This window comes from Saccoglossus kowalevskii, chromosome 2, assembly GCF_978046115.1.
Source record: "Saccoglossus kowalevskii chromosome 2, keSacKowa6.1, whole genome shotgun sequence".
NCBI lineage: Eukaryota > Metazoa > Hemichordata > Enteropneusta > Harrimaniidae > Saccoglossus > Saccoglossus kowalevskii.
The window spans coordinates 13,465,404-13,587,299 of record NC_140642.1 but is presented as its reverse complement, the minus strand read 5'-3'; the positions used below and the strand labels follow the sequence as shown (position 1 = coordinate 13,587,299).

Sequence of the window (121,896 nt, the reverse complement as noted above, 5' to 3'; positions counted from 1 at the left end):
GATGAATAAGGTGACCAAGTTTGATAAAGTTTGGAATAGAATTAGTAAAGTTATTATGCACACAATAACAATTATTAACGACGACGACAACAACGACGACAACACAGGACAAAATTTTTCCCTTAATATACCTTTCCCTTCCATCTTTGATGGTACGGGCAAGGTAAAAAGGAGGGATGTGCAGTCAGAATTTGTAACTAATCAGGTTGGCTTGGAGATTATGTTGAAGTTCATAGAAAATAAATTAACAATAGTGTTGACTTTGACAGATCACTCAACATAAATTAACATCATGGACAACAACACTTTTGTTTCTGTATATACATATACGGGGTAATGCACACTCTACATTACCAGGGTACATCTGCTTTTGAATTATTTTACATTGTAAATTGTTTCTAATTAAGTCATGATTAACTTCCATATTTGTTTCTACATTCTAATTAGATGATTACTATCAAACTTATATCTATACCTACCTTCTCACCCTATGCAGTGATCTTCCATACCTTTTGTAGACCATCTTGAAATCTTATCGCCTACCCATAAGCCTTTGCGTTCTTAGCGCATGTTATTATCATCGATTGGGACTCAATTCCTGCACATGCGCAGGTGATGACCCTCAGTGAAATATTATCAGTATCATGATACAATAGGCTGGTGCATTTATGTCCATTCATAAGAGTCCTGTGATGAAGTCATTTTATGAAGATATTTAAGAAGTATAGAAGGTTGGGCTCAGAAGACAATCCTGTTGTTATTACATTATTCAATGCGACCATGAACTATATGATGGAGTAGTATTGGTTTTAGTTCAGTACTTGCATGATATGCCTTTATACCAAAACTGTGACGACTTAAAAAAAGCAATTCAAAATACCTGACAGCACAAGATATGCCTACCCCTATTATCTATATGTATATACTCAGTAGACTCAATAACAGTCTCTGTGGTGACAGGAACACACCCACAAATATCGAGAAAATGTGAATAGTACATCGATATCAATGTATAAAAAGTTTTATTTATACAGCAGTATAATATTCATCAGTGATAATTTAAAAATGTTCACACTGACTCTTGTGTATATGTAATCACAAAGTTGTAATAGTTTTCATAGTATGTTCTTGCACCATAATACTGCACAGCATTCTCTACATAGCTCAAATATATCTAAACAATTTGTAAAAAGACAGGTGGGTGGGCCAATGTATGCTGTAGAATTGGAAATGTTCATGCAGTTATTTTCATGATGGAACCCAAAAGTTACAATTTAGTACATTTTAATTGTCATGGACTTTATTCCATTGCTACTGATAGTTCAATTAGTGCTTGTTGCAGGTAAATATCACTCCAGCAAAAAGCAATGCTATTTAAATGACCTGCCATCTAGCCTCAGCAAAGCCGTAAAAACAAAGGTGAATTGTATGTAAAGATAAAAAAAAAATACATAGTCAGTTAGTGCCTCACTACTTATATAACTCCGGCAACAGTGACCAAAGAAATGATATGTGTTGGATCAGAAGGAGGGGGGCATAGTAAACATACGTTCTTCTTTTTACAGTTTTATATGATTGTGACACAAATCACCAAAATCTTCCAACATAAATTCAGTTCTTTTCATGCGCTACAGTACTGCAAGATTACTGCAAAAAGGTACTGGTGAACAACTGCGTAGTTTGTTAAAATTTTTTTCAAGGGTTGTCATAAAAAAAAATATAATAATATATTGGATAATAACAGATACAAAAAACAAACAGATGAGCAATTATCTATACATTATGGCACCAATCAATATATATATATATATACATAGGTAGGCAAACAATGATTGCACAACCATCTAAAAACTTAAATATGTCATTTGTCTTGGTCACACTGAATCACTGAGCCATGAAAAACAGGCACAGAGTTGAAGAATCTTCTTCATATGTCTGGAAGGCTAGATTCAGTAAAATTGTGTCTTGGTTTGACATAATCAGTTCACACAGTTCAGCTACAATGAATCGACGGAGATGATTCTTCTCACAATCGATAGCGATAACGATCTGTGACAATGTTATTTGGCTCATGTTTTTTTAGGAATTTCATTCAGTGTATAGCGAAAGTATTTGTATAATCACAGACAGGACACAGTATACAAGGACTTGCTGGTCTTCACCACGGATGGATGGCACATGCAGATCCCCAATTTCATCTGTAGAAGTTACCTTGGAACTTGACCTATGTAAATAAAGAATAATTTTACAAAATCAGACTTCGGGGAATGCAATTTCATTCATGTAATGATTTGGGAATTATGACGGGTTATTGAAAACAGATTTTATAGTGTAGCAGTAGTATCGGTAGTAGTTGTTTAGAGGAAATGAAAACACCCCTATTCATGATGTATATTCTGATAGCATATGTTAAAAGCAGTAAAGCAGATTTAATTAATGATATTTAACAAGAGTGGATGGAATCAATCTTCAAAATACTGCTCAGACTTTAGTAGGTGAATTTATTTGACACATCAGTGTTATTGTATCACTGTCTGGATAACTGGAAGGAATGGACGTAGATATTAAATTGAAACACTGTTTTCGCTGACTTGAAAACACAATAGATGGGCACTGACTTGTAAACACAATAGATGACAAAACAGTTTATACTCCAAAATAGAATAAATGACAACATCATGACTTGTTAACACAATAGACATATTTACTTGAAAACGCAATATATCACATCACAATAGATGACATCCTAGCGACTTGAAAACACAATAGATGACATCCTAGCGACTTGAAAACACAATAGATGACATCCTAGCGACTTGAAAACACAATAGATGACATCCTAGCGACTTGAAAACACAATAGATGACATCCTAGCGACTTGAAAACACAATAGATGACATCCTAGCGACTTGAAAACACAATAGATGACATCCTAGCGACTTGAAAACACAATAGATGACATCCTAGCGACTTGAAAACACAATAGATGACATCCTAGCAACTTGAAAACACAATAGATGACATCCTAGCAACTTGAAAACACAATAGATGACATCCTAGCAACTTGAAAACACAATAGATGACATCCTAGCGACTTGAAAACACAATAGATGACATCCTAGCGACTTGAAAACACAATAGATGACATCCTAGCGACTTGAAAACACAATAGATGACATTCTAGCGACTTGAAAACACAATAGATGACATCATTAGTGACTTGAAAACACAATAGATGACATTATTAGTGACTTGAAAACACAATAGATGACATCATTAGTGACTTGAAAACACAATAGATGACATCCTAGCGACTTGAAAACACAATAGATGACATCATTAGTGACTTGAAAACACAAGAGATGACATCCTAGCGACTTGAAAACACAATAGATGACATCATTAGTGACTTGAAAACACAATAGATGACATCATTAGTGACTTGAAAACACAATACTAGTAGATGACATCCTAGCGACTTGAAAACACAATAGATGATATCATTAGTGACTTGAAAACACAATAGATGACATCATTAGTGACTTGAAAACACAAGAGATGACATCCTAGCGACTTGAAAACACAATAGATGACATCATTAGTGACTTGAAAACACAATAGATGACATCATTAGTGACTTGAAAACACAAGAGATGACATCCTAGCGACTTGAAAACACAATAGATGACATCATTAGTGACTTGAAAACACAATAGATGACATTATTAGTGACTTGAAAACACAATAGATGACATCATTAGTGACTTGAAAACTTAATAGATGACATCATTAGTGACTTGAAAACACAATAGATGACATATGTTAATGACCAACCAATGAAGATGTCTTGATCCCATAAGAACACACACACAAGGTGACACAATAAGTAATAGTTACCTCTCTGTTGTAATAAGTTTTGTCTAGCTTGCATAAAAGCTACAATATCAGCATCTGTTTTACTATCTCCAGTTAATGGAATGGACGGACCAAAAGATCTGTAACACAAAATATTTTGATATAATGTGTAATGATAAACTACAGACAAAATGTCATACAATATGACAAGCTGAATTCAATATTCTTGACTATAAAATCAGTTAAACAGTGATTATAATATTGGAATATAAATTGTACTGCTTTACTTAAACAAATACAAACCTTGGTTTTCTTGTACTTTGTGTATTCTGTGTATCCTGACTTGAATAGCCCTCTTGGTGACTCTTTGGATAATGCCCACCCGATGCACTGTGACGTCCGGCTGGTGGCAGTACAGGCTTTCTAATGTCAGCGTCGCCTGCGAACTGCCGCGATTGGGATTCCGGGACCTGTGGCTTTAGAGGTGATACTGGGGGAGTCCTCCATGCACTGGACGGCTCTCTTGGAGGAGGATGTTCTCGCTTCTTATGATGATGTGATTGATGGGCCTGTGTTAATTATATTTAAGTTACTTATGTAAGTAAATATTGATAAACTAAGACAACTTTAAAATAAAAGAACAAGTCATTGTCAATGACACGTCCCCGTTCCGTTCATATTTGAGTGACATATACATTCAAAGCAGATCATGACCGAAATGCACCTGCATATGTACAACACATTGTGCTAAATCTGAACAAAATCCATCCATGCATGACTGAGATCCGGTTCTGGAATTGTGAAAATACGTGATTTTGATGCATTTTCGGCCTTAAAATGGCCATCATTCCACTATTGTTAAGCAGATCATGAAACAAATGCACATCTCTATTTGTGACATGATGTACCATGTGTGTGTGAAGTTTGAACTTGATCAATCGAGACATGTCTTGGATACGGATCCAGAACTGAATTCTTTAACAAAATGGCCGCCAGTCGGCCATTTCGAACTTGATCCGAAAAAAAAAAGACGTGCATCAAGGTCCTATTATGTTTAATGTATGTACCAAATTTGAACAAAATCCATCCATGCATAACTGAGATACGGGTCCGGAATGGTGAAAATGTGCGATTTCAATGCATTTTCGGCCTTAAAGCGGCCCCCATTTGGCTATCGTTAATGAGATCATGAAACAAATGCACATACATATTTGTGACATGATGTACCTTGTGTGCGTGAAGTTTGAACTTCATCAATCCAGACATGTCTCGGATACGGATCCAGAACTGAATTCTTTAAAACAAAATGGCCGCCAGTCGGCCATTTCGAACTTGATCCGAAAAAAAAAATGACGTGCATCAAGGTCCTATTATGTTTAATGTATGTACCAAATTTGAATGAAATCCGTCCATGCATAACTGAGATCCGGGTCCGGAATGGTGAAAATGTGCGATTTCAATACATTTTCGGCCTTAAAGCGGCCGCCATTTGGCTATCGTTAATGAGATCATGAAATAAATGCACATACATATTTGTGACATGATGTACCTTGTGTGTGTGAAGTTTGAACTCGATCAATCCAAGCATGTCTCAGATACGGATCCAGAACTGAATTCTTTAAAACAAAATGGCCGCCAGTTGGCCATTTCGAACCCAATCCAAAAAAAAAAAATGACGTGCATCAAGGTCCTATTATGTTTAACCCTTTGCGCCCCAATGCGGCCATATACGGCCGCTTATTTCTGACCAAAGATAACCCAATCCGGCCGTAAAAGGCCACCCGTTAATGCGCTGTCAAAATCCCAATGCGGCCGTAAACGGCCGGTATTTCATAGATTGAAACAGAAGTTGATTCTGATCTCCCATGATCTTTGCATGAAAAAATAAATTGTTGATGAAAATAATTAGAAATACAGGTACGTTCAGACTGAAAATTATATACGAATTGTCCTCGTACTTTTCTTGTACAACGGGTTTTTCGGACGGTGTCTGTAAAGAGCTGTGACAATTTGCATAAATAAACAAACACAGCGGCATGTTTGGTGAAAGTTCATTTATTCTACCGCAGTTTTTATCCAAAATAAACGCATAATACATATAAAATTTATATTCATCTGAACTGGAAACATTATTTAAATAAATTACCTATATAAAATGTTGTTTTTCCTTGTTGGCGAGTTTTTAATGTCGAAAAATCAGACTGTCATCGCAATCAGTCTTGCGTGCCAGCAGAGGTCAACACGTGAAAATTGCCGTAGTCGCTGGTTCCGTAAAAAAGGCATCCCAGTTTCGTTGCTATTTTTCACTGCAAGTCCTTATTTCCACTGGATGTCCATGTATTTTTTTCATTCACAGTGTTCAAATATCGCTTTAAAATGGGGGTTTTAAACGGGAATATCCAATGACCTCTGTAGGCCAAACGACACTGTCATCAATTACCGTTGGTTTGAATATTTAAACACGATCACTGTGTCGTTGCCCCGGTAATTCCCGCCCTACTGTTCCATATGTATATTCCTAATAAAGAATCCTGCCAAATAAGGAATACTTCTTCCGAATATATGAATAAATTACACACTAATTTGACTGTGGCGGGAATATGCAAGGTTTTTCAGTGGTTGACAGACACGATCATTCAGTTGACCTCCACTGCGTATTTGCATTTGTTTGTAAACACAGCTGACTTGTAATCAAACGAATTAAATTCCTGTCGAGTATTTTTGGATTTTTTATGCAATTATTCACAACTATTTGTGTGATACGTTTAAAGTTTTAACTCAGTGATGAATTTCCAAACTGTGAGCGAACAGCAGACTGCGGGCCCCAGTACCGGGATGCAACAACAACCGGCCGACTCGGAGCTGTCATCGCAAACTGATCGTGACGCAATTCTGAGATTTTTCGATGAGTCTGATTCAGACACTGAGTTTGAAGGCTTTACAGTGGAAGAAATAGACGAAGGGAGATTGAGATGTGAATTGCTATGCCAAAATACCAACTGTGGCAGTGGCAGTGACATTGATCCTAATGAACTGTTAGACTTGCTGAATGCTGATGCCGACAGTGACTCGGACTCTGATGCCGATGACATCGCCAATACACCAAACATCTGGTCAAATGAAAGGACCGACGTGAACATTCCAGTACACGACGACCAGTTTTCAGGACCAAGACATGGTGTTGGTTTCGACGGGGAACCACTGGATTTTTTTAAATTATATTTTACGGACGACTTTTTTGGATTTGTTGGTCGGGGAAACAAATAAATACGCTAGACCATGGTTTATAGTTCCATGGCTAGACATAGACAGAAAGTTACCGGGCGCGTAGACTGGCATTGGTATGAAACGGACAGAGATGAAATGAGTGCCTATTTCGGTGTTATCATATCATTAGAAACCAAGTGAATTGTAAATAAAATGTTTGTTTTTTTTAAAATGAAATGAAACTACAGTGTCCTAGTCTTCTTTTCCCTGTGTACATGTCAACCTACCTGGCTCACACTGAATTGGTAAAAAGTTTTGGGTAATGGGAGTACAAATATGCAAATTAGTAATGGGCCCTGCAACATTGTTGCAACAAAGTATCTATGGTGTGCAAAGAGTTAATGTATGTACCAAATTTGAACAAAATCCGTCCATGCATAACTGAGATCAGGGTCCGGAATGGTGAAAATGTGCGATTTTGATGCATTTTCGGCCTTAAAATGGTCGCTATTCGGCTATCGTTAATAAGATCATGAAAAAAATGCATGTGCATATGTCCCATATAATGTGTGATGTATGAGTGAAGTTTGAACTTAATCGGTCCATGCATGTTCGAGATACAGGTGATCACGGACACACGGACGGACGGACGGACGCACACAGGGCAAAATATAAGTCCCCGTTTTCGGACTGCGTCCGAACGGGGACTAATAAGCCATAGTGTCGTTGGCATATTGAGACAATTATATGACAATAATGAACACTTACCTGCAGTCTGGCTGCTTCTTCTGCCCACCAAATTTCAAAATCTTTTTGTAGTTGAATTCTTGATTTTTCTAGTAAATGTTGTAAATGTTCTATTTCAGTTTTCAACACTCGTAGTCTGTTGAATGTTTCTTTATATCTATAGAGTGAACACAATGATATACATATAGTTTTCAAGATACGAATGCAGTGACAATCTTTGGTGGAAAAATATTCATAGTATGTCATACACAATGAATATGATTGGCCAATATTTGTTAATGATAAGTGTAATCCACCAATGAACAAGTCATTGTCAATGAATTTCCCGTTGGAATTAGAGGAAATGTTATTAATGCAAAAAATAAATTAAATTAAAATCGAAATATATGGTCAGGATATGTTATTCATGCATTTTTTGTATCCAAACCGAATTTCCTTTGTCCAGGCTCATGTACAAAGATATAGTAATATGGACAAAAACTAGGATTGCAGGCAGTCAGCCATCTTGGACTGAATCAGTAAAACACTGCAAATGCATATATCCAAGATAAAGTGCTAGGCGCATGCAAAGAATGTACAGATTTGGTCCATGGAGTTCTGAAATATGACTCAGGACAAATGGAGACCCGAATTATAAGTTTTGAACTTTGTTCGAAGGGGGGAATAATAAAGCTGCACTCGGTCTTGGTAAACTCAATACAAGCAATGCAGAGAAATGTACAATTAAAACACAAGGCATACCTAGCCTTCTCAGTTTCAATTTCAAACCTAAGTCGTTGTTCAACTTCATCAGGTTCATTGCTATCTTCACCATTACTAAGACCTATGTAGTTGGAAAAGACAAATTAGACAAATAAAAGTATTTATCATAGATCAGCTGATCATTTTCGAGGTATAAAAAGAAATGGTGAACGACAAAATTCTAAACAGTTTTGATAGAGATCCTTTTTACGACATCACTTACCTTGCATAGCTCGTTGCATTCTATGGTGTTCTATTTGTGATTTCAACTGATCTGAAATGTACATCGGATATATGTTGAATGTATCTGTACAGTGGGTAGCATGATGTATTTCATTTCGTGGGAGTCATATTTTGACAAATTCGCTGGGGTTCGGTGTCTTTGTGAAATTTTGTCACAATACAAAACCCTGATTGGGAACATTTCTAGAAGCTTAAAATTTACAATGTACACTTCCATTAAAACTACCAGATAGTACCACTAATAATTAAACTAAAGTAATGTTATCTGTCACGTTCAATACAGAAGTGGTTAGAATCCCATGTTCTGCCTACAACATTAATCCCCCAAGCTTCAAACCGTATACTCACTAATTTTTAATCTGGACTCATTGACCTGTTGACCGTATTGTTTCGCCTCACTGTATCTCTGTTTCAAAAGGTGTTTGTTGTCATCTATTGTTACATTGTGCGCATAGTCTCGCCTGAAGATCTCAAACGCTTCCTGTCGTCCTATCGACATATCACCTATAATAAAAAAAAAACTACGTTATGAAGAGGTGATTCAATCAATTTATTTTTTTTAACTTAATTATGGCACAGTATACAATGTTAAAGTTATGACATGGACATACAATATCAGCAACTCCATTTTAAAATATCAATATAAACCTGATTCTGGCTAAAAAGAAATTTATCACATTAGAATTGGTTGGATGAGCAGGAGAGTTAAGTGCTACTATGTAACACTAGTAATTGTGCTCATATCATACCTTACTTTCTTTATTGCTCTAATTAAAGCAGACATGTGAACTGGAGGTTTTATGTTGGCAACATTACCACTGTCAATAATGCATCAAAGAACCTACATACACACAATACACATACTGGTACACATGTCCTGCCAATAGAGCAGTTATGGTATTGCAATCTAGTATCAACTTATCATTTGGCAGCAGTTCAAAGTAAGTTTAACTCAGCCACACTTACCAAGTATTCGTTTACTATCCTTCACTGAAGGTCCTTGTTTTGATGGATTTTCTGGATTCTTACTTAAAGCGTTCAATTGATATGATTTGTCCACAGATGTTGCTGACTGTGATGTCTCAATTGATCTATGCCGTGACCTGGATGGTGGTCTGTGATGTCCGTTTTGCATATCATTCTGACTGGGTGAACTGCGATACAGCTGTCCTCCATTTTCTAACTGATTAACGGCATCCAGAGCTCTTTTCTTTTCTTTTTTCAACATGTTGACTAGTATATCTACACAATTCAATTAAGGCATGAACCACAAATATACAGCAGTATAATATACAACAAGTGACCTGATGGTGGAAATAGCAACATTCTCCTACAAAAACATTGTGGTAGGCAAGTAAAGCAACACACATCCACAAAAAAGTAGTTTGGTTTTGGCTGTTGAGTAGGTGTCAATTTAACTTCATCAAACAAATTTATTTACCAAAATAATTGGCAGTGTACAAGAAGAATTCAAAAATATAATTTTTTACCAAAAATTACAAAAATAAGTGCCAAAAAGTCCACCTAATTTTCCTAAATAAAAACATATCAAAGCAATTGGTAATTTTCAAGAATGTAGTCAAAAATAGCATTTTTTACCAAAAATATTAACCAAAAATAGAGAATTGAAGATACTGTTATGAAATGAACAAATCCGATAGAGATCCGCCCTACATACCAAACATCAAATCAATTGAGAAAGCAGTTTTCAAGAATAAGTTGAAACTAGCTTTTTTTTACCAAAAATGACAAAACATTCATCAAAAATAGAGAATCAAAGATACTGCCACCAAATGAACAAATCTGACAGACCTCCACTCAAGGAAAACACATACCAAGTATCAATGCAACTGAGCTGGTAGTTTTCAGGAAGAAATCAAAAATGCAAATGTTGGCAGACGACTACGGACAATCACTTATATGAACAGCTCTGCTCTGTCATCTATGATGACAGCAGATCTAAAAAAGATCAGAACAGATCAGATCAGAAATGAACTAAAGACAATGAACAAGATAGGACAATCTCAGCCAAATTATAATTGCTTGAAATATTTGAACTGATTGGTAAAACAAAATGACATTCATCAATATCCCATAATGTCCAAATTAATGCCTAATGGTTTCTAATTGATCAATCTAGAAATGGTAACAGTAATATACCGGTATATAGAAAGTTTGAACATGATTGGTTAGGGCATATCAGAGATATGGCCTCCGAACAGAATTTGTTGAAAACAGTCAGCCCTTTTGAATTTGTTCTGAAAACAAAATGTATAAGTGCATAATGTCCAATGCATGTACGAAATCTACCCCTACATGACCAAAATGATGAATTTTCAACATAAAAATGGCTGCCATTTGTCTATATGTGGAACATGATGTATGACATATATATATAGTTTGAACATTAGTATTCAATGAATGTCAGAGATATGGCCCTTTGGAACAGCGCTTATTAAAACTAAATGGCCACCAGTCGGCCATTTTTAATCCGATCAAGTTTGAATGTAATCTGTCCATACATGACCAAGCACAGCTTCCAGAATGGCATTAATGCTTGATTTTGATTACGTTTTTGGCACACCACTCGACCATCTTCAATCAAATGTGTATATATTGGCCGATTTATGTGATACATTTGTAAAGTTGTAATGTGACTGGACCAGGCATGTCTGAGATGCATGTGGAGATGTGTGCACAGACGCACACACAGATCAAAACATAGGACCCTGTTTATGAACTACATCCAAATGGGGACTAACAAATATATATGCCTGTAACTGTGTTAAGTGTTACCGCCATCACATATAAAAAGTCCATATAAAAATAGATACTTATTTCGTTGTCGCGCTGTCTTATAATATCCTTCAATTTTTTCATATCTTTGTTATCGTTAGGTGAGTGTGTTGTGGCGACTTCCGTCTCTTCTTCTTCCGCTTTGTCTTCTTCGATCGACCTCTCAGGTTTTGCTGGACTTGGACGATTTAAAATTATTTTCTGAAAAAAAGAAGAGATTCTATATACTATATAGAAATGGATGTAGTTATACTTTATTTTTGCAATGCTATTTGCAAGTAAAGTGTGACAAGGGAGAAATTGAAATCAGCTATCATTTTGGAAAACCTAGAGTAGCATACTTAGCAAGAAAACACAATCAGTGGGTGGTACTAACCTTCATAATCCTAAAGCACTCATTGATTTTTCTCATATCGGCACCAACATTAAGTGTAACTTCAGGGTCAGTCTCTTCCAAGAAGTATTTGATAAGTGAATTCAACCTATTGGTAGCAAGAAACGATACATGTAGATACGTGGTAATAACTGAGATGTAGTAGAAACTGAGACACACTAACTGAGGTGCCTGGGAATTTTCAACAATTCAACATATAAAATTTCAACAGTTTCTTACTTGTGGCAATGATTGAGACAGGTGTAGAGGCACAGATAGCAAATTACATAATGTAAGACTATGAAGTATTAATCATGTAGGTGGTTCATTTTGACATTGACTGCCCATCATAATTGCTATAACAGATATGTTGTAAACTCAAAAAATCTCATGAAGTTGAAATATTTAGCTTTTATCATGCCTACTTGTTTAAAAACAAAAAGTGCAATTATCGAAAAAAAATAAATATCAACACTGAGGGCAGAATGTTATCAGTGTCATACATGTATATTATCAGTACAGATTAAAGATTAAAAATACTATTGTACCTTGCGTTTTAAATCTTGTCAACATGAAATCTGTTAATTATTTCTCCAACTGTATGTTGGAAATAGTAGCCTCTATGTTAAATATGCTGTTTACTTATGAGCGCCCTCTATGTTAAATATGCTGTTTACTTATGAGCGCCCTCTATGTTAAAATTGCTGTTTACTTATGACAACATACTGGAAAATCGCACCCCAGTGTTGCACGAGGAGTGTAAATATGAACCAATGAATAATATAAATCTAATGGCACTCAGAATGGCTTGAGGTTTAATTTGACAGTAATATAACAGACACATAGCTCCAAACTCCTTCACTTTTGCCTTCATAAGTAGGAGAAATTAATTCTTTGTTATTTGTATCATAGTGGACAAGCAGCAAAAGATAGCATAACTATTACAACCTAGTCCATGAGAACCAAGAGTAATTGTAACCACAAGAATAAGACAAAGTAATATAAAATAGCTTACTTTTCTATATCTTCCTCCGTTAAGTCCTCTGAACTCTGTTCTCCTGATAGGTTGAGCTGATCTTTAAGTTCTTGAATTTCACGTTTCAATCTCTGAACCATCTGAGTGGTAAAAATGACAATATTATAGTTGCTACTTGATTATAAAAACTTTATAAATGTACCAGTCAGGATGGCATCATTTCACTAATAGCTTTGTATGTCTTCACATGTACTGGTATAGCCATTATGATTCAATACTATAACACCTTTTGAAAAATTATGGACAATCAAAAACTGAAGTTCATCGGTTTTTATTCCACTCAATGTACCAATTTTATGTTTTCATTAATTATTAATTTGAACACTTACCAACTTGGGATCAACTTCTTCATTGAGCAGAGCATCGTTCTTGACTAAAGCCACCCTCTGGGCAAATCTACAGGTTGATATGGACTCCTGCAAATGCAACCATGTCTTGGTTATTGAACGAAAACTAAACAGTTTGAAGTCAAGGACATATTGCAATGACAACACCGTAGTTCGGGTAGCGGAGTCATTTCACAGAAGAGTCTGGTGAATCGGGCAGTCAGAGTAAACCACATATATTTTGAATAGTGAAAATCTTCTTTGCCAATGACTCACAGTGATGTAACTGATTACATGCGAGACATGGGTGGCCTTGTTACTAAATTATACTTGCCAAAATAAAGTAAAAATCTACATGTAGTGAACAACCTGGGTATTCATTCGCGCCTGATACAAAGATGGAAATATATATATATATATATATACACCGGTATATATTGAAGCTAAGGAATGATTACAAACTCACATCTAAATTTTTCTTTTCAACAGAGCAGGTAGCTATCATAGTAGTCATGCAGTTACCACCAAGACTATCTCTCAACACAGATGTCATCATGGAATTCCTGTAAGGGATGTGCTGTCTCGACTTCTCTGATAATGATATGATAACCTGAAATGCAACAAGTGAAATACACAATGGGGTTAAAACCAGTGCAATCCATGCTGAAGCTATTTTATCATACTGACAGGTTAAAAACAACTTTGAACATCTGGAAATTTTTTTATTATAACAATTGTTGATTTTTAATTTTTCAGCTACTATTTTCACTAGTTGCAACTATCCCTCTATATCAGAAATACATTTTACATACTTGTACACTGACAGTCTGGCTATTGCAGCCGAACACATGGTACCACAGCAGGTAAGGCTGAATCAGAGGATGCTCAGATCACATCTTACAACTTCAGATTCAATATGTTTACACCAATGACTTACCTGTTCTAAGTAGTGTAATGATAAATTAATATATTTGGCCTCAGTTAAAAGCGTTCCACCAGCTCCAGTTTTATGAACTCTTTCTGACCTGGAACCAAATATTAGTAATAATCTCAAGACTGAAAAACAACATCTGGTTTGTATGTGTGAGCAAAACAACTCTTATATAGAATTCCATCTCAACTGGCCCAACCTTGGCAATTTAATTGTTTTAGATGATAATTTCTCTTGTTCATCAAATAATACACAGAATTTGGCAATGGAACAGCAAATAATATCTTGTGTTAATGACATACCCAGCAAGATCCACCAGGTGCAGTTTAGCTCGTCTGATTGTTGCTGATCCAGGCTCTCGACATGATACATGTATTGTAAATATACAATGTGATCTTGTTGACGCTTGGTTCATGGGTGTCTGTAAACAATATAAAGAACCCACAATCAGGTACAAGTATGTGTTAGTTCATAACGCTGTGTTGACTGAACACTGACATGGTGTACAAGCAAGTACAAGACAAATATGTGACAGATATGCAAGATTTCTGAAGAGATCCAACTTTAATTTGATGAACTGGGTTTGATGTACAATGACTGCATGGAATCTTAGTTGGACGACGAAAAGCTGGAATTTCTCTTTGCAGTTTTAATTAGTTTGCATATGCGATAAGAAAAGCTTTGGGGTAATAGTTCATTAAACTTCAGATAAAGCTACAGTAGAAATGTCATTCTGATGAGAAAAGTTTTAAAATAGGCACATGTGATGACAGGGTTGGATGAGGGGTTATCAACCAAGTATGTTTGAATGATTCATGGCATTGTTTCTTGGAAAAGTGAAATGCTACAGATGTCTCTGCAGTAACTATACGTTCCCGTTCTCCAGTGAAATTACATTTGAAGTAAGACAAAATTGAAATTCATATTTGCGTAGTCTACTACAATACGTGATACCCAAGAAGTTTGCTAGAAATCTCACCTCAGCAATCATTCTATTGGTGTCTCCCAGGAAGAGTAAATTGAGTGCTTCTTCTTCATTATTTGCAGGGTGAATAGACAAGTTTTTTAGGTGAATATTCTGTTCACTATCTTCCATCAGTGCTACTTTGCTATATGGAATAAAAAAAAATAAGGCAAATTTTGACATTGTAGAAAAAATTCACCAGTATAAAATCTTATTTTGTAAAAAAAAAGAAACATGTATCAAAACATGCACACAAGGCTCAAAATTCCAGGAGGCAATGGAGGCAATTGCCTTAAGGCCACACTCAAATGCCTTGATGGCATACAATACTTTCTTGGCTACCCATACCTGGGTTAATGCTCTAAGATTTGTTACTTCCTTCACTCATCAACACGAGTTGAAACATATGTGATAATAGAACAGTAAGCAAATTGGGAAGGCAATTTTTTTTAGCCATTTCTTTTCTTAGTAAGTAGGCATGGATGATACCAATTATTTATACTTACGGGAGGTCTTCTAGTTTTGTAGCTTCGTGTCTTGGATCCAGTAGATCATAGCCGTTTTCATTGTAAATCTCAAGATAGGAAACATGAGTTGTAAACACAGTTTCAGAATGCTGCAAGTTATACAACATGATGATTAAAATATTAAAAATAAGTTGATAAATCGATTCCTTTGGATTGAAAATATTAATGTATTTCAATGGGAAACCAATCGTCAATCTAAACTGTTCACCATACCATTACAATAACAATCAAACAATAAATGTAACTGAACTAGAGACTTATTCTTACCTGTGCATAATAGTCATAAAGATAGGACAATGTTCTTGGAATTATACCCCTATCGACATAACGTTCAGCTCCACCAGTGATTGTGAAAGTTTTACCACTACCCGTCTGGAATACACATAGCAATAATGTGAGCATAATAACTACTGGTAAAAACGAATAACACCTGGGCACAATACAGTCAAAATTAGATTATTCGTTATAGAGTGCAGATTTCCAAGAAAGTGAGTTTGACCGTGAGACAAACATTAGAGTTTCATCTCAGTAGACAGAGTATATATCCTATCCCTTGCAATATAGCTACTGCTAAACTGTTTAATTTTCACTGCTATACATTTTCAAGATTTGAGGATTTTATGGCATTCGTGAAGACAAAATGTCATCTACACTGTCGCACCATGTTATAGGACTACAGAGAAATTTTCACTGCTACAAATGTTTGCAATTATCTCCCACTAAATTAGAGTGGTTTACAGAACTTTTGAGAGTATAGATAACATTTTTCAGTAGCACCATCACCCTACAATGTATATGAACAAGAGATTTAGTTATTGAATAATTATACTTTATTAATGTAATGCAGTACATACTGAAAATAATATTCATACCTGCCCATATGCAAAGATTGTACCATTGTAACCAGACAACACACTGCAAATGAAGAGATAAAGAGTATAATATACTATAGATTGCCACATAAAGACTGTATGCATAATTTGCCAATCCTGGATGAATGGTTGGTTGGTAAATTTCTCACCTATCGTACAAACACAATGTACACACACTAGATCAACTTACTTGTCTGCAACATCTTTAGCTACGTTTTCAAATATTTCATCTTGTTTCGTCTGTTGATCAAACACTCTCTTAAACTTGAACTTATATTGCTCTTTTTTGTTGTTAATGAAGCCTTCAGCCTGGTCTTTGGGCACGACAAAGCATAATTTGGAAGCAGCGCTGTCATCTTCATCATCAAAATCATACAGCTGAAATAAGGACGAGAGGTAGAGATTATTTAAAAGTCTTGGTTTGCAATTAGGTGAAAAGATTGCGTTTATTGATGATCTGAAGTGTGGATACGACTTGTTTACCATCCTTTCCTCCATGTCATGGTGATCCATAAATTATTAATGTACTTGTATGAAGGTACACTGATTTGTATTTGATCATACCGGTACATCATTAGCTTTAAAGTACATCTCAGTAGTGTTTGGTCAGGTCAGGGAATTGCACCCTCCTATAATACTTGTCTGAAGGTATTTTGATTCACTAGAACTGAAGACAACCATTACCTTGCACTGTACATTAATTCAGACGCAGCATGCTTGCAGGCTCTACACAAAAGTCTGATTATAATTTCCTAAATACTGTAGAGCCGAAAATAATCATTTGGTTTAATTTTTAGCGGATTTGTTGCAGGGATTTTCACTGGTTTAAGAAGGAAACAGTATATTCTATTGGTAACACTTCATCTGTATTATCTGGGTTTTAATTTAGTGCATTGAATAATTAAGCCTTATACTGTAAGTGTATCAACTATAGATGTCATGTTGAAACATGCATGCATGTCATAAAATATAGTACAAATATAATTTGCGGGTCTGATCTACCCTAACTTTGATCTTCGACGTCCAATGCTCTGATCTATTCACTGTATTATTAATTAATCAATATATTATACGATTCCAATTTATGCATTCAAAGAGCAATTTGAATAATTTGTTTGATCAAATTACATGTATTGGTGCATAACATTCTAAACTTGTGACAGGAAATGAAGTGCTCCATTATCCTATTACCCACCGCTACACGGCGTTAATTCGATTTTCCAACTGACATGTCGTTTCATAGCGAGTTTGTTTTATATTTTATTTTTTGTAAATGTTGACAGGCAGCAACTTGTTCAAAGTGCAAGTTGTAAAGAATCACAACACATATCAACACACACCAAAGCACGTGATTGTAGCAGAAACAGATACCTACACCATATAGCGAATTTATTACACAAATTTATGTCGGTTCGATAAATTCGTTCAACAACCATTCAATGAATTACATTCTTAAAAATTAACTCATGTATCAAGTTTGGGGGAGCAACATGACTAGTAAGTACCTACCGCAGATTTTCCCCGGGCGGGCTTTATGCGACAAAATATTTGAATTCCCTGTTTCACCATTCTATCCTAGTTATAATATTACATCAGTTTGGATGCGAGTCTCTCGTAATAAAGTATAATTGAAAAAAAATCTCATCCACTACATGTACACAAACATTTAGACGCCATTTTGGATCTTCGGTGATCGAAATATTTCGCGCATGCGTAACTTGTCTTTTCGTTATGATGATGTCATCTTCGCCGAAATAAAACGAGTTGAATGGACGCCTGTTTTCTCATTCACAGGGACACAAGGTATATTTAGAGAATATCCATATATAATACGTTGTCACTCTAGTTTCACAACCAACATTCCACGATAAACATCAAAACAAAAATCGACAGTTGAATTGAGCCCGAAGATCGCCGACGGTAGGCGGAAATAGTCTGTGCTCGCTTCCGGTTTCAGCGCGGAAGAAAGAAGAGAAAGGAGTGTTATTTCGTGGTACCTTGTATTGTACTTATTCGAGAATATGACCTAAAATTCCGGTAAGTGTGACAGATACTTCAGTTCTATCGATCCTGTTCATACTTTTATACCATAGTTAAGTTTACATGGTTGAAAAATACATTCATTTGTGGCATTGCAGACTTCGGTCTTCGATCGGGACATGAATACAAACGATCAACGGGCAAGAGTAAAAGACATGTCCTCAGCGAAGATCGGTCGCACATTGTCACATTGGCATGTTTTACCAAGCGGCATTACATGTGAACTAATTTTCGCAGCGGCAGTTGAGTGTCTTTAGACTATTCGCCCACCTTAAAATTACTCTCATTTTTAAAACGCGAACAGAACATAACAAGCGTACACAAGTACAACATTGCAGTATTTGCCGTGCCAGTTGTTTATTATATGCATACACAAAAATAATAAAGGCATGTGTTTTTTACTCCGGCACAATATAACCACCATTGTCCGTGGTGTGTGCAAGCTGATAATTTTTTTTTTTTTTTATTTTCCGTTGAATAAATGTGAATCCCTTCCGTGTATTCCGAATGTAGTGACTCATGACTTGCAATGTTGAAAAATTACGTTAGCCTTTACCATTAAATATTTAATCATAATTTAGGAATACTACCCGATCAAGGATTTCTCAGACCTTTCTTTTCTGTTATTGTTATTTAATTTGCTTCCAATAGATTTGTTAATTTCATTCATATTTTCTTTCCGAGTAATACTGCATGAAATTTGTCTTTTCATTGTGACTTGCTGCCACTCCTATATCCTGACATTTGATACAGTTAAAGATGAAACTGTATGACATGTTTGGTGAGTAGAGGAATTTTATTGGTGCTCTTCATGCTCATATCAGATGTCATGAAAGATAAAGACACATGATAGACACCAGTGACAATAAAATTACGATTTTGTAATATGTATTCGCATGAATAAATTTTAATTAATTAATCGTGACTAAAAAAGCAGTGTTGTGAAATGCTATTTCAAGCAGCCTTATAATCAGTAGCGTGATTGAACAAAAATACAAGTAGCATCCTTATAATAAAACTGTATGGGGGTTTTAATGCGACAGAAAACAAAAATAAAGAACAGTTTCCTGCTTAAATATTTGAAATATGTTTGATGCTGACACTTGGACTTTGAAAGTCTTCAAGAAGTCATTAAATTAATGTGATTCAACAATTCTTAAAACGTGTGATGAAAGGAATCTTGCTGGGGATTTTGGGTTTCATGCATAAACTTCACTAGTATGGCCTCTCTGCTAGCTCTGAGTCAGTAGTGGAGTATCAAACCCTTTGCTGTGTTCTAGTGAGATAGTGGCTTCCTGTGTGTCCCCACAGTTTTATTAAAACTCAGACATTGTTTATTTTCACTGAAAATGTTTGCATACATTCTGTTTTCTTTTGTCAACATTACAACACTTCCAGTCTTGAGATCTTTTCATTTTCACAGTTCTTTCCCTCTACTTGAAAACTAAATCGAAAGCGAAATTTCATGTAGTTTGTACATATGTTTTCTAATTTTTTTTATTTTCTTCAATCTTGTATACCAGTAGTTTTTTATCTTTATTTATGTCTTGTGTGTTATTTGCATTTTTATTGGTGTTTGAGAAAGGAACCCATACTGTTATCCACAAAGAAGTTTGTTGAATTTGTGTCCTATTAATTATGTGATATACAGTGAGTATATTTAAAACTCTGACTTAGCTGAACAAAATGATTCTTTTTGTTGCTGCTCTTTGGGTAGGAAACTGTGGTCTGAATCCTTGATTGCTGATCAGGATCTGGTTTTGTACTAATTTACTGTTGACATTATGAAAAGAAAGTACCAGGTTTTTTTTTGTTTTTTTTAAAATATTTTCCAGATGTTGCAATATTGGTGACAACTAAACAATAAGAATTACATCATTAATTTTTCTGTTTTTAGTAAATGCTTCAATATTGTGTACTTGTCTAATATTGTCAACCAGGCTCTTGTACGTACATGAATAGCACAGCCTCACACACTAAGCCTAAATACATCATATAAATAAAAAAAAATAAGTTCTCAAGAGATTTCGGTACTTGACAAACAACTAATATTACTCAGATGTCTGAACATATTATTTGCATAAATAAAATTGGACGTATAACGTATTAATTAATTAATTAACTGATTAGAAAATAGACCATTCAGAAGAATATTGACTGCATTTCACTCTCAAAGAAATGACTAAATTTTCAGGAAACGTTCTCTCTAGCTTATATGGATATGTCTGATATACTCAAATAGACAAACCTTGGCAACATCAAATATTAAGTGGACTCGACTGACTCATCAATTAGAACATACAGACATGTTCAAATGGATAATGTTTTTGATTGTGTGCTGTCATTGTGTAATTATAGAAAAAAATTTTTTTCTGTGATAAATTTTATTTTGTGTATTATTACGTCACTAAAAAGGAATTTCCTTTTAGAGTAGGATTAACCCATAATGCATTATTTATATTAAAGTGTAATTAAGCCATAGTTTATATACAATCACCAAAGAATAATGAGAATTGTCAGTTTTCGGTTCTATGATTTATGTCTACAATTCATCATTTTGAGCCATCTGCAGTAGGTTCTGCATTGTCTTTGCAACTGCTGGACATGTATTTCTAATGCTATTCAAACTCTTATTGTTCAAGGTAAATCATAGGTTGGCTCCCAGTACTTGCATATATATTGTCTAATTCACACTTGTACTTGCACATTTCACGATTATTTGCAATGTTAGAAGAATGGGTTCCTATTGGTTTTCAATTGCACAACAGATGTATTTGCTAGATAGAGAATAGTTATGGTTCAGCTGACAAATACATACTCATTTACCCGCTGTGTTGTTTTGATCAAAACCTAGTATATAGTTTTTGTTGAGAATCTGAGTCAGTGCCACATTATTGTTGTGATGAAAATTCACCATAAGGCACGTACAAATTGAACTCTCTTTGGATTTCCAGAGCAAAAGAAAACAAAAGCCAGTGTACTGTTTGTGTAGTTTTTCCATGCTGTACATTGGACAGTTTGTTTTTGCCTTTTCTTTGTATTATTGTACCAGCTGTAATGCTATACCTGTGTTTTGTGTTGTGTAGCGAAAGCTAAGACACTTGAAGCAGGAGTTCCAGGTGATTGCATAATTGTACTGGGGTAATAATAACAAAACAAAACATTGCATAATCTAATACTGTAAATGGGTTAATTATTCACTGGGGTTTTAATTTTGCTTATTTCGCTGGCTGAAAAATGTGCTAAATTAAAACCCAGTGAAATATATAAAATTGAGCATAGAACACATTATCTAAATGATAAAACCGTGAATTAAACACAGTGAAAATTAGTCATTTTACAGTATTTGAAAGTAGTGTATAAAGGTTTTTTTTTTTGCTTCTGTCCTGTGATCTTTATTAAAAGAACCCAGTGCAGAAATACAAAAATAATGTATTTGCAGTGTAGCATCAGGGAATTGGCACCTGAACCTTCTACTTAGTGGTAGCCAGTGTTATCGTTCTGTATAATGTTGATGTTAAGTGTTGAATTCCTCCCAAACTGGGTCAGTTTGTCAATGGTAAGACTGTGTGAGTATTGCCAGGTAATATATACTGTATTCAATGTGATCATGATGCTTTATTAATCTTAGTTACCAATTTCAACAGCAAATGCTTTGAATTGTTCCGTTTCAGTGGAGTTGAATGTGAGAAACTGTAAGTGTGTCTCCTTGATGTTAACCTAAGAATGTACTTTGATCCAAGATGTATGTAGCTTTGTTTACCACCATCGTTAACTAGTCTAGTAAACTGTAGCTCTAACTGTGGTGCATCAATAGACGTTTTACAGTATTTTCAAGTGGTGTAGATTCATTGTAAAATGCAAATGCTATATAATTTTATTCAGCTTTACAAAAACATTGCTTGAAGCCTATTGCACAAATATTGTTCTTTAAGAATGTGAGCTTTATTGTGGACGGCTTTACAACCTGCAAATCTTCAGCAACATAGTTAACTTTGTTACCTCGTTTTCTATATAATACTCATACGTTTTATGTTATTGCTTTTGAGACGTTTGTCAGATGTCCATTGCTATATAATGTATTTCATTAAGTATGAAATTGAAGAGGCTATTTTACTAGCAACTCAGCAAGTCTTGATTGCAAGCACATGTATTCAAACTGGCACATCAAAGCTATTAATAAAGAACATTTTCTGTGGAATGGTATGCCATTGCTTTTTATCGAACGTCAGGTGGAATTCACCTTAGATTGCTCATGATGATAATTACCTGTTGTGTTCAAGTTTATATTCTTGTGAAGTTTACGGTTGCTGACTTCATACAATAAAGTCTTTGACAGAAATGTGTATGTCATTACCTGGTTTATTTACTATTGGTCTACACCATATGTAGGGTATTCTGACTTCAAAAAGCGATAGAGTTCATTTCAGCCCAGGCAAGACATGGTGTCAGACATAGAGGCACCTTAGGTGCTAAGTAAGATATTCCACAATGACTTGCTTAGTGTGTCTGCAACCTTTCAGTCTTCTATGATAAGGGTACGTTATAAATTGCATTGTTATGTATCTGGGCGTACATGCACATACAACTCTAATATTTTGGTACCTGGTAGCTGCTATAAAGCCTCAGTCCCTACATTGTGTTTGCATGTACCAGTACTGAGCAAATAATAACCTTGTTATTATATACAAAGTTATAGGTACAATGTGGACAGTATCATAGTCCCTCTATCTGATAAAGGGACTGTGCCAGCATGATAAAAAAGAGCAACACCATGAGTACTGTGTTGCCTCTGTTATTAGATTACTTTTAATTAATATAATGCACATGCGAACAAAATTGGTGTCTGTTTTAATAATTATTAACATACATTCCATTTGGGAAACTACAATGTAATTATTACTTGTGGCATTTATGTCAGAACATTAATTAGTGCAGTGTCTGTATTTGGATTGTTAGAATGTCTTTGCTTGACTGAATGTCCATGGTCCTTTTTGAGGTTTAAACAGGAACAGGAACTGATCTGTATATTGTTATATAGGAGCAAGCATTCAGTCAATATTTACATTCAAAACCTCATGAACCAGATTAATATTTGGACTCCTTTGTTTCATCTGTTGTTTTAGCTGAACCCAGTATTGCTCCTTGTGTTTTTAAAGGGATACTGAGGTTTTCAAGGTGTGTCACATTCTTCCTGTACTGATTAATTAAACCTATCTCTGACCTTGATTTAGTTGTCATGTAGATTGCACTTGGCTTCGCTGTAATTGACCATTGTGTGGTTTTGAATCATGTACACTGACATTGACTTGGATACTTGAATTAGTAACAGTTACTCCTGTACGTGTGTATGTTCTACACATTCATGGTTCATTCACAGGTTAATCTATGGTCTGCTTTTCAAAAAAAAACAAAAAAAACGCCCGAGTTCAGGTCTCATCTGTCAATATTATTAACAGTTCAGTGGTTGCTGTTAAGAAAAGAAAATCAACTCTATGGTGGTGTTGTATTCTTATTAGTAGTGCCAAGGTTGTAATCGACCTCTGAGTTCAGTAGTAAAATAATTATTATAAGTTTTAGTTATTGCCGAATACGGAATATGAGGGTGTGTACCATTTGACCACATTGCTTGGTTTAAGCATATTGTATTACCCATGCATGTTGATATTATTGTAGACTTTCGTTTGTTTTTAGAAGCCGGATGCATTTCAAAACTATTACACTTTACTATCCATCAATTAGATTGAAATAGTGAACAAGAATTGAAGCGTTCCAGATTTTCTTTATGCTTAGCCGATTACACAAAAAAGTATGCTTTGTCCCATCAGTCGTGGGTCAGGTGTTTCCTTTTAACAGTTTGTCGGTTAGGTCAGTCTGCCGCTGTTGGCAATACTGTCTAAAAATAAATGCGCTTTCTTTCTAGTGTCACGCTTCCTGGTGTGTTAGCCTTTTAAAAAGAAGGTTAATTCTCACCAGCCTTTGACAGCTTTCGGTTGCATTTCTACTTGTGAACAAAGGAGTGAAAAAGTGGTTTAGTGATGCTTCTGATGTTGGACACTGTGAAAGGTACATGTATTTCTCGTGTATGTGGTTCTGCTCAGCTAATTCGTAATTGTAATGAACTGAGTTACAGACAATCGATGGCTCGCCTCTTGTTACTTCCACCAGAGCAGAACCATTTTTTATTGTGAAATGACTTTACACTCAGTGCTTGCTTTGGTTTATGTTTACCTGAGTTGAAAGGGGGAAATGTATTATGATTAAATACTTAGATTCAAGTAAAATAATGTTTGGGACAAGTTGCAATTACTTCTTTTACTTCTTGATAGCATTTTATTCTTTGTATTTCTGCATTTCCCGTTTCTTACTTTTGAATCTTTGTTTGTTGTATCTTCAAGACTTATAATATTATATTTCTTTCCAAGAACATTATCCTACACTCAGTTTAAAAATTATTGAATTTATTTTACATCTTCATCATTATTTATTACAATTATTATTAATAATTCCTTGCATGCCTTACTACGCATAGAAGATATACTCTTACCACAGTGGATGTTATGCTTTTTGATATGCCATTTCAAGGTCCCGGAATACAGAAGTCAGTTGCTAAAGCAATAAAATGAAACCCCTTCCTGAATATTAATTAATCGGCCAATAATTTCCATAGTCACCTGTGTCTTTATTCATATTGAAAAAAAGCAGCTAGCACAACTCTAGTAAAATAAACACAGGTTTCTATGTAGATTATCAACTTTGTGAAGAAAGTATTGTATGTTTATTGAATTTGATTTCATTTAATTTCCTATGACATATGAGTATGTCGGTTTTTTACATTCATCAGAGTCACAGAGGCTAACTAGCTTTCCTGTTTCATTTTTATTTGCAGATGTAGTCTGTGTTTGAATTGACTGAGATCACCATGCCACGCAAACGACGAAGTGGTGGTTGGTGTGGCTGTTTTGGTGGTGGCGACGACATACCTGAGATTACCTATGGTGTCGACAATGGCATCCAGTTGCAGCCGATGGAGTTGTCGTCACCGATGCCACCCATTGAGGAGCTCAATGCAAAATTTGCTGAACTTGTGGTAAGTTGCTGTGATTTTATGATTTCAGAAAATTCCTAAAACAATTGTCGTTGCTTATGTTTCTGCAGACAGTTTTGCACAGCCACTACAATTATTTTGGGTGTGTTTGAATTTCATAGATCTACCATGCGGAGATGATATTTGGTGAAAAATTAATTGGATGATGACGTATGTGACTGCCTCCATGTATTTGCACACACTGCCTGTTCTTGTTCAACTGCTGACTGTTTTCATATTTAGTTTCACAAAGGCATTCATTGAGTCCAGACTTAGGACTTAGTCAGGCTTACATGAATTAGATAAGGAGAATTAGTCAAGCTTACATGTAACTGTAGACAGTATACAAAGAGTTGTTAATGTAGATTATGAAGCTAAATGTATACAGGGTTATGAAGCTACATGTAAATATACACAGTGTAATATCGGTTCTGACGTAATTGTGGTAGATTATGAAGCTTAATGTACACAGTGTAATACCGGTTCTGACGTAATTGTGGTAGATTATAAAACTAAATGTACACAGTGTAATACCAGTTCTGACGTAATTGTGGTAGATTATAAAGCTAAATGTACACAGTGTAATACCAGTTCTGACGTAATTGTGGTAGATTATGAAACTAAATGTACACAGTGTAATACCAGTTCTGACGTAATTGTGGTAGATTATGAAACTAAATGTACACAGTGTAATACCAGTTCTGACGTAATTGTGGTAGATTATGAAACTAAATGTACACAGTGTAATACCAGTTCTGACGTAATTGTGGTAGATTATGAAACTAAATGTACACAGTGTAATACCAGTTCTGACGTAATTGTGGTAGATTATGAAACTAAATGTACACAGTGTAATACCAGTTCTGACGTAATTGTGGTAGATTATAAAACTAAATGTACACAGTGTAATACCAGTTCTGACGTAATTGTGGTAGATTATGAAACTAAATGTACACAGTGTAATACCAGTTCTGACGTAATTGTGGTAGATTATGAAACTAAATGTACACAGTGTAATACCAGTTCTGACGTAATTGTGGTAGATTATGAAACTAAATGTACACAGTGTAATACCAGTTCTGACGTAATTGTGGTAGATTATGAAACTAAATGTACACAGTGTAATACCAGTTCTGACGTAATTGTGGTAGATTATAAAGCTAAATGTACACAGTGTAATACCAGTTCTGACGTAATTGTGGTAGATTATGAAACTAAATGTACACAGTGTAATACCAGTTCTGACGTAATTGTGGTAGATTATGAAACTAAATGTACACAGTGTAATACCAGTTCTGACGTAATTGTGGTAGATTATAAAACTAAATGTACACAGTGTAATACCAGTTCTGACGTAATTGTGGTAGATTATAAAGCTAAATGTACACAGTGTAATACCAGTTCTGACGTAATTGTGGTAGATTATGAAACTAAATGTACACAGTGTAATACCAGTTCTGACGTAATTGTGGTAGATTATGAAACTAAATTTACACAGTGTAATACCAGTTCTGACGTAATTGTGGTAGATTATGAAACTAAATTTACACAGTGTAATACCAGTTCTGACGTAATTGTGGTAGATTATGAAACTAAATGTACACAGTGTAATACCAGTTCTGACGTAATTGTGGTAGATTATGAAACTAAATGTACACAGTGTAATACCAGTTCTGACGTAATTGTGGTAGATTATGAAACTAAATGTACACAGTGTAATACCAGTTCTGACGTAATTGTGGTAGATTATAAAACTAAATTTACACAGTGTAATACCAGTTCTGACGTAATTGTGGTAGATTATGAAGCTAAATGTACACAGTGTAATACCAGTTCTGACGTAATTGTGGTAGATTATGAAACTAAATAAACATAGTGTAAATATGGTTCTGATGTAATTGTAGTAGATTATAAAATTAAACATATGCAGTACAATATGGATTACCCATTGCCGTGTTTGCTCTATTAGAAGTGCATATCAAATTAAGTAAACATAAGCCAGACATTTCATTATGTACATACATGCATGCTGGATCAATAAAATCTAACTGATTTAGAGCAAATATGGTATATAATTAATATTTACCCTGGGCCGTTAAACGACAGTTCGGATTTAAAAAATAAAATAAATTGATTTTTTGGCAGTTCAATAACATTATCATATTTAAATGAGGTATGGTAATTTGAACACGTTGACATAATCCAGTGTTTTGATTGGTTAATCAGCGATTTGACCTATTAGGTCAACTCGTCCAAGAGAAAGAACATGGCGAATACCCTACAGCCTCAAGCGTTTATATGCGACTGGAATCATTTGCGTACGATGAAACTAAGTTGAATTTTATTTGCATTCCATAACAATTTAACAAATTAATTTAACTGTCGGCGTTGAAAGTCGGCGTAGTTGGATTTTTCAATGAAAAAAAAAAGTCCCCAAAAAATATTTGATGATTATTTTTTTAATTTTGAATCCCAGGGCGATTTTTCGAATGGGCGAATTTACGGCAGAATCCGGTACAAGCTTTTCTTGGAATGAATGCATGTCTGATTGAAAATAAAGTTTATATGGGGAGTTTTAAACTTACCGAAGACACATTTTATTGAGTCAGGGAAAACCTCAGAATTATTTAACCCAAAACATTTTATTGGGATCTCTAAGACAGCGAGTCACAGTGACTTTCGTGAAATTTGTTTTCAATTTCAAGTTTTCAATTCAGTATAATGGCAGCATACTGTATAGTTCCTTAGCTTCTCTAAAATTTATTTTCGGTGTAGGGATAAATCAGTAATACCGAATTTATCTGAAAGATCACCATGGATATTTTTTGGAGATCACCAAAATCAAACAATCGTCCGGGCGGTGTTTTGGCACTTTTTTCTCAACACTGTTTTGTGCAATCAAAGTTTTTCACATTCACGCCGACGTCAACACAGATAAACCTTCTCATACATTAGTTTGATCTACACTTGGTACCTTAAAAACTAATAATTCACTGAATACCAATTCATGCATCTGAATCAATTTGAAAAAAAATAAATAAAGTTATTCTATTTGATGTGTTTAAAAAAGACATAAAATTATATCCTTTTAATTCACTCCCAAATTTTTTATACAAAACCTAGCACAGAAATTGTTATTTAAAAAAAAAAAGAAGTTTTGTTTCTTTTGCAAAGAGTGATCTTTCAGATAAATATGGCACTGCAATCTAGATGGAATACTTTTTCTTTATCATCTGTCTCCTTGAAATGCAGTTTTCGTCTACAATAAAGTAATCTTTGCACTGTATTGTAAAGTTGTAGCACCTGCATGACATAGTTTTATACTCCCCAGCAATGGTGGTAACAAATCATAGAAAGAGGTTTAATCCTGACTTGCAAAACGTAATGAAATTGGTTTTCTTTTAACAGGATGAACTTGACTTATCAGCTGTCCACAGGGAGGCTATGTTCAATTTACCAGCTGAGAAGAAGTGGCAAATCTATTGTAGCAAGAAAAAGGTGAGTACACTGCCAGGAAAGAAATTCAAAGCATGGCCTGATACTGCAGGCAGACTGAAAAGAGTCTATGTCGGACACACTGCCCCAGGAAACTATGCATAAGAACCACAGAGTGGTATTTTAATTAGGTCTGCATGGACATTCTTGAGAGGCGGAACTCTTATTTATTCATCCCAAGCAAGATTATGCTCCTTTTTTTCCCTTCAAAAAAATGGTTGTTGCCTGTATGCTAAAATACATGTGTTTTTGTTATAATTTCTTTTGGTGAAATTTAATTTACACTGGAGTCAACTATCGCGTGTTTATTCTCGTGTTCTCCTCAGTTTTTTTAAGCATGCCTTACCAAAAACAATAGAGAGTATTTAATATATTATTGTAAAAATTGGTAGAGAATGCAAACTAGATACTATTGTTATGCAAATTAGTCGCCATGCTTGGGGAAACTATGAATTGTCTTAGTCAGTACCACCACCTTCATTCCATAACATACATGGCTTTCCAGTGTAGCATGTTGGAAAATAAAGGAAGTAATTACATAGACATGGGACATGTAATCGTATAACCAATAATTATGGAGTTACTTTCTTTTCCGGGGGGAAAAAGAGAAGTTTGTTTATATTTTTTATACGTCATTAAAAGAACATGCATGACTGTTTTTTTTTTGAAGTCTGAACATAAATATTGAAAACAAAATGTGCTACTAAATGGTGGCAATCAGTTGATGTAATGGGTAATTGCTTTATTTGCTGAAATGTGTACAGTAGACTAAATTAGTGTTGAGATGTTATTGCAGTCGCCAGATTTCTTTGAATCAATTTGAAATTCGGATGACTATACACTTATATGTTAACACTTCTCAACAACTGTCAAGAACACTATTGTTGTTTCCATCAATGCCGGATGAGGTCATGAACTTGAGTTGAAAAGGTCAGATTAGGTCGCACTGTCAATGTTGATAACTTCCTGTAAATGTGTAATGGATACAAATAAAGGGAGACTGCCAGTATTTGAACAATTTACCCTATTATTGAGGCTTGTCAAAACACAGAAAGATGATCTGGCAACTACACCAGTCATCTGGAGATTTCAGTTGAAATTGAGATTACAGTAGTTGTTGTAGCTGTGTTTCTAATACTGCGGTCTGTACATTGAGACACGTGTCTACAGCTGTTCAAACTGAGATAAAGTCTGTACACAGTAAATCAGTCAGTGAATCATGGTGGTCGTCTTCTCTTTATACTTCATCCATCTTTACATACATAATCTATGCTGTATGTAAATAAATAAATAAAATTGAGAACCAGCTTTAAATTAATCTTATTTTGACCCTTGCTTGTATTGTAAATGTATTATTGGCAAATGCTTATGATGCAAATAAATCGTACGGTTTGGGTACTGTCATCATAGCAAACTTGTTTGTGCTTACATTAGCTGTTTTAACTTAGGAGTATTGTAATACTGTAAACCTATTAGTTTTCAGTGTTAGGCATTTTCGTGATTTTGAATTTATATTACTGTACTGGGCCGCGTTAGTGTCCATGCTCGGTTAAGCGCCCACACCACCCACTTTTGCGCAATTTTTATATTCGGGGTCACAAAATGCCACTAATTTAAAACTTGGTCTTTGATCATTGCTCAACAAATACTGGTGATCGTTTTTACATGATACAGCGTGGATATTGACTGCCATGAATATTTTGTGAATGCATAGACCACGGTAATCGTGCGTAAACTACGCTTTGACAATGACCTGTTAATAAAAGTAAAATACAGTAAATATTTCAAGCCATATTCAGTTTACCTATCGAAAATTCCTAGTTACCATTTTTTTTAAAAACCATGCCATTTATCCCTCTGAAATCAATTTCAACAGATCGTACTTCAACATCAATAATTCACTTTCGCATTGCGTTACCAGAAAGTCTTTGAGAATTTCCGAGAATTTGACTTTTACTGTGACTGTGTTCCAACAGACTCTAATATTTTAACCTCGTAAATTCAGGTGGTAATTAATATTCTAATAAAATGTGCATATTTTTGTGACCATTTCTGTTTCAGATCTTACTTCGACATCAATAATTCACTTTCGCATTGCGTTACCAAAAAGTCTTTGAGAATTTCCGAGAATTTGACTTTTATTGTGACTGTGTTCCAACAGACTCTAATATTTTAACCTCGTAAATTCAGGTGGTAATAAATATTCTAATAAAATGTGCATATTGTTTTGACCATTTCTGTTTCTTCATTGTAAAAGTCAATAACGAAGTAACTAATTTCGTAATTTTATTTTCCCTCAAAGACGTAATATCCCCCTCAATCTGTCACATGATGAATTAAAATTGTCATTTGCACTCATTCCGAAGGGAGTGCTCGGGTGCTTAAGCGCCCACCCCTCAACGCTTTCCAGTACAGTAATTTATTCGTAAAAATATTTTTTTTTGCCAAAGTCACTGACACTTTGTTTTGTAGGACCCCAGGAAAACTCTAATTCATTAACGTACAAAATGACACCATTTTCACTGGTTGAATTAGTTTCTTCCAAAATTAAAGCAGTTCACAGTAACCTGAATAAGGTTTTGATCCTCAGTATCTTACCTAAAATAGATGTTTTCCAGAGGGAAATTCTTGTCATATTATGAACCTACATGTACAGTCGGTATCAGCTCCCTCATTGTGGCTTTGTCTTTACAGTGAGTGCCAACAATTATATACCGGTACATGAGTACATTCTGTTGCAAGTTATAAAGATATATTCATCATATACAAGAACATGAAGTTAATATACAGTTACAGCTGATTTATTAATAATAATTTATCAAAACAAGAACTATATGCATGAATCTGCCACTGCTTTTGTTTTACGACAAGCTAATGACATCTTTTTTTGCATTTTAATTCTCACAAGTGCAGGTGGTACCAGTGTGCAGGTTAATATATTATAGATGACTGTCTGGGTAAATTATGATGGCTTCCTAAATTAATCAGTCAAACGCAAGAACGTAATTTATGAACTAACCCTATATCCATCGTGTACACAATAATTCTCTTTTGCATTCATTTTTAAAAACATAATGAAAATTAAAATTCATTTTGATGCAAAGACTTATTTGACTGTCTTATTTTCCGGAGATCTAAATTTTGCAGTTTGATGTTGTATTTTTAATGTGTATTCCAAATTCTAATGGCTTTGTCTTCTGACATGGAATGGACAGTGTAACTACGCAGCTGCTAATGAATCTTTTTAGTTTTTTGTTAAATATTGAACACTAGTATTTCCTGGAAAAGATATCAGACTTCACAAACTAAAATTTAATTTGCTTTTATTTGCTTTTATTTGCATATATTTAGAATACCATGTATTTCTTTTGTTTGTTATTTTCGTAATAATAGGTTACCTGTAGTGGTTCTGTTGATAATTTCAAATGCTCTTCTGCTTTCAATTTTTGAAATTTGCTTCTTTAAAACATGTCAATCACAGTATACTGTAAAATATGGCCAACCTGTTATTTTAGCTAATTTATCTAATTTATAATTTTGCTAATTCAAGATGTCGCTAATTTAGTATAATCTCACAATGAGATTGTTGGTACTTCAGCTAAATTAGGATTCTGTTAATTTGTGTGTTGAGTCAAATTCACTAAAATTGCATGTCACTATTTCCATGTGTTTTACAGTAGCTTACTTTTTTACAGTCAGATTAGTGAATTAAATTAAATCTTAGTGACTCTCCATGTAAATACATGTAGTGTATCCTCCTACATTGTTCCATTACCTACCAGCATAGAGAAGATATTATCCTAATATAAAATGTAGCTTATAGCATTTAACAAATAGGATTAGCAAGACAAATAAAGAGCTGAGAGGCAGCAATAGATGACAGGTTATATGGGACATGTACACAAGCAAGGATAAAATCCATTTCATCACAAATATGCATACAATATGACACTTGAAAGATAACATATAATTCTTTTAAATACTTTTTAAATTTATTTATGATTAATGTTTTATTGTATTTTTATTTCATTGTAAGATACAATGTATAAAAAAAATAACAACAAAGTTTCATAAAATATTCTGTATTTTCTGACAGTGATATGTAATATTCTTATGGTATGTACATGTATCATAATCAATGTTGTTTCTTTATTAGGAACAAGAGGATCCCAGCTCCACCAGCTGGCCAGATAACTATATTGATAGGTTGAACTCGATGTCCACAGTGAGTATACTCTGGATATTTTCTCTTAAATTTACACTTTCAGGGAATTTATTCAGGGTCTTGGGAATAAAGCGATATACTGTAAAATACTTTATTTTTACTTGCAGTTTATTTTCGCTGAAGGAATGCATCAGTTAAAATAAAATCCAGTGAAAATAAAATTTGTCCTATATTTTTACGTTAAACTTAAAAATCAGTGAAAATATACTTGATACAAAACAGTTGAAATGTCTTCTCAGCAAAAATTAAGTCTAGCTAAAATAAATTATTTTACAGTACTTGATTTGAAAGCGCTATCAGAGTAAATTTGAGCACATAATCAAATGGGAAGAGGAAACAATCACAAACATTTGGACATCCTAAAAAAGAATAATTTAACATTTAATATTCCCTCAATTTTGGCCAATTCAGATCACCAGCTATTTCACATAATTGTACCAAAACTTCATTAATTCGCCAAATGAATTCTCAGCTTACATTTCTCAGTGTACATCTTAAAATTGTAGAAAGTATAATATATTTTTTTGAAATAAATGCAATTTTTTTTTCTATGAATAGTTAACACTCATAGCTCCAGATGATGAAGAGATTGAAGTGCGTAGTAAATTGGTTGATGGCCTGAAAACTGCTCTGAGAACCCAACCGATGCGGTATGTACAGCTTTCTGTCTTCTGTGATGGTCTCAGAATTCTACTGTTTTCAAGCTGATATATATATATATGATAGAGCAATCACAATACATTGTTATATAAAAACTTTTCTGTAACAGATCTTTTTTCACCAATTATGTTTGTAGGTTTGTGACAAGATTTATTGAGCTCGATGGGTTAACGTGTTTGCTTAATTTTCTAAGTAAAATGGACTATGACACCTTAGAAAGTCCAATCCACACCTCCATAATTGGCTGCATTAAAGCCTTGATGAATAACTCAGTAAGTATATACATTTCATCATTTTGACTTTCTATTTATTTGTCTTGGTGTACAATGAACCCCAGTGTGGCTCTACATGTGGAATGATTGTAGGCCACACTAGCACCCAGACTTTTCGATGGAGGCAGGCACATAATTACTGTTCTTTTATAATGAATAAATAATATTTTAAACATTCTGGAAAGTGTTGACTGGTGATTGGGTCAGTTTAACTCACTCAGCCACTTTGTGTGTTGGATATGAATTGTATAATCTCTTTCTTATTCATATATAATAACTGAATAATTAACTTTTATTAAAAATAAATGTTTGTGAACGCAGCACATATACACTTGTATGCTGAAGCCGAGTTTAACCAAGCTGGCTTTAGTTGTGATGTAGCACATTAGCATGCTGTAAACCAAATTGGTATTCTGCAAGTTTTTCTTCTTCTTCAATCAGTCTATACAAATGGAATGCTAAGAATTTACATTATACTTGATACATGTCAGGTATCAATATACAGCTATTGCATGATTCTACTCAGAGTTCACCAGAAATAATTATTAAATAGAAAGAAAACTACTGTGATATTAAAACGCTTTTCAAATTAGTTTTATAAGATTAACTGTGTTGCGTGTACTTCGCTGAATTAGTAATACAATAAAATGTGAAATAATGAATTTATTATTTATACCGGTGTTGGCAAGATAAATAACAGATACATTTAACTTGTCTGAGAAAAACTCCATAATCTACTTATTTTTAACTTGGTTAGAAATACCACAAAGCATAAACAGCATCACAAACTTTGATCATCTCTATGAGGATCAACTATAAAACACATCTTAATAATAAATCGCCATATCCTGCATAAAATAAAACCACAATGTTTATTTTGGTGGAAATTATTATCTCCGGACCGGTAATTGTCTAAGAATCTGAACATACATATCAGGTCAATAGCACATAATAAAAAAAAAGAATTCTTTGAGATGGTTGACCTGTGGTATTCGTAATATGATCTAGCCAGTTAATTTCTCAGCTGCGTGTTAAAATAGGTCATGAGGTTTATTATTATCTGTATTCATAGATAGAATATTATCGTAACTTATCATCGCTTTAGTTGATAATTCCACTCTTAGCTGCATTCTTCGCAGGATATTAACTCCAATACACGGCACATCAAGATATGTTTTACTTTAGGAGTTTCAGGTTTAAATGATATTCAATTCAATATCATTATCAAACTAAAATTAAACAAGCTTTCATATTAAATTTAATAAAATATACAATTAGTTTAATTTTAATTTGCGTTATTTACCATGATACATTTGCGCATCCTTACGATTGATGTTGATGTAAATTTCAATTTTAACACATCGTCTTGTGTCACCATTAAACATGTGCACCAGTATTGTCTGATATCTATGGAGGTTTTTAGGAGGCGATGTAATAAATCATTGCCCCCTCTCCCAATCTGGTTTGTGAAGTACATGTATTGACAGTTTACAAATAAAACATGTCATTCCGGAAATCTGTGGAAACATTATGAACGTGAGATTAATGCTATGTTGGAATCTTTGTCGAAACAATCATAAAATGTGACAATGACTTTGACATATGAGGGTATTCACCTCAAACCCTGGTAATCTCATTATAACGGCATACACACATGATTACCAATCTGACTGGCACTGACTAAATTTTGATGATTTTGGTGATGTTTCTTACACTTGCAGCATGGGAGGCAACATGTACTATCACATCCACATAGTATCAATGCTATAGCAGAGTCGCTGAGTTCTGACAGCATCAAAACCAAGACTGCAGTATTAGAAATATTAGGTGCAGTTTGCCTGGTTCCAAATGGACATAAGAAAGTATTACAAGCAATGTCCCACTATCAGAAGTATGCCGCTGAGAGAACCAGGTTCCAGGTAAAGATAACATTTATTATTGCTTTGCTAGTACTCTAGAAAATGTTTATTGTACTGAGTAAATCTTCAATTCATTCCATCTGTTTGGAGTCATCAACACACAACGACATTTGTGACACCGGAAAAAAAAATCTCACAGACACGAGAATCTATGATATGTCCTCTTTGCCTGGGTTGCCAGTTCAAGAAGTAAATGTTATTATTTGTCTGTAATTAAATCAGGTTTACATAGTTATTTACTTATTAACACATCCAAAGGTATTTCACCCATCGGACATCGATGTCACATCCAATATAGAACTGTGTGGTGGGCACAGGAACTAGACTGGAAGGTAATGAGGATCTCCAACTTCCTGTGTGGGACTTGTCTTTTATATAAAACTGTATTATTTCCTTTTGCTTGTTATAGACTGTCATCAATGATCTGGACAAGAGCACTGGTAAATATCGCGAAGAAGTGAATCTCAAAACCACGATTATGTCTTTTGTGAACGCTGCTCTTAAATACGGTGCTGGTGAGGTAGGAACATTATTGCTTGTTTTCTTGTTTTTGCTTCAACCTTTTTTATAGACTTATAATATAATGATGTTATAGATGGAGAAAGATACCAATATGTGTGTATTTGGTGTTTTGACTGAGATTTACATATATCAGTGATAAATGCCTCATATTATTATTATTTTTTTCATACAATTTTTTTTTTGGGGGGGGGGGGGTCCTTCAGATTTTGACAAAAAAGTTCAACCATAAGCGTAGATGTCAAAGGGAGCTTTTAAACTCTACCTTAACATTGTAAAATTTAATAATATTGTAGCCTTGATATCATGTACGTGTGTGGGGGCTAATAAGTTTGATATTTTAATTTTGTCTAATAAGACTATTTTTATTATCTTTTCAGGATAACTTAGAGTTTCGTGTTCACCTCCGATATGAGCTCCTAATGCTTGGTATACAACCTATAATAGACAAACTTCGAAAACATGAAAATGCAACTCTAGACAGGTAAGTCTGTTGCATAGTAGATGATGTGCTTAAACTGATATAATTACAGTACAGCAGTGTTTTTATGGGTGTCTTAACTTTCCTTCCTATTATACGTCTAGTATATGTATTTGATGTTTGTTTGCTTTCCCTAGGCATTTGGATTTCTTTGAGATGGTTCGAAATGAGGATGAGAGGGAACTATCCAAGAGGTTTGATACAGTAAGTACATTTGTTTTATTTATTGGCTTTGTGTGCCTTAGAATAATTAGGATGAACACAAAACCTTGTATACCATATTTCGGGTCTATGTTGTATTTCAGTGTAGTTGTGTATTAAACTACCCTAGACAAAAACTTATTTTTTTTCCTGAAACTTATGATAAAGAAATACAGCTTATTGTTGTTTATTTAGGTCAAAATTTTCAAAGAAATTGTCAAAAATTAAACGAAAATGTTGGTTTTCAATATTTTATTGAGAAAATAGTGTTGATATAGTGTGCGTGTTAGATTAACTTTCATAAATTTGAAAACATATGTAGGTGCACTTAATGTTTTTTTTTTCGTTTGATAGGTTCATATAGATACAAGAAGTGCAACTAGTATGTTTGAATTACTTCGGAAGAAACTTGCACATACTGCTGCCTATCCACACCTATTGTCGTTATTAGAGCACTTTCTTCTGTTACCGAGTAAGTATGCCAGTTTAATTGGCATGTTGCACCATGCGATTAGGTCAATAGTACAAATAACTTACGGTTCCATTATAGGAAATACTGGTTGCGGGGCTGTGTTGATTGATTGTTTTGATTCCTGCTGTAATTATCATTCAGTAAGGACAGAAGCTGAAATGAACACCACAGGAACGTCTGCGTGATAGATAAAAATTCCAAAAATAAATCACAGCGATTTCCCCAATGAAGAGGTCAATGAACTTTTAGTATGAATTTATATCATGTTTGGATGAATTTAATGAATCTCTTTTTTCACACCTGTCAGTTTAATCAACGTTATTTATTTGTCTCTTTTGAAGGAAATTCCAGCAGTCCGCATTATTGGATGCTGATTGACCGACTTGTCCAGCAAGTCGTATTACAGTACGAGAATGGTGAAGATCCAGACGTTGCACCGTTGGAATTGAACACGAACCAGTTGATGGAACGAATGGCCAATGAGGATGAAGTATTGAAAAAACAAAGTGAAGAATTCGAAAAAGGTCAATTAATAAAACAAATTTGTTAATTTTATGTGCCAAGAGAAAATTTCCAGTTCAGTAAATGAAAAACTTTTGTCATCAAACTTCATATACCCGCGATGTAAAAATGTTTCTTAAGTAACCTATTATCCAATTTATCCAATTTTTTTATAAAATCTGTAAGCAATCATACATGTATTATACGTGCAATAAAGCTTTCCAGTTTACTGTAGATACCTTGATTTTTATACTGAACTTATTTTTACTGAAAACCGCAAATTTAAGTTGACTCACTGATTTATCAAAAAATAAAATTACATGCAAAACTAAAAACAGGAAAAATAATAATTTTTTCTAAATTTTACTTTCATTGATTTTAGTTTTTCAGTGATATAAATAAAAATATGTATTCTGATGTATACTGTTATCATAATACTGCAACTTACTCCTATATTTGCCTTTATGCAGAACGAGAGGAAATGAGGGCTCAGTTGGAAAAAGTCGAAAGAGAGTGTGAGGCAAGAGCAGAAGAAAAGGTATGCGTGTGTAATATGCTAGTAATACTGTTAAACCCAATTTGCTGCACAATTTTTTCTAATTTTTTTTTCTCGTGCTTAGGTGTAATGTAAAAAAAAAGAAATATTCATTTAGTTTATCTATCAAATGTCATTTAACACTGCCTGCTAACGGTGTTATATACCATTCATGCTGGTTATTCATGGAGGCTTTCTACTTGCCTCGTAGTTGGCAATGAAGGTGTTCATGTAGTTACATATAAACGGTAACTACACCCGGCTCTACAGTGTGAGCGAATTATTTATAAATCCATGTGTTACATAAACTAAGCTTCAGTGACTCAGTTTTGCAACATATACAATGTATGCACTGGCAGCTGGTGACAATGCATCATAGCTTACTTGTTTGCTGGGTGTGTTTACAGCGTACGTGATTATGGGCACATTGATCCTCCGGGTTTGCTTTATCTACTCTATTAGTAGTGTGTGCATTCACGTAAATGACTGAGGTGTGTCTAAAATCAAAATAAATTATACTTCGATGATCCAGCATACAATGAAATCAATTTTTAGTTTTTGTGTGCGCTTGTGCTTGAGATGCTATTTTTAATAGTGAAAATATGATATTTGAATCATGCCATTGCAGTCATTGCTATCACGGATTCCATAATGTATGCAGCCTTTTCATTTCATGTGAAATACTGTCAAAAAATCAATGTATGGTGATCTTGTGTCAGGTAGTCATGGACAGCCACAACAAATTCGTTTCTAGTGGCCTTCTGGCAATGTAAAGGATTTTGAAAACAACAACATCACATATTCAGTGCATCAGACCATTCAATTCATGATTTCATCACTTATTCATATTTCTTTTATTAGAAAAATAAAATAATAACTTACCCACTTACCTTTATATTCTGTTTCTTTTTTTCTATCTTTTCTACTATTTCAATTTGTATTGTGTTCTCTACCCTGTATGTTCCTGTCCAATTCTACCCTGTTTCCTGTCTATCTAGGAGGTAAGCCCAAATTATACCCACAACAAACAACACACCATTACTTACCCCTCATTATGCATGTGCTTTACTCTAATACCTGCATGCCAACCAAATCCTGTTCAAAACTCAGTGTTCAATTTTAGCATATACTGATTTTGTCATTCTTACTGTTATGTTGGGTTGTTAATGCTTTGAACGCCAAATAATCTACTTGTTGCTAAAACAATAAAAAAAATGTTTCCAATTAAAAAAAAAAAAATTGCTGGCTTTCAAAGAGGCCATGTTGCTTGACAGCATGTTTTATCATGTGTGTAACCTGTTTTGTTTCCACCAGGAGGAACTGATGAATGCGTTGAATCAAATGAAAGCTAATTTAGAAAGAGAAACTTCTGCATTAATAGATGCAAAGCATCAGAATGATTTGTTATCTAATGAGCTTACTAATGTCAGAGTTGCGGTAAGTGACCTCCCCAAATGCGTGTCATGCTGCACGTTTTGTTTATTTATTCATTCACAACTTTGTTTGTACATAACCAGAATGTACATGTTTTACTAATTGAAGTTTAAAAATGACATTATGTTATACAAATGCGTAGATTTACTAATAATAGAAATAAAGTAGCCACAGAATGTTAAAAAGTGCATGGAACGTGGAATGTTTAGATGAGAATGAAACACCATCTTTGCTTTTGAAGTTATTCCTTCAATTGTATTTATTGTTGACGTTTATTTTCTACTTGTTCGGTTAGAATGACTTAATATGTTGACAAAATACATTTTGTAATTTCAAGCGTTAAAGCAGATTGTGTGTAATACATGCATTGGAGCAGTGTAGAAATGGGTGCTTTGATCTCTCATTAATTTTAATGTAATGTTTTTGTTTTGTTTGATATATTAATAACTTGTGTTGTTTGCAATTGCTAATTAGGCTAGCCAAGGTGGTCCTCTACCAGAAAGCAGTGTTGGAGTACAAAGTGGAATACCACCTCCTCCCACATTTCAACCTGCTCCCCCTCCACCACCACCTGGACCTGGACCAATACTGCTGCAAACAGGATTACCTCCACCTCCGCCACCACCACCACCATCATTTGGTGCGGCACCGCCACCTCCGCCTCCTCCAGGTAAGTTTCATGTAGTGTTTCTCTTTCAGAACTACTGTATTTATTCGGGTAAGAGCCTATGCCTGGGCTAACGCCCACCCGCAACGAACTTCAAGACGAAGCTGTAGAGATTTTTCGACTCGGACTTTGAGAGTTTTGACTTTGACGAAGATGGCAATAGTTTTTAAACAACTATGAACTTTCATAATTTTTACTGTGCAAATTTGTAATTTATTATTGATCTTGTATGACAGTTGATCCATAATTTGTTGAAACCGGAAATAATTTTATGCAGTTTAACCCTGATATTTTAGTTCATTTTGTCAATTTTAATGAAGTAATGACAAGTTGGAATGCATATAATGCTTTCATGTTTTTCCTTGAATTTTTTTAAAAATGGTTTGGAATGTAGAATGTACTTAATTGTGCGTTTTGCTGTGTTTGTTTCAGGAGCTCCGCCTCCTCCGGGTGGCCCTCCGTTATATAGCAGCTCGATGAATAATGCCTTTCCACAAAGAAGAAAAGATCTGCCTAAACCTGATACTGCGCTGAAGTCTTTCAATTGGTCTAAAATGCCAGAAAGAGATGCAGTCGGCACATTATGGCAAGACCTCGACGAGTCTAAGGTATGTATTCTAACTACTTTCAGATATGCCATCGTGATATTGTAAAATATAATTGTCTTCATTATGGGAACGAAATTTTCTCAACTCTGTTTTATCATTATTATGCACAAAATTGTGCATCAACAGTAACAATCCATCCAGCTAGTAACAACTTCAAAGTCAACTGTAATCAATTGTATATTCAACTTTATATTATACTTATGTAACCAATTATCTGTATTACTACAAGGATTTTCATTTCTACTTCCTGGTCTCAAAATACTGATGACCATCGTTTTTGTATGCATCATGGTTGTGGCACATCCCTGATTTTACTTGCAAACTTTCCAGGAATCGTGATAAAGTTTTTGCATTGAATATTACAGGCTGTGAAAGTGATAGACCTTGATGAATTTCAAAAGACGTTTTCGGCGTACCAGAGGACGAAAGTGGAAGATGACGAAATGACGATAATCAAACCAAAAGCTAAGGAACTCTCAGTGATTGACGGGAGACGAGCTCAAAACTGCATCATCTTATTGTCCAAATTGAAAATGACAAATGATGAAATTGCAAAAGCCCTGATGTCAATGGACCAGAAGGAAGACATTCCTAAAGATATGCTAGAACAGGTTAGAACCAGTACAATACACTGAAAATGTACCATGTGCATGTTCATATGTATTGTACTTTTGTGATCTTTATAATGATTTATCTGTTTTAGTTTACTCATTTTTAAGATTGAATAAGCTTTAATGCATACTGTGAGTTAGTTTTCAAGTTTTGCTTTGACCTTATATAAACTAATTCTTGTGTGTAATTTTAGTGTGTTCAGTATATGCATTACTGTGAATTTTACAAAAGACAAATTTTCACAAGTCTGGGAACATTTCACTGGGTCTTTAAGCCCCCTCAAACATTTCCAAATTATCAAATCCAGAACTTTTCTGGGAAATGAAAATTTAGTGGTTTATAATATTTAAACGCATTGACAGTGACACGCCGCTTAGTGAGTTGTAGTGTGTACCATACAAAGTTGACATATTGTTGTGTCTGCACAGCTCCTGAAATATGTACCCACAGCGGAAGAAGTCAGCTTATTAGAAGAACACAAACATGAAATTGATCAGATGGCCAGGGCGGATAGATTCCTGTTTGAATTAAGCAAGTATGTACAATTATGCGTCAGTCTCAGTTTTCATTGTTGCACAGCAGCCTTTTTATAAAACTCTTGTATTTATTCTGTCCTTATTATGCAGTTTGTATACTGAAGTCTATGACAAAGACATTCAAAGGATTTGTTTTAATAATGTGTTCCATATTAATCACATGGGCATTAGAACATTTTCATACATATTATCATACAAATTTGTCTTCATGAGATTTGTGGCGTGATAAACGCAATTGTGAACGTAGCTCTTTCTAATTCAGTCATTCTAAACTAATGTGTTAAAAAATTAGAAATATTTGATGTTATCAGCCCTGCCATGCGACTGCCCTTTTACAGGGTTGTGGTGTGTAGGGTGGTGGTGGTTGTCCCACATATACATTGTGTGTAAAATGTGTTTATACAAGTCTGCGGTATAATTGGCTCTAATAACATTGTGATTGCCATCATCATATTTCAGAATAACACATTACGAGCAGCGGTTGAAAGCGCTGTTTTATAAAAAGAAATTTGCAGAAAGAATGGCCGAATGTAAACCTAAAGTTGAAGGTGAGTGATCATCAACTGCATCATAGTAATTGCCTGTTGAAAAAAAATGTAGCATTTTTGCTGAATGCGGGCACCCCGCTGTATTTTGCAGTATGTCGTTGTGTGTATAAAATGACAGATATGTGTCTATCAGAGTTGGCATAATAACGAGTCACCTCTATTGAGCTATTGAACTAAAGTTATCCCCCTGTGGAGTTAGTAATTGTGTAATTGCTGCAAATTTATTTTTAGCGCACGTCCTTTGAAGATCAGTTTCTCCACTGTAACATAAGCCTCAAAGTTGACATGTGGTTAGCTTCTTTTAATGTAGTGTAATGTTTATTGAATTATCGAATAACCAATCATGTGGATTTAAGGTAGTAATCTAGCATTGTCAAGTAGGACTGACATCGATCAAAGAAGAGATTAAATATAATAAACTTTCCTCATTATGGCATTTATTATTTGTTAGAAGCACAAATTGTGTCCTATGTCTAGTTTCATGGGGAAGTCAGCTTCAATTTCACAAGAGACAAATTCCTGTAAGGAAAATTGCTCGTAGACTGGTGTTCCTTGAGACAGGGAGTCGCCATCACTTTCAGGCAATTTGTCAACACAAATATCTTCAGTGTTTGAAATTACTGTCTATGTGCATGCCCAAGATGGGTATTTTGATGGGTCAGTCAGTCAGGGCAATACAAATTTAAACTTGCATGTTGTTGGTCTGGTCAAATAGACCATTTTCCGTACACTGCGAGAATCACGCGTTATGCGTGAAATCGAACGTAAAAACAGGACAAACAAAGGTCATAGCGTCGTAGTCGCGTCAAACATCGCGTGGGATTCGACAAACGCGGAAGTATTTCGAGGACATTTCCATGCTTAATAATGTGCTGTCCACATTTGATGATAGGCAATTTCGATTAAGTAAGGGTATTCGGAAGCAATATTCCTCTGTCGAAGATGGGCCGATCAATGTAAGCTACGAAATAAAGAAATTCTCGTTCAAAATCAAATCGTTCGATTTTTGCGGCAGACGTTCGACGCGCGTCTTTCATGCATCTCGCGAGATCTCGCAATTGTACGGAAAATCACCTATTTGTTCATTCTCTTCTTCAATAGACAATTTGAACTGTCCTTGAACTTTAACCCCATTATCACAAAAATTGGGAAACCAAAATTTTAAATGGGAAAATTGCTTAAATTTATATTGTTTGTTGTGTGTGTATAAGTGGAATGCCAAGTTTCTGTCGTGCTTACTTGAAATGATAACAAAAGTATTTAAAACTGAATTTTAATGCATGGCCGGTAACTTTCTGACGGCTGATAAAATTTGAACGTTACCTGCCCTGGTGTCTTGTACACAATTTTGAGAAATTTTAAACGCTGATATCCTTAAATAATTCAATCATAAACTTTTCTTTTTATTTCATTTATCAGCGGTGCTCCATGCATCCAAGGAAGTCATCAAAAGTAAAAGGTTGCATAAACTATTGGAAGTAGTATTAGCCGTCGGGAATTACATGAATCGCGGGCAAAGGGGCAATGCCGTAGGTTTTAAAGTATCCAGTTTAAACAAGATAATAGATACCAAATCAAGTATAGACAGAAGTATCACATTATTACATTTTATTATTGAAACGTTACAGAAAAAGGTAAATACGACCATTTCCATTGTTCCTTGCATTGTTACTCATTTTTTATTCGATACATGTAATATCAAGAACTTATAAATTTGATCGTGTGCTGTTCCTGGTGACTCAAGACATAATAAGTTCAGAAATACTTTTATGTGAGAAGCAGTGAGTCTTGAATATTTGTACTGTTTAGCATGCCCTAGTTCAAGAACTAACTTTGTGACAACTAGGGGAAGGAGGTTTGCACGATACATACAACCAAACTTGTTCTTGTGATTTTAAAGTGTTCTCTTTGTGTTTTATCTTGTATAAACATTTGTTGTTATTGTTATTATACAGCTTCCAGATGTGTACAAATTAGAAGATGAAATTCCTCATGTTCATCAAGCAGCTAAAGTCAGGTGAGTTCAAGGTCAACCCCAAACAGCTTTCCTTCTACCAGAAAAAATTTTTAGCGAATCAGCAAAAATTGAAAAATTTTGTAATTTCAGTTGGGCCAATAATGACGTAGCAGCTTTTGCGAAATGTTGTCCTCACAAACAGTCATCACCTGCGAGTGAAAATTAAATGGGTTCATAAATCTCTTGATATTAAAGCTCAATCAATCCTAGCTGTCACACCAAGAATAAAAAAACTAGAACCTATCACATTTAGGCCAAAATTGAGATTGAATTCTGTGAAAATTACAGAAAATATGAACAAATTTACCCTGTTCATCTTGTTGAAATACATGACTGTCTTTTTTTTTGCAATCTGTCTGGGAACCTAGTAGCGCACACAATGCAAACAAGATTGGTAGCATGGATTCTTGATCTGTTGTGTTTTACCTCACACTGCATTATGTTACATATATGATACTATAATGTGTCTAATCTATACAGTTAGCAACTCTAGATCTGTAACTAATCTGTTTTATTTTTTGTTTGTATAGTCTTATAGAACTTGAGAAAGAAATAACTGTTCTAAAAGTGGGACTCAAAGGATGTGTTACGGTAAGCACTTACTTCTTATAATCATGAAATTCTTCACTTGTTAGAGTGGCTGTTTTGTATCCGTGACAACTGAAGGTATGTTAAGTGGAATTTGTATAACGTATTTGCTCTATTAGAAGCACATGTCCAATAGAAGCAGACATGAACCAAGAGTTTTATTTCTTGCTCATATTCCCTAACTGGGAGTAGACCGTTGTCTTTTTCTTGACCATGGACTTGCCTCTTTCATTTACATAAGTACATGCGTTTCTAATAGAGCTAATACAGTATCTTAGTTCTGCGTATATAATTATTTCAGTCATAATTTCTTGTCAGTCATAAATAGTGTTTATTCATTTTCTTCTCCGCAGGAATTGGAGTTCCAGAAAAATAGACTCAATCCGCGTAGTGATAAATTTGTACCGGTGATGAGCGACTTTGTAACTGTGGCAACCCTTCGGTGCTCTGAACTGCAAGATTTAGTTACAAGCATGAAAGATAAGGTGAGCTCTATATAATGATGTGTAATAAAGCTGAAATCTCTAGTGTCAAAAATACCATGTTATAATATAATCTTTGAAGTCAACTTTCATCAATGAAACTTGAAATATTCTTTTTTCAAATTTAAACAAAACAATTGTTTAAAAACCTTCAGGTAATGGGAAATATTTGGTACAAAATTAACAAAAAAATACATGCTTTTTGGTATGTTTCTCAAAAAACAGAAAGCATCAATAACACATACAATTGATTGTTTCTTTAGTACGCCAAAACATTGAAACATTATGGTGAAGACACAAAGATACCGCCTGATGAGTTCTTTGGAGTGTTTGATGTATTCCTACAGTCCTTCTCTGAAGCTAAGGTAGATAATGAAAACTACAAGAAGAAGAAAGCTGAAGAGGAAAAGAGAAGAAGGCTTGAGATAGAGGTGAGAATAGTCACCTTTCTTCATGAAATAAATATCCTATCATTCTTACAATTCACCACTAGAGGGGTTCAAAATGAAGTTAGCTAACATTCTCACACAAATTGACACGTTAAATTTTGAATAAAAAGTTGTTTGTTTCAGTTGAATCTCCAATAGAAGATTTTATGATCATTAAGGTTTGACTTATTGTGACCATAGACTTACCTCTGTCATTTACGTAATTACTACTCATCAAGCAAATACTATAGCAAAATTATTTAAACCGGAAATTAGCACATATTTATAATGGAAATGGGAAAATATTTGTTTCTATTCATTTGTCATTGATTTTACGTATTTATTGTTAAATTTCAATTTCAATTTGAATGCTCTTCTCTTCTCTTTAAGCATTCCTACTGTCATTTTATAATTACAGAGACTTGAAAAGGAGAAACAACGAAGGGCAAGCAAACAGGGTAAACAGGGTCGGAAAGACGGTAACAAGGAAGGAGAATTTGATGACTTAATATCTGCCCTGAAGACTGGCGATGTGTTTGGCGAAGACATTGCCAAACTGAGAAAGAACAGAAAGCGTCAAGTACCAAGTAAAAAGATGGAATTTAGCCGTGAAAGGATTGGCGCCAAGGGAAAGAAATAAAGTTGTTGAATTGTGTGACCGTTTTTGGTAACTTGTTGCATTCAATGACATGTTATGCCGGTGTAACATTGTACGTGCTGTGTACTGTGCTGTGTTGTGATGTATTTACTGGTATATGCAATGTGTAAGGAGTTTGCAATATTTTGACACTGTTCTAAGTGAAAGAACAAACTTGACAATGTGATACCCGAGATATCAATCATAGCCGACAGCATCTTGTGAAGCAATGTTGATTCCCATGGGGGGGGGGGGGGGAAACGAACTTGACAGTATGACACCTGACATAATAGTCAACAACATTTTGTAAATCAATGTTGATTCTAATGGATTTCATTCGTACTACTAATTGCATTAAAATCAAAAACAAAGAAAGGTATATTTATTCAGTCACAAAGACATCGCTAATATGAAAAAGGCATTCTTGTTTTTATTTCAAGTTTTATTTTCAATTTTGCATTCTCAATTTGCCATTTTTTTTTTTACATGAGGCTGCATAATTTTTTTTAAGTGTTTACCTAAATTTAGTTGCAGTAGAAACAAAATCACAAAAAAAAAAAAAAACGGGCATCTGTCGGCCATGCAAATGTTTATTGCAAGGGTTGGAATGTCCTAACACCATAAGGTTTCGTAATCCTTATTAACCAAATTAAATGACTACAAGACCAAAGGCAGTTTATGCAGACTGTAAAATTTTTTTTATTTTTGCTCATCACAGTGATGTGTGACATTAAAAGTTAGGGTTGGGAGATAATATATAGAGTTTGTTTTTGTTTTTAAAATTTTTGCTGTGCTGTGCCATGCACAATAAATAATATTACCAATGCCAATATTGAGATGTACTTAAAACTGCCACAATTAAGATAGCTTATACAAATTATTAATTGGTGTGACAGCTAGGATTGATTGAGCATTAATATCAAGAGATTTATTTATATATTGTGCAACACAGCTGCCAATGATGAACCAGGGGCTCTGATATAGCTAATGTTACTTACCATACTTTGTGTGTCAGATGTGTACAGGATACAATGCATTATGTCATAGCTTTGTGATTGTTACTGTAGTCAGCTTACTGATTTAATGTTTCATACATTATTCCACTGTTAAATCCCACTACATCTCTATTTGTGATGACATTTTAATTCTGTATCGTACTGTCGGCTCATTACTGCCTGTATTGCATGCCTTGTTTTTGTCAAAGGTAGTTAGTTAATCTGTACTGTCGGCTTGTTACTGCCTGCCTGCTGCCTTGTGTTAGTCAATGGTAGTTAGTGATTCTGTATCGTACTGTCCGCCTATTACTGCCTGCCTGCCTGCCTGCCTGCCTGCATGCCTTGTGTTTGTCAATGGCAGTTAGTGTAACCCAGAAAGTATTATTAAAAAACGGTCTGGATGTTTATCCGATTTCTTTTCGGTTTTCAAAATAAAAACAAATTTTTCAACTTAATAAATATTGTATCACCATTCATGGTTGAAAATGCAAATTACAAGTGTGGAACGAGTCTGGTTGCTTGATTCCGTTGTTGAATAGTTTTCTATTCTATAGATGTTATCAGGATGTACACGTTTCAAAGTCTAATTATGCATGATTAACTATGTATGAGTGTGATTGGTGGCGCTCGTTGCATGCATCAACCTTTATCCTGCCAGTCATTTTATACTGTTTTGACCAGATGAGGTTTAACGCTGAACTCAGAAGTGTTTATTCCACTGCTTTGTACAAAGTGAATTACTTTTAACATTGCTTGTTGAACACTAACTCAATGTATAAACATTATATGTTCAGCTTGTGACGCTGCAGTTACTCTCCGACAACTAAAAGAACAGATAAACAACCTCTATTGATTCCATTTCATGATTTTTGGTAGCTTAGCCAAAGATGGCCGTAATTACTTAGTTACGAGTATACGCATGATGACACATTGCCGACCCTGACGGAAATCAAATTTTAGTTGGGATGGTTCATGACTTGTTCTATTAGTTGTCTGAGGCTCATTGTATCACTGTGACAATACATGGTAGGTGTGTAGTTTATCACCGGTTTGAAGTGTTATATTCTAGTATGTAAACATTGTCTTGTATTCAGATTGGTCATCATACCAATATTCAAGTACATCTCCATTATCAAATCTACATGTCTATTTTTTTTTTTCATGTAATTAGTTTTAACAAGTTCTTAAACGGCGTATATTATTTTTATTTAGTACATACAAATCTATATTTTGGCATTATTGTATATTTTATTAAAGAAGTTAAATTATTAGTCTTCAGTTTAATACTACAATCATGTATACTGGAATTTTTGAACATTCCCTGTAATAATTATTACAATTTTTTAACAATCAAAGTGGGCAGGGGTGGGAGTATTGCCTTTTGTTGTTGTTAAGGTACTGGACATACTTTCTTAGTGGTTGCTGGTACCCCATTATTTGAAAGTGTTAAATTTTGCTTTCTCCTCTTTGAGATAAAATCGTCATCTCAAAACTAAGCAAAACATGTTTCTGTTCTTTATTTATATTAATTCTTCTGCACAAAAATCTGTTGTGTCTTTGAAGCTCAGTACTCGGGGGTTACTAAATATTCTTTCATTGAGAGATTTTATAATAATTATGCTCAACTTATCCTTTTTATATGCACTGTGATGGTAATTGACAAAGAAAAGTGTTAGAATTTTGTCACATGAACAAGGAACTGTGTGTTGTTTTGCCATAAACCAATTCTTTGAAATTCAACGATTTCTCTTTCTTTTTCTTATATATTTTTTGAAAATGTATTTATCGACTCCAAAGCCGTTGTGATCTCTTATGTAAGCAAGAAGATCAGGGTGGGAATGGGGCAACTTGTGAATAAGAATTTCAGTGTAAATTGTCATGTATCCTTATGCTTATTGCCAGTGTGAACTTTGGTTTGTTCCACTGCTAAAGGAACTATTGGCTACATGTTGATATAAATATACATGTGTACAATCATTATTGTCTCTTGATAATTATTCTCACTGAGGGAAGCAGGTAGGATGTCTTGCTGTACCTACAACCTCTTAGACTGTTGGTCGTACCTAATATTAATCTGTCATTATTAATAAAGATTGTGTATATATATGTAATAGGCACAACTGTCCGGTACTGCAATTCACTGGCAAGATTTCTTACCAGACCCAGCCGGGTACTTTCATATGAAAATGAATAGTTGTGCAGATCTTTTTATAATGGTGCAAAGTTTGTTTTGACTCCTATATGCGATTGCGACACTTTCCACAGCAGTTTTTTATATAACACAAACAAATCTTGACAAATGCATTGTAAAAGTGCTATAGACTACCATGATATTTCTTGCAAACTACACAGAGGAGGAGAAATGTGTTCGTCTGCGTGCCGTGTTGACATTCGTCTTGTCAAAAAGAACTTGTTTCGAAAGCTGGGATCCCCCACTTTCAGTTGCCATTCTCTTAGAGGAAAATGCCTGCGACCTTTCCAATAACTCTTGCTTAGTTTCCTGAACTCATCCATGTTTTTATGCAGAGTCGACGCTGTCAGTCCACATTTTCTACATGCATACGAACTGAAAAGATGTAGATCATCTATGCCACAACGAATTCGCATGTTGTAGTTCAGTTTATGCTGTGAAACAGTCTCCTCCAGTTTTCTATATTTTCTATTTGACTGCCACAAACAATGCACGTTGTTTCCTTGGTTCTAGGTGATTTAACAGTTTTCTTTGCTATTTTTGTTGGAGTGACTGTATTCATGATGTGAACAACCAATGCATTCAGGGAGTAATTTAGAATAAATTTGCATACTTTATTTTGTGATGTCAGCATCAACTATGAATTATTCATATCAACTGGAAACCTGTAGACTGGGACGCATTCCCATCAAACCTTCGGCGTTCGAATGTCTCGGAAACGCAACTACATTAGGCCCGAGGACTGTCGACAATCTAACTGCTTCTATGCACCTTGATTTATTCATGCATCCTGATTTAGATGCAATTCTCACCTACATGGGGGGGATCACCTGTTTTATTTCTACTGTTCGGCACCCCCTTACTAAAAAAAAACAAAATGCAAAGTAAAAGATTAAAATGCAGGTTTATTACTTCTTTATGTTTTTGGAATGCAAGTAGACAAGACAGGTGTAAATTAGCGCCCCCTATGGCCACTAATCTTTACTTTTTGTTTTTATGCAGTTCTACTGCAGTAAAAAACATTGACATGATTACAGCAAAATTAATCAATTGATTGACAAATAGTAAAAATACATCTTGTGAATATTTTATTAGAAATCAGTAGAAAATATATTAATTCCTCTTAAGCTAATCAGTTAGCAAGATGGCTTGCAACTTTGCAAAAACCTATTAAGTGTTTTGTAAAGTTGCGTGTTGTCTTGCTAACTGTCTGAATAATTCTCAGAATGGCTGTAAATACCCCTCATTAATGATATATTGCAAAACAAAAACAAGTACATATCCCTCTTTCCATGCACTTCAGTCAACCACAGATGACTTGCTTAGTACATTTGCTAGTGGTACAGTCAATGGTTAAACTGTAAAAAAAAAAAAAAACAGCTGTCCCCAAAAGCTGGCAAAAACCAGAAATAAGTTTAGGAAATAATAAGTCAGGTTTGAAAGATTCTGGTATATAAGAGTTGCGTATTAGCGAAAATAACATCCATGTATGGTCACAGATCTTCTAATAGATTCCAGTAGCAAAGTCACCGAGTTGTTCACCACAAACCTTATCAATAGCATCCATAACCCTGCAAGAAATCACGACATAAATAAACTGAGACGAAATCCTTACAATTAAAATTGGTCTATTGTTATGCATTGAATTTAGAGAGGTCATTACATTACCATGGATGTGGAACTTCAGCATTATTAGAATCAAAACCTGTATTTTCTCTATTGAAAGCAAATCTCAAATAGGAGCAAATAAATGCATTGACTGTACAACTGGATCATGAAATCACAAACACACATGTCATTTATGTAGGCGTATGTGCTTCTAAGAGTTTGTCTGCAAATGATGGGTAAGATATGAGTAATCAAAAATGCAAATTGCATTATTTCCACTAAAGTTTCAGGTAGGTTTTCTTCAGGCGAGTTTGGATATACCTAAAGACTTATCATCATTCCATTTTATTTAACTTAAAGCGAGAGGGTCGTCACCTGCGCACGCGCAGGAATTGAGTTCCAAGCGACGATAACAACACACGCTAAAAATGGGTAGATGTTTGTTTGTAAACAATGACACGCTATGGCCATCTGATGCATGTGTAGGTGACGACTCCCCTTGCTTTAAATACAATATTGTAGTTACTGATAGACAGTTTCCAAAAAAAAAAATTATTCCTGTACTAACTTGGAGATGAGTTAAAATTAGTCTTTCATATTCATTTCAGAATTATCCTTTCTTGTTGCACTGTGTCTTTCAAAGTGCAAGGTTGAAAGTGCAACAGGTGCCACATTATAGAGCTTACCTGGCAGATGGAATTCTTGCCTCACACATGTTCACAAACACATATAGGTGACGTAAGGGATAATCATTCTGTACAGAAATAGAGAGGTGTCATTAACACTTTAAACTGTTTTATTCATTAAATTCACCGTGAGGCTATTTGCCAATAAAAAGTGCCTGAATTTTGTTATAAAAACAAGGAACATTTTACAATAGAATGCAATTTCCTTAAATTCATATAGATGTCATTTAAATGGAAGTAAATCTTGAATACTGAAATGTTATTGAATAAAACCACACAACTGTAGAAAGGACATAGGACTTTCATTTCAAGTCTTGTGTGTAAATGAATCTTCCTTCATAAACAAGGTCACATCAATGGAACTAGAACACTGCATATCAGTATACACCAATTACTATTTGAATTTTCTTTATTGATTGTCATACCTTATTGAGACTGAAGCAATGATCGGAGAAGTGTCTCACAGCTGCTTTATAGCAGTAGTGGCTAGTTAAAGTTGGTTTCTTGGTATTGATCATCAAATCTGCTTGATCTGAACTATCGGTAGCATGCTTCACGATACTTGCAACTGTATCTGTTACAAATTTTCGCATCTGATAAACAAAATGCAAAAAACATAATTACAAGTCATTTTTTTCATTTTAACCAATAATTTACAGATTTTACACATATGGCAATCATAGTTTTCGTACATTCATAGTCAATTCATCATACATAATTAGCTGGGGACAATATTCCGCAGCCATATAATCGAAAAAAGCCTTTGATTTCTTTGTTTATTTTGATACACATCTAGTACTGTCCATGTATGCTGAAAGTTTGAACTGATTTGACGATGACAGTTTAGCCAACTTGAAATGGCGACCACCCCATTACCTGTAGTAGTTTGTCCATTTCTTTCACAATCTCTATTCTCTTCTCTACATCTTTCGCAGCCATCAATCGATGTTCAAGAATCGCCATGGGAACATCAGGAGCTGCCACTGCATTCAACTATATAATAATGATAATAATAATTTATTATTTAATTCTTTGTTGTTATGCTTCATTGTTTGACATGTATGAGTACCATACCACTCAAATTGATGATATCATACATAGTGCCACCAAGTGGCCAACTTAAACAAATCTTTTGTTTACCCAACATAAGCAACTACTAAACATAATTCATCAAGACTAACAGCATAAAGCATCACATCTTTCAATATTTCATTTTTTTTATCTCAACACAATATTTTTAAATGAATGATATGTTACTTACTGGTAAGCGAGGAGACTTCCTACCATTACCATTTTTCTGATTAGAGTCTCCTTGAAACTCGTCAAGTGCAAGACTTCCCATCGTCAGATCACCGTACTCCATCACGTGGCTTGTATTCGTCTCCTTTTTCACTACTTCAAATTGTTGTTGTAATGTCTCCATAGACATGTCTGCCTGTATGAAATGGCAATTTACAATGTTATAAAAACTGGGCATTCAAGGTACTTGGCAACAAAATCATTGGGGTGTGGTGAAGACAACACAAGTAATATTTAAGCACTTTCTAGAGATTTTTTGGGTAAATGAAAGAAATAAACTGCAACTAAGGCAAACCAGTAATCTAATATTATATCCAATATATTTACATTTAGACAATCGTTCACATGAATAGAAAAATGATATCGATTGTCGCCTCAACTCTCCTTACTCATATAACTTTACTGTATTTGCTCTATTAGTAGCATATGCAGTTAATAAATGATAAAGGGGTACATATGTTCACAATAAATTTTACAAATCCTTTTAATATCAGGTAAAAAAACAATGTGGATGGCTAACATCAATTATTGTGCATGTATATTTTTTTTTGGGGGGGGGATATACAATAAAATAAAACCTCTGTTTCTTTACAATGCAGTATTTGTTTGATGAAATACTGAAAAGCTGTAATATGCATACGTTATTTGTCCTATATGTGAAAATCAACTTGGACACTGCATCATACTCTAATGTTTTTATTAATATCACATTTTTTGACAGCATGCCTAAAAATATGCACATATTTATTCACATATTTATTGTGTACGAAAATAATAATAATAATAATTTATTAACCATTATGCTAGAAGATACATAACTATTCAAATCAAGATGAAATTCACATTAAATCATGAAGAAATGCACATTAAATTAAAGTATATAACTATACAAGACGAGCTGTAATGGTTGGACAGCAGAAAATAGCTTAGGTGAAGCTAGTCATTTTGGCTGGCGTTTTATTAAAAAATAAAATTACATTTACCGTATACAATCTAATAGAAATAACAACAAATATAAATATAAATACAATAAACTCGATTGACAATAAAGTTTCAGATGATAATTTTTTTTCACCACAGGTATGTAAATAGAAAACTAACCTATGTGAGTTGGCTAAATGTGCTTTTAATATTTGCTTGAAAGTATTGCAATTGGAAAAACAACATGGATTCCCTAAATTAATTATTACATGAAAAGTATAAATTAAATACTATACCACAGTGAAAACTTACCATGTCAGAATCTTCCATCCACTTCACACTATAAACATCACCTAAATAGGTTTGCCTCTCATCGTCAAAGTAACAAGCATATGATGACTCCTGTGCATTGGAAGCGGTTGTGGCGAACACATTGATGTTATCGGTTAATAGGCCCTCAAACATCGAACCAGATTCACAGGCTTCAATGTAAAACACCATCTATAATTAATATTTAATGATTAATTTATGATTCCTGTTTTATATGCAGTAATACAATACAAATATATAAGTGTTTGTAAAAAAAAAAACTAGTCTATGTGTTGAAAAATAAAATTAAGATTAATATGCTAAAATAATTTCTAAATAAGTTCCTTATCGCTTATTCACTGATGATGAATACATGGCTATTTCACAGTCACTACTATTGACATTCATGGTTCAATCACATAACGGTGTTGTGAATAAAATTTAATGGCATTCTAGAACTCACTCAAAATGGGAAAGTTTGTCTCTAGACATAATTTAAGGGATTAACAAAATATTTGATTATTTGAGAATGACTGATATCCAACCTACCTTGGCATATTTCTGTTGTTGGTTCATACTATTAATAGCATCATTTAAATCATTAGCATGTAGCTGAAATTCAAACATAAGAAATTAACCAACCATTAGTAAATATATCCTTTATATTTAACCCTTCCAGGGCTTAATTTTTTTTCCTGCTCAAAATGGGGTTAATTCTTCACATTTTCTGTAATTTTCACTGAATTCAATCTTAATTTTGGACCAAACAAACAAAATGCGACATTGCTTCTAGTTTGTGCAGACTTACAAATAAAATTATTTTAATTTTGGTGATTTTAGCTAGTGCATGTAACAGGGTGCATGATGGGAATATGGCATCAATAACCAGAGAGTTTATTCAGTATGTTGAACATCTATAATCCCAATCAGTTTTAAATTGGCAAGTACATGTACCGGTACTATAGTTTGTCTACACCTCAGACATACTGGTACATGTAACCTATAAAATACAAAAATAAAAAGAGCACTGCTAAACAATGCAAATCCATTTTGTGTTTAAGTATGCAAAACATGTAGCAATAAACATCTTTTTTTTTCAAAAGCTTAAATTTAAGCAGATAAAATGAATGGGCTTCAAAACATATGTTCAGACCACAACAGATTACCGATAATTTCAAGCATTCGGATCTGAAAACCAACATTATATACATGTGTACACATATGCTCTTAAAATATGGCTTTTCCTAAAAGTCATACCAACTTGACATATTCAGAAAAGTCAAGTTAAATTAGAACATGTTTAATGTTTCAGGCTAATACAGAATTTTGGTGTGATTGTTTGTAAATTATTTACACCAATTTGTGGTATTTCATGCAAAATGCAATGTATGGTGTTGGTGGATTATATTTTTGCTGGATTCAATTCTTTTGGTGAAAAAAACAAATTTTTAAAATCAAGTAATGTACAATATTGGATTGATGACGTACCTCGCCTCCCGCTGGAAATGCCACAATACCCGGTGCACCATGGTCAACAAAATTCACAAATACATGATCATTAGGACCGCTGTAGAAAACCATAGTATACATCTCACTATATAATTACTAAGAATACATAAATTGAGAGGGGGAGATGGGATTGTCCCAAAACAAAGAGACTGGTCACCTAATATCAGACAATCTCAGCCAAGATTGAAACCAATTATACAAGTATAACTGTAGATGTTGAATATTTACAATATAATCTGGCTTCTTTTCCAAGTAATTGTGTTTAGCACCATTTGCATCGGACCATTGAAATCTAAAGTGCTTTGAGATATATATACTGGTATACATGTATGTGTGTGGCTGGGCGGCGGTGGTATGTCGAGTGGAGACATTTTTTAGTGACAGATTTTCGTTTTTTCTCTTTTTTTTTTAAATTTTTTATTTAATTTTAATGAATGACAGTATTTAAATTTACTGTAGCTAGATTTTTGTTCACTCAGTAATGTTAAATAAAACATATTTATCCTTCCCTAACTTAGACCACCATCATAACAAAGTCACATCAATTTAGGTATATATACCAGTATATAATGCATTGTTGACAGTAATTCTCACCTCGCGATAACTTTGCCGCTACCAATACCTTGCATTGCTGCAGCATTACCTTGCAAAATATTCAAGAAGTTTTCAGGAGTAACATCCTGCAAAGCAAGAAAGACAGAAACTATCTTCTAAATTGAGCTTCTTTAATTCAATACTTCTATTACTGTTAATGTGCCATGTAAGACCTGGGCATATGGTCCAATGGTTATGTTTGCCTCACGTCAGTGAGGTTGTGGGCTGAATCTCTAATATAGCATCTCAGTAAACATACTACATTAGCTCTGCACAAGCGGCTTCAATCACATGTACTATATTTGTTAAAAGTACAGGTAGTCAGGTTTAATATAGTAGTCAGGTTGCCAATATGAAAAAAACAACTTAAAAGTGCCTGATCTGGATTTAGATTTTTTGCTGAAACGTGTTCAGCATATTATACCCTACATGTATGTGATGTTTTCTAGGTGCCAGCGTGGCTGCCTTGGGCATTTAGTCTAATTTGCATAAATTCAATATGGCCACCATTGCACATTTCATCAACCGATTTTTCATTATATATATATATTTAATCATGAATATAATTTAAACTGTAATATTTCGTGATATGATTGAATTCTTTATGTATATTAATTGTCTGCTACCTAGTTGACACATGAACAAAAACATATATTTTTTAATATTGTTGTTGGATACTCCATGCTCTAAACCAAATCAGATGATTATTTATTATTATACATCTGTCATTGTAACGCCATAAGTTAGAATTCCAAATATGGAATGATTAAGCGTTCTCTAATAAACAAACATGGTTGCCACCAGGGTTTGACCGGACTCCACACAAAGAAATTGGCTGCTTCTGTTTTAAACATTTTGGATTTTGGCCATCCCATGATGTATCCTTGGAAAGAAAAGATGTATAATAATAAGGTTATTACAAGAATACCTCAAAGTATGCGCGTCGGTCGTTACTCCTGCTGTACTGTTTTTGTGCATACTTTGAGGTATCCTCGTAATAACATCATGCATGCATTATAAACAAATAATGCTGTGTTTGCAGGACACACAGCAGTATCGTTACATATGCAGTGATTGTCATCAGATGTACCAAGACAGCAAACACACATGCTTACCGGTAATAGAAAATTTTCATGGAACTAACACTTGTTTTCAGTTCATGACAAATCAGTCAAAAGTAAGCAGTACCAAACAACAATTTTAAAAATCACATAATGTTCTCATCCATATTGCATCTTTAAATAGAGATACTGATGAAAACTAAGAATGCTCCTGCCTCCACATTTTCTTTAATTTGTACAACAACGTTAATGGTCTTTGATCCATATTCTCGATAAATGCCAAATAAACAAAACATGCTTTGAAAATAAAATCAATGCTTTTAACAGTATTTGAATATTTGATCATGATAATGAAATGACAAATACACCAAACCAAAATAATGTCATAATTAATGTTCATTAAAATAATTTATAAATTGAATGTCATTACTGTCATTACCTCTTGTGTGTAGTCCTTCAGAACACCTTTGTAGACGTCAGTACCATTGGGTTGGTTTATTATGATACCAGGGGTGGGATTCCTAGCAAAGAATGAGGAGAAATAAACTAATCTGTATACTGTAAAATACTTTATTTTCACTTGGAATTAATTTCGCTATTTTCACTGACAATTTTTAAAAAAACAAAAATTAGTACAGTAATATATTTAGGCAAAATAAAAAAATAACCTGATTTGAGTGTAGAAAACACTGCACTTGTTAGATTTTTGATTTATACTAAAAACACATTAGTTAACTACACAGATATTGAATAGCATATTTCTAAATTTTACTTAATATCTAGAAACTGGTTGATATTTAACAGTGATGGATAAGAGTTTTAAATTTGAAGATGATCAGAAAAAAATTGAGTTATTGCAACCACAAAAAGAAGACAATTTTAAGTGAAATTCAATGAATATATATTCATAAACTCAAACTTGATCGAGATCACAAACGGATTAATATTCAAGTTCGAAAGAAGTCAACGACAATTGGGTGGTTGATATCTTTATTAATTAAGGATTGATACATGTATATACCACCCAGTTACATGTTTAAAGTCTTAAACACTGATAATCAAAACACGAAATCAAAGAATAGCAGCTAATATATAACAGTGTACAAACCACAATGGTGATATTTAAAATTATACATGTTACTTACTCGTCATTGTTAGCAATGTCATCGTACATCATGACGACAATGCGTTCGTCTGGAATTCCATTAGAGTGCAAAATCTGATAGGCATGGCATGCATCAGCCTAAAAACAAACCACAATAGGATTGTCAGAGAGTTAAAGGGACATACTTCGTAATTTTTTTAATCGACGAATATATTTTATCTATTTGTTAGAAGACGACACGTCAAAGTCACCACCAGACTTTAAATGCATATTCAAATCTGAGCATAACCGTATTTGCTTTATTAGTAGTGCACATGCATTGAGCAAAAATAAAAATAAAATTTCTGCCAATACATTGACAAAGAGCTTGAACAAAGCAAACATAACCCTTATTTTTAATTCTATGTGGCAGACAAGGAAAATCTACATGTGACATTGCAGATCTTGTCAAAATACATTGATTGTTACACAGAAAGTTTATTTGTATTACAATTTTTGCCGAGTCATTTGCTATATATAATCTTCCACTTTTGACGAAGGTACTGTAAAATACTTTATTTTAGCTGGAATAAATTTTAACTGAAAAGACTTTTTGGGTGTTTTGTATGGAATTTATTTTCAATGATTTTTGACAAGTTGAATGTAAAATATAGGAAACAGGTATATTTGCTGGACTTTTTTTTTTTTCACTGAATCACACCTTCAGTGAAAATAGTGAAAATTAATTCCAAGTGAAAATTTATATAATCTGCAGAATAACTTCACCCTTGGAAACATTATAATGGATTTGGCTTATGTACAGTTGACGAAAGACGAGAGCTGTACAGGTACGTAAAGGTAAAACAGACCAACACTGATATGCACAACAGTTTGTAAGGGGCACAATATGATATGAGGATTATACATGTACATGTATATACCTCAACGCATAATCTCTGGAAGGTGGCGGTTACAACCACTGGCAACAGTCATATGATACATACAATACTTTCAAGTAATTTTTTGCACCGAATATCACTGGTAAACTATTATGGCAACAATTGTAGTAATTTGAATCAGGCTATTATCATGTGAGGCAGGAATCAGGAGATCTGTCACATGACTAGAACACTTTCATTGTATTTATGGGGTCAAGTGAAAACAAGTGAGTGTACCCTGGTTTCTAAGACACACCCCCTTAGGTAAGCAAAAATACTTTTACGCACGTAACCAAGTCTGACCGCCTGTGTTACTGTGCACTCCTAAGGCCAGCATTTTACTACATTAACCTTATTTTGTAAACAAATAATATATATTATACAACACCTTCCTCTTCTTAAATGCAACCATGCACCTGTTGTCATTTAAGTGAGCCACACACCCTCCCCTCTCCCTGTTTAAATATGTATAAAAAAGAGGCACAAAATGAGAATACACGCATCAAGATTTTATGAAAATATTAGCAAAGTGGTTGAAGCATTGAAATGTTTAAAAGTCTGACCATCATATTGCAAATAAAAGTTTGATGCACAGTCACTAGCTACAGTCTAATCCATTATAGTAACTATGTTTGATGTCATTTAAAACACTCAACCCTTAAAACTTGATTGTATTTTGAGCAAAATTCAACTTCTTATAAGGCTCGACCATTTTAAATTAGGGTGAGCGGTTATTTTGTGCTACTTGATGTACATGTAATACCATACATTAATGAGTAAGTATATCAAAATCCATTATAGCTAGATTTCTTTTATCCTGAAAAGTCAATTTGGAGAATTTATTTTTGCAATGTTCATGAATCTAAATGGTTCACTCCCAATACATTATTTTAATCAGGTAAGTTATTATCACACACATATTGTATATAAATAAATAATAAACACACATGTTCAACAGATAAATAAATGTACTAGTGCTTATATCTGTCTGCTTATACGCAGTGTTAGCATACAGTGGAATACTTTATTTTCCGGGAATTAATTTTCGCTGAAAAGGCTTTTTTGGGCGTTCTTTATGGACTTTATTTTCACTGATTTTTGATGAGTTGAATGTGAAATATAGGAAAAAAAGTATATTCGCTGGATTTTATTTTTACGGAATCATCCCTTCAGCGAAATTAGCGAAAATAAAGTATTCTACAGTAAATAAGTTATCCCATACTCTATATAAATATACGGGTAGCTTAATCTCCAATTACTACCACACACTGGTGGTAATAATAAACCAGTGTATACTTTGTACAGAAGCATGACACATTATACAAGCGACATTTAGCCTAGTTATTAGGTTTTTCTGTGCTGATACAGTACAGAATAAGTTTCAGTTCTGCTCAAAAACTGTGCTGACAGCCTGTGAAAAAACAGGATCAAACTTGAGTAAAATCTATTTTGAAATCTCAATGCCAGCCCGTATATATTGGTGAACTACTTGGATGCATTGTAATCAACAGTTCACATAAAAAATGGTAGCTATAAAAACTATACTCGTATTTACACCAAAGTATAATTTGTATAACCCGAGTTGCTTGCATAAAATTGTTATAATATTTCCAAGTTCTATATTGTAAAACGCACATACACAATAGTTTATAAAAGCATAGGGTACTACAAAAAGTGTAAGTAACTTGTATAAAAAAAGTGGAACACCATGTACATGCATTTTTATGCACTACTAATTTGATCATTTCAGTGATAACGGAAAGTGAACTGTATACTGGAAATTATGTCGTTTATATGGTACAGAGCACGGGCGCTTGCAACAGGATTTATGGTTAAGGGAGATAGGCTTGGGTAGGGTTATATACTAGTATAGAAATATTTCTATACTAGTATATAACCCTAAACAAGCCTATCTCCCTTAACCATAAATCCTGTTGCAAGCGCCCGTGGTACAGAGTGGCACAGGGGTGACACTTGTTCATTGTCTTTTTTGGTTACCTGGTGTCTGTAGTTGTACCAGCCGTTAGAGCCAGCCACGATCAGAGCCCAGTTTGCACCTTGTGTTTCAGCTTGCAGGTCCAAGGGATAAGGCAAACACGTTGAAATACAAGCGACAGCAACAAATAGACACAACAACAGACAACGAGACATGTTTACCAGCTGATCTGAAAGCGAACGCCTAACACAATGGTCACATGATTTCCTCATAGATCATGTGGTCTTAACACCATTTCTTTAACCGGTTTACTATTATTCTCATCCGCAATATTTTTTTGTTTGCCCTGTCACCGCTGAAGTACGGCATTGGTTGGCTGCGTCGATTCACTTCGGGCACCCCCATCATATTCATTTATTTATATTTACCGGAAGGTACATTTATTTTGTTCACTGAAGCCCCAGAAGTAGCACATTCAAATTAATGAGTAAACCGGTTAAGGTCAACGGAGGTCACTATTTACTAGTATTCATTATTATCTCTGTCATAGTGACATTGGCCAAACAGTGGCCGCCACTGGCGCGTTTATTTGCCACTGTTCCAGGTATGTAATGGCAATCTTGAGCTTCAACCTGAGCTTGCTCAGAGTCAACCTGAGCTCCACACTGAGCTTCAACCTGAGCTTGCTCAGAGTCAACCTGAGCTCCACACTGAGCTTCAACCTGAGCTTGCTCAGAGTCAACCTGAGCTCCACACTGAGCTTCAACCTGAGCTTGCTCAGAGTCAACCTGAGCTCCACACTGAGCTTCAACCTGAGCTTCCTCAGAGTCAACCTGAGCTCCACCCAACTTGAACCCTGGAAATTGTTTACAACAAAAGCTCTAAATTCAAATCAGTTGTGTTGGAGTCACACATTAAAGCAGTTGTTTCACACACATGAAACATTTTTCCTTTTTTTATTCTAATCTTTATTTCTGCAGTTACAGTTTTATTTTATTCTGAAAAGGAAAAATTGACTAATTATTTAAATAATAATAATGTTAATTTAATATTATTTTTCTATCAGTCTACAACAATAAAGTAATAAATGGAAGTTGAGTTGGTTAATAATAAGATAAAGGTAATAGTAAACAAAAGTACCTGAAAGTAATTGTTTTTATTTTCAGTTTTATTATGTAATTCATCTTCAGTTTTATTAGCTCCGCTGTCCACTTTGTCGAGCGGAGCTTATCATATGAGTGATTGTCTGTCGTCGTCCGTGTCAATGTTTTACAATTAATGCTTTGATACTTGGTGTACATTGTATATGTACATTGGGTAGACCTCTCTCAGATTTGTTCATTTCAAAACTCAGATTCGAATTTCAGTTAGATCTGAAAATATGTGCGATGCACTAGAATGACATTACGAAAACATGCGATCTTCGGGTAAAGACGTGTCAATTAACTACCAGCATATTAGCCATGGCTCACACCTCCTCTCTTACATGCCCCCCAATTCACACATACAATAGGTGTTGCTAGTCTGTTCTATAGTAGTCTGAGGTATAACATAGGCAGAACAAAACACTTTCATCGTTAACACATAAACAATACACATAAACACTAGGTACAATTCCTTGAGTAAAACTGCAGAACAGAAAAGATTGTTCCGTCACCCGCTTGTTTTTTTTTTTTTTTGCTCATCAAAAACGTCAACTGGAAACAAATTAAAAGTACCGATAAAAACATTGTTTAAATATGTGATATCATAATTTGAAGCTTGGCAGCAGGTAGAGCACTTCCTGTTGTCCAGCCATTTTAACCCTCGTAACAAAAATTAGCATACTTATAAGCACAGGGATATATGTACATATATTGGTATTTGAAGGGGGATTCGGGTAAATTTGATTATCTAACCCGAATTAAAAAACAAAATTTTGCAAAGTTTGATGAGTAAAAACCAGGCTTGACTATGCCCTGGTTTGTTTGATCATGGATGTACTATGGTTTGATTACAAGCTACATTAAGACCAAACCAAGGATGTCCATCTTTCATTTTGTCGGTTCATTCTTGGTCTCTCCAAATTCACACCAAAAATGGCTGTTTATGGTGAGCTAGGAAGGTACCCAATTGACTGTTTTATCAAGAAACAACGACTTAAGTATATATATATTCAACCGAGTAACAAACTCTGATAACATATTATTAAGAGAAGCCTACTTAGTAAATAAGAATGTAAAAAGTAAATGGTTTACAAGTGTAGAAACCCTCATGCAAGATATTGATGTTATTACCATTGTAAACTCAAGATAAATAAGAAAAATTTAGACTTTATTCATAAAAAAATCAAAAAATCATTTGGATTTTTTACATGCATAATGATAATAGAAAACAAACCTTGGCTAAAACAAACTAAGAACATACAGACTTTTTAAACAAGATTTAAAAATTGAAAATTACTTAATGAATATGCAGAACCATGGTCTTAAGAGGTTAATTGCAAAATTCAGGACAAGCAACCATGACCTTAAAATTGAGAAAGGCAGACATAATAATGTGCCACGTACTGGATAAAAGAACATGTGATTTGTGCAGCCAAAATATAATTGAGGATGAGTAGCATTTTGTAATGAAATGTACAGCCCACCATACTCTAGCACCAGCCTTAGCTGTCTTCCTAAAAAACAGCTATGGAACAAAACAGCAACAACTATCAGTGTATTAGGTTACATTTTGTGTTCATTCTATATTCTGTATTCACCATTGGTTGCAAATTGTCTTTATTGTTTATTCATATTTGTTTTTGATTTTTTTTATATTTTTAGAATAGGTTTTTCTTTTTCTTTTTAGATTATAGTTTTTAAATTTCTTTCTGTAAGACCCTTTTATCCTTTCCTAAGGATTTTATGCGTCTAATGAATATTGTTATTATTATTATTATTATTATTATAAACAAAGCTAGGTCTAACACCTCTCCACCCCAAAACAGACTTTTGATGTGTTCTTTATAAATGTATTGTATTTGACGTGTACTTTTGACGTGTACTTATTTTACGCTTGTCTCAATGGAATTTTCTGTTTTTACTTTTTTATTAGTATGATTTTTTTCTTTATTGTAATTTTATCTATATTTCAACAGAGATTCGATAACAACAAAGTTATTATTATTATTTGTTTTATTCTATATACCACAGCCTTTCTATATAGGATGGAGCTCAATACTGTGAATAGACACAAGCTGCTAATTATTCTGTGTTGTTGCACTTTAATTTGTTATACTGGTACCCTAAGATTCGATGAGTAAATGACAGATAAAGCCGATTATTAGTGATTTGTTACCTTAGATTGTTCAAACATAAACAACCCTGGTCGAAAAGACCATGGAGCTAAAAAAAAAGCTCCATGAATAGACAAAAGATAAAATATATTAGAGACAAAAACATCTTAAAAGCACAACAAAACTACAAATACACTGTATCATAGTAATATTTTGACAGAAAGGTGAGATTTATTTTCAACATAATGTTTCAAGAATTTATTTCGCTCTTATTGTGCCATCAGAAAGTCTTGGGCGATGACAGAATTGGAAACATAATATTTAACTTCTCTTTTCTACCTCCATGCTTCAACACAGCTGATGTGACCTTGGACTCTCAGGTTGGAGCTCTGTGTAGGCGCCCCAACTTTGTTTCAGCTTCCGTTGTAAACAATATGCCAAGCTCAAGTTAAAACTCAGCGTGGCGCAGCGCTCAGGTTTCATGGAAGGTAGTAAGGGGTTCTTCCATGGTTATTGTAATGATCTTCCACTATTAATACTGGGGTAAAATTATTTCCCGTTTTGGCTTCTACGCCCAGGTCGTATAACGCTCAGTTTTGTTGCCATATTTGCTGATTTCAATAAAAAAAAACTACCATCAATGGGAGACTTCATTTTACAAACCGTGCAATCATTTTCGATGACAAGTTTAAACTATATTTAGAGATATGTGCATTTTCGCTAGTGAGTGCGTTTCTTTCACTTGCTTTAACGGGTGACTTAAACCGAGCTGATTCGATCTCAGATGCTCAAGTTGGAGCACAGTGTCGGTGCGCCAAATTCGTTTTGAGTTTCTGCTGTAAATCCAAGCAACAATATCCAACTATAATCCAAACAATCAATGACAAAAGGCAATATTTACAAATCATCTCTTTTGTCATAAAGTGTGGTAGAAAGATGACCATTGTTGTCTAATTCGAGATAAATGTCAAGGTATGAGGCCGAGGAAGCTGATTCTGTAGTTTCTTTAATGTCTAGTTCTGTGGGATATATCAATGGGAGCGAATCACAAAAGTTAGGATTGTTGATGGAAAGGACATCATCAATATATCTAAATGTAAAATTAAAAGATTTAGCTTCTTTTAATTGTTTGTTTCTGAAGAAACTCGGTCTCATACAAGAATAAAACCAAGTCGGTCAGCAAGGGAGCACAGTTAAATATATGTCCTCCAAACTTAACAAATATATTATTTATCAAAAATTCAAGCATGAGGACAATGTCTTCTTCACTGTAAAAAGTGGTGGCATTAGTTTCATTCTTGACGAAATAAGTGGAATTGTAGTTTAGAACAATATATTTATATCGCCGAGAACCATTCTTATGAAAAAATGATTGATGAACAATATCTAAAATTGAATGTTTTAATAGACTTTATTTCAGATAAAGATCTAGATCAGAGTTTTTCCAAAAGTTCTTTAGAATTGTGCAATATCCACATGTGATTTAAACCAAATTAAATCTACCAAATTATTATGCAGTATTAATTTGTATAGATTTTCACCCAAACTAGATATACTATCCTAAACGTATTGGACAAAAAAGATATTTTATTCAAATGATAAATTAAGATAAATTTGCATGAAATCAGTATACCAAATAATTTCCCAAGCTCAAGTTGGGTGGAGCTCAGGTTGACTCTGAGGAAGCTCAGGGTGGAGCTCAAGTTGAAGCTCAGGGTGGAGCTCAAGTTGAAGCTCAGGGTGGAGCTCAGGGTGGAGCTCAGGTTGACTCTGAGCAAGCTCAGGTTGAAGCTCAAGATTGCCATTACATACCTCACTGTTCTATTGCAAGTGTTTGATCTGCAGCCTCAAACTACAGACGGTAAAAATGGGAACTTCGTTGGATGACATCATCGAGGTATAATATGTCATTTCATCACCATGTCATAGACTTTAGGGATTGACCGTTTGAATTCATAGGGGTGGTCGCTGGAAGATTTCTTGAAAAAAAAATGCAAGATTAGAGACACCAAGAGAGAAAAATATAAGATTACATGCCAGGAGCTGCAGGATCATTCATGGTGGAAATGGGACGATGAGTAATCTCTGTTCCCTTGACTTTTAAACTGCAATTGTCAAGTGAATATATCATTAATTCAAAGCGATGCTATGAAAATCTAATTTTCAAAGAATTTTAGAAAAAAAAGATGTATTCGTCTAGTAGGCTATTCCTAGTTTGACGTTCATGGTGTTATTTTGTAGTAGCAAATAGGTAGTCGCAACACTCCTTACGTATTAAAGGTCAACTTAAAAAAATATATACGTCTATCTACATGTAGTTTATTTTCCCTAGAGAATTTTACCTGAAATGAATTATTTCTAAAAATTTTTAAAAATGACAATATTTGTGCTTGATTGATATTGTAAACAAAATCATGTTGAGCATTTGTTCAATTGAGCAAGATGTTTCATAATTTGTATTTTATATGAAATTGGTAAATTCTTTTTTAATAGTTACCTGATGTCTGTAGTTTCCCCATGTGTTCGAGCCAGCTACAATGAGAGCCCAGTTGACACCTTTCGTTGGCTCTGCTAGCGCCTCTGGTGCATCCAAAATATGGGAAGGCAACGCAAACGAGCTAGCAATCAGAGTCAAGCAGAGAACTAGGAGTCGAATCATTGTGATGTACTATGTGATATGATATTGGTAACTGGTGAAATTTCTCGCTCTGTGAATGTATAAATAGGGTTTAATCATGTGATTTTTGTCATGTGATTTCAAATTTCTCTCTCGTACATTTTTGTGTTTGTAATGATGCTTGACCTTTGAGCTCATAATTTTGATTTGACATTCTGATTGTATCGTTAGTACCTGTGTTGGTGTATATGCCAGTGCTATTATTAACTTTGTGTGTCAGTGATATGGACATTACCCCTGGTGTATTGATCTAGGCAATCCCCCTCCTCCCACCCATTGGAAATATCTACTCCGAATGGGTGGCTTCAAGGCTTAAAGCGTGGTAGTCGTCGCGCAGCGCGTGTTCGAATTTCATGTAAATAAACAATGTATTTTACACGCATTGTATACGTCGCTATGAGTCTCGTATCCAACATGACGCGGCACGATGACTGTCGCCCTTTAACTTAATCCATTCCTTGTTGATGATGTAATAGTATATATGATACTATTAAAATTATTGGAGATGGATTTGTGATCAATATACCCATACTGTCAATTAAACTGCATTTATATGTTAATTTTTATCCCAAATATTCATTTCATTAGGTGTGATGCCTCTGTAATACATTAAATAATAGTACAAACATTATGGGAAATAAAATAAAGTGATTGCTTCATCCCTCAAATTACTAATAATTGCCCACTAAACCCTTCTATTTGTCATGCCCTGACTTGGTCACCTGATCTGTCATACAATCATGTGACTAATGTGGGTGTGAAAGTTTTTTTTTGTTCCAGTCATAATATAAATGATATTGTGATTTATTTAGGGGGGAGTATTTTTTTTTTTTTTGATAAATATTTTTTTAGTACTCATAAACAAAAAAATATAGGACTTAAAACAAATACAAAAATAAACAGCAATAACTTAATACCATATAAAAGTGGTGTGTTTGATCTTCTATTGTGTTGAACAAACTTTTGCAAGCATTGTGTAAAAATGTTGGCAATAAATTTTAATATTTTGGCATTTTAGTATTGAATTTTCAGCATAAGTATATGCCTTTTCTTACCAAAATAGCTATTGTAATCCATATATAGGTCCAATTTTGAATATTGCTATTTCACATAGCTAGATGAAATCAACTGCCAAATTCATCGGAGATTAGTGTTAATTGTTTTGTTCATTCTCTGCAAAAATAAGAAAACTAAATGTCACATACAAGAAAAATTTGGACATTAACCATGATTCTCTGGCCCTAATAGTAGATAATGTATAATCACTTTTATTACTGGCCATTCCTATAACAATATTTACTTTTTTACATTTCAGATAAATATCAATATTCCTTTTTCTGGTAAGCATCTGACCTCTGTCATGTTGGTGCCTTCACCATCCACTAATCCATTGCACTACGCCGTTATTCTCACACACGGCGCTACGGGTAATATGAACAACACTCAGCTACAAACAATATCGCAGTATCTGACGACAAAGGGTTTCATTTGCTTACGATTTACGTATATCTCGTCCAGAGTTGAAAACAGAATGAAGGCTTACCACGCTGTGGTGGTGAGTGATCAGTATACAGATTATTTATTCATTTTGACATTTTAGTAATAGTATTAGAGAAAAAAATCTATTGCGATATTACCTGTCACTTCCAATATAATCCCCCGCTTCCTTTTTATCCGTAATACTGTTATTAATGGTAAAGAGGTTCAGACTTGATTGAAGATTATTTAATTTCCTCATATTCTCTTTATTTTGGGTTTATGCCATTAGAATACAGAACATAATAAAACAAATTGTCCAAATTTTTTTTTTACTTGATTTCATGTAAATACTAATACTGTAATACTAATAATTTTGCTATTTTAATTTTTTTAGTAATTCACTGGGATTTAAGTTCATGAATTTGTCAGGAAATTTTACGTGGATTTATTTTAGCAGATTATATTTACCAGCGAAAATAGTGAAATTTAATTTTAATTTTGTGAGATTCTAGTCTGATATTATTATTCAATAAGATTCAATCTGATGTTCTCTCCCACAATCCATTGCATACACACTCAATATTAAAGGGGAAGTCAAGGCAAACAACATAATGCAACATAATGTAAGAGCTCTACAAATGTAAGAAAATGCAATTAATGATGGTGGGCTACATGAACTGATGAAAAATGTTAAATAAATAGATAATGAAAAGTGATATAAAAAACACATTGTAAATTGCATTTTCTTACCTTCGCCAGGCTTTTTCATCTGGGTGTATTATGTTGTTAGCCTTGACTTTTCCTTTCACATGCTCTGTAGTATAAAATTTAAATTTGGCTGAAATGCCTTAAATATAGTGTGACTATAGCTTTTGTTTTTAAACATTCCAAAAATGCATGAACTCCACTTCATGATACTAATAATTTACTGTGGTTATTTTTTAACACAGCCAGCTTTTTTGTCATCGCTTACAGTTTTATATCAAATTTAACGAAAAAAATTATTAATAGTTAATTGGAAAAAGTATTCACTAGTGTGAAATTTAATCATTGCGAGTAAATTTACTGATCCATGTAAGCCATAAACCTGCACCTGTTAAAACTTTTTCAGTTTATTTTGTCTCGTCTTAGCTTTTATTGACTCAATATTCCATAATTCATGCATATTTATATATTATTAAATGATATGCAGCATCACATTAATTATTGCAGTGTTTCTGCAATTTTTGGTCAATTTTTACTCATTTAATAAATATGTTTGATTTTCTTTATATACAGGAATTTTTACAAAATTATAAAGAGGTGTCTCTGAAAGGATGCTTTGTCGCTGGTAAGATGTGTAGTTGTGTATATAAATATGAAAATAGCTTAAATTGTCTGAAATTAGCACTACATACTGTTAGTGTGTGTAGTATACTAGTATGACTATCATGCACACTCATATAAATATCAGTGTGCCTGGTGTGATGTATATGACATGATATATCAGTGTGTCTCGTGTGATGTATATGACATGATATATAAGTGTGTCTCGTGTGATATATATGACATGATATATCAGTGTGTCTGGTGTGATGTAAATGACATGATATATCAGTGTGTCTGCTGTGATGTATATGACATGATATATCAGTGTGTCTGCTGTGATGTATATGACATGATATATCAGTGTGTCTGGTGTGATGTATATGACATGATATATCAGTGTATCTGGTGTGATGTATATGACATGATATATCAGTGTATCTGGTGTGATGTATATGACATGATATATCAGTGTGTCTGCTTTGATGTATATGACATGACATATCAGTGTGTCTGCTGTGATGTATATGACATGATATATAAGTGTGTCTGCTGTGATGTATATGACATGATATATCAGTGTGCCTGGTGTGATGTATATGACATGATATATCAGTGTGTCTAGTGTGATGTATATGACATGATATATCAGTGTGTCTGCTGTGATGTATATGACATGATATATCAGTGTGTCTGCTGTGATGTATATACCATGATATATCAGTGTGTCTGGTGTGATGTATATGACATGATATATCAGTGTGCCTGGTGTGATGTATATGACATGATATATCAGTGTATCTGGTGTGATGTATATGACATGATATATCAGTGTATCTGGTGTGATGTATATGACATGATATATCAGTGTGTCTGCTGTGATGTATATGACATGATATATCAGTGTGTCTGCTGTGATGTATATGACATGATATATCAGTGTGTCTGCTGTGATGTATATGACATGATATATCAGTGTGTCTGCTGTGATGTATATAACATGATATATAAGTGTGTCTGGTGTGATGTATATGACATGATATATCAGTGTGCCTGGTGTGATGTATATGACATGATATATCAGTGTATCTGGTGTGATGTATATGACATGATATATCAGTGTATCTGGTGTGATGTATATGACATGATATATCAGTGTGTCTGCTGTGATGTATATGACATGATATATCAGTGTGTCTGCTGTGATGTATATGACATGATATATAAGTGTGTCTGCTGTGATGTATATGACATGATATATCAGTGTGTCTGGTGTGATGTATATGACATGATATATCAGTGTGTCTGGTGTGATGTATATGACATGATATATCAGTGTGTCTGGTGTGATGTATATGACATGATATATCAGTGTGTCTGGTGTGATGTATATGACATGATATATCAGTGTGTCTGCTGTGATGTATATGACATGATATATCAGTGTGTCTGGTGTGATGTATATGACATGATATATCAGTGTATCTGGTGTGATGTATATGACATGATATATCAGTGTATCTGGTGTGATGTATATGACATGATATATCAGTGTGTCTGCTGTGATGTATATGACATGATATATCAGTGTGTCTGCTGTGATGTATATGACATGATATATAAGTGTGTCTGCTGTGATGTATATGACATGATATATCAGTGTGTCTGGTGTGATGTATATGACATGATATATCAGTGTGTCTGGTGTGATGTATATGACATGATATATCAGTGTGTCTGGTGTGATGTATATGACATGATATATCAGTGTGTCTGGTGTGATGTATATGACATGATATATCAGTGTGTCTGCTGTGATGTATATGACATGATATATCAGTGTGTCTGGTGTGATGTATATGACATGATATATAAGTGTGTCTGCTGTGATGTATATGACATGATATATAAGTGTGTCTGCTGTGATGTATATGACATGATATATAAGTGTGTCTGTTGTGATGTATATGACATATCAGTGTGTCGGCTGTGATGTATATGACATGATATATCAGTGTGTCTGGTGTGATGTATATGACATGATATATCAGTGTGTCTGGTGTGATGTATATGACATGATATATCAGTGTGCCTGGTGTGATGTATATGACATGATATATCAGTGTATCTGGTGTGATGTATATGACATGATATATCAGTGTATCTGGTGTGATGTATATGACATGATATATCAGTGTGTCTGCTGTGATGTATATGACATGATATATCAGTGTGTCTGCTGTGATGTATATGGCATGATATATCAGTGTATCTGGTGTGATGTATATGACATGATATATCAGTGTATATGGTGTGATGTTTATGACATGATATATCAGTGTGTCTGATGTGATGTATATGACATGATATATTAGTGTGTCTGCTGTGATGTATATGACATGATATATAAGTGTGTCTGGTGTGATGTATATGACATGATATATCAGTGTGCCTGGTGTGATTTATATGACATGATATATCAGTGTATCTGGTGTGATGTATATGACATGATATATCAGTGTATCTGGTGTGATGTATATGACATGATATATCAGTGTGTCTGCTGTGATGTATATGACATGATATATCAGTGTGTCTGCTGTGATGTATATGACATGATATATAAGTGTGTCTGGTGTGATGTATATGACATGATATATCAGTGTGTCTGGTGTGATGTATATGACATGGATATATCAGTGTGTCTGGTGTGATGTATATGACATGATATATCAGTGTGTCTGGTGTGATGTATATGACATGATATAGCAGTGTGTCTGGTGTGATGTATATGACATGATATATCAGTGTGTCTGGTGTGATGTATATGACATGATATATCAGTGTGTCTGGTGTGATGTATATGACATGATATATAAGTGTGTCTGGTGTGATGTATATGACATGATATATAAGTGTGTCTGCTGTGATGTATATGACATGATATATAAGTGTGTCTGCTGTGATGTATATGACATGATATATAAGTGTGTCTGTTGTGATGTATATGACATGATATGTCAGTGTGTCTGCTGTGATGTATATGACATGATATATCAGTGTGTCTGATGTGATGTATATGACATGATATATCAGTGTGTCTGGTGTGATGTATATGACATGATATATCAGTGTGTCTGGTGTGATGTATATGACATGATATATCAGTGTATCTGGTGTGATGTATATGACATGATATATCAGTGTATCTGGTGTGATGTATATGACTTGATATATCAGTGTGTCTGCTGTGATGTATATGACATGATATATAAGTGTGTCTGTTGTGATGTATATGACATGACATATCAGTGTGTCTGCTGTGATGTATATGACATGATATATAAGTGTGTCTGCTGTGATGTATATGACATGATATATCAGTGTGCCTGGTGTGATGTATATGACATGATATATCAGTGTGTCTAGTGTGATGTATATGACATGATATATCAGTGTGTCTGCTGTGATGTATATGACATGATATATCAGTGTGTCTGCTGTGATGTATATGACATGATATATCAGTGTGTCTGGTGTGATGTATATGACATGATATATAAGTGTGTGGTGTGATGTATATGACATTATATACAAGTGTGTCTGGTGTGATGTATATGACATTATATATAAGTGTGTCTGGTGTGATGTATATGACATGATATATCAGTGTGCCTGGTGTGATGTATATGACATGATATATCAGTGTGTCTAGTGTGATGTATATGACATGATATATCAGTGTGTCTGCTGTGATGTATATGACATGATATATCAGTGTGTCTGCTGTGAAGTATATGACATGATATATCAGTGTGTCTGGTGTGATGTATATGACATGATATATCAGTGTGTCTGCTGTGATGTATATGACATGATATATCAGTGTGTCTGGTGTGATGTATATGACATGATATATAAGTGTGTGGTGTGATGTATATGACATTATATACAAGTGTGTCTGGTGTGATGTATATGACATTATATTTAAGTGTGTCTGGTGTGATGTATATGACATGATATATAAGTGTGTCTGGTGTGATGTATATGACATGATATATCAGTGTGACTGGTGTGATGTATTTTTCATTTGTTTGTGATGTATCATGTGATGATTATTCACCAGTAGTATACACCTGACTCACTCTGGTGAGGTAAAAAAGTCATGTTCTCGGTATGACCTTTATGTATGTATAGTATTGAGCTACAAGGGTAATAGCTGGGAACTTCAAACTTGGCACACATGATTCCTATGTAACCCACACGACATGACATTTTAAGAGTCAAGAGCTCAAAGTTCACAGTATATGTGTGTATGTATTTTCACAATATATCTACCAGAGAAAGATTGCCATTGTCTTTAAAACTTGGCATACATGTCCCGTTTGTGATCCCAAAGTAACAGTGTATAGGTCTAAACTATATGAGCATTGCGGAAATCTAGTGCAGGTTGAAATCTCCTCTGAGTTGTGATTGCTATTTAGAAATTTTCAAAAGATTTTGATGATGAATAATTATTTGATTCTGAGTATATACCAGGGATAGTTAATAATTTTTTTTTCAATTGTCATACCAATGAATGCCCTCGTTATTTTTGGTATTTATTTACACACGGCATCTACTCTCAGAATTTGTATACAATTGAATATTAATGTTAGCTTGTGCAAAACAGTCAAAATGGACACCAATATTTGTTTGAAATCTTCACAGTGAAACAATACAATATATGCTGTTTTTGATTTGTCTGAAAAAGTTGAAATAAATGTACTACATTTAGATATGCCTGAATAAAAATGATTATAAAGAACTGTGACAATATCAACAATTGTCTATTTCAGGTAGGTCAATGGGATCGCGAGCTGCTGTGTGTGTGGCAAATGCCATGAAAAATGATTTCATCAAGGGCGTCATTTGTCTTTCCTACCCACTTCATCCCCCTCGTAAACTCACCAGTCTCAGAAATGAAATACTTCAGTCTTTGACCACACCGACTCTGTTTATTACTGGCACAAAAGATGCATTCTGTACAAAAACAATCATGGAAGATACCCTTAAATCTATTACATGCGTCAAGAAAATGAAATGGATAGAGGGTGCTGATCACAGCATCAATATCAAAGGTCAGACTGATAATGGCGTCATGGTTGATGTGTGCGATGAGATTTATGATTGGTGTTTGAAGCATGTGACAAGAGAAACGCAATTGAAAAGACCTGCTGAAACAAAGGATTGTAATAATGATAGTGGAAAAAAGAAGAAATGTAAAAGTACATAAAAGTATTACTATATTTTCAAAAGGAATTGTTGATTTTTGCATTGACTGTTAAATTTATATATGACTCATTTATTGGGATTAAACTTTGATTAGATTTTAACATTGTACATGTATGTTAATATACTAAAGAATTTTTTTTTAATCTTGGCATGGAGTGCAAATATTGTGACAGCCTGTTTTCTCTTCAGTAATAATGACTTTTACACATTTACTGGAAACTTCTCTATAACTTTACAGCCTTCTAAGAATACATTTATGCTTTTGTCAACCACAACTTTTCAGATTTCTATTTTTCCTGTCTTGAAAAAGAAGTTTTTGGCTTTCAAACAATTTTATTAACATTTCAGACATTTCTTATTCTCAACTTTAATATTACTCTAAATAAAAAGCTGAGTAGATCATTTTTACACCTTTAGGCCAGACTTTTTTTATTCCTTGTTTCTCGAGTTTTTATAAGGCAATTTTTTTGAGGAGGGCGGGAAAAAAATAAAATTATTTTTTTCCCCCATTAAATTTGTGTGATAAGTGAGATTATTGATCGGAGAGAAGAAATGAAATGAAATAAAATAAAATAAAATAAAATGTTATGTTATTCCATGTATAATCTTGTGTCTCATCTGCGCGAGCCTTCGGTACTTTGATCATGATACTTCCACGAAAGTGCAACTTGGATTTGGTATGCAGCGGGCAATAAAAAAATGAAGATAAAAATATTTTTTTAGCAATTTTTTGCGCTTACAAGTTGGCGGGCGCGAGAAATTACGCTGAAATAAAATTTTATTTTTATTTCATTTTCGGCTCCTGCTCATTCGGCGGGTTCGCGAAACAAGGGATAATAAAAGTCTGGCCTTAACATACAAACAAGACAAGATACTCAACCGCATTTTACATATATGTCAGCTTGTTGCTTCTTCAATTTTTCTGACTTTTTTACACTTCAAATAACTCTTTGCCTCTACAGTAAACATTTCTGTATTTACCATTGGTGGCATCCTTGTGGAAACATGACAGATTTGTCATTCTCAGTCGATACTCTCCAAAAAAATATTTTGCTTTCCAAAACAACTTTTGTTGTACCTTTCCATACAATTTTCCAGCATTCTTCAAATCATTTAAGTTTTCCAGGTCGGCAGACGTTTTTCATTTCCTTCATCCCCAGACATCCTTTACACTTTTCTTCCAACTAACTTCTGTGACTTCTGTTCACATTTTTGCATTTTCTGCCTACCCTGCACACCTTCCTAGATCAGTTGGCAATATAGCATTCTGGTTTCTGAGTCAAGTTTTAAGGCCATGGTGTTGTTCACAACATATTGCCCTGAGAACTCTGGAGCATAACTAGCAAAAAAGTTTTGGCTGAAATAAAATTGATTATTGGGTAGAATGTTTATTCACCTTTCCCTGACTCTTTGGGACTATTTTAAGATAGACCTGTCTGACCGCGTATGCCTTTACAAAGTTGTACAGTGGCCGATCATTTTGTGTGCACACTCCTCTCATGCATCTAATAAAGTTTGCCTATTCCTTGACATTCTAATATTCACGCCATTTTACACAAATTGTCGTTTTAGAGAAAGATAAGTCAGTTATTGTAAGACTGCATTTTATTGGTGGTTTGCGTGTCTTTTTGTTGGCAAGGCAACCACGTGTTAATTATATGTTTTGTGACATTTCTTTGTTGTATTGACACGCAAAATTGTATTAAAAAGTTGAAATCACCGTGACACTATACGAGTTTAATTTCAACTATTAAATTTGACCACCTCCCTCGTTTGTACGTGTTACCTACGCCCAGCGTTTGCTGACAATTATGAAAAAAAAATAGGTGGCTAACTAGTATTTGACCTAGGGTAATGTCAAGTGGACGAAACGCTACTATGTGTGGCTTGCAATCAGCCTGACACCAACCGTGACAGCCTAACGATTTTATTTACACATCTGAAACGCAAAGCTATTGTGTATTAGCGCCCCTAACGTAAATAGTTATGCATTTCTCAGGTAGACCGTGTGATGATAAAAACAAAAGAAATTTAAATTTACGCCACACGAGGGCATAAACAAATATCCCACCTTTCCCAAATGTTGAAAGTAGCAGTAAGATTACATTCACGGCCAAGTTATCTACGCACATAAACTAAAATGAAAGCGGTCTTTTTTTATCTCGACATATTACTCGTGCCACAACTAAATTTCTAATTAGGTAGGTAGGCGCCTTTTTCATATATAAATGCATGTTTTAGAAATGATCAGCGTTGTACACGCACGTAACGTAATTTGAGATGAATATTTCAAGGATTTTACCTTTTTAGTGGTATAACGGTGTAATTTAACTTGATAAACTTTACAGGTATCGTAGTTTCAAAAATGTATCTTTACCTTTATGTTGCCATGTGAAATCAGAGGGCAGGGTGTGTTTCTCGTCTGATAGGCGAATGTGTGAATTTCAGAAAACAACTTTAAAAAAAAAATGTTTCGTCATTTCCGGGTACAGACTACTGTCGTGAACAGATAACGTTCGTACATGCTAACAAACGCTGGGCGTAGGTCGCTCGTACAAACGATGGAGGTGGTCAAATTTAATAGTTGAAATGAAACGCGTATAGTGTGATTACAACTTTTTAATACAATTTTGCGTGTAATCTCAGCTTTATAAGATATCATACACACTAAATTTTCAATAATAGTTTGTATATGATCATATTACAAACATGATATAACATAACTTTAGTGATTGAATATATGGATAATTCAGTTTACATAAGCAACATAGATACCAGATTGGCCTGTTCATTCGTATGTAGCATGTAAGTATTTTTCTTCCATATTTATTCAGTAGTCTGATTTACTATTTCTAAAACGTGAAACAAATGCAGTAAACTCTTTGTCTCATTGATGGCCAGTGGAAAGGTTTTCATTTACACAAAAACACTCAGGTTCTACTCAGTGCCTCTATGCAGTCATATATATCACGTGATGGTGAATATGTTTGAATGTATATTCAACCCCCTCATAGAGCAGTGATACTGTTTTCCAGTACCAAAGTCATGGGTCGAACCTTAATGCACAGTCTAGTTCTTAGAACAGAAATTTATGACTATTCCTTAATTTACATATGAAAAAAATGGCCATAACTGTGCGTGGGCGGTACCTGATATGTATATGAAATTATCTGTGTGATTACTATTCTACGCATAGTGAAAAGAGCAAGTATGGAGTTAATTAAAGGGCGGTAGTTGTCGTGCCACGCAAAGATGGCGATTTTGGCTGTTGCGCAGACCAACGAGTAGAAACTGAGACGTTACCAAGCTTTAATTAGGTATTTTTAGGTGATTGGAAGGTATCGAAGGGGTCACCAGCGGTAATTAGTGCAAGTCGCACCCAGGTCAAACCTCATACTTGTGATTTCCATTAGACAAATGTCGCACAGTAGCAGTATAAATATTAACAGCAGCTAACAAGATTACACATGATATAGTGGTAACAAAAATCACATGATTACTGGTGAAATGTACGCATGCGCTGGTTTACGACGATGTTTATTTGGTGCTAACTGGAGACATTGAATCGGGTTGTGGTACGCGTCTCACCACTAAAACTGTACGCAATGGTGGTCCGTATTATAGCCGTTGTTCAGTTACTACTAGTTGTTAATTGTTACGGAGAAGCAAAGAATCAATTTGATGGGTAATTTTTGAACTCTATAAACCTTATGGATCTCTTTGAGAATGTTGACATAAGTTGATGTGTTCGCGAAGTTGTCATTGAGATGTAATTTATAATGACGCATCGAAAATATTTGACGTAACCGATTATATACAATGGGGCCAAACACTGACATTTTATACAATCTCCAAATTGAATCTTTCAGTAATTTTAAATTTATTACTGTAACTTTTGAGCCAACGACGCAAACATGGGAGTGGAAACTATACTATTTATTATACCTGTAACGTTTTATAGTGTAAACAATATATAACTCAAGTGTTTGCTAAATTCCGTGTCTTCTACAATAAAATCTGATTTATCATACACATACTATAGATATAAAGTACTACGGGTCAAAGTTCAGTCCCAAAAGGAGGTCGAAGTAATGAGAAGACTAGAAGAAACTGGAAAAGTAAGAATTGTAATTAAATTCCATCTTCAAATAAAACACGTATATACAATTCAATAGGAATTTGTCGCACACACGATTTAGTGAGATGTCGTTACTACTGTACTTGCTTATCCTTGCCAGTGCTTTCAATCGTTCGTCGTGCCAAATTACGATACATAGGAAAACAAATATATTTGGTCAACATAAATAGATTGTAAATATTTATGATTTATGAAAGGTTAGTTACATTTTTTTTTTTCAAAATTGCTAAACAGTTCTATATGTTGTACCTCTATCCATTGTAAGTTATAACCGCAAGTATACAGAAACAACAAAAATGCAGGAAATAGATTGACACACACACAAAAAATATAGAAATTATTAATGTAAATTTGGAATATTTATTTAAAATAAAATAAACCAAAATTGGCATAATCTTTTTTAAATTGTATATCCAAATATCGCTGCTGAACAAGAACGTAAAACTTTTTTTCAGTCGTAGTTTTACGTTCAGTACGTACTTTACACTTACGTCTATCGTATATCAGTGGTACGGGTTAGCGTGACCCACGTGTAAATTACTGGAAATACCACTGCGTATTAATAAGAATTCAGAACACCGTCCAATTAGCTTACTATAACACTTGTAAGAGTTACCAGTTTTCACTGGATGTGAAAAAACACTCGTTTCTTCATATATATTTATTTCAAAACAAAATGAAAAAGTGTTTCCAACGCCAGAAATTACTTCTTAACGATATTAGGGTGTTAGTTTTACATGTAGATGAACATACTTTTATTTATAGGTGTGATACTTGCACATAACGAACAAAGTAGATTCCAGCAAAGCAGTTTAGTCCTACATACGCGTGTTAAAGGGTGGTGCTCGTCGCGCAGCGCATGTTCATAGTTCATGAAATGAACGATATATTTTAGACAAGTTGTGTACGTCAATACGAGTCCCATATCGAACAGGACGCGGCGACCACCGCCCTTTAAACCAAGTACAAATTACGTCATTTTAGGACATTGTGATAATGTAACATATTCTCTTGACATTCTAGTATGATTTTTGGAACTTCCCCTTTGATGTCATGACAACACCTGATAACGCCGATGAAATCCAACATATGCTGGACGATAATGAGATAGAATACCATATACGAATTGATGACGTGCAGAAATTAATTGATAATCAATTTAACGTACGCAATGGCGAAATTAAATCATTATCAGTTGACCCGGATGACCTGTATTATACAGTGTATCATAGGTATGCCGAGGTAAGATTCAACACAATTTTATTCAATGTAACAATATTCTATTGACTATATGACTTGTCATATATACGATCTGGATAACTCTGACAAATACATTGTATTTATCTAAAATAAAGATATTTTTGTTTGAGCAAATCAAATATCCGTTAATCACAAGTTAGTGACTTTAGTGACGTAATTATGCCTAACGCACCGCTCTTTAGTTAGTGATTCGTGGCCATGTGTAATGTATCGAGAAATGCCTTCTGTGAGATGTGTAATTGGTTACTTGTTTTTAGATTGACCAGTGGGTGAAAGACACTGCCGCAAGGTATCCCGATTTAGCGAAGGAGTTTATTATAGGACGATCGTATGAGAAGAGAGTGATGCGGGCGTTAAAGGTAAGACATGTGGCATTTCTCTGAATTTGTAAAAAAAAAAAACACGGTGCGATGTGAATTCTAATTCTCGCCCATACCTGAACTTTTCCCGATTCATCGTCTTGTAGATTGGTGCAGAGTCAAATGTAACCAAACCAGCGATGTGGATAAACAGTGGTATACATGCACGTGAATGGATTACGCCAGCGACTAATATATGGATGACAAATAAAGTAAGTTTTGATTATTATATAGGTCTGATATGGTATGATATGGTATTATCGAAACATAAGAAGTAATTTCGACTTTGAATTTTGAATCAATGAGAAACCTGATACCTGATTGGCTACCCAACCATATCACATAGCAGTCAGAGCAATCAGAAATCGGTTAGTTTGTTGACATTTCATTTTGTCAACATATCAAATACTCTCACTGAAATATTTTCTAGATGTTACACACGTACACGGAAGATAGTCGGGTAACAAGATTATTGGATATGTTTGATTTGTATATATTACCGGTATTTAACGTGGATGGATATGATTATACGTGGGACGTGGTAAGTGGAGTTTAATGAATATTTCAATATAACTCGTTTTAGAATTAAAGTAATACGATCCTTAGTTTTTGTGAACATTTGGATCTTTCTAGCTTGAGAACTTTCTAAATGTAACCCAGTTTATTGCATTTTTTACATACAGTACCGACTCTGGCGTAAGACTAGATCCGTAAATATGGGCGTTGGACCAGAATGTTATGGAGTAGACCCCAACAGAAACTGGCCTCATGAATTCGGAGGTAAGAACCGTTATTTTTGTGTACAAATTCGATAATCATTGTAACCGTTTTGGTAATTTTTATTATTTCTATAACGCTCACATGAGAATCCCGACTAAAGTACTTGAGCACAGCTAATGAATGAATATTATGAAATATGATTTTATGACTGACTAGTAAACGGGACACTTGAGGGATTAAGGATTCAGGGGGATACAGCGCTGGTGTACATGATAACAACCACTTTTAATGTACTCTCAGGTGGCGGAACAAGCACAAACCCATGCTCTTATAGTTACCGCGGGGAGTATCCGCTGAGCGAAGTGGAAGTGAGGCAGGTGGTTGAATGGATAAGGCAGAAAAGTCAAACTCAGGAATTTAAGTTTTTCATGGATATTCATAGTGCCGCTCAAATGTGGATGAATCCATGGGGTTATACTTACGATTTTCCCAAAGACTACGACGATCATGTAAGTGATCCACAACACTGTATTTGACATATGGGGACAAGTGTGCATTTAACATAAAAAACGGCTCAGATGATTTTTTTCGATGAATAAGTGTTTACTTTGCTGTTTGTTTATTATGTTTTCTGCTTTTGTCTTCATCTCAGAATATTATTGGTAAAGCGTTTGTCGATGCATTGGCGAGTGTTCACAACACGACCTACCAATACGGAACCATCACTGAGTTATTGTGTAAGTATGCATGTTCCGTAACGCATTTAACAATCATCGATGTGTAGTTCTGCGGGAAAAAAAAATGTTAAATACATGCTTCCATGCAACACACATTTAACCATTCCTTACTTTGTGTCTTCTTGTGTTAGACGTTGCATCTGGTAGTAGTGTCGACTGGGCATATGGATCAGCCGGCATCAAGTACTCACACGCAACGGAGCTGAGAGACACCGGTGAATACGGTTTCCTCTTACCCGAAGATCAGATTCTACCTACAGCGCAAGAAACGTACGAAGGAATGTTGGCTGCATATGACATCGTTATGAACTCACAATGACCTTTGAACTCCAATACATTGAGACACTTTGAACAATTTTTACAAGATTTATTAAACTTGAACAAATCATGAAGATTGTAAACCGTTATGAAAAAAAAAACATTGGGAGAAATGTAGAATCGTTGATATGATTCCCAGACAATTCATCATTCTTTTGAGACATTTTCTGATCTAACCATAGTGTACACATTACATAAAACTATTTCTACTCTTACAACAACCATTTACCTTTACTGACAATTTTGTTCGTTTCCAGCATCGACTGTGTAACCACCAATCTATGTCGATGCTTAAATAATTGGTTAACGGGAAAACACCTTGCTTTCCTACTCGAATTGTGTTTCCTTCAAAAACATTTTTCAGCGGTTTCAGCTGGTAAGCTCATTGAATCCCGGCGCGGTTGTCGGTAGGGTAGCTTAGTTTTTAAGTTAATTATATGGATTTTTTTCTTCTTGAGGGGGTCAACTGAGGCAGCAATCAACGATATAATGTGCGTAAAAACCAGGGATACCAGGCACACACAGTAATACATTGCCAGAAGCATCCTCAAAACCAAAGACAGATATGAACAACACTGTCCCCCAAATTACAGGATCATGGCACCCACTATCACCTGACCAGTCTTTGGGTAGCGGTAACAGTAACCATTGTCGGGGATATGGTTTTAGTGGTGGACATTTTGGAAGCAGAGCTCTGCACAGGATGCTACTCCAATGTTATTGAGCAGTTGGTAGACATATTTTTAGGGGGAGCAAATTAAATGAAAGAGCAAGAATGCCTGTGTAAATGTCTTTACCGCAAAATGCAGAGAGAACTGGTGCAGAAGGTGAGAGAATTGTTGGCAAAGTCTGCAGTTACAATGGTGTCCCCCCTAAGTTGACTGAATCCGTATGTCCTGGGAGATCACTTCAAGATGGTGACCCCATCAGATGTACACCACCTGGGAGGCACTATCTTGCATCACTCCATCTTCACTCCATGAAAAGGGAAATAGTTATCCAATTCGATTTTTCAACAGAACTTGTAACTTCAATAAAGGATTTATTTACTTTTGCATACATTTTTAATTAGTGTTATTATGAGATTTCATAAAATATGCTTTCGTATGGTTTAAAACAGTTCCTCTGAATGAGGATGAATTGAAATAAAAATAATTTTACTTCCTGAAAACTTCTACATTCTTGAAATGAGTGATGTGTTAAAACATACTTTACTTTTTACAGATTGTTAATGACTATGTCGGCAATGTTTCAATATGTCTAAAACATCACTAAGACCGAGAACCGAAGAGTACGAACACCCGATGTTAGAATAAACCATTGAATATAATAATGTAACATGGATATTTCATTTGTGATCTAAACAAGCTTTGTATTTTGTTGTACACACAAAACAAATCTGCCAAAAGCGGTTCTATAAATTTGCAATGGGGTTGAACATAATAAGTAACTCTGAAAATGATTTCATCTGCTGAAAACTTCCTTGATTGATTGTTCCGTATCAAGAGTCTGTCAAAAGTTATAAATAAATAATCATTCCCGAAGTTGTTGTGTTCATGGCAACCGTACCCGTGTTTGTACCAAAATCGAATGGGTTCGAGCTTGTATCAAGGGATGGGGGTGCGGAGCCGGGTAGAGGTTTCACACGGAGGCATTTATAATTGTTAGAGTTATCCAACAAACAAACAAACAAATCAATACTACTAAGGTAATTACAATTCAATCATTTAAGGTAGGAATGCTACTCGTGTGTGAGCATGAATATTTTAGCCCATAATGCAGTGACAATATTTCATGTCGAAATCTGGCTATAATTAATCATTTTAGTATTAGTACACACATGACTTTAATTCACTGTCAATCAATGTTTTTTTTTCTTCAGAAGAGTTGTCAAATAATGTGAATACAATTGTGAGTATTTTTCGTCTTGAATTTACAGAAAACAGTGGGCTGTACCAAAATGTTGAGATACTGAAATATAATCTTGCCATATGAAACAATGGTAAAATGACCTAAAACGAACAACATGCTATGTTCACTATATTGTATGTCTATTACATCTGAATCGAATGCAGTGAACCTTTATTTTTATTCCTAGTTATATGAAATGTCACATATGTTGAAAAAAAGAAAGAAAATGACATTATTGTGACTATTGAGTATTCGATTTATTAACATTCTCAGAACATCAGTTGATATCATTTACATAAAAACAATTGTAACGGTACCCTGATATACCTGACTATTTAAATAACCTGTATTTAGTAATAAGAGAAAATTCAAAATTTCGACATAACCTATTTTAGAATTTAAGAAAAACAAAAAAGCATAGAAATAGTCAACACATATTCAATAATATGCATAGCGTTCGTTGAGGGCCTAGTTCAAATTCGATGATGTATGTATGAGGGCCTTGATAATTTTCATCAGCAATAATTTGTTGACAGCTTCAGTTCGATGTTAAAACTCATCCCAACTCAGCTTTATGAATGTTGAATAACAGTTCTTAACACGGGTGAGAATTGTTCACAATTGCCTCACAGAAGTTGTGATGGACAGGCGAATTTCTGACTCATAGTCTGTTACCATAGAGACAAAACTCACTTTGGTTATATAACAACATATAAACGATCTGAAAGCTCTTGATGAATTCTCATTCTATGATTGTGCTGGTGTGCACTTATCTCAGTTCCAACTGATTCACAAATTTATCTATTGCTGACAGTCTCGTACAATCTGAGATCTCGTGTTCTGTGCGTTATGGTTGGCTCATCCAAGTTGCTTCAATGAGGATCCGGGATCGGAAATCGCGTAATAATCGAATAAATCATGGTTTCATGACATTGGACCTTCCGACACTCATAAATGTCAATCACCATAAAATTCTATGTCCAGTTCTTATATTATAACCCTTTTACCTCATCACAAGGGGAATAATGCCATTAAATACATTAATGGTCGGCGTATATGACCTTTGATGTATTGGTCAACCTTTTCAAAATGATTTGATTTAGTCTTACTAAAATCGTGGGAACCTATTTTCATCTCGAGAATACCCAAAACATTACACCAGAAATCTTCCCAATTACTAAGTTTCGCCGGTAAACTTCTATAAGGCTGCGTAGATAATTGACTATTTTTCTTGCATCTACATTGCGGACCCCCCCCCCCAAATACTGGTTCTTCCCCTCAGAAATTGTGGTCCAGTCCCTTAGTATATAATATGTTGAGTATCATATATTGATATATAAATATCACTTCATCTCAGAATAAAATTGGTTAAGCGTTCGTAAAAGCATTGGCGACTGTTCACAGCACGACTTACTAATATGGGACAATGACTGGTTATTACATAAGTATGTAACGATGTTCCGTTACGGTAATACAAGTATATATTTAACCATTACTCACATTATGTCTTTTCGTGTTAGGCGTTGTATCCGGAAGTAGTGTTGGCTGTGTTAATTTAGAGCAGCTGGCGGCGATTACTCGTGCACTATGGAGCTAAGAGACACGGGCAAATGCAGCTTCCTCTTACTCGAAGACCAGATTCGAGCAAAGTGCAAGAAACTTACGAAGTAATGTTTGCGTAAGGCATCATAATGAACTCACAATAACCTTTGAACTCCCATACTCCCATAAGGCACTTTATTAAATAAACGATTCATTAAACTAACAATAGATTATGAACAAAAACAATTTGCCAGAAATGTTAAAAAATTAAAATCGATAATAATTGATGTAAATAATTATTACTATAGAAAGCCAGTACATATATATATTTCAATATATAATTTTACGAACAAGAAATAATACAAGTTATTATTGTCTAAAGTATTAATATTATTGTAATTTGTTCAATAAAATTGCATGATTTACGGAATCTGAGCAAAAATCATTATATTATACTTTTTTATTTCGAGTATCTGCTGAAATAGTGTTCCGTCGGTTCCATCTGAGGTGTGCCTCGTAGATTAGCATATCTAAGTATATTTGGATCAGATAGCCATCCCGGTTACGCTCGGTGATTATCCTGCGTCAAATATGCTAATTAAGAAAAGTACTATATCTGCACTCTCTAAATAACATCTTCAATCAACGAACCACAATTTTAAGATATTAAGCGGGAAGATTCAAACAATTTCACGTATTTTGTCTCGCGTGTGACCGATGTCTGACATAGATCTGGACCAATAGAAAACGATTTATAATTCACTCATTTATTGGTATTAGTGTAATAAAATGACGACGTTTTTCGAATGTTCAATCCAAATAAATATAATACAATACAATACAGACCATGACAATTATTTTGTTACTAACAGAGGTATCTGTACATACACGAGACACGCCAGTGGGCAGGAAATAATCCCTAAAATATCATATCTGTACAATCTAAACACACATCTGTATAATTATGTATCAGCTTAGGAATCTATTCATTGACGTATGCTTACAGAAACACACTCAGAAGTGATTGCTTCAACACACAAAGAGTGAAATGTATAATCTGCGGCATACTAGTCTCTGCTGTCACTAATTTCAGTACATATTTTTTCATAACAATTTTTTTTTCTAAATGGCCCAAAACACAAAAATTAGTATAAATATTATGTGAATTACAATTATTTCCTTATCTTTCTGTCAACCTGAAGTTTATAGTTTTATTGTTGGGCTTTTTGGGTGAATTTGCCCCTTTGTCTATTAGACATGGATTATTTACGTTTGTACAATCCAATGTGATAAATTGGTCGAATATCGTCCTGGTCTTCCACTTAGTCGTCACAATATGTAAGCAAGCATAACCAACATCTTCATTAACATACAAAATATAATTACAAATATATAAAAACATTTGACCAGGGGTACAACTTTCATGTCATTATGTTGCATTATAAACAATTTGTAACTGGATGGGTAACACATATGATTGGCTCACGAGCTCAACATCGACAGAAGCCGCGCCTTTTCCTCCAATCAAAAATCAAATACTATATTGCTTATATATATTGCTTATATACCTCCATGATCCAGACACGTATACCACAGGCTCTATGTGTATACATTACTCCATGCAAAAATTACAAACGAAAGTTGAAAGTGGACGGAAACTGTTCATGGCCAGGATCACTAGTCAGATGTCATGTGTAGTCTTACAAATCGACGGTTATATAAGAAGATGACATAGTGTTGCTTTAAAAAGTTACGATTTACGTTAAAAATAAAATACTAGTAGAGAAACGACCTGCGCTAATACAACTCAAAACATCAGTAATAAAGTACCCATTCTTACAGGGATGCAAGACCTTTTTTTATTACCGTCCTCTTCAGAATAAAGCACGTTTGTTTGTATTGAACATAAAACAAAGAGAAAAAGATTTATAATTGTAGATTGTGATCAATTCCGATTACTAATGATCAGAAGAGCGGATTGAAGTAACATACATGTTTCCGTGGCTGATGTATCAATTGATCACATTTTTATCAATACAGCTCTTGGTTGTCACAATCAATAATAATCTTGTTTGTATTCCAAGCTGGAATTAGAGAATTTCTCCCATTTAATTCTCGTAAACTATTTTACTACATTTTTTTTATATCTCGACGTATCAAGTGACATTCAAATGTGAAGAGCTTTACAAAGTAATGACACGGAATGATAGTCGTCGTAACGCTCTGCTATGGAGGATAATAATAATTGTGCTCCACATTATATATATTTCCATGCATGAAATTTACATTGAGCTTAATACGTTACTGATTATTTAAAATAATTAAGTTAGCAAGTGGCTTATTTTCCTCAAATAGTGTATTTAAAAAAATATAAAAGTGTGAATAGTGCTATTGTAAATATTAAATAAATACTACGGATTTGTATTTTCGTTGTAACAAGTCAGAACTCGTTGTGCTTGTTTAATTCGTTCGTACATTGCATGTTTTAATTTATGTAACTAAATATCCAGCCTGCATTTTTAGCTTTGGTATGCTCATTACGCCGAATTATATCTTTAACTGAGGCTATCCGATGGTGTGGAGGTTCGTATCTACCGAAATCAATGCTTTTATTAATACCTATTCTAGTTTCACAAGTATAATGTCGTTATACAATGACTTCCAGTATGTCACTTGATAGTTCCATGGATTTCCTCTATTTATCTATAATATTTTTGACATGTAACTGCCATATTCATACAAACGCTTCCTGTGCCCGATTTAAATATACAGAGTCACCATGGTAATCGTCCCATTCAGATCGAGTATTGCTGTCAGAAAACCGAGTCACATGCTATATTTGTTTTATTGAGTTTGTCAAACTTTTGATTTATTGCTGTACCCCAGGCCACTGTAAAGAACAATCGCTGTAGATTCAGCCTTCGCTGTCCATGCGTTGTCCCGCCGAGAACAACGACAAGAATCAATTCAACAATACTGTGCCTGTAAAATCACTGTGGTATGATGCGTTTGTTCCATGAAATTCTCGTATTGTTTGTAGTTTGTCTGTGTTTCAACTTTATCAAGGCTTACCAACGTGTTGACGGGTAAGTAGTGTCAGGTATGAACATTTGGACATAGTGGTGTCAAATGTAATATTCGGTGTGTGTGAAAAATACACTTGGAATTAATCTTGAACATTTATGGTCAATCAAATGTTGAACGATACTATATACGATATGAAACCTTGGTGTGCGAGTTCGTTGCGTTATTTGGTCCCAGTTTTCAACAACCAAGCTGTGATTAGGCATGCGCACCTGAAATGAGCTGCGTGGCGTGTATTATATCACGAATCGTAATAAAATGTTCAGGCTATGAGATGTTTACCTCCATAATTTTTCGTAGTACTAATGAATTTAGTTGCGAATATACATTATGTGACTCATTGAAAACATATTTCGCTTTCGGATAAATATTTTCAAATCGAAAGTTGTCGCGGAAATGTGTGAACGGTTTACTATGCTTGACACTAAAATGGTTTTAGTGTGAGCAATTTAACTGTAAGGTGGCGATAAAACCATATCGTAGAGGTGAAATGAGAACATTTACTTCTGAACTGTTGTCTTGTACTGTAGGAATGACTACCATTGCTAAAATATCACAATACACCTGTTTATCTATTTGTTATTGATAAAAGTTATGAATCAGATATGATTTCCATGAGCCGTCTCACATTCCATTACATTCTACATTATATTGATATATCCATAGCATTCCTAAACTACCAGATTGTGTGTATGCACAACAATAAATCATCGCAATGCCATTGTCTCTCCCTAGTTACCAAGTATTGCGGGTCAAAGTTCAATCAGATAATGATCGAAAAGTTATGAACCAACTTATGGAGTCCGGTAAGGTAAGACAAATGAATGCATTCCGTCATGTCAGCCAATCAGTTTAGTTGTTTGTCTTTAATAATTTATGTCGTTCTTTTAATGTTGAACATTCGCCGCATGTTGACAACATTACACTGTTTATTTTCTTCATTTCACTGTAAGATAAATTGATCTATCGCTCAACCATAAAATTAGGAAAGAACATTGTCATATAGACATATATAATTCCTTCTATCTTGTAAAAAAGCAAGAGATTTGCTGGACCAGTTTTTCTAATATTACCGGTGTGGTTGAATCGACCATATTTTCCAACCTTTTCTAGTACCTTTAACATGTTAAATGACGCCCTCATCGTCGCATATACACAGCAAATAGAGTAAAACGTACGATTGTTATGTACTATAATGTCAGCAAAGTTGTGTTCACCAATTCAATCCTTTTAAACGGTTGTTGTTCACGTAAACAAACTTATTTACGTTTTACTGATGTTTTATTTTTTTACTTCATAGATTCTACCATTTTTAAAACTATACATTAGCCAATAAACTGGTCATTGTTGTTAATGGTCAATATTCTTTTATTGGTCAATATTTTTTTATCTGCCAAAATATATGTAAGCATTTTGAAAATGACGCCTAAAATGAAGCATCGTTGTATTTGCTCGAATATTATTTCTATTGACACAGAGTAGGTAGTGTGATTTGACGTGGCAACAAAGATGGATGTGTTTTTGTAACATACATAAACAAAGATGGCTCTCTGTTTACACACCCGCTTCCCATTTCGATATATATATATATTAATAAACGGAGGTTTTCAAAACATAATTACATCTGGAGAATGAACGTAATAATAAACATTTAGCTTTGTGGGTTAATGATTGATTTCTTGAGGTGTTGTTCATATAGTACATGATGCACTCTAAGCTTGTTTCTCACCAGTACGACTTCTGGGACTTCCCACGTGACGTCATGGTACACGTGAGTGAAATCGAAGAGTTTGACCGGACATTGAATGAGAATAAAATAACCTATGACATGTGGATCAATGATGTACAAGCACTGGTAGATGGACAGTTCAGAAGGCGAAAGGACCACGATAGATACGCTCGACTGGCAGAAGAACCTGCGGTGCACGAGTTTGATTACTCGGTGTACCATCGATACTCGGAGGTAAATGTGGCGGTCTGTTTTTATTCGACAATGAATAATTCATAACGACCTGGATAAATAATTCTACACATATGTGAATATCAATGAGATACAAACACGAATATTGAACATACACCGCCACATGTAGGTCGCGTTCAACTCTAGAGATGTTGCGTGTAATGGATCTCGTTGCTCTTTGCATTGTATTAATACGTTTTACGCAATGTGTATTTTACAGTCAAAACAATGCTCGTTACAAAAAGGTGATTTTTCAAGTACTATCTTTGTTAAGGAATTGCGATTTTGACTCTCAGCGATGTTTGAAAATAAAAATAAGCGCCAAATATATAGTAATGATTTTGTAATGACATTCTCACACTCGCAGCTAGACCAGTGGATCAAGGACACCGTAGGCAAATACCCCGATTTGACAGAGGAGTTCGTTATCGGCAGATCATATGAGAACAGAGTAATCAGAGTGCTTAAGGTAAAACATGTTACGCCATATCTGACTGAGTGAAAACACGCATGGTTTGATGAACCCAGGGAATATATTAGATATCGCGCTCTCTGTAATGTGATATGGTCGACTAATGGTAATTCCACCCCAAGGGCACAATGATAGCACCGTCCATTATCCATAATGGATGAACGATTTTTAGATATGAACTATCCGTAACAGGAGTATACCTCGAACATACAGCAATGGGATATATATGTTGATGTTATTGTCAAATCATGAATGAGATATATAAATATAGTTGATCATTTTTAATACGTTGATTAGTACTAGTATTTGATAGGTTTTCTGCAATAAGCAGTGCGCCACCACAGCTGATTTACTGTACCCTTTTCCCTTTAGTCTACATGTATATGAAATAACCTATTTTTTTGTCTCCGGAAAATATTTATTCAAGATCGGTAACAAGACGTCCGAGGACAAAGAAGGAATATGGTTACAAAGTGGTATCCATGCACGGGAGTGGATAGCACCTGCCACTAACATTTGGATGGCAAACGCAGTAGGTTTACTTTAATAGTAGTTTGCGATAACCTGAAGTTGTTTTCCTGGCAACTGGTCGTAACAACATACATCGCCCTCAACGTTCTTTCCTTTCAATTGTGAGTTTACGGGCATGTCTAATTTGTTACGTTTCATTGCAGTTTTTAGAAGAGTTTAAAGATGGAAGTGCAAACGATACAACATCTATTCTCAACAAATATGACATCTATGTCTTACCCTCGGTGAATCCTGACGGCTACGAATATACATGGGACGAGGTAGGAATATCACGCTGAAAACACATCCCATGTCCAATAATACAATACGGGACTGACGTCATTACAAGCCCCCCTCCCAACACGCAGACACTTAAATAATTCTGCATCATCCGTAATCTGAGTGCGATGCACGACGTTCTTCGGTTAGCTAGTCACGTGACTGTAATTTAATAGATATACGCGTGATTCACATACCCATTAAACGACGGCAGCTCAGTAATGATCTACTAGCCCCACTTCTAACGCCTGTGTTTACCACGGGCAACATCCGCGTTCGTGCTGCGTTAATACCTGTCACAAAACCGAGACAGACATAGATTGGACGAACAACAGAACAATTTGTCACTATTTGAAGAGTTTTGAAGGTTTAAAAGCTTAGTGTAATAAACGCACCGTGATTCTTCCCAGCAATAAATATTATTGTGATATATTAAGCCAGATGCCGCCGACAACACCGTAATATACTGGTTTACCTTCCGCAAAGGCCTGAAATTGTTTCGGTGTAAAAGAATACGTCTCAATTAAAACAGATATTGCGTTTTTTTTTCAAATATTTTTACAGTATAGATTATGGAGGAAGACCAGATCACCCAATTTGGGTTCGGACTGCGTTGGAACCGACCCCAACAGAAATTGGGCGTATGGATTTGGAGGTATGCAACGAGAACAGGTTATACATCAATACCACGACATGATATGAATGGAATCTTGGACGAGTTATAAACAAAAGTACAAGAACAGAACACATATGACTGACAACGACTGACAAAACAATAAATATGAACAAAAAAAATGACGTCTACACGACACTACACTACACTACACTACACTACACTACATTACATTACATTACATTACATTACATTACATTACATTACATTACATTATACTACACAGTCATTTCAAGTTATGTAACTAAGTTTTTTAATAGGAAAAAAACCTATATTATTCTTTGAGTGGAACTAATCGAAATGATAAATGAAATGAAATGTGCGTATATAAAAATAAACTATTTCACTTTATCTGTGCAATTTAATTTCTAAAGGAAAGTGCTGCCGCTATTTGTCAAAAAAACAAAACAATTTTTTTACTTGAGGCACTCTGAATACGCAATACATAGTATGTTTAAAACCTACAAGAAAGTGACTTCTTTTATCAATCTCACGTCCGAGCTATATACCATCTGAAGTTATTTCCATAAATGACCCTTAAGTAGGAAAAATAATATACTCGTACGTCACTAGTAACGTAAAAGGATTACAACGTTTGTATCGAAGTGTATTCTTTCATTAATGGTTCTATATAGAACAATAATTTAAACTGCAGCAAAAGCACCGAAAACTGTGCTACCTATTTTGGACATCACTCACTGAAACTAATAAATTCGCGTCATTTTAATGTTACGTGGTTAAAATACCAATTTATGGATGTAGGAATGGTTTTCAGGAAGTAAAAGCCAAGCTAATTATTTCCATGGATGAATTGTTTTATGAAAACACGTGATTCACATTTAAAAATCGATGTTACGTAAACCTCAAATGGTCACGTGACCACTAAGTAAACGCATTCTTTAATTAAGATACAAATTACTATGAGAACTATGGGGAAATTAAACCGGATACCTACATAGATATAACATCAAAAATCTCTGAAAAAAGTGAAGAAATGTGATGAGTGCTGGCTGAGACATAATTTTGATGTTAGAATAGTTGAATGGTCTGTGACCAATGTTGTGACGACCAGTATAATACAAGTGATTAGTAAACAACTAATGACGTTCTAAAATTATTTCACACTTGACTTTGACTTTGTGATGTGTTGATTATTTAAAACGTCTCGTATCGAACACGACACCGTGCGACCACTGAAGCGGTTTAAAATATATGCAAATTTAGTCACCATAATAATACGGGTTGTCAGATTCAATCTCTGCGTTAAGTAATTTAATTTATAATAGAGCACTAGTATAACTATGCATTCTATAAAGGATAAATAGTTTATTTTGATTAAATATATTCCATAATAACGGTGACACATTCAGCTACTTAGCGACATAATCGTAACATTTAACACATATCTCTGACGCTCATTGACCACATAATCACTGAATACACGACGTGTAACGTTTTGTATCACATATGACATACAGGTCCTGGTACAAGTAGCGACCCATGCAGCCTTATATACACAGGGCCGTATATTCATTCAGAAATAGAAGTGAGGAACATAGTTAATTTCTTTACGAAGACAACGAAAACACGTTTTGTCTACTTCAATGATATCCATAGCTATTCACAGTTACACTTGAATCCGTGGGGATATCAGTACACACACCCAAAGGACTTTGAAGACCATGTAAGTATATAATATAACACTGATATATACAAATATGGTGATTGTATTAGATTAATAATAGTAAATATCGGGGATAAAATAATACTTAAGGACAATACTGTTAAAGTCGATGGTAAATATATACAGTTTATAGCACAAAACATCAAAGCCAAATATTGTCACGGATGTGACAGAATGGGTGTTATGATGCACTGACAGTATGAGTGTTATGATGCATTGACAGTATGAGTGTTATGATGCATTGACAGTATGAGTGTTATGATGTATTGACAATATGAGTGTTATGATGCATTGACAGTGTGAGTGCATGATGCATTGACAGTATGAGTGTTGTGATGAATTGACAGTATGAGTGTTATGATGCATTGACAGTATAAGTGTTATGATGCATTGACAGTATGAGTGTTATGATGCATTGACAGTATTAGTGTTATGATGCATTGACAGTGTGAGTGTATGATGCATTGGCAGTATGAGTGTTACGATGCATTGACAGTATGAGTGTTATGATGCATTGACAGTATGAGTGTTGTGATGATTTGACAGTATGAGTGTATGATGCATAGACAGTGTGAGTGTATGATGCATTGACAGTATAAGTGTTATGATGCATTGACAGTGTGAGTGTTATGATGCATTGACAGTATTAGTGTTATTATGCATTGACAGTGTGAGTGTTATGATGCATTGACAGTATTAGTGTTATGATGCACTGACAGTATGAGTGTTATGACAGTATGAGTGTTATGATGTATTGAGAGTATGAGTGTTATGATGCATTGACAGTGTGAGTGTTATGATGCATTGACAGTATTAGTGTTATTATGCATTGACAGTATAAGTGTTATGATGTATTTACAGTATAGGTGATATAATGCATTGACCGTATGAGTGTTGTGATGCATTGAGAGTATAAGTGTTATGATGCATTGAGAGGATGAGTGTTATGATGCATTGACAGTGTGAGTGTTATGATGCATTGACAGTATTAGTGTTATTATGCATTGACAGTTTAAGTGTTATGATGTATTTACAGTATAGGTGATATAATGCATTGACCGTATGAGTGTTGTGATGCATTGAGAGTATAAGTGTTATGATGCATTGAGAGGATGAGTGTTATGATGCATTGACAGTATGAGTGTTATGATGCATTGCCAGTATGAGTGTTTTGATGCATTGACAGTATGAGTGTTATGATGCATTGACAGTATGAGTGTTATGATGCATTGACAGTATGAGCGTTATGATGCATTGACAGTATAAGTGTTATGATGCATTGACAGTATAAGTGTTATGATGCACTGACAGTATGAGTGTTATGACAGTATGAGTGTTATGATGTATTGAGAGTATGAGTGTTATGATGCATTGACAGTATGAGTGTTATGATGCATTGACAATATAAGTGTTATGATGCATTGACAGTACGAGTGTTATGATGCATTGACAGTATGAGTATTATGATGCATTGACAGTATGAGTGCTATGATGCATTGACAGTATGAGTGTTATGATGCACTGACAGTATGAGTGTTATGATGCATTGACAATATAAGTGTTATGATGCATTGACAGTATGAGTGTTATGATGCACTGACAGTATAATTGTTATGATGCATTGAGAGTATGAGTGTTATGATGCATTGACAGTATAAAGTGTTATGATGCATTGACAGTGTGAGTGTCATGATGCATTGACAGTATTAGTGTTATTATGCATTGACAGTGTGAGTGTTATGATGTATTGACAGTATAAGTGTTATGATGTATTTACAGTATAGGTGATATGATGCATTGATCGTATAAGTGTTGTGATGCATTGAGAGTACAAGTGTTATGATGCATTGAGAGGATGAGTGTTATGATGCATTGAGAGTATGACTGTTATGATGCATTGACAGTATTAGTGTTATGATGCATTGACAGTGTGAGTGTATGATGCATTGACAGTATGAGTGTTACGATGCATTGACAGTATGAGTGTTATGATGCATTGACAGTATGAGTGTTGTGATGAATTGACAGTATGAGTGTATGATGAATAGATAGTGTGAGTGTATGATGCATTGACAGTATGAGTGTTATGATGCATTGACAGTATTAGTGTTATTATGCATTGAGAGTGTGAGTGTTATGATGTATTGACAGTATAAGTGTTATGATGTATTGACAGTATAAGTGCATTGAGAGTATAAGTGTTATGATGCATTGAGAGTATGAGTGTTATGATGCATTGACAGTATGAGTGTTATGATGCATTGACAGTATGAGTGTTATGATGCATTGACAGTATGAGTGTTATGATGTATTGACAGTATAAGTGTTATGATGTATTGACAGTATAAGTGCATTGAGAGTATAAGTGTTATGATGCATTGAGAGTATGAGTGTTATGATGCATTGACAGTATGAGTGTTATGATGTATTGACAGTATAAGTGTTATGATGTATTGACAGTATAAGTGCATTGAGAGTATAAGTGTTATGATGCATTGAGAGTATGAGTGTTATGATGCATTGACAGTATGAGTGTTATGATGTATTGACAGTATAAGTGTTATGATGTATTGACAGTATAAGTGCATTGAGAGTATAAGTGTTATGATGCATTGACAGTATGAGTGTTATGATGCATTGACAGTATGAGTGTTATGATGTATTGACAGTATAAGTGTTATGATGTATTGACAGTATAAGTGCATTGAGAGTATAAGTGTTATGATGCATTGAGAGTATGAGTGTTATGATGTATTGACAGTATGAGTGTTATGATGCATTGACAGTATGAGTGTTATGATGCATTGACAGTATGAGTGTTATGATGTATTGACAGTATGAGTGTTATGATGCATTGACAGTATAAGTGTTATGATGCATTGACAGTATGAGTGTTATGATGCATTGACAGTATGAGTGTTATGATTATTGACAGTATGAGTGTTATGATGTATTGACAGTATGAGTGTTATGATGCATTGACAGTATAAGTGTTATGATGCATTGACAGTATGAGTGTTATGATGCACTGACAGTATGAGTGTTATGATGCATTGACAGTATGAGTGTTATGATGCATTGACAGCATAAGTGTTATGATGCATTGACGACAGTATAAGTGTTATGATGCACTGACAGTATGAGTGTTATGATGCATTGACAGTATGAGTGTTATGATGTATTGACAGTATGAGTGTTATGATGCATTGACAGTATAAGTGTTATGATGCATTGACAGTATGAGTGTTATGATGCACTGACAGTATGAGTGTTATGATGCATTGACAGTATGAGTGTTATGATGCATTGACAGCATAAGTGTTATGATGCATTGACGACAGTATAAGTGTTATGATGCACTGACAGTATGAGTGTTGTGATGCATTGACAGTATGAGTGTTATGATGCACTGAGAGTATAATTGTTATGATGCATTGATAGTATAAGCGTTATGATGCATTGCCAGTATGAGTGTTATGATGCATTGACAGTATGAGTGTTATGATGCATTGCCAGTATGAGTGTTTTTATGCATTGACAGTATGAGTGTTATGATGCATTGACAGTATGAGTGTTATGATGCATTGACAGTATGAGTGATATGATGCATTGACAGTATAAGTGTTATGATGCATTGACAGTATAAGTTTTATGATGCATTGACAGTATAAGTGTTATGATGCACTGACAGTATGAGTGTTATGATGCATTGACAGTATGAGTGTTATGATGCATTGACAGTATGAGTGTTGTGATGAATTGACAGTATGAGTGTATGATGCATAGATAGTGTGAGTGTATGATGCATTGACAGTATGAGTGTTATGATGCATTGACAGTATTAGTGTTATTATGCATTGACAGTGTGAGTGTTATGATGTATTGACAGTATAAGTGTTATGATGTATTGACAGTATAAGTGCATTGAGAGTATAAGTGTTATGATGCATTGAGAGTATGAGTGTTATGATGTATTGACAGTATGAGTGTTATGATGCATTGACAGTATGAGTGTTATGATGCATTGACAGTATGAGTGTTATGATGTATTGACAGTATGAGTGTTATGATGCATTGACAGTATAAGTGTTATGATGCATTGACAGTATGAGTGTTATGATGCATTGACAGTATGAGTGTTATGATTCACTGACAGTATAAGTGTTATGATGCATTGAGAGTATGAGTGTTATGATGTATTGACAGTATGAGTGTTATGATGCATTGACAGTATGAGTGTTATGATGCATTGACAGTATGAGTGTTATGATGTATTGACAGTATGAGTGTTATGATGCATTGACAGTATAAGTGTTATGATGCATTGACAGTATGAGTGTTATGATGCATTGACAGTATGAGTGTTATGATTATTGACAGTATGAGTGTTATGATGTATTGACAGTATGAGTGTTATGATGCATTGACAGTATAAGTGTTATGATGCATTGACAGTATGAGTGTTATGATGCACTGACAGTATGAGTGTTATGATGCATTGACAGTATGAGTGTTATGATGCATTGACAGCATAAGTGTTATGATGCATTGACGACAGTATAAGTGTTATGATGCACTGACAGTATGAGTGTTATGATGCATTGACAGTATGAGTGTTATGATGTATTAACAGTATGAGTGTTATGATGCATTGACAGTATAAGTGTTATGATGCATTGACAGTATGAGTGTTATGATGCACTGACAGTATGAGTGTTATGATGCATTGACAGTATGAGTGTTATGATGCATTGACAGCATAAGTGTTATGATGCATTGACGACAGTATAAGTGTTATGATGCACTGACAGTATGAGTGTTGTGATGCATTGACAGTATGAGTGTTATGATGCACTGAGAGTATAATTGTTATGATGCATTGATAGTATAAGCGTTATGATGCATTGCCAGTATGAGTGTTATGATGCATTGACAGTATGAGTGTTATGATGCATTGCCAGTATGAGTGTTTTTATGCATTGACAGTATGAGTGTTATGATGCATTGACAGTATGAGTGTTATGATGCATTGACAGTATGAGTGATATGATGCATTGACAGTATAAGTGTTATGATGCATTGACAGTATAAGTTTTATGATGCATTGACAGTATAAGTGTTATGATGCACTGACAGTATGAGTGTTATGATGCATTGACAGTATGAGTGTTATGATGCATTGACAGTATGAGTGTTGTGATGAATTGACAGTATGAGTGTATGATGCATAGATAGTGTGAGTGTATGATGCATTGACAGTATGAGTGTTATGATGCATTGACAGTATTAGTGTTATTATGCATTGACAGTGTGAGTGTTATGATGTATTGACAGTATAAGTGTTATGATGTATTGACAGTATAAGTGCATTGAGAGTATAAGTGTTATGATGCATTGAGAGTATGAGTGTTATGATGTATTGACAGTATGAGTGTTATGATGCATTGACAGTATGAGTGTTATGATGCATTGACAGTATGAGTGTTATGATGTATTGACAGTATTAGTGTTATTATGCATTGACAGTGTGAGTGTTATGATGTATTGACAGTATAAGTGTTATGATGTATTGACAGTATAAGTGCATTGAGAGTATAAGTGTTATGATGCATTGAGAGTATGAGTGTTATGATGTATTGACAGTATGAGTGTTATGATGCATTGACAGTATGAGTGTTATGATGCATTGACAGTATGAGTGTTATGATGTATTGACAGTATGAGTGTTATGATGCATTGACAGTATAAGTGTTATGATGCATTGACAGTATGAGTGTTATGATGCATTGACAGTATGAGTGTTATGATTCACTGACAGTATAAGTGTTATGATGCATTGAGAGTATGAGTGTTATGATGTATTGACAGTATGAGTGTTATGATGCATTGACAGTATGAGTGTTATGATGCATTGACAGTATGAGTGTTATGATGTATTGACAGTATGAGTGTTATGATGCATTGACAGTATAAGTGTTATGATGCATTGACAGTATGAGTGTTATGATGCATTGACAGTATGAGTGTTATGATTATTGACAGTATGAGTGTTATGATGTATTGACAGTATGAGTGTTATGATGCATTGACAGTATAAGTGTTATGATGCATTGACAGTATGAGTGTTATGATGCACTGACAGTATGAGTGTTATGATGCATTGACAGTATGAGTGTTATGATGCATTGACAGCATAAGTGTTATGATGCATTGACGACAGTATAAGTGTTATGATGCACTGACAGTATGAGTGTTATGATGCATTGACAGTATGAGTGTTATGATGTATTGACAGTATGAGTGTTATGATGCATTGACAGTATAAGTGTTATGATGCATTGACAGTATGAGTGTTATGATGCACTGACAGTATGAGTGTTATGATGCATTGACAGTATGAGTGTTATGATGCATTGACAGCATAAGTGTTATGATGCATTGACGACAGTATAAGTGTTATGATGCACTGACAGTATGAGTGTTGTGATGCATTGACAGTATGAGTGTTATGATGCACTGAGAGTATAATTGTTATGATGCATTGATAGTATAAGCGTTATGATGCATTGCCAGTATGAGTGTTATGATGCATTGACAGTATGAGTGTTATGATGCATTGCCAGTATGAGTGTTTTTATGCATTGACAGTATGAGTGTTATGATGCATTGACAGTATGAGTGTTATGATGCATTGACAGTATGAGTGATATGATGCATTGACAGTATAAGTGTTATGATGCATTGACAGTATAAGTTTTATGATGCATTGACAGTATAAGTGTTATGATGCACTGACAGTATGAGTGTTATGATGCATTGACAGTATGAGTGTTATGATGCATTGACAGTATGAGTGTTGTGATGAATTGACAGTATGAGTGTATGATGCATAGATAGTGTGAGTGTATGATGCATTGACAGTATGAGTGTTATGATGCATTGACAGTATTAGTGTTATTATGCATTGACAGTGTGAGTGTTATGATGTATTGACAGTATAAGTGTTATGATGTATTGACAGTATAAGTGCATTGAGAGTATAAGTGTTATGATGCATTGAGAGTATGAGTGTTATGATGTATTGACAGTATGAGTGTTATGATGCATTGACAGTATGAGTGTTATGATGCATTGACAGTATGAGTGTTATGATGTATTGACAGTATGAGTGTTATGATGCATTGACAGTATAAGTGTTATGATGCATTGACAGTATGAGTGTTATGATGCATTGACAGTATGAGTGTTATGATTATTGACAGTATGAGTGTTATGATGTATTGACAGTATGAGTGTTATGATGCATTGACAGTATAAGTGTTATGATGCATTGACAGTATGAGTGTTATGATGCACTGACAGTATGAGTGTTATGATGCATTGACAGTATGAGTGTTATGATGCATTGACAGCATAAGTGTTATGATGCATTGACGACAGTATAAGTGTTATGATGCACTGACAGTATGAGTGTTATGATGCATTGACAGTATGAGTGTTATGATGTATTGACAGTATGAGTGTTATGATGCATTGAGAGTATAAGTGTTATGATGCATTGAGAGTATGAGTGTTATGATGTATTGACAGTATAAGTGTTATGATGTATTGACAGTATAAGTGCATTGAGAGTATAAGTGTTATGATGCATTGAGAGTATGAGTGTTATGATGTATTGACAGTATGAGTGTTATGATGCATTGACAGTATGAGTGTTATGATGTATTGACAGTATGAGTGTTATGATGCATTGACAGTATAAGTGTTATGATGCATTGACAGTATGAGTGTTATGATGCATTGACAGTATGAGTGTTATGATTATTGACAGTATGAGTGTTATGATGTATTGACAGTATGAGTGTTATGATGCATTGACAGTATAAGTGTTATGATGCATTGACAGTATGAGTGTTATGATGCACTGACAGTATGAGTGTTATGATGCATTGACAGTATGAGTGTTATGATGCATTGACAGCATAAGTGTTATGATGCATTGACGACAGTATAAGTGTTATGATGCACTGACAGTATGAGTGTTATGATGCATTGACAGTATGAGTGTTATGATGTATTGACAGTATGAGTGTTATGATGCATTGACAGTATAAGTGTTATGATGCATTGACAGTATGAGTGTTATGATGCACTGACAGTATGAGTGTTATGATGCATTGACAGTATGAGTGTTATGATGCATTGACAGCATAAGTGTTATGATGCATTGACGACAGTATAAGTGTTATGATGCACTGACAGTATGAGTGTTGTGATGCATTGACAGTATGAGTGTTATGATGCACTGAGAGTATAATTGTTATGATGCATTGATAGTATAAGCGTTATGATGCATTGCCAGTATGAGTGTTATGATGCATTGACAGTATGAGTGTTATGATGCATTGCCAGTATGAGTGTTTTTATGCATTGACAGTATGAGTGTTATGATGCATTGACAGTATGAGTGTTATGATGCATTGACAGTATGAGTGTTATGATGCATTGACAGTATGAGTGTTATGATGTATTGACAGTATGAGTGTTATGATGCATTGACAGTATAAGTGTTATGATGCATTGACAGTATGAGTGTTATGATGCACTGACAGTATGAGTGTTATGATGCATTGACAGTATGAGTGTTATGATGCATTGACAGCATAAGTGTTATGATGCATTGACGACAGTATAAGTGTTATGATGCACTGACAGTATGAGTGTTGTGATGCATTGACAGTATGAGTGTTATGATGCACTGAGAGTATAATTGTTATGATGCATTGATAGTATAAGCGTTATGATGCATTGCCAGTATGAGTGTTATGATGCATTGACAGTATGAGTGTTATGATGCATTGCCAGTATGAGTGTTTTTATGCATTGACAGTATGAGTGTTATGATGCATTGACAGTATGAGTGTTATGATGCATTGACAGTATGAGTGATATGATGCATTGACAGTATAAGTGTTATGATGCATTGACAGTATAAGTTTTATGATGCATTGACAGTATAAGTGTTATGATGCACTGACAGTATGAGTGTTATGATGCATTGACAGTATGAGTGTTATGATGCATTGACAGTATGAGTGTTGTGATGAATTGACAGTATGAGTGTATGATGCATAGATAGTGTGAGTGTATGATGCATTGACAGTATGAGTGTTATGATGCATTGACAGTATTAGTGTTATTATGCATTGACAGTGTGAGTGTTATGATGTATTGACAGTATAAGTGTTATGATGTATTGACAGTATAAGTGCATTGAGAGTATAAGTGTTATGATGCATTGAGAGTATGAGTGTTATGATGTATTGACAGTATGAGTGTTATGATGCATTGACAGTATGAGTGTTATGATGCATTGACAGTATGAGTGTTATGATGTATTGACAGTATTAGTGTTATTATGCATTGACAGTGTGAGTGTTATGATGTATTGACAGTATAAGTGTTATGATGTATTGACAGTATAAGTGCATTGAGAGTATAAGTGTTATGATGCATTGAGAGTATGAGTGTTATGATGTATTGACAGTATGAGTGTTATGATGCATTGACAGTATGAGTGTTATGATGCATTGACAGTATGAGTGTTATGATGTATTGACAGTATGAGTGTTATGATGCATTGACAGTATAAGTGTTATGATGCATTGACAGTATGAGTGTTATGATGCATTGACAGTATGAGTGTTATGATTCACTGACAGTATAAGTGTTATGATGCATTGAGAGTATGAGTGTTATGATGTATTGACAGTATGAGTGTTATGATGCATTGACAGTATGAGTGTTATGATGCATTGACAGTATGAGTGTTATGATGTATTGACAGTATGAGTGTTATGATGCATTGACAGTATAAGTGTTATGATGCATTGACAGTATGAGTGTTATGATGCATTGACAGTATGAGTGTTATGATTATTGACAGTATGAGTGTTATGATGTATTGACAGTATGAGTGTTATGATGCATTGACAGTATAAGTGTTATGATGCATTGACAGTATGAGTGTTATGATGCACTGACAGTATGAGTGTTATGATGCATTGACAGTATGAGTGTTATGATGCATTGACAGCATAAGTGTTATGATGCATTGACGACAGTATAAGTGTTATGATGCACTGACAGTATGAGTGTTATGATGCATTGACAGTATGAGTGTTATGATGTATTGACAGTATGAGTGTTATGATGCATTGACAGTATAAGTGTTATGATGCATTGACAGTATGAGTGTTATGATGCACTGACAGTATGAGTGTTATGATGCATTGACAGTATGAGTGTTATGATGCATTGACAGCATAAGTGTTATGATGCATTGACGACAGTATAAGTGTTATGATGCACTGACAGTATGAGTGTTGTGATGCATTGACAGTATGAGTGTTATGATGCACTGAGAGTATAATTGTTATGATGCATTGATAGTATAAGCGTTATGATGCATTGCCAGTATGAGTGTTATGATGCATTGACAGTATGAGTGTTATGATGCATTGCCAGTATGAGTGTTTTTATGCATTGACAGTATGAGTGTTATGATGCATTGACAGTATGAGTGTTATGATGCATTGACAGTATGAGTGATATGATGCATTGACAGTATAAGTGTTATGATGCATTGACAGTATAAGTTTTATGATGCATTGACAGTATAAGTGTTATGATGCACTGACAGTATGAGTGTTATGATGCATTGACAGTATGAGTGTTATGATGCATTGACAGTATGAGTGTTGTGATGAATTGACAGTATGAGTGTATGATGCATAGATAGTGTGAGTGTATGATGCATTGACAGTATGAGTGTTATGATGCATTGACAGTATTAGTGTTATTATGCATTGACAGTGTGAGTGTTATGATGTATTGACAGTATAAGTGTTATGATGTATTGACAGTATAAGTGCATTGAGAGTATAAGTGTTATGATGCATTGAGAGTATGAGTGTTATGATGTATTGACAGTATGAGTGTTATGATGCATTGACAGTATGAGTGTTATGATGCATTGACAGTATGAGTGTTATGATGTATTGACAGTATGAGTGTTATGATGCATTGACAGTATAAGTGTTATGATGCATTGACAGTATGAGTGTTATGATGCATTGACAGTATGAGTGTTATGATTATTGACAGTATGAGTGTTATGATGTATTGACAGTATGAGTGTTATGATGCATTGACAGTATAAGTGTTATGATGCATTGACAGTATGAGTGTTATGATGCACTGACAGTATGAGTGTTATGATGCATTGACAGTATGAGTGTTATGATGCATTGACAGCATAAGTGTTATGATGCATTGACGACAGTATAAGTGTTATGATGCACTGACAGTATGAGTGTTATGATGCATTGACAGTATGAGTGTTATGATGTATTGACAGTATGAGTGTTATGATGCATTGAGAGTATAAGTGTTATGATGCATTGAGAGTATGAGTGTTATGATGTATTGACAGTATAAGTGTTATGATGTATTGACAGTATAAGTGCATTGAGAGTATAAGTGTTATGATGCATTGAGAGTATGAGTGTTATGATGTATTGACAGTATGAGTGTTATGATGCATTGACAGTATGAGTGTTATGATGTATTGACAGTATGAGTGTTATGATGCATTGACAGTATAAGTGTTATGATGCATTGACAGTATGAGTGTTATGATGCATTGACAGTATGAGTGTTATGATTATTGACAGTATGAGTGTTATGATGTATTGACAGTATGAGTGTTATGATGCATTGACAGTATAAGTGTTATGATGCATTGACAGTATGAGTGTTATGATGCACTGACAGTATGAGTGTTATGATGCATTGACAGTATGAGTGTTATGATGCATTGACAGCATAAGTGTTATGATGCATTGACGACAGTATAAGTGTTATGATGCACTGACAGTATGAGTGTTATGATGCATTGACAGTATGAGTGTTATGATGTATTGACAGTATGAGTGTTATGATGCATTGACAGTATAAGTGTTATGATGCATTGACAGTATGAGTGTTATGATGCACTGACAGTATGAGTGTTATGATGCATTGACAGTATGAGTGTTATGATGCATTGACAGCATAAGTGTTATGATGCATTGACGACAGTATAAGTGTTATGATGCACTGACAGTATGAGTGTTGTGATGCATTGACAGTATGAGTGTTATGATGCACTGAGAGTATAATTGTTATGATGCATTGATAGTATAAGCGTTATGATGCATTGCCAGTATGAGTGTTATGATGCATTGACAGTATGAGTGTTATGATGCATTGCCAGTATGAGTGTTTTTATGCATTGACAGTATGAGTGTTATGATGCATTGACAGTATGAGTGTTATGATGCATTGACAGTATGAGTGATATGATGCATTGACAGTATAAGTGTTATGATGCATTGACAGTATAAGTTTTATGATGCATTGACAGTATAAGTGTTATGATGCACTGACAGTATGAGTGTTATGATGCATTGACAGCATACGTGTTATGATGCATTGACAGTATAAGTGTTATGATGCATTGACAGTATAAGTGTTATAATGCATTGACAGTATGAGTGTCATGATGCATTGACAGTATGAGTGTTATGATGCATTGACAGTATAAGTGTTATGATGCATTGACAGTATAAGTGTTATGATTCACTGACAGTATAAGTGTTATGATGTATTTACAGTATAGGTAATATGATGCATTGACCGTATGAGTGTTGTGATGCATTGAGAGTATAAGTGTTATGATGCATTGAGAGGATGAGTGTTATGATGCATTGACATTATAGGTGTTATGATGTATTGACAGTATAAGTGCATTGAGAGTATAAGTGTTATGATGTATTGACAGTATAAGTGCATTGAGAGTATAAGTGTTATGATGCATTGAGAGTATAAGTGTTATGATGCATTGACAGTTTGAGTGGTATGATGTATTGACAGTATAAGTGTTATGATGCATTGACAGTATGAGTGTTATGATGCACTGACAGTATGAGTGTTATGATGCATTGACAGTATGAGTGTTATGATGCATTGACAGCATAAGTGTTATGATGCATTGACAGTATAAGTGTTATGATGCACTGACAGTATGAGTGTTATGATGCATTGACAGCATACGTGTTATGATGCATTGACAGTATAAGTGTTATGATGTATTGACAGTATGAGTGTTATGATGCATTGAGAGTATAAGTGTTATGATGCATTGACAGTATGACTGTTATGATGCACTGACAGTATGAGTGTTATGATGCATTGACAGTATGAGTGTTATGATGCATTGACAGCATAAGTGTTATGATGCATTGACAGTATAAGTGTTATGATGCACTGACAGTATGAGTGTTATGATGCATTGACAGCATACGTGTTATGATGCATTGACAGTATAAGTGTTATGATGCACTGACAGTATGAGTGTTATGATGCATTGACAGTATGAGTGTTATGATACACTGACAGTATAAGTGTTATGATGCATTGACAGTATGAGTGTTATGATGCATTGACAGCATAAGTGTTATGATGCATTGACAGTATAAGTGTTATGATGCATTGACAGTATGAGTGTTATGATGCATTGACAGTATAAGTGTTATGATGCATTGACAGTATGAGTGTTATGATGCATTGACAGCATAAGTGTTATGATGCATTGACAGTATAAGTGTTATGATGCATTGACAGTATGAGTGTTATGATGCATTGGCAGTATGAGTGTTATGATACACTGACAGTATAAGTGTTATGATGCATTGACAGCATAAGTGTTATGATGCATTGACAGTATAAGTGTTATGATGCACTGACAGTATGAGTGTTATGATGCATTGACAGTATGAGTGTTATGATGCATTGACAGTATAAGTGTTATGATGCACTGACAGTATGAGTGTTATGACAGTATGAGTGTTATGATGTATTGAGAGTATGAGTGTTATGATGCATTGACAGTATGAGTGTTATGATGCATTGACAATATAAGTGTTATGATGCATTGACAGTACGAGTATTATGATGCATTGACAGTATGAGTGCTATGATGCATTGACAGTATGAGTGTTATGATGTATTGACAGTATGAGTGTTATGATGCATTGACAGTATAAGTGATATGATGCATTGACAGTATGAGTGTTATGATGCATTGACAGTATGAGTGTTATGATGCATTGACAGTATAAGTGTTATGATGCATTGACAGTATGAGTGTTATGATGCATTGACAGTATAAGTGATATGATGCATTGACAGTATGAGTGTTATGATTCACTGACAGTATAAGTGTTATGATGCATTGAGAGTATGAGTGTTATGATGCATTGACAGTATGAGTATTATGATGCATTGACAGTATGAGTGCTATGATGCATTGACAGTATGAGTGTTATGATGCACTGACAGTATAAGTGATATGATGCATTGACAGTATGAGTGTTATGATTCACTGACAGTATAAGTGTTATGATGCATTGACAGCATAAGTGTTATCAGTATAAGTGTTATGATGCACTGACAGTATGAGTGTTATGATGCATTGACAGTATGAGTGTTATGATGCATTGACAGTATAAGTGTTATGATGCATTGACAGTTTGAGTGGTATGATGTATTGACAGTATAAGTGTTATGATGCATTGACAGTATGAGTGTTATGATGTATTGACAGTATGAGTGTTATGATGCATTGAGAGTATAAGTGTTATGATGCATTGACAGTATGACTGTTATGATGCACTGACAGTATGAGTGTTATGATGCATTGACAGTATGAGTGTTATGATGCATTGACAGCATAAGTGTTATGATGCATTGACAGTATAAGTGTTATGATGCACTGACAGTATGAGTGTTATGATGCATTGACAGCATACGTGTTATGATGCATTGACAGTATAAGTGTTATGATGCACTGACAGTATGAGTGTTATGATGCATTGGCAGTATGAGTGTTATGATACACTGACAGTATAAGTGTTATGATGCATTGACAGTATGAGTGTTATGATGCATTGACAGCATAAGTGTTATGATGCATTGACAGTATAAGTGTTATGATGCATTGACAGTATGAGTGTTATGATGCATTGGCAGTATGAGTGTTATGATACACTGACAGTATAAGTGTTACGATGCATTGACAGCATAAGTGTTATGATGCATTGACAGTATAAGTGTTATGATGCACTGACAGTATGAGTGTTATGATGCATTGACAGTATGAGTGTTATGATGCATTGACAGTATAAGTGTTATGATGCACTGACAGTATGAGTGTTATGACAGTATGAGTGTTATGATGTATTGAGAGTATGAGTGTTATGATGCATTGACAGTATGAGTGTTATGATGCATTGACAATATAAGTGTTATGATGCATTGACAGTACGAGTGTTATGATGCATTGACAGTATGAGTATTATGATGCATTGACAGTATGAGTGCTATGATGCATTGACAGTATGAGTGTTATGATGCATTGACAGTATGAGTGTTATGATGCATTGACAGCATAAGTGTTATGATGCATTGACAGTATGAGTGTTATGATGCACTGACAGTATGAGTGTTATGATGCATTGACAGTATGAGTGTTATGATGCATTGACAGCATAAGTGTTATGATGCATTGACAGTATAAGTGTTATGATGCACTGACAGTATGAGTGTTATGATGCATTGACAGCATACGTGTTATGATGCATTGACAGTATAAGTGTTATGATGTATTGACAGTATGAGTGTTATGATGCATTGAGAGTATAAGTGTTATGATGCATTGACAGTATGACTGTTATGATGCACTGACAGTATGAGTGTTATGATGCATTGACAGTATGAGTGTTATGATGCATTGACAGCATAAGTGTTATGATGCATTGACAGTATAAGTGTTATGATGCACTGACAGTATGAGTGTTATGATGCATTGACAGCATACGTGTTATGATGCATTGACAGTATAAGTGTTATGATGCACTGACAGTATGAGTGTTATGATGCATTGACAGTATGAGTGTTATGATACACTGACAGTATAAGTGTTATGATGCATTGACAGTATGAGTGTTATGATGCATTGACAGCATAAGTGTTATGATGCATTGACAGTATAAGTGTTATGATGCATTGACAGTATGAGTGTTATGATGCATTGACAGTATAAGTGTTATGATGCATTGACAGTATGAGTGTTATGATGCATTGACAGCATAAGTGTTATGATGCATTGACAGTATAAGTGTTATGATGCATTGACAGTATGAGTGTTATGATGCATTGGCAGTATGAGTGTTATGATACACTGACAGTATAAGTGTTATGATGCATTGACAGCATAAGTGTTATGATGCATTGACAGTATAAGTGTTATGATGCACTGACAGTATGAGTGTTATGATGCATTGACAGTATGAGTGTTATGATGCATTGACAGTATAAGTGTTATGATGCACTGACAGTATGAGTGTTATGACAGTATGAGTGTTATGATGTATTGAGAGTATGAGTGTTATGATGCATTGACAGTATGAGTGTTATGATGCATTGACAATATAAGTGTTATGATGCATTGACAGTACGAGTATTATGATGCATTGACAGTATGAGTGCTATGATGCATTGACAGTATGAGTGTTATGATGTATTGACAGTATGAGTGTTATGATGCATTGACAGTATAAGTGATATGATGCATTGACAGTATGAGTGTTATGATGCATTGACAGTATGAGTGTTATGATGCATTGACAGTATAAGTGTTATGATGCATTGACAGTATGAGTGTTATGATGCATTGACAGTATAAGTGATATGATGCATTGACAGTATGAGTGTTATGATTCACTGACAGTATAAGTGTTATGATGCATTGAGAGTATGAGTGTTATGATGCATTGACAGTATGAGTATTATGATGCATTGACAGTATGAGTGCTATGATGCATTGACAGTATGAGTGTTATGATGCACTGACAGTATAAGTGATATGATGCATTGACAGTATGAGTGTTATGATTCACTGACAGTATAAGTGTTATGATGCATTGACAGCATAAGTGTTATCAGTATAAGTGTTATGATGCACTGACAGTATGAGTGTTATGATGCATTGACAGTATGAGTGTTATGATGCATTGACAGTATAAGTGTTATGATGCATTGACAGTTTGAGTGGTATGATGTATTGACAGTATAAGTGTTATGATGCATTGACAGTATGAGTGTTATGATGTATTGACAGTATGAGTGTTATGATGCATTGAGAGTATAAGTGTTATGATGCATTGACAGTATGACTGTTATGATGCACTGACAGTATGAGTGTTATGATGCATTGACAGTATGAGTGTTATGATGCATTGACAGCATAAGTGTTATGATGCATTGACAGTATAAGTGTTATGATGCACTGACAGTATGAGTGTTATGATGCATTGACAGCATACGTGTTATGATGCATTGACAGTATAAGTGTTATGATGCACTGACAGTATGAGTGTTATGATGCATTGGCAGTATGAGTGTTATGATACACTGACAGTATAAGTGTTATGATGCATTGACAGTATGAGTGTTATGATGCATTGACAGCATAAGTGTTATGATGCATTGACAGTATAAGTGTTATGATGCATTGACAGTATGAGTGTTATGATGCATTGGCAGTATGAGTGTTATGATACACTGACAGTATAAGTGTTACGATGCATTGACAGCATAAGTGTTATGATGCATTGACAGTATAAGTGTTATGATGCACTGACAGTATGAGTGTTATGATGCATTGACAGTATGAGTGTTATGATGCATTGACAGTATAAGTGTTATGATGCACTGACAGTATGAGTGTTATGACAGTATGAGTGTTATGATGTATTGAGAGTATGAGTGTTATGATGCATTGACAGTATGAGTGTTATGATGCATTGACAATATAAGTGTTATGATGCATTGACAGTACGAGTGTTATGATGCATTGACAGTATGAGTATTATGATGCATTGACAGTATGAGTGCTATGATGCATTGACAGTATGAGTGTTATGATGCATTGACAGTATGAGTGTTATGATGCATTGACAGTATAAGTGATATGATGCATTGACAGTATGAGTGTTATGATGCATTGACAGTATAAGTGTTATGATGCATTGACAGTATGAGTGTTATGATGCATTGACAGTATAAGTGATATGATGCATTGACAGTATGAGTGTTATGATTCACTGACAGTATAAGTGTTATGATGCATTGAGAGTATGAGTGTTATGATGCATTGAGAGTATGAGTGTTATGATGCATTGACAGTGTAAGTGTTATGATTCACTGACAGTATAAGTGATATGATGCATTGACAGTATGAGTGTTATGATTCACTGACAGTATAAGTGATATGATGCATTGAGAGTATGAGTGTTATGATGCATTGACAGTATGAGTGTTATGATGCATTGACAGTATGAGTGTTATGATGCATTGACAGTATAAGTGTTATGATGCATTGACAGTTTGAGTGGTATGATGTATTGACAGTATAAGTGTTATGATGCACTGACAGTATGAGTGTTATGATACATTGACAGTATAAGTGTTATGATGCACTGACAGTATGAGTGTTATGATACATTGACAGCATACGTGTTATGATGCATTGACAGTATAAGTGTTATGATGCACTGACAGTATGAGTGTTATGATGCATTGGCAGTATGAGTGTTATGATACACTGACAGTATAAGTGTTATGATGCATTGACAGTATGAGTGTTATGATGCATTGACAGCATAAGTGTTATGATGCATTGACAGTATAAGTGTTATGATGCATTGACAGTATGAGTGTTATGATGCATTGGCAGTATGAGTGTTATGATACACTGACAGTATAAGTGTTACGATGCATTGACAGCATAAGTGTTATGATGCATTGACAGTATAAGTGTTATGATGCACTGACAGTATGAGTGTTATGATGCATTGACAGTATGAGTGTTATGATGCATTGACAGTATAAGTGTTATGATGCACTGACAGTATGAGTGTTATGACAGTATGAGTGTTATGATGTATTGAGAGTATGAGTGTTATGATGCATTGACAGTATGAGTGTTATGATGCATTGACAATATAAGTGTTATGATGCATTGACAGTACGAGTGTTATGATGCATTGACAGTATGAGTATTATGATGCATTGACAGTATGAGTGCTATGATGCATTGACAGTATGAGTGTTATGATGCATTGACAGTATGAGTGTTATGATGCATTGACAGTATAAGTGATATGATGCATTGACAGTATGAGTGTTATGATGCATTGACAGTATAAGTGTTATGATGCATTGACAGTATGAGTGTTATGATGCATTGACAGTATAAGTGATATGATGCATTGACAGTATGAGTGTTATGATTCACTGACAGTATAAGTGTTATGATGCATTGAGAGTATGAGTGTTATGATGCATTGAGAGTATGAGTGTTATGATGCATTGACAGTGTAAGTGTTATGATTCACTGACAGTATAAGTGATATGATGCATTGACAGTATGAGTGTTATGATTCACTGACAGTATAAGTGATATGATGCATTGAGAGTATGAGTGTTATGATGCATTGACAGTATGAGTGTTATGATGCATTGACAGTATGAGTGTTATGATGCATTGACAGTATAAGTGATATGATGCATTGACAGCATGAGTGTTATGATGCATTGACAGTATAAGTGTTATGATGCATTGACAGTATGAGTGTTATGATGTATTGACAGTATGAGTGTTATGATGCATTGACAGTATAAGTGTTATGATGCATTGACAGTATGAGTGTTATGATGCATTGACAGTATAAGTGTTATGATGCATTGACAGTATAAGTGATATGATGCATTGACAGTGTGAGTGTTATGATGCATTGACAGTATAAGTGTTATGATGCATTGACAGTATGAGTGTTATGATTCACTGACAGTATAAGTGATATGATGCATTGAGAGTATGAGTGTTATGATGCATTGACAGTATGAGTGTTATGATGCATTGACAGTATGAGTGTTATGATGCATTGACAGTATAAGTGATATGATGCATTGACAGCATGAGTGTTATGATGCATTGACAGTATAAGTGTTATGATGCATTGACAGTATGAGTGTTATGATGCATTGACAGTATAAGTGTTATGATGCATTGACAGTATAAGTGATATGATGCATTGACAGTGTGAGTGTTATGATGCATTGACAGTATAAGTGTTATGATGCATTGACAGTATGAGTGTTATGATGCATTGACAGTATAAGTGATATGATGCATTGACAGTATGAGTGTTATGATGCACTGACAGTATGAGTGTTATGATGCATTGACAGTATAAGTGATATGATGCACTGACAGTATGAGTGTTATGATGCACTGACAGTATGAGTGTTATGATGCATTGACAGTATGAGTGTTATGATGCACTGACAGTATATGTGTTATGATGCATTGACAGTATGAGTGTTATGATGCACTGACAGTATAAGTGTTATGATGCATTGACAGTATAAGTGATATGATGCATTGACAGTATAAGTGTTATGATGCACTGACTCTTACGGAAGCTTATGGAATTCCTTTGCATTTGTTTCTGTAGATGGCTCTTGGAAAAGCTTTTGCCGATGCCTTATACAAGGTGCATAATACGACATACATTGTAGGCACACCGCCCGATGTGCTATGTAAGTCTTTAAAAATATAAATATGAGATCTAGATGTGAGCGTGGTAGAGACACGAGACTTACTCTTTGAGCCTCGAATAGTATATCATTTTCTACTTTTTTTCCTGATTTCTGTTGCTATGGTATTCGATGACGTGGGAGAATTGAGTACTATTTGAGGGGTAAGAACAAGTGTCGTGTTTCTCACGTTCTCATCGAGATCTCACGCAACCCTTTGCATCTGATGTCTATTGAATATTTGCAGTATATACACACGTCTATGCCACAAATCTTATGGATACATTTCCCAATAAAGTATTCGTATTCGATGAAAATAAACCGTAGCCAAAGCGTATAATCTTTTACCCTACTCGTTATGCATGTAGTTATCGGCTTTTTCAATACATATCAGCTAACAGAAGAGCATAGTATCGTGAGACTAATCTCTGAGGAGTTTCTCAATTCCGTGAGGGTACCACAACTGAATTAATGTAATCTACATGTAACAAAGCTCACATTCCATATATATACGTATATATACATATATATATATATTCAAGTGAGTTTTTTTTGGGGGTTTTCATGTGGGTCCAATGCTAGCTATACACCACATGACTTTCCTAATGAAGCCGTCGTTATCGCAAACCTATTGGGCTTCCTTTTCATACCTCCCCTGTGTTATCGCATACGATCCATTGTACAGTGTATATAGCTCAAGTACTGTGAATACGAAGTACTAATAGAGTTAAGTCTAATAATAATAAAATAAACCAATTGACATTTTTTTTTAGTAAAATGCAACTCAGGTTAGATTGTCTATCATTATTCCATTGAGTGTAAAGATCCCTAATTTAGTTCACCATGGTGTTACTTCCCATTGATCGCCGCGTAGCAATTGTTCGAAAATTTATTGCGTTCGAAATATGAACAAAGTGCAATGCCAGCCTGGCTGGAACTTTTTTTTTTAATTTGTCTATTTATTGTCTGAAAGGAAGGACATGGCACGGTACAAAAGAATGAGTACAGTCCCTTGAATGACTAAGCATGTGTATTGCTAGTTGTCATAGAGACATATGCTGGCACCCGTTTCTTTGTACGTATTCATCATTGGGTTTGTATTTCCAAGTTCGCGGAGCATGTTATACGTATATTAGTTAGACATTGTACTTTTGAATGACGAATGGCATTCGTTTATAGGACTGTTTTCGGCTGTTAATATTTATAATTATTTAATGGAAATCAAGGATAACCCTGGGAGACTGCTGGGGGACGCTAACAACAAATTACCCAGTTAACAATGACTACATTTTGTTGTTCTAGACATTGCATCCGGGATTGGACTTGATTGGGGATACGGTGGAGCTGGAATTAAATACTCCCATTCTCTGGAATTACGAGACAAGGGAAATTATGGATTTCTACTTCCCGAAGATCAGATAATCCCAACGGCAGAAGAGACGTTTGTTGGCATGAAAGCGGCTTTTATGTACATGATGAACAATCCGTAATCTGAGTTTTTGCATTTATAAATTTAAAGCAATTCACATGAAACAAATTCTAGGTGAAATCGTCCATTTTGGCTCCATGTTACACATATACTCGGATTTGCAATTTTACATTTGTTTGAGGTATTTAGGATTAAATTGATTTTCAATACGAATTAGTAAACCACGTGCACTTGATATCGCTTCGCATGCCGACGATAGATAATAACAAGTTAGTTGTTAGTATAGTTAGTATACATTCTTGGTGATGGGTAACATCCCCAATGAATACCATGCGTAGTTGGCATAGTGCAATTAATACAGTATGGCCTACTCTTTCTAAAGTACCCGTTGTACCCACACGGTACATACTATTATCTGCCAACGACCGATAGAATAATTAAATGACAATGAACTTTAAAATATTTTGATTATAATACTTCGGAATAGGTGGAATATAGCAGCAATGAACGTAACCGGAGAGCTTGACTGCGAAGTGTAGCGACAAATTAACTCACGCGAAACGACCGTCCCCGATGGAAAACACAAATTCAGACACTTCGTGGCGCCATCGCGAAAATATACCATGTACGGACACGCACCGCGGAATAGAACAAGTCATTAAAAATATACTCATTAGCGAGAAGAGCAACTAAAACTCGATCTTGTTGAACCCCTCTTGTGTGCAGCTGGCTATCGTTTTTCATCTCGTCAAATTTCATATTAGATTCTAATCATAAATTACATTTTTCACCCAAGGCATTGAGTAAAATCCGTTAATACCTTTATTCGCGTGGACTTTGCATGCCCTCGTTTCATCTAGTGTTACTATAAAAACGTATACAACGCTCAAAGTATGTATGCGACACGCTAAATAACATATAAGGCTAATTATTTTTATAATTATTTAGTAAATGTAATAATAATGTATCAAGGATAAGTATGTAGTGTACTGTGTAAAATGATATACCATATTAGGCTGTGTGTACCCATATATTAATATCGTATTTTGCTGCGTAGAATGAGGTTCAGTAAGGTTACATTGAACACACGGCCCTGTAAAGCACGGTAATCGAGTCGATTATGTTCATACGTGTTATTGAAGTAATGGCTTGGGCAAACAAGCAAGACCACTGCTTGAATGAATTCGATTAATCACAATACACAATTACATACAACTACGTGTTTGTCAATGCACGTTATTGAATGTATCCAAATATGTGAGCGTCCAGATATAACATCTGCGGCAATCGCTGTTGATTAACTAGGCAAATGTATATTTATATCTAACCAACCATACTTTTGTTTATTCTGATATTCCTATAACTTCGTGTGCGCTTAGTCTTTATTCTCTTTTCGAAACGCATATATACTATCGTTAGTTTACAAAGATTCAATCAGATTTTATCTTTACTGGTAACTCATCTTCCATTTAATACGTACGCTTTTTTTGCCTCGATTTGCTAGTCGTCAATTACAGCATACGACTAGTAATGCCCCGATGTTGACACTCTCTTTGAGTTTGCGCATGTTTACGTGCGCATCACATTGACGTCATACGAACCCACGGTGGGTACTCGTTTTCTGAGAGCGAAGTTGCTATCAATCATATTAACAGCATGATTTTGTTTGAAAACCTAGTACGCAAATTTGCAAATCAACATTGTTAATATACCATTTACAGGATGTGGTATTTCTAAACGACATTGGACATTTTCCAATCTTGAGATCGAATCACTCACGATATACTTAATCAATAAGTAGCGAACCTCTTAAATAATTACCGAGAACCAATTCATTTAATTCACTAGTTTTCAATAAGCTACTGCTTGTCCGACTCTATTTATTGTTACAGGAACTCAACATTTATATAATCACTAAAAATAAAAAATAAAAACGATCGACTAACCAAAAATGCACCACTACATTTATATATATATTTTAACCATGGATCCTCTACCTCTGACGCGGTACTTGTGAGGCCCGATTATAAACGAGCAAGTGTTCCATAAGATATGATATTAATGACGACAGGAGTTTCTAATGTTGCCGACGTGAGAGAGCACATCGTAGCAGTAATGCTTATTTGAAGATTGCTTTTTCCCCGTTACAATCACTACATGCATAATATTAACAATAAATTGACAATCGACGTCAAAGAGCCCACATACTGAGCAAAATGAGATTTAAGACGTACTTCATGTGATGAATAAAAAGAGTTATTGCACAATTAAAAGTGTATTTCCCATTCAGACAAACTATATGTTTCAAATGCAAGTGGGTCATAACTTATCACGAATTCATTGTATTCCCTCCCCGTCATAGATCGCATGCGCATGCGCTAGGCCAATGTCAATATACGCCAAAATTTGATGAAAACACAGTAGTATATAATCCTCCAGGCGTACTCACTCATTTTTATACTTAGTATATACCATTATAAAAATAAAAAAAAAAAAAAAAAAAAAACACACAATAACAACACGAGACTTCGTAAATATATATACATTATTTTCGCGTATATGTGCCACAGAAGGAGGACATATGAGGGTTGGTCAATAAGTTCTCGATCTCACCATAAAACAAGGGGCGGAACTCCTATCCTGGAGTATAACTTTATACTATAATGTCTTAAGTAACTACCTATAGAAATGCAAATTTAGGTATTCGTGGTGCCCATTTAAAATCAGGTGATACGAAAATCACAGAAGCTCGTGCTGTGGCCAAGTATCTCTATAAAAAGGGGATGACTCCCAAAGAATTCCACGAAGACATGGTCAAGACGAGAACTCCCCCTCTTATTCAACTGTAAAGAGGTGGGATGCTAACTGTAAGCGAGGTAAGGAGAGACGAAATATGACCCAAGGTCTGAACGCCCAAAATTTGCCACCACGGACTATCAGGTTGAGGCCATCCATCGCATGGTAATGAATGACAGATGTGTCAAAATGTTCAAAAGTTCAAAGTGTTTTGTCGAACATCTTGGGGATGCAAGCTGTCTGCAGGGTGGGTGCCCCGAATGTTGACTCCACAAGTTGAACAGGTTGGAAGTTTCCAGTCAAATCCTGACAACTTCCTCAAGAGATTTGTGACCCAAGATAAGACATGAGTTCACCACTTTGATCCAGAATCAAAAGAGCAGAGCAAACAAAGGACATACAAGGGTTCACAGCCGCCCAGGAAGTTCAAGAATTATTCGGCAAGGTGATGGCCTCTCTCTTCTGGGACAGCAAGGGAGTCATCATGATTGACTACTTGCAAAAGGGTCAAACAATCAATGGAAAGTACTATGCTTCAGAACTGCGACAGTTAA

At 34.6% G+C, this 121,896-nt stretch overlaps 6 protein-coding genes across 6 annotated transcripts; 4 read left to right on the top strand and 2 right to left on the bottom strand.

Annotated features, from left to right (window-relative positions):
- Positions 1-1,005: 1,005 nt before the first annotated feature.
- LOC100376591 (kinesin-like protein KIF6) lies at positions 1,006-18,303 on the bottom strand. The gene is made up of 21 exons (XM_078013050.2): positions 18,128-18,303; positions 16,809-16,996; positions 16,619-16,661; positions 16,014-16,118; positions 15,726-15,835; positions 15,235-15,364; positions 14,558-14,676; positions 14,262-14,349; positions 13,791-13,934; positions 13,328-13,414; positions 12,978-13,078; positions 11,966-12,071; positions 11,628-11,790; positions 9,760-10,035; positions 9,142-9,297; positions 8,774-8,824; positions 8,551-8,632; positions 7,831-7,966; positions 4,159-4,424; positions 3,898-3,995; positions 1,006-2,224 (listed from the first exon to the last, which is right to left on the bottom strand). The coding sequence occupies exons 1-21, from the start codon at positions 18,185-18,187 to the stop codon at positions 2,208-2,210; spliced, it is 2,526 nt and encodes an 841-aa protein (XP_077869176.2). The 5' UTR covers positions 18,188-18,303; the 3' UTR covers positions 1,006-2,207.
- A 36-nt stretch (positions 18,304-18,339) lies between these two features.
- LOC100376438 (disheveled-associated activator of morphogenesis 2) lies at positions 18,340-51,393 on the top strand. Its single transcript, XM_085491680.1, has 25 exons — positions 18,340-18,655; positions 25,548-25,748; positions 29,154-29,243; positions 33,397-33,465; positions 34,024-34,115; positions 34,262-34,397; positions 36,119-36,316; positions 36,726-36,836; positions 37,216-37,319; positions 37,454-37,520; positions 37,872-37,989; positions 38,331-38,513; positions 38,961-39,028; positions 40,340-40,462; positions 40,934-41,129; positions 41,559-41,734; positions 42,100-42,345; positions 42,775-42,881; positions 43,342-43,430; positions 44,850-45,064; positions 45,386-45,447; positions 45,978-46,038; positions 46,389-46,520; positions 46,781-46,948; positions 47,364-51,393. Exons 2-25 carry the CDS (start codon positions 25,581-25,583, stop codon positions 47,583-47,585), a joined length of 3,201 nt encoding a protein of 1,066 aa, XP_085347806.1. The 5' UTR covers positions 18,340-18,655; positions 25,548-25,580; the 3' UTR covers positions 47,586-51,393.
- A 260-nt stretch (positions 51,394-51,653) lies between these two features.
- Positions 51,654-63,001, bottom strand: LOC100376285 (legumain-like). Its single transcript, XM_085491686.1, has 12 exons — positions 62,776-63,001; positions 59,901-59,998; positions 59,195-59,276; positions 57,695-57,780; positions 57,080-57,158; positions 56,141-56,203; positions 55,595-55,783; positions 54,324-54,497; positions 53,939-54,055; positions 53,488-53,655; positions 53,063-53,130; positions 51,654-52,339 (listed from the first exon to the last, which is right to left on the bottom strand). The coding sequence occupies exons 1-12, from the start codon at positions 62,983-62,985 to the stop codon at positions 52,273-52,275; spliced, it is 1,401 nt and encodes a 466-aa protein (XP_085347812.1). The 5' UTR covers positions 62,986-63,001; the 3' UTR covers positions 51,654-52,272.
- A 7,042-nt stretch (positions 63,002-70,043) lies between these two features.
- On the top strand, positions 70,044-76,808 carry LOC102801215 (testis-expressed protein 30-like). The gene is made up of 3 exons (XM_006822079.3): positions 70,044-70,204; positions 71,407-71,458; positions 76,272-76,808. Exons 1-3 carry the CDS (start codon positions 70,082-70,084, stop codon positions 76,706-76,708), a joined length of 612 nt encoding a protein of 203 aa, XP_006822142.3. The 5' UTR covers positions 70,044-70,081; the 3' UTR covers positions 76,709-76,808.
- A 3,504-nt stretch (positions 76,809-80,312) lies between these two features.
- LOC102801099 (carboxypeptidase B-like) lies at positions 80,313-84,463 on the top strand. The gene is made up of 10 exons (XM_006822078.2): positions 80,313-80,392; positions 80,750-80,825; positions 81,869-82,087; positions 82,363-82,464; positions 82,572-82,676; positions 82,895-83,005; positions 83,148-83,244; positions 83,485-83,693; positions 83,837-83,921; positions 84,053-84,463. Exons 1-10 carry the CDS (start codon positions 80,313-80,315, stop codon positions 84,238-84,240), a joined length of 1,272 nt encoding a protein of 423 aa, XP_006822141.2. The 3' UTR covers positions 84,241-84,463.
- A 5,754-nt stretch (positions 84,464-90,217) lies between these two features.
- LOC102800981 (carboxypeptidase B-like) lies at positions 90,218-118,759 on the top strand. The gene is made up of 11 exons (XM_085506448.1): positions 90,218-90,275; positions 90,579-90,778; positions 91,512-91,587; positions 92,509-92,739; positions 93,104-93,205; positions 93,636-93,740; positions 93,883-93,999; positions 94,562-94,652; positions 96,149-96,354; positions 117,036-117,120; positions 118,420-118,759. The coding sequence occupies exons 2-11, from the start codon at positions 90,693-90,695 to the stop codon at positions 118,605-118,607; spliced, it is 1,287 nt and encodes a 428-aa protein (XP_085362574.1). The 5' UTR covers positions 90,218-90,275; positions 90,579-90,692; the 3' UTR covers positions 118,608-118,759.
- The last annotated feature ends 3,137 nt before the right edge of the window (positions 118,760-121,896 follow it).

Coding starts and splice junctions, on each gene's coding strand:
- LOC102800981 (XM_085506448.1), top strand. CDS start 90,693: ATGATGCGTTTGTTCCATGAAATTCTCGTATTGTTTGTAGTTTGTCTG. Junction 94,000..94,561: donor ACGAATATACATGGGACGAG/GTAGGAATATCA, acceptor ATATTTTTACAG/TATAGATTATGGAGGAAGAC. Junction 96,355..117,035: donor CAAAGGACTTTGAAGACCAT/GTAAGTATATAA, acceptor TTGTTTCTGTAG/ATGGCTCTTGGAAAAGCTTT.
- LOC100376285 (XM_085491686.1), bottom strand. CDS start 62,985: ATGAGGAAATCATGTGACCATTGTGTTAGGCGTTCGCTTTCAGATCAG. Junction 59,277..59,900: donor GACATTGCTAACAATGACGA/GTAAGTAACATG, acceptor ATTCTTTGCTAG/GAATCCCACCCCTGGTATCA. Junction 54,498..55,594: donor GGATGGAAGATTCTGACATG/GTAAGTTTTCAC, acceptor CATTTCATACAG/GCAGACATGTCTATGGAGAC.
- LOC102801215 (XM_006822079.3), top strand. CDS start 70,082: ATGAACAACACTCAGCTACAAACAATATCGCAGTATCTGACGACAAAG. Junction 70,205..71,406: donor AGGCTTACCACGCTGTGGTG/GTGAGTGATCAG, acceptor CTTTATATACAG/GAATTTTTACAAAATTATAA. Junction 71,459..76,271: donor GAAAGGATGCTTTGTCGCTG/GTAAGATGTGTA, acceptor TGTCTATTTCAG/GTAGGTCAATGGGATCGCGA.
- LOC100376591 (XM_078013050.2), bottom strand. CDS start 18,187: ATGGTGAAACAGGGAATTCAAATATTTTGTCGCATAAAGCCCGCCCGG. Junction 16,119..16,618: donor CAATCTTTGCATATGGGCAG/GTATGAATATTA, acceptor TGTGTATTCCAG/ACGGGTAGTGGTAAAACTTT. Junction 11,791..11,965: donor AGTGCTTTAGGATTATGAAG/GTTAGTACCACC, acceptor TCTTTTTTTCAG/AAAATAATTTTAAATCGTCC.
- LOC100376438 (XM_085491680.1), top strand. CDS start 25,581: ATGCCACGCAAACGACGAAGTGGTGGTTGGTGTGGCTGTTTTGGTGGT. Junction 34,116..34,261: donor CTGAGAACCCAACCGATGCG/GTATGTACAGCT, acceptor TTATGTTTGTAG/GTTTGTGACAAGATTTATTG. Junction 42,882..43,341: donor TTCCTGTTTGAATTAAGCAA/GTATGTACAATT, acceptor ATCATATTTCAG/AATAACACATTACGAGCAGC.
- LOC102801099 (XM_006822078.2), top strand. CDS start 80,313: ATGGTGGTCCGTATTATAGCCGTTGTTCAGTTACTACTAGTTGTTAAT. Junction 83,006..83,147: donor ATGATTATACGTGGGACGTG/GTAAGTGGAGTT, acceptor TTTTACATACAG/TACCGACTCTGGCGTAAGAC. Junction 83,694..83,836: donor CCAAAGACTACGACGATCAT/GTAAGTGATCCA, acceptor TCTTCATCTCAG/AATATTATTGGTAAAGCGTT.